Source organism: Oncorhynchus masou, chromosome 5, assembly GCF_036934945.1.
Source record: "Oncorhynchus masou masou isolate Uvic2021 chromosome 5, UVic_Omas_1.1, whole genome shotgun sequence".
Lineage (NCBI taxonomy): Eukaryota > Metazoa > Chordata > Actinopteri > Salmoniformes > Salmonidae > Oncorhynchus > Oncorhynchus masou.
The window spans coordinates 75,235,180-75,353,487 of NC_088216.1; the positions used below are offsets into that span (position 1 = coordinate 75,235,180).

Genomic DNA, 118,308 nt, shown 5'->3' on the forward strand with positions numbered 1-118,308 from the left:
ACAGGGTTAATGTGTCTGCTCACCATCTGTGTGTTACCTCTGAACCTCAGTGTGAACATCCTACTAATCAGGCACACAGAGACAATGCTGCAGTGGAGTTTGAAGATCTTAATGTAGTTGATCATGTAAATTCAATCATTAAGGAGGTCTGAAAGGCTTGCTCACTTTATCTTCATCCACTAAGCATAATATATCATATTGTTTCTTCTCTATGGGATAGTTGGTAGCTATTTTCAAACAATTTTCTCCCAGCAGGAGGGTCTCGATGCCAGTTGCCCCCCCACAGGGATGGCAACCTGCCATCATATCATCTGGCGAGACTATCCCCAAACAATTTTAACACATTTTCATATTGCACTTGGTCTCTGTTGTTCATTCAGTTAGCCTGTCCTCGATTGAACTGGCTGCACCCAAAGAAGCTAAACAGAGGGGTCTCTCAGTCAACGTAACATCGGCATAAAGTCAGTGTACTGGACAATAAACCTGGATGGTGATAGTGTTAGATAATGAGGTGTGGCTTGGGAATGGCAAAGGGGGGTGCAACTCAATATTATATACACTGACTGAATATACACAGAGTATTCCACACATGAGATCATAGTTTTGGATTGACTGACCTTCATGTCTTAAAGTAATGATGAACTGTGGTTTCTCTTTGCTTATTTGAGCTGTTCTTGCCATAATATGGACTTGGTCTTTTACCAAATAGGGCTATCTTCTGTATACCAACCCTACCTTGTCACAACACAACTGATTGGCACAAACACATTAAGAAATTCCACAAATGAACTTTTAACAAGGAACACCTGTTAATTGAAATGCATTCCAGGTGACTATCTCATGAAGCTGGTTGAGAGAATGCCAAGAGTGTGCAAAGCTGTCATCAAGGTAAAGGATGGCTACTTTGAAGAATCTACAATGTAGAAAATAGTACAAATAAAGAAAAACCCTTGAATGAGTAGGCGTGTCCAAACTTTTGACTGCTATTGTGTGTGTAATATAATACATAAATATATAACTATTATACTGTATATGTACTTGTGAGTGTGTGTGGCTCTGACATACTGTGAAGAACAGAGGAGCTACTGTTAACACAGGGCAGTGTGACTCAAGAATTCAGTGATTCTTTTCATTTCTACACTAGCCGAACAGAATATCAATACTGGGTCATAAACGACGTTTTGAAATTAATGTCAAATCAAAAAGCGTATATGGACAATGAAGTTCACAGACTAAAGTAAGGTTTTACAGGTGGGCAATGCAGCTTTCATTTGACAGTACGCCAACTTCCAAGTTAGTGTGGAAATGCACAACACTGCTATTAGGGATGTTATTGACATATACTTCTCTGGGTGGTTCATTCTCAATACACTGCCTTCTCAAATGTTCCCCTCTAAGGCAGAATCACTCCCACGGAAAACATCTCACACAACCATTGCTGCTGTAAAACGACTGAAAATGCCCTTCAGAGGCTACGTTTATTCCAATAATCATCTGAATAATTAGCTTCTGTTCACTGTGCCTTTGTTCAAACTATGAGAGCATGCTGATTACGCTCAACAAAATATTATCATTGTGAGCAGAGTTCCATTTGTCATCTTTCTCAAGGTCACTGTGTTTACTTGCATTCATGTACTCCCTGATCTAAACTCTGACCAACACGATCTGGTCTACTAATAATGTCTGTGGCATAATTAGATTTTGAGTGAAGGCGCTCTCTCCAGCTCCGAGTCACTACAGTTATGGTACCTGTGAGAGAACAGCCCAACTTTACCATTAGCTCCCCATTCCTTAGTAGAGGACAGTGACACACAACACTCCCACCTGAGCCACGTTACCTATATGGTGAGGGTTCCATAACAAGGATCTCCCCATGGGAAAAGATTTTTCAGTTTAAATGGACAACTTCCCCTGATGTGAAGTTATATTCATTACAGGAGTGTAACTGTAGATGAAAATGCAACATCCTGGTGGTCTGACTGACATGAACAAAGGCTCTCTGTTGTTGACTGCGCCGTTGCCAGGTCCACAGTTCCCCTGTAATGATGCAACTGCTATCAATCTGCCCCAAAATAGCATGAATAATTATGCATGAGGCCATCAAACTACAAGCAGCTCTGCCATCATAAAGTGGCCTCCAACAACAGCAATGATGTTAAATATCTGGCTAACCGTTGCTTCTTATTTCCGACATTCACTTTAAACAGTTTCATAATGATTGTAAATCAAATCTCCCTTTTTTTTAAGAAGGCATTCTGAGATCTCCAGGCGTTCTCCCCAGATACAGGGGACAGACAGCAGACAGGGAGACTGTGCGTGAGGGATAATTCCCGGTAAGGCTCTTCCGTGCGGTGAGGTTGTATGGTGTTCAGATTACAGTGTGATCCATCACGGGGTTACTCGCAGATTTCTATTCATCTAGTTGAGAAATGCCTCAGCACGTGAATGAGAGGAACAGTGAACAAAGGGAGTCTCTGGCTTGCCGTGTAGGTGAGGCTTTCACAGGGCTGGGAGATGGTTCATCTCAGCTGAAATATGCACCTTGACACAGAATGTATGCTAACAAGCTTGCACACAGGCAATTTCTCTCATACTGATATCTTGTAGCTGCTCTCTAATGGAGTTCTGTTAGGCATTCTGTGTAAGCATTTCACTTGCATATTGTCCAAGGACTCAAATGTATTAGAGCTTCATGTTAATGTACCAGTATGTGTGTCAGCGTGTTTCTAAAGGACAAAGTCAATGAGACATTGGTTTAACCTGTCTTTAATTGTACATGAAAACATTTGTTATGGACCTCTAGCAGCAGAAGCACACCAGAGTATGTTCGCACAACAATGGGTGCACAGCGGCCATCATCCAAAAGACACAATCCTCATTAAAAAGTGTTCATATAAATGGTCATTATTATGACCCCCACCAGTTACCCACCACCACCCCACAATAATCATCTCCTGCTTGGTGTCCATATCACAGGACAGCAGTCTTGCTTCAAATATGGTTCTGCATCATACTGCACATACTGTACTCTTCAGAACATACCAACAAAGTAGTGAACTGCCCCAGTTCTTCAAAGTGAACAAACACGAGGCGGGGGTACAGATGTGATATTTTATCACTTCACAGACGAGGCCAGAACATACATTTTCCACCAACATGCACACATACTGTACAGCACTTTGAGATATCAGCTGATGTACGAAGGGCTATATAAATACATTTGATTTACTAACATACAAACAAACACACACACTCACCCCCCTGGCTCTCTCCGTGCTGGACTTTGTATAATACAAAAGCTTGTCCCTTAGCAATCTACAGGACTGATCTTAAATCAGGGGATCACAAGAGCACTTGAGGCATATGGGGCAGGAGCCAACATGAACTGAGCCTCAAAACATATCAGTGTATTCTGTTTACGCTGCAACAGCCTTATGGAACTAAATGGATGTTAAAAGAATACCAATAGACCAGGGCAGTATAATAATGTACTGTAATATTGTTCTCCTTGGCCATTTGTATATCCTTAAAGTCATTAAACTATTTAGACAACCTATAAATATATTAAAAAACATTGTATCCATAGCATTTACTAGTTTCAACATATTTGAAGAAAAAAACAGAAAGAGACAGAATGGCTGATTAAAAACATTCTAGAGCTCATTAATTGCAGCGTCATGCTGCTCGAGTCGTAAGTGGTCTCTGCCCCATAGGCCAAGTGTAAATCAGCAGATGTCAAGATTCATTTATTGATATTGACCTCTGACACCTACAATGCGATGACGAGATGTCATGGAAGGGAGGAGGCAGGGAGATGGAATCAGGAATGTACGAGTGTTAACACTAAGTGAATAAATAACCACAGGTACAGGACAGCTGGAGTAGAGCGCTAGCGTGCTGGAGGTGAATAAACCAACAAAGCCTCGGTGGGGAAAGGAGGGAGCGGTGAGGACAGCAAACACTACTACAGTGACGATCACTAGACCACACGGACCATGATTCTGCCGTTCCAGCACGTCTTGGACTGACTGACATTGTCAACGATGGAAAAGTGCACGTGTGACCCGAGGGAAAATAATCAAGAGCTGCGACATCATTTTCATCAGTAAAAGGTACAGGTACATGGAGGGACATGGAACAGCACTCACTGCCACCACGATGGGCGTTCACTCACAACTGCTAACTATGCCAAAGAAAAAGGACCATAGGGGTGTCAGAGCCCTTGGGCTTGTGCAAGGTGGTCCTCAGACAGCAACAGCACACAGAGGTCCCCCCCCCACTAAACCATTGTGGGATGACATTATGCAGACAGTCTCTCCTTACACCAGTGAAGAAGCTAACCAGGGCTCAGTTGGAGCGATGCTGCTGGAGCAGCGTTCCAATAGTCTTTCCCAGGTGAGAATAGTGAGGAACCACACCGACAGGCAAAAAGAGCAGGACACACAAACTTCCTGTCACCCGCAAACCAGACAGAAAAACATTCCAGTCATACACCCTGTTCTTTTTCTCATATTCCTTCATTTTAAAACTAGTTGTCTTTAGGATCGTAGTTATATCATCATCATCCTATTGTCAGGTTAGGGTTGAGGTGAGTGATCTGATCTGTCTAGTGACACTGTGTGTAGCTCTTATAGACGCACAGTGTTGATTCTCAGCGGCTGAACATTCTTGCCGTTGGCATGGCTCTGCCCGGGGCTGAAGTAGGGGCAGAGCTTGGCCGGGAAAGTTTTCTCCCTGTAGGTGTACAGCCAGGACATGTCGTCAGCATTGTAGAACACCAGCAGGCCCTTGGGGTAGTCCAGGTACACGCCCACCTTCTCCAGCTTGCTCTTGACGTTGAGGCGGGTCCAGGGCTCGGTACAGGCGCTGTACTGGTTGCCGTCGTGCATGACAATGCAGTAGAAGCCGCGGCTGGGCTGGATCTGGATGCTGCCCTTGCGGCTGACCGTCTCGTTGGCCACGCCGATCATCCACTGGGTCTTCTCTGACACCATCACCTCCCAGTAGTGCACCCCGGAGCCGAAGCCCTCGGCCCCCAGCACAGACACCTCCACGTCGAAGCGTCGCGGGGAGTCCTGCAGTGGCTGGGGGTGCAGGTTACCATAGGCTACAATGGTGCAGTCATCTGATAGGATGAGCCTCTGGTGGGCTGTGACGGGGTCTAAGGTCAAAGCTGCTGGCACTACGGAGAGAGAGAAGGGACACATTATGTATGGAGATACAGGGTTAACGTGGAGCCTCACCAGAGACAAGCAAGCAGTGCTAGCCCAGATAAAGACAGTTACAGGATACAGATAAAGACATTTCTTGAAATACTGTTTGCCAAGAGAAACACGTATAAAATATGTTATGAGGACGCTCCCTCTCTGACAGACACTAGCTCCAGAACTGCTGTGTTATGAGGACACTCCCTCTCTGACAGACACTAGCTCCAGAACTGCTGTGTCATTTGGTGCACTCCATTTTCACTATCAACACTGTACTGTCTGAGTTCTATGCTGAGGCAGTGAAAATATCCTGGCATCCCATTTCAGCCAGTCCCTAAACTGGAGAGGGGTCCTGACGTCAAGTGCATACAAATTGATCTCCAAAACGTTATATTTAAAAAGTGATACACCAGATGGATGGGAGAGGACCAAGGACATTCTGTTTGGAGGGAGGAGCTGAGCTGTGTCAATGGCACAGTCTCTGTCTGCAGTGGTCACTATAGGTTGACTGACTGTAGCTTCAAGCTGGTGTTTCTGCTCTAGCAAAAATGAGCTGATGCAGCTGAAGGACCCTATCAGGAACAGAATAAGGGACTGTCAATGGTGTTGGGATGACTCGTGGGTAGCCTAATCTCTTGTAATACACCCTACATCTACTGTTATCATATTTCAGGTAATGAAGAATTCATGAAAAATGATTTACAGCCGCCATGTTTGGGACTGTTGGTTCACACACTGACAATGCTAAAAACTGAAAATCCCCTGGAATTCTCACAAAAACCACAAGATGTGACAGATTTTTCTCAACAATTCCTCTGGCTGCCACAAGTCTCGATCAACTACAAATTTCCTGTTTCATACATTTTTTTGGTCATTTAGATCCAATGATTATTATTATTTTTATATACATGAAGGGAAACCTTAAGATAAATCATCCACTTGTTTCGAGAGAAAAATATTGATTGTTTTTGAGTAAAGTAGTAATATGTTAGGTTAGTATGTTGGGGGCGAGATGGGCATCTCGCCCCTTTATGATTGATCATTTGTTTCTAGCTGTAATTTTGGCACTGGCTAGCCCAGTAAGCTAACTAGCAACCTCACTAACCGAAAGTCTGAGGTGAAATAACCGCTTACCAGCTCGTTCGCATAAGCCAATGACTGCTAGCATAGCTAACCCCCAGTTAGCAGGATTACGGTTAGGGGTCAAAGTTAAAATAAGGGCCAGGGTTAGACTTGCAGGCATAGACTGGTTTTATGGTTTCATGAAGCAGCACACAGAATTATCCATCCGTATCCCACAACATCAACCTCTGCCACATCCACCACCACCCACAGGTCTCCGGTGATCTTGCTCTGAACGTCAGCACTCATTTTAGGAAATAGAAAGTAGCATAGTGTGATTAAAAATAAGTGTTTATTGAACCAATACTCATGAGTTGTTTATTTGTTAAAAAGTACAAGTTCTACAACAACAAACAGCAGCAAAGGTCATTTGGGGTTGTCCCCCAGGCCAAGGATACAGGAGGCCAGGCCTAGGCAAAGAAAGGCTGAGTCGGCTATAGTCCTGGAGGACAAGTCAAAAAACTAAGAGAGAAGGAAGAAAGCAAAAGGGAGAAAAAAACTGACCCTGGAAAACCCGGTGACATGGGAGAAAGCTGTGGCGCCATTGAAAAAGGTTGTTCCAGGTTCCAAAATCATGTTACCCCGGTAGCTGGGCAAAATGCCCCTTCCCTAAAAAACACATTTAATAATTTTTTTAATATATATTTTTTTAAGTCAACTGTAGCCATTTATTTTCCTTTATAGTTTGTTACCATAAGCATGGCCATCATCCACCTACAGAAGGTGGAGGGAGGGGGCATCTTACCCCATGTTACCCTACATTCAAAGTACCCTGGCCTCCACGGTTTGATGTTGTACTCCATGTCATGCAATGGTACGGAAATAGAGCTGTGGTGGGAGGTGGGAAGCAGTCTTTATACAGTGCCTTGCGAAAGTATTCGGCCCCCTTGAACTTTGCAACCTTTTGCCACATTTCAGGCTTCAAACAAAGATATAAAACTGTATTTTTTTGTGAAGAATCAACAACAAGTGGGACACAATCATGAAGTGGAACAACATTTATTGGATATTTCAAACTTTTTTAACAAATCAAAAACTGAAAAATTGGGCGTGCAAAATTATTCTGCCCCCTTAAGTTAATACTTTGTAGCGCCACCTTTTGCTGCGATTACAGCTGTAAGTCGCTTGGGGTATGTCTCTATCAGTTTTGCACATCGAGAGACTGAACTTTTTCCCCATTCCTCCTTGCAAAACAGCTCGAGCTCAGTGAGGTTGGATGGAGAGCATTTGTGAACAGCAGTTTTCAGTTCTTTCCACAGATTCTCGTTTGGATTCAGATCTGGACTTTGACTTGGTCATTCTAACACCTGGATATGTTTATTTTTGAACCATTCCATTGTAGATTTTGCTTTATGTTTTGGATCATTGTCTTGTTGGAAGACAAATCTCCGTCCCGGTCTCAGGTCTTTTGCAGACTCCATCAGGTTTACTTCCAGAATGGTCCTGTATTTGGCTCCATCCATCTTCCCATCAATTTTAACCATCTTCCCTGTCCCTGCTGAAGAAAAGCAGGCCCAAACCATGATGCTGCCACCACCATGTTTGACAGTGGGTATGATGTGTTCAGGGTGATGAGCTGTGTTGCTTTTACGCCAAACATAACGTTTTGCATTGTTGCCAAAAAGTTCAATTTTGGTTTCATCTGACCCGAGCACCTTCTTCCACATGTTTGGTGTGTCTCCCAGGTGGCTTGTGGCAAACTTTAAACAACACTTTTTATGGATATCTTTAAGAAATGGCTTTCTTCTTGCCACTCTTCCATAAAGGCCAGATTTGTGCAATATACGACTGATTGTTGTCCTATGGACAGAGTCTCCCACCTCAGCTGTAGATCTCTGCAGTTCATCCAGAGTGATCATGGGCCTCTTGGTTGCATCTCTGATCAGTCTTCTCCTTGTATGAGCTGAAAGTTTAGAGGGACGGCCAGGTCTTGGTAGATTTGCAGTGGTCTGATACTCCTTCCATTTCAATATTATCGCTTGCACAGTGCTCCTTGGGATGTTTAAAGCTTGGGAAATCTTTTTGTATCCAAATCCGGCTTTAAACTTCTTCACAACAGTATCACGGACCTGCCTGGTGTGTTCCTTGTTCTTCATGATGCTCTCTGCGCTTTTAACGGACCTCTAAAATCAAATCACATTTTATTTGTCACATACACATGGTTAGCAGATGTTAATGCGAGTGTAGCGAAATGCTTGTGCTTCTAGTTCCGACAATGCAGTAATAACCAACAAGTAATCTAACTAACAATTCCTAAACTACTGTCTTATACACAATGTAAGGGGATAAAGAATATGTACATAAGGATATATGAATGAGTGATGGTACAGAGCAGCATAGGCAAGATACAGTAGATGGTATCGAGTACAGTATATACATATGAGATGAGTATGTAAACAAAGTGGCATAGTTAAAGTGGCTAATGATACATGTATTACATAAGGATGCAGTCGATGATAGAGTACAGTATATACGTATGCATATGAGATGAATAATGTAGGGTAAGTAACATTATATAAGGTAGCATTGTTTAAAGTGGCTAGTGATATATTTACATCATTTCCCATCAATTCCCATTATTAAAGTGGCTGGAGTTGAGTCAGTGTCAGTGTGTTGGCAGCAGCCACTCAATGTTAGTGGTGGCTGTTTAACAGTCTGATGGCCTTGAGATAGAAGCTGTTTTTCAGTCTCTCGGTCCCAGCTTTGATGCACCTGTACTGACCTCGCCTTCTGGATGATAGCGGGGTGAACAGGCAGTGGCTCGGGTGGTTGATGTCCTTGATGATCTTTATGGCCTTCCTGTAACATCGGGTGGTGTAGGTGTCCTGGAGGGCAGGTAGTTTGCCCCCGGTGATGCGTTGTGCAGACCTCACTACCCTCTGGAGAGCCTTACGGTTGAGGGCGGAGCAGTTGCCGTACCTGGCGGTGGTACAGCCCACCAGGATGCTCTCGATTGTGCATCTGTAGAAGTTTGTGAGTGCTTTTGGTGACATGCCGAATTTCTTCAGCCTCCTGAGGTTGAAGAGGCGCTGCTGCGCCATCTTCACGATGCTGTCTGTGTGAGTGGACCAATTCAGTTTGTCTGTGATGTGTATGCGAGGAACTGAAAACTTGCTACTCTCTCCACTACTGTTCCATCGATGTGGATAGGGGGGTGTTCCCTCTGCTGTTTCCTGAAGTCCACAATCATCTCCTTAGTTTTGTTGACGTTGAGTGTGAGGTTATTTTCCTGACACCACACTCCGAGGGCCCTCACCTCCTCCCTGTCGGCCGTCTCGTCGTTGTTGGTAATCAAGCCTACCACTGTTGTGTCGTCCGCAAACTTGATGATTGAGTTGGAGGCGTGCGTGGCCACGCAGTCGTGAGTGAACAGGGAGTACAGGAGAGGGCTCAGAACGCATCCTTGTGGGGCCCCAGTGTTGAGGATCAGCGGGGAGGAGATGTTGTTACCTACCCTCACCACCTGGGGGCGGCCCGTCAGGAAGTCCAGTACCCAGTTGCACAGGGCGGGGTCGAGACCCAGGGTCTCGAGCTTGATGACGAGCTTGGAGGGTACTATGGTGTTGAATGCCGAGCTGTAGTCGATGAACAGCATTCTCACATAGGTATTCCTGTTGTCCAGATGGGTTAGGGCAGTGTGCAGTGTGGTTGAGATTGCATCGTCTGTGGACCTATTTGGGCGGTAAGCAAATTGGAGTGGGTCTAGGGTGTCAGGTAGGGTGGAGGTGATATGGTCCTTGACTAGTCTCTCAAAGCACTTCATGATGACGGAAGTGAGTGCTACGGGGCGGTAGTCGTTTAACTCAGTTACCTTAGCTTTCTTGGGAACAGGAACAATGTTGGCCCTCTTGAAGCATGTGGGAACAGTAGACTGGTATAGGGATTGATTGAATATGTCCGTAAACACACCAGCCAGCTGGTCTGCGCATGCTCTGAGGGCGCGGCTGGGGATGCCGTCTGGGCCTGCAGCCTTGCGAGGGTTAACACGTTTAAATGTTTTACTCACCTCGGCTGCAGTGAAGGAGAGACCCCATGTTTCCGTTGCAGGCCGTGTCAGTGGCACTGTATTGTCCTCAAAGCGGGCAAAAAAGTTATTTAGTCTGCCTGGGAGCAAGACATCCTGGTCCGTGACTGGGCTGGATTTCTTCCTGTAGTCCGTGATCGACTGTAGACCCTGCCACATGCCTCTTGTGTCTGAGCCGTTGAATTGAGATTCTACTTTGTCTCTGTACTGACGCTTAGCTTGTTTGATAGCCTTGCGGAGGGAATAGCTGCACTGTTTGTATTCGGTCATGTTACCAGACACCTTGCCCTGATTAAAAGCAGTGGTTCGCGCTTTCAGTTTCATGCGAATTGCGCGAATCTCTGGTTAGGGAATGTTTTAATCGTTGGTATGGGAACGACATCTTCAACGCACGTTCTAATGAACTCGCACACCGAATCAGCGTATTCGTCAATGTTGTTATCTGACGCAATACGAAACATGTCCCAGTCCACGTGATGGAAGCAGTCTTGGAGTGTGGAGTCAGCTTGGTTGGACCAGCGTTGGACAGACCTCAGCGTGGGAGCCTCTAGTTTTAGTTTCTGTCTGTAGGTAGGGATCAGCAAAATGGAGTCGTGGTCAGCTTTTCCGAAAGGGGGGCGGGGCAGGGCCTTATATGCGTCGCGGAAGTTAGAGTAACAATGATCCAAGGTTTTTCCACCCGATTGCAGAACACAGGATCCGCGTCGCGAAAAACATATTCTTGGTCGTACTGATGGTGAGTTGACGCTGATCTTATATTCAGTAGTTCTTCGACTAAGCCTAAGATGACCTGGGGTACTAATGTAAGAAATAACACGTTAAAAAAAACAAAAAACTGCATAGTTTCCTAGGAACGCGAAGCCAGGCGGCCATCTCTGTCGGCGCCGGAACCTCTGAGACTATCACAGTGCAGGTGCATTTATACGGAGACTTGATTACACACAGGTGGATTGTATTTATCATCATTAGTCATTTAGGTCAACATTGGATCATTCAGAGATCCTCACTGAACTTCTGGAGAGAGTTTGCTGCACTGAAAGTAAAGGGTCTGAATAATTTTGCATGCCCAATTTTTCAGTTTTTGATTTGTTAAAAAAGTTTGAAATATCCAATAAATGTCGTTCCACCTCACGATTGTGTCCCACTTGTTGTTGATTCTTCACAAAAAAATACAGTTTTATATCTTTATGTTTGAAGCCTGAAATGTGGCAAAAGGTCGCAAAGTTCAAGGGGGCCGAATACTTTCGCAAGGCACTGTAACTATACCTTATAGAGTATGAGTCTACAAATCTGTGTTGGCCTGGCATGGCTGGAGGCTGCCAGCTACATGTAGTTTTGCGGGTTAACTGTGGGTTACGGAGGGAGATTGGTTGTAGCACTCCACCCCAGCCTGCTCCACCACCTTTAGTTTTTTTGTTCAGTCATTATGGAAAACTGAACTAGAGGAACAATGGCGGCTTGTTCTCCTCACTCACTCCCAAACATAGAGGTGGTTTAGAATAAAACAGAGGGGAATTTGCCAAATCGCAACCTTGTTCCTCGGTAGTTACATCTTACAGTATAAACAGGAGGCATGGCCAGCAGCCAGCAGGCAGGACAATGTCTTTACCACACAACGACACTCTCTCTTGCACACATACAAACAAATGCATTCATACCCCCTCTCTCACACAGTCAGACACATACATGCTATTTTTCTAATTGGGAAACACAGATTTAAAAAAGGCACCGGTTTGAGAGAAGAGATAGTTTAGGGGAGTAATAAGTCTATCATCTGATGGGATGGAAAGGCGTTGTGCCGTCACCGTGGCAGCCAGTGGTGATGGATTGGAACCAATTGTTTCATTTGGCAAGCAGTCAAGGGAGGCCAAGAAACCACCCTGCCTTCTCACCAGCTACAGGCCAAAATGGTGAATCTATTGAAGGAGTGAAATATTCCTTGGTGCATTATTTTCAATAACCTTCTCTAAGAGTGAGTGATGGCTGGGGGCTTAGGGAGAATATGAGGAGGGGGAGAAGAGGAGAGAGAATAGCTCATCATCAACTCTCCTAGCAGAGAAGGGCATCTCAACCCTCCAGCCACCATTTTCTCATCACGCAGTTCCTAAAGCTCAAACATTCCATCTATTTTAATGCAGGATTAGCTCCCACTGTGTAAGTCTGTTCCAAGGTTACTATTATTTCCTTGTTCCGTACAAGGCATTCATTTAAAGCCCAATTTAAAACTCTATCTATGCTACCCTTCCATGGTGGAAGACAACGATTTGTATCATTACTGATTGACGTGTTGAGGTGTTTGGGAGTATCTAACAATTCATAAGAGGTTCCTGTTGAAGCCCATGCTGTTACACAGTTTAATTGGGTGAGGGTTAACGGTAACCATAGGTGGTGCATACCTGGTGAAATATCCTGAAATAGAGACTTCCATATTGTGTACTGCAGGGGCCCCATGTACTTGGAGGTCGGGAAATCTTCATATGTTAAATTGGTCTCATGTATCTTTCCTTTTATCCTGTGGGGGGAGAAGGACAATCAATGTCATTGTCAATAATCTACTCTTCATTCACATCTCTTTGCGCCCTCTGTGAGATGTCTCTAGTAACTGCACCATTTTCTCTCTATGTTGTTGATTAAAGCATCCGTCAGGCTCTGGATGCCCCAAGGCTTAATGTTCTACAGCACTGTAGATTGACATGGGTGAGAGGGGGAGGGGGGGGGTGTCAGGGGTCAGCTGTAATGCTATTACTGTATCAACCCCCACATTAGTCATTTTCATCACTCCCACATGAAGCCTTGGGTTCAGACAGGAAGAGGTGGTTTTCCCACTAGGGATATGCATCTTTCCCTTTCAAGAAGATTCGATATGTATCTAGATGCCTGGGATCTATTCGGCCTAGTCTCAGGATGGTAAGTTGGTGGTTGACGATATCCCTCTAGTGGTGTGGGGGCTGTGCTTTGGCAAAGTGTGTGGGGTTATATGCTTCCTGTTTGGCCCTATCCGGGGGTGTCATCAGATGGGGCCACAGTGTCTCCTGACCCCTCCTGTCTCAGCCTCCAGTATCTATGCTGCAGTAGTTTATGTGTCGGGGGGCTAGGGTCAGTTTGTTATATCTGGAGTACTTCTCCTGTCCTATCCGGTGGCCTGTGTGAATTTAAATATGCTCTCTCTAATTCTCTCTCTCTTTCTCACTCTCTGAGGACCTGAGCCCTAGGACCATGCCTCAGGACTACCTGACATGACTCCTTGCTGTCCCCAGTCCACCTAGCCGTGCTGCTGCTCCAGTTTCAACTGTTCTGCCTGTGATTATTATTATTTGACCATGCTGGTCATTTATGAACATTTTGGCCATGTTCTGTTATAATCTCCACCTGGCACAGCCAGAAGAGGACTGGCCACCCCTCATAGCCTGGTCCCTCTCTAGGTTTCTTCCTAGGTTTTGGCCTTTCTAGGGAGTTTTTCCTAGCCACCGTGCTTCTACACCTGCATTGCTTGCTGTTTGGGGTTTTAAGATGGGTTTCTGTACAGCACTGAGATATCAGCTGATGTACGAAGGGCTATATAAATACATTTGATTTGGCTCCGATACAGGAACAATAGGCTTCAGTTTGATTAGATTACGAATCAATGCGGATTCAATGCACTAACATGTGTCGCATAAACACAATCATTTTCCATTCTAAATTAAAATCTGCTGCTGATGGAGCTCATGAGCTGGTCTTCCCTGAGCTGGATCTGTCGGAGCTGACGTGTGTGTATGTATGTACTGTGTACTATATACAGTTCAAGTCGGAAGTTTACATACATCTTAGCCAAATACATTTAAACTCAGTTTTTCACAATTCCTGACATTTAATCCCAGTGAAAATCCCTGTTTTAGGTAATTTTGGATCATCACTTTATTTTAAGAACGTGAAATGTCAGAATAATAGTAGAGAGAATGATTTATTTAAGCTTTTATTTCTTTCATCACACTCCCAGTGGGTCATAAATTTACATGCACTCAAATTAGTATTTGGTAGCATTGCCTTTAAATTGTTTAACATGGGTCAAACGCGTCGGGGAGCCTTCCGTAAGCTTCCACAATAAGTTGAGTGAATTGTGGCCCATTCCTCCTGGAGGGATGGCGTAACTGAGTCAGGTTTGTAGGCCTCCTTGCTCACACACGCTTTTCAGTTCTGCCCACAAATTGTATATGGGATTGAGGTCAGGGCTTTGTGATGGCCACTTCAATACCTTGACTTTGTTGTCCTTAAGCCATTTTGTCACAACTTTGAAGTTTGCTTGGGGTCATTGTCCATTTGGAAGACCCATTTGCGACCAAGCTTTAACTTCCTGATTGATGTATTGAACTGTTGCTTCAATATATCCACAATTTTTCTCCCTCATGATGCCATCTATTTTGTGAAGTGCACCAGTCCCTCCTGCAGCAAAGCACCCCCTTAACATGATGGTGCCACCCCCGTGCTTCAGTTGGGATGGTGTTCTTTGGCTTGCAAGCATCCCCCTTTTTCCTCCAAATATAACGATGGTCATCATGGCCTAACAGTTTATTTTTGTTTCATCAGACCAGAGGATATTTCTCAAAAAAAAGTACGATCTTTGTCCCCATGTGCAGTTGCAAACCGTCTTCTGGCGTTATGGCAGTTTTGGAGCAGTGGCTTCTTCCTTGCTGAGTGGCCTTTCGGGTTGTGTCAATATAGGACTCGTTTTACTGTGGATATAGATACTTTTGTACCCGTTTCCTCCAGCATCTTCACAATGTCCTTTGCTGTTGTTCTGGGATTGATTTGCACTTTTCATACCAAGGTAATTTAATCTCTAGGAGACAGAACGCGTCTCCTTCCTGAAAGGTATGATGGTGGTCCCATGGTGTTTATACTTGCGTACTATTGTTAGTACAGATGAACGTGGTACCTTCAGGCGTTTGGAAATTGCTCCCAATGTTGAACCAGACTTGTCGAGGTCTACAATTGTTTTTCTGAAGTCTTGACTGATTCCTTTTGATTTTCCTGTAATGTGAAGCAAATATGCACTGAGTATGAAGGTAGACCTTGAAATACATCCACAGGTACACCTCCAATTGACTCAAATTATGTCAATTAGCCTATCAGAAGCTTCTAAAGCCATGACATCATTTTCTGGAATTTTCCAAGCTGTTTAAAAGCACAGTCAACTTAGTGTATGTAAACTTCTGACCCACTGGAATTGTGAGTGAATTAGTGAAATAATCTGTCTGTAAACAAAAATGACTTGTGTTATGCACAAAGTAGATGTCCTAACCAACTTGTCAAAACTATAGTTTGTTCACAAGAAATTTGTGGAGTGGTTGAAAAATTAGTTTTAATGACTCCAAGTATGTAAACTTCCAACTTCAACTGTAGATTTTCTGACCGACGCATACTACATTTGGATTGGATTGGTTTGGGGTCCGTAGACCGATACACGTGTTTAAGATACAGTTGTATCTGTGAATTGTTACCTTCCTATTTTAACCACTTTGAAGCCCTTCTCAACCCTGCCTGGGAAAGCTAGGGCTGCACAGCTAAACATTGATCATCTTGAGGAACATTGAAAAAAAAAAGAACAGGGTGTTCAGTGAGGCAAGGCTAACCATTCACCTGCTGTGCGTTTAAGTGACTTAGCCTGAGGAGAAACCACAACCTTGTCAAGCCTGTTCTCACAAAGTTAAAAAGAAGTATTGAAAACTATGAGATGGCAAACCTGGATATCAGTTCATTCTTCACTCAGTCCTATCAATGCCCTCTGGACTGGTTGTTAGAATGCCTACTGATGCAACAACATCCTCAGTCAACCTTATCAATCCCTCTAAGATCTTAAATACTTCAACTCTATTCCCTTGAGCCCACTCTTTCACAGATTTCAAATAATGAGCCCTGTATATCTGGCCTGTTAAGCCATCTGTCAGAGACCTGGGATAAGCCTCATTGCCTAACTCTGCACTTTCACTCCAAGATATCAATATCCTGACGATGAGCAGAATGGATTACATTCAGGGGATGGTGTTATGTTAGGAGGGTAGTATAACATAACCTCAGACAGCATACTATCTTACAAAAGTTTAGGACTGTGGCTGTTTGGAAGAACAGCTGATCCATGGTCAGTCAGACAGTAAGCAGAGCACCTCTCGGAGGTGAGGGCAATGCCCTCCAGGAATTCATGGCGGCCTGGCTCGTTGAGGCGCTCCTGCAGGATGCCGATGCCCTCCTTGACGTCACGCAGCTGCTGGCTGAAACGCTGGATCTTGTGCTCGATGTCGGAGAGAGTGCGCGCTGTATCAGTTTCCAGCTCCTCCAACATGGCCTTCTGGCGCTCGTGCAGAAATCGCTGCAGATGCTCAAACACCTCGCCGATGGTCGCACGAAGGCCCTTGGCCGACGACTGGAACGAGAGAGAGCGAGCGAGAGGAGACGGGGACAAGAGAGATGAGAGAGCGGAGGGGACAAGAGAGATGAGAGAGAGGAGGGATGAGAGGTTATTTATTTACAATGAAAGTGCAGGTTATGCTACAACCATTAAGCATCATTATCAAATCAAAAAACGAATCTAACTATGTCACATGCGCCGAATACAAGTGAAGACCTTACCGTGAAATGCTTACTTAAAAGCCCTTAACTCTTCTTGAAGTGTTGGTTCAGAAAATATTTACCAAATAAACTAAAGTAAAAAATAATAAAACACAATAACAAGGCTATATACAGGGGGCACCGGTACCGAGTCAGTGTGCGGGGATACAGGTTACAGGTCATTTGTAGATGTAGGTAGGGGTGAAGTGACTATGGGGGGGGGCAATGTAATAGTCCGGTGGCCATTCGATTAATTGTTCAGCAGTCTTATGGCTTGGGGGGGTAGAAGCTTTTAAGGAGCCTTTTGGTCGTAGACTCGGCGCTCCGATACCACTTGCCATGCGGCAGCAGAAAGAAAAAAATACAGTCTATGACTTGTGTGGCTGGAGTCTCTGACAATTTTATGGGCTTCCCTCTGACACCTCCTATTATATAGGTCCTGGATGGCAGGAAGCTTGGCCCCAGTGATGTACTGGGCTGTTCGCACTACCCGCTGTCGCGCCTTACAGTCAGATACCGAGCAGTTGCCATACCACGTGGTGATGCAATCGGTCAGGATGATCTCGATGATGCAGCTGTAGAACCTTTTGAGGATCTGGTGACCCATGTCAAATCTTTTCAGTCTCCTGAGAGGGAAAAGGTTTTGTCGTGCCCTCTTCATGACTGTCTTGGTGTGTTTGGATCATGATAGACTAAGAAACTTGAAACTCTCGACCTGCTCAACTACAGATGTTAAATGGGGCCTGTTCGGCCTGCCTTTTCCTGTAGTCCACGATCAACTCCTTTGTCTTGCTCACATTGAGGGAGAGGTTGTTTTCCTGGCACCAGACTGCCAGTTCTCTGACCTCCCTTTAGGCTGTCAAATCGTTGTCGGTGATCAGGTCTAACACTTGTGTCGTCAGCAAACTTAATGGTGTTGGAGTCGTGTTTGGCCACGCAGTTGTGGGTGAACAGCGAGTACAAGAGGGGACGTGGCAGACGTGTTGTTGCCTACCCTTACCGCCTGGGGTGGCCTGTCAGGAAGTCCAGGATCAAGTTGCAGAGGGAGTTGTTTTGTCCCAGGGTCCTTAGCTTAGTGATGAGCTTCGTGGGCACTCTGGTGTTGAACACTGAGCTGTCGTCAATGAACAGCATTCTCACATAGGTGTTCCTTTGACCAGGTGGAAAAGGGCAGTGTGGAGTGCAATGGAGACCACGTCAGCTGTGGATCTGTTGGGGCGGTATGCGAATTGGAGTGGGTCGAGGGTATCCGGGAGGATGCTGTTGATGTGAGCCTTGACCAGCCTTTCAAAGCATTTTGTGGGTCCCAATGTGAGTGCTACGGGGCGGTAATCATTTAGGCAGGATACCTTCGCTTCCTTGGGCACAGGGACTATGGTGTTCTGCCTGAAACATGTAGGTATTACAGACTCAGTCAGGAAGAGGTTGAAAATGTCAGTGAAGACACTTACCAGTTGGTCCACATATGCTTTGAGTACACATCCTGGTAATCCATCTGGCCCCACAGCTTTGTGAATGTTGGCCTGTTTAAAAAGTCTTACTCGGCTACCGAGTTTGTTGTCACACAGTCAACCAGAACAGCTGGTGCTCTCATGAGCATAAAAAGGCATTTAGCTTGTCTGGTAGGCTCACGTCACTGGGCAGCTCGCGTCTGGGTTTCCCTTCATAGTCCGTAATAGTTTTCAAGCCCTGCCACATCCAACGAGTGTCAGAGTCTGTGTAGTAGGATTCAATCTTAATCCTGTATTGATGCTTTGCTTGTTTAATTATTCGTCTGAGGGTATTAGCGGGATTTCTTATAGGCGTCCGGATCAGTGTCCCGCTCCTTGAAAGCGGCAGCTCTAGCCTTTAGCTCAATGCAGATGTCACCTGTAATCCATGGCTAATGGTTGGGATATGTATGGACGGTCAACTGTGGGGACGACGTCGTCGATGCACTTATTGATGAAGCCGATGTCTGAGGTGGTATACTCCTCAATGCCATTGGATGAATCCCGGAACATGTTCCAATCTGTGCTAGCAAAAAAGTCCTGTAGTGAAGCATCCGTGGCATCTGACCACTTCCGTATTGAGCGAGTCACTGGTACTTCCTGCTTTAGTTTTTGCTTGTAAGCAGGAATCAGGGGGATATAATTATGGTCATATTTGCCAAATGGAGGGCAGGAGAGAGCTTTGTATGCATCTCTGTGTGTGGAGTAAAGGTGGTCTAGAAATTTCTTGGTAAAAATTTGGTAAAAGTGATATAAATTTGCCTGCATTAAAGTCCCTGGCCACTAGGAGCGCTGCCTCTGGGTGAGCATTTTCTTGTTTGCTTTTGGACTTAGAGTTGGTTGAGTGCGGTCTTAGTGCCAGCTTCGTTCTGTGGTGGTAAATAGATGGCTACGAATAATATAGATGAGAACTCTCCTGGTAAATAGTGTGGTCTACAACTTATCAAAAGGTACTCTACCTCAGGCGAGCAATACCTCGAGACTTCTTTAATATTAGACATCACGCACCAGCTGTTAGACAAAAAGACAGACCCCCACCCCTCGTCTTACCAGACGTAGCTTCTCTGTTCTGCCGTTGCATTGAAAATCCCTCCAGCTCTAAATGATCGGTGTCGTAGTTCAGCCACAACTTGGTGAAACTAAGAATTATAATATCTTATATGTCCCGTAGGTAGGATGATTCATAAATAATCAATTTTATTCTTCAATGATTGCATGTTAGCAAGTAGAATTGATGGCAGTGGGAGTTAACTGGCTCTCCTACAGATTCTCAAAAGGCAGCCTGATCTGCGTCCCCTTTTCCTCTGTTTTTTCTTCACCTAAATGACGGTGAAATGTACCTGTTCCCGGGAGAGCAGTATATCTTTCTCATCAGACTCGTCAAAGGAAAAACCTTCTTTCAGTCCGTGGTTACGATCATGTAAAACGTCAGCCATCATCTTAGGCTCCATCTTAACAGCTGGGGGGTTTGAGCCCTGAATGCTGAATGGCTGACAGCCGTGGTGTATTTGTATACCACGGGTATGACAAAACATTGATTTTTACTGCTCAAATTACATTGGTAACCAGTTTATAATATCAATAAGGCACCTCTGGGGTTGGTGGTATATGGCCAATATACCACGGCTAAGGGCTGTATCCAGGCACTCCGCGTTGTGTCGTGTATAAGAACAGCCCTTAGACGTAGTATGTTGGCCATATACCACACCCCCTCGGGACTTATTGCTTAAATAGAAAACTTATGTCTAATCAAGTGCCTCTGCACTCTTAAGCTACTGCCTTACACTTGACAAAAGTCAGTAACACAATGGCTTACTTAATAAGGCACAAGAAGGGGTGTGGTATATGGCTAACATACCACAGCTGTGGACTGTTCTTACGTACGACGCAACGCAGTGTCTGGATACAGCACTTAGCCGTTGTATATTGGTCATATACTAGAAACTCCTGGAGGTGCCTTATTGTTATTATAAACTGGTAACCATAGTAATTAGAACAGTAAAAAGTTGTGTCATCATACCTGTGGTATACAGTCTGATATACCACAGCCTTCAGCCAATCAGCATTCAGGGCTCGAACCACTCGGTTTATAAAAACCTCTTTAGCACCTAACATTATGTAAATTTATTGACTGAAAAAAAATCTGTCTAACAGTCATAGGCAGGGCTTCTAGGGACAATCCCCATCTGCTGTTATAGATCATCAAACATATCAATACAAAATGTTCTATCATAAGAAAGGCCTATATAGAGAGCATTAGGAGTAGAATAGGGCAAAGCTCAGCCTCACTAGTTGGTTGGGACAGTGGAAGAGGCCCTAGAGCACAGTTAGTCACATTGTGCTGTTTTAATAGTGGTACTGCTTGTGAGATCGAAAGCATGTTTAAAAGGCTGATGCTGTGGGGTCGGCTGGGGACAGACAAGCTGTGTGTTGAAGGCAACATTTACAAGGCCAGCGGATAGTCAGTGAAAAGGATGCTATTATTGGAAGAGCAGTGCTCTTGATGAGGGGAAAAGGAGCGGAAGCTGAGGAGAGGAGAAAGTGGTGTGAATTGGAGAAATCGTGGGGAAATCAAGGAGGGCGCTGGACTTGAAGAGGAAATGAATCATCTCCAATGCTAACAGCAACAGTAGCAGCAGAGACACAGAACAAAGAGAGGAGATCCAAGAGGCTCAGTCCAGTAACAACTGGGGAGGGAGCAGCTTCTCATGCAGGGCTTTTGTCTGTCTGTACAAAGGAAACATTCGCTCTGTTCTACTAGTCTCTACTCCTCTCCATCACAGGGGAACACCAGGGAGCAGGGGTAGCAGCATCAGAATCTGGGTTTTATTGCTACTGCCTGCCATAAATCAATTTCACTCCAGCAGCAAGCCTGTTCCTGTAGGAACCTAGAAGCAGGCAGATATTCTCTCTGTGCTGCTGGGAACTTTAAGCCTATTAAGATCATTTATCTCCAATACAGAGCAGGGCAGGAGTGGGATGTGAGTGTGACAGTGAGAGGAGGACAGGACTGATGAGGCCTGCAGCAATGCAGTAACCATGTGCCAGTCTTCTCCAGAAGGGTGTTATGGCTATGGCAAGGTGGATATTTAAAGCTCATATTAAGCCTACAGGAAGAGGAGGCTGGGTCTCAGAGAAGACGCTCGTTAAATCAGACAAACCCCCACAGCCAGAGAATCAGACAACGTCTGCTCTTCAGACAGGGAAGGGGATGCCCCTAAACACATGGGCCCAGGACTGGAACTAAACTAGAGCACCAGAACCAATATAAACCAATTCAGTGACAAACAGCAGTGTTGGGGGACATTTAAGTCAAACCAAAACAAGGGTATTGGCAGCCTCACCCTACTCAAAGTTTCAGTTTCAACACCTTCATGTTCCAGGGGAGAGAAGGGTAGAGACAATTATGCGTGTTTGAGGTGGGCAGTCTCCCATTTCAGAATTACATAACATAATTTGTGGGTGCTTTGATCAGGTCCTACAAATCAATTCCTATTTGGATTCTGTGTGTGGTCAAGCAGGAAGGGCAGGTGAACAACAGAGCATTTCATTGTCATCAACCTAAATGTATTGGAGAGGCAGAGAGATCGATTTAGTTCCCCTATGGGCCTCTTCCAGGCAACGCACATCTCTTCGGACAAATGGATGCAAACCTAATGAGATGGACTGATTTATAATGGAGGGGCTAGAAGAGCTCCAACAGGCAGTCAGCTGAAGGTGACGGCAGGATGGCAGTGGAAGCAGGCAGGTCTGCCTTGCTGGGCCAGAGACATTTTAAGTCCTGCAGACAGGAAGACGGGAGGGCGCTGGCTGGGTTGGCGTGCCAGGGAACAGCCAGCATGTAAACAGAGGAAAGAACGACACCCTTCCAAATGACAATTGCCGCTGACGGCCCACACTCATTCTGTCAGACAGCCCTGCCTTTGTGAATCTCAAAGTCATCAAAGGGGGAAGAGATGAGACAGAAAAGGTGATTGAGGAATACCTGTTGTATTGAGTGGCTGCTCTTGTTCCACTGATTAAAACAGGGTGTATAGATTAAAGAGATGCTCAATAAACCAATCAGTTCAGTACAGACTCAGGTGGAGGGTGAGATAGAGATACGATGAGAGACAGACAGGAACAACTCGACCATTAACTTGGTCTCTAATGGGTAAAAAGGCTCTCTAAGTTAGCTTGGTCTAAGTGAATGTTTGTACTTGGTGTGTTACCTTGGCCTCAGTGAGTAGTGCTTAGTGTGTTACCTAGGCCTCAGTGAGTAGTGCTTAGTGTGTTACCTTGGCCTCAGTGAGTAGTGCCTAGTGTGTTACCTTAGTCTCAGTGAGTTGTCTCTGCAGTAGCTGCAGGGCCTCTGTGTGTCCCTTCTCACTGTCCTGCAGAGTGGCCAGCTGCTCCTTCATCTCCCTCTGCAACAGAACATATCAGACAATATATTAGCAAGCACGAAAGAGAGCGAGCGCAAAAGAGCCAAAATGAACTGGGTCTGAGGAACAGAGGTTTCCAGAGAGGGTTCCATCAGAGAGAAAGTGGGTCTCTGTGCTGCTGTCCCCCGGGCCCAGTCTAGACAGAGGTCCCCCGGGCCCAGTCTAGACAGAGGTCCCCCGGGCCCAGTCTAGACAGAGGTCCCCCGGGCCCAGTCTAGACAGAGGTCCCCCGGGCCCAGTCTAGACAGAGGTCCCCCGGGCCCAGTCTAGACAGAGGTCCCCCGGGCCCAGTCTAGACAGAGGTCCCCCGAGCCCAGTCTAGACAGAGGTCCCCCGAGCCCAGTCTAGACAGAGGTCCCCCGAGCCCAGTCTAGACAGAGGTCCCCCAAGCCCAATCTGCTGCACACAGTGACTTGAATTCTAAAAGCAACATAATCCACTTAGACAGAGGCACAGGCTCATATGACTGGAATTGCTAAGTGTCAGAAGTGGAGCAGGGGGACTTCAGGTGCAGGGCTTGAGAATGTGTTGAATGTCATGCTGCCAGTGAAGATCACTGCTAAGCTCTCCTCCAGTTCCAATAGTCCAGAGGGATAACAGAATTCTACATGGGACTGTCAGTAAAGAGGGACAGAAGGGGTCATTTAGCTGCTGCTGTGGAAAGTACTGAGAGGAATATCAATGCAGCAATGGAACATTTCTTCCTGTTGACTGTCAAATATTCAAGCCAACAGTCTTCAAATTCAGTTCTCCGCTCTTTGGCACAGAAACAGGCCATGTACTTTGGTTTACGATGTGCTGACGGAAGAAGCCCATTTCATTGGTTATAATATTGGCTACAAAATAGATGTGGTAGACATGTGGGTAGTTTCTTTCTATACAGCTTTGAATGAGCCTTTTCAAAGACATGGACTAAGTAAAACAATCTCCCAGTACTGAGATGGAACGTGGCTTTACATTTTAATGATAGAAAGACTGCAGTACGGTCAGCAGGTTCTATTTCTCTCAGGGCCAGCTCCAGCCTGCAATAGGTCAGAGGGCACTCTCTTCTTACAGGCTATGGACCAATCCGAAGAGAGGAGCGCCGTTTACACGGGATTCTGCACTGCCAGGGACCTCACTCTTGTCTCACTGGATGTTGTATGCAATAGTAAGCAGATCATTGTATCGGCCTATAGCATCGAAAAAATTAAGAATAATCTTGCTTCAAGATACTAACCGAGAGGGGCAACACTGTCCCATGCCATTTGAAACTGCAGTCTGTCTGCTTTAAGGAGTCAAATCAAGCTGTATTTATACAGCACATTTCAGACAGAATGCAACACAATGTGCTTCACAGGAAAAACAAATGAAAATCAAAACTTCAATATTTACTACAAAACATACATAAGAGTATAAAAAAACTAAAGAATAACAATAAAAAAAGGAATAAAAGCCTCCTAAGGGGAAAAAAAAGCTAAAAAGGCAGCCCGAGACTCCTCCCCCTGACCATCTCAGCAGGCGGACCAAAGTCTGATATGATATTTCCCCCAGGATGCCGAGCGGCAGGGAACAGGGTCACGGTTGGTTGTCTAGATTATAAACCTAACTAATTTCTCACACACCCCCCTCCCCCTTTCTCTCACATTAACAGCTCCAGGCAACATCTTAGAAAATGAGATCATTGCCTCACATTTCCTAAACACGCACAGGGGCTTAATATTTTCCCCAAACGTTCCTGCCAGCTGCAGTCCTTACTAATACAGCAACTTGCTTAGTAGCTAAAGAGGGTTACTGGCTTCAAACAGGCTGCCTGCTCTGAGGAAGACAGGAACAAAACAGCCCCAGCCCCAATCGCAGCATGAATGAGCATCACACAGGACTTCTGGAGTTCAACAGGTGCTCAATATATATATTTATATTTTGTCAGGGTTTTGCATGCATACATATAGTTAAAGTCTGAAGTTTACATACATCTTAGCCAAATACATTTAAACTCAGTTTTTCACAATTCCTGACATTTAATCATAGTAAAAATTCCCTATCTTAAAGTCAGTTAGGATCACCACTTTATTTTAAGAATGTGAAATGTCAGAATAGTAGAGAGAAGGATTTATTTAAGCTTTTATTTCTCTCATCACACTCCCAGTGGGTCAGAAGTTTACATGCACTCAATTAGTATTTGGTAGCATTGCCTTTAAATTGTTTAACATGGGTCAAACACGTCAGGTAGCCTTCCGTAAGCTTCCCACAATAAGTTGGGTGAATTGTGGCCCATTCCTCCTGACAGAGCTGGTGTAACCGAGTCAGGTTTGTAGGCCTCCTTGCTCACACACACTTTTTCAGTTCTGCCCACAAATTTCCTCTGGGATTGAGGTCAGGGCTTTGTGATGGCCACTCCAATACCTTGACTTTGTTGTCCTTAAGCCATTTTGCCACAAACTTTGGAAGTATGCTTTGGGTCATTGTCCATTTGAAAGACCCATTTGCGACCAAGCTTCAACTTCCTGACTGATGTCGCTTCAATATATCCACATAATTTTTCTACTTCATGATGCCATCTATTTTGTGAAGAGCACCAGTCCCTCATGCAGCAGAGCACCCCCTCAACTTGATGCTGCCACCCCCGTGCTTCACGGTTGGGATGGTGTTCTTCGGCTTGCAAGCCTCCCCCTTTTTCCTCCAAACATAAGTGTCATTATGGCCAAACAGTTCTATTTTTGTTTCATCAGACCAGAGGACATTTCTCCAAAAAGTACGATCTTTGTCCCCATGTGCAGTTGTGAACCGTAGTCTGGCTTTTTTATGGCAGTTTTGGAGCAGTCCTCTACCTTGTTGACCGACCTGTCAGGTTGTCGATATAGAACTCGTTTTACTGTGGATATAGATGCTTTTGTACCTGTTTCCTCCAGCATCTTCACAAGGTCCTTTGCGGTTGTTCTGGGATTGAATGCACTTTTCACGCCAAAGTACGTTCATCTCTAGGAGACAGAACGCATCTCCTTCCTGAGCAGTATGACGCCTGCGTGGTCCCATGGTGTTTATACCTGCGTACTATTGTTTGTACAGATGAACGTGGTACCTTCAGGCATTTGGAAATTGCTCCCAAAGATGAACCAAACTTGTGGAGGTCTACAACTGTTTTTCTGAGGTATTTTCCCATGATGTCAAGCAAAGAAGCACTGAGTTTGAAGGTAGGCCTTGAAATACATCCGCAGGTGCACCTCCAATTAACTCAATTAGCCTATCAGAAGCTTCTAAAGCCATTACATCATTTTTTGGAATTTTTCAAGCTGTTTAAAAGGCAGTCGACTTAGTGCATCTATGCCTTTTCCAGTATGATGGAGCACCTTGCAATAAGGCAAAAGTGATAACTAAGTGACTCGGCGAACAAAACATCGATTTTTTGGGTCCATGGCCAGGAAACTCCCCAGACCTTAATCCCATTGAGAACTTGTGGTTAATCCTCAAGAGGCAGGTGGACAAACAAAAACCCACATGTTCTGAAGCATTGATTATGCATGAATGGGCTGCCATCAAAAAAAATCTAAAGACACTGAAGCAGCAGACTTTGTGAAAATTCATATTTCTGTCACTCTAAACTTTTGGCCACGACTGTACATACACACACATACAGAAAGTTGATTTCTTCAAACCAAGCTGCTTACCTATTGCAGATTCAGTCTTCCCAGCCTGGTGCAGGTCTACAATTTTGTTTCTGGTGTCCTTTGACAGCTCTTTGGTCTTGGCCATAGTAAAGTTTGGAGTGTGACTGTTTGAGGTTGTGGACAGGTGTCTTTTATACTGATAACAAGTTCAAAACAGGTGCCATTAATACAGGTAACGAGTGGAGGACAGAGGAGCCTCTTTGTTTGTAGGTGACCAAATACTTATTTTCCACCATAATTTGCAAATAAATATATTAAAAATCCTACAAATCCTACATAGTTGAAGTGTACCTATAATGAAAATTACAGGCCTCATCTTTTTAAGTGGGAGAACTTGCACAATTGGTGGCTGACTAAATACTGCCCCACTGTATGTATGTATGTATGTATGTAAATAGACGTGTGTGTGTGTGTGTGTGTGTGTGTGTGTGTGTGTGTATGTGTATGTGTATATATATATATATATATATACACACACACAAACATACACTTCTATTTCCATACATTAAAGAAAACTAAAAGGTTGGTTTGTTCTGATTCCATTCACTAAAGCAAAGCCAAAAAAACTTGCTCAAGCCTAGGTCATAATTCTGTCAGGCAGCAGACATGAAGGCTAAACACACTGCTCTGAACTGATAGCCGGTACAGCGGTCTACAGCAGCGGTCTACGGCATGGGCCGTGGTGTGTAAATCAGTGTGTACAAGAACACAAACCTGCCGCCTAGTCTACACCGAGTCTGCTCTCAGACCCAGTTACACAGGCAGACACATACAGTGCCTCAGAAATTATTCACACCCCTTGAGTTATTCCACATTTTGTTGTGTTACAGCCGGATTTCAAAATGTATTAAATATAATAAAAGTGAAAACATGTTTTTAGAAATGTTTGCAAATGAATTGAAAATGCAGAAAATAATCTAATTTAACATTTAAGTATTCACTTATCCAGAGCGACTTACAAATTGGTGAATTCACCTTCTGACACTCCAAGTCAATACTTTGTAGAAACACCTTTGGTAGCGATTACAGCTTTGAGTCTTCTTGGGTATGTCTATAACAGCTTTGGGGATTCTCTCCTTTCCTTCCCAAAATATTTTTGTTCTCAAGCTCTGTTACGTTAGACAGGGAATCTTCCAAAGTCTCTTTGCCTAACCAAAGCCCAAACTTGAATTCAGGCTGTAACACAAAATGTGGAATATGCCAAGGGGTATAAATACTTTCTGAAGGCACTGTGTATAGATGCCTATAACAGTTGAGTCACAGGTGTGATGACAAACTATGAGTCATGGGTTATCAGCTTAGATCTTCCAGAAAGGAAGATGCCTGCTTCCACCGTGAAAGAGGGTTTGTACACAGGAAGACAGAAAGTGTGTCAGACTGAAAACTATTGATTTCTGCACCTCGTCTCACACCTCTGGAAATGATGCCACAATCTAAGTGACAGAAAAATGTCAATTTTTGTACACTGCCATTGTAGGATCATAACCCTGATTTGATTGCATTTGAATAGAGTCTAGATTGATAGTTTAAACTATCGTTTTGATCAGTTTAGGCAGGAAGATGCAGTTAGTTTTAGCCCGTTGTTGGAGAAAGAGGCTGTATATCATTGACACGGCTGACTGGACTGTCTGGCAGCTCTCTGCTGAAGCAGCAGGCCACTCAAGGTTTGCCAACACCCCACATCTATTCTCCAGCCCTCTGCCAAGAAGACAGGTTCCCCACTGCCTTGCCCTACCATGTCACACTCTGTGATCATTAATATACAGCTCTATAACACCGATTCCTGGAGACCTCACTAATAGCCCTCTTTAAACTCCGCTGTCCTCACACTGCATCTCTGAACTGCTCCCCTGTTCAAACAATAAGCCTTTCAACACTTCTCTTTTCATCAAGATGTACATTAGCCGATTCAGAATTATGAGTCAGTTTCTGAAAAGGGAAATCTTGTGGGAATCCCTGGTAAGGTTCTAAACTACCCGCATGTGTTTCTTCTAGTTGGAGGAGGTAGGATAGATGTGCATGCTCTCCTCGGTCTCAGCTCACTCAAGTAAAGCAGGCTGGGAACATTCATCATTCACATGACTTGACCTCCATTCTAACAACTGGAGAAAGCAAGCATCACAGCTTCCTCTTTTCCTTTGAACTCTACATAGCCACAACTTTCAAAAGGGTGCTTTCACATATTCCCTTTTGATCCGGAAATGTTTGGTACCCTGACCCACGCTATAAAGCATGTGTGAAATGCAAAGAAACCCTGGCTGAAATGAATCCTGGAACTGCGCGAGTTCATGGTCCAAGATCCAGGACCAGAGTACCAGGTAATGGGACATGGTGAGTCACGCGGAACTTTTACCATTATAAACTCGCTAACGTCATTTAGAATGTACGTCTTGCTAATCGCAACCTGAAACCGTTTTTTCCAGGTCTTGTGAATGCAAAATGTATTTTGTAGAATCCTCACAAAATGCTCCAGGAAACCGAACCAGGGTACTGAATTTCATATGTGAAAACACCCAAAAGTTTCCAAGGAGTTAGACCAGCTTTTGTGTAATTGGCCAAGGTCGGGTAGGCAGGTGTGTGTGTGTTGTTCGGCAAGCCACTTGTGTTGGGGTTCCATTATCTGGTGGTAATCTCGTTAGTAACAAGAGCTGGGCAGCCAGGGCCAGGGAGCCTGTCACAGCAGCCACAGAATGACTCCTCAGACACAGTCAGCCTGGCTCTCTCCAATCTCCCATCTGTCTGCTAGCAAAAATCAGACCACTCACTGGGCCCTCCACCTTCTCTGTATCCTCTGTGAGGATGAGGTCAGAGGGGGAAGAGGAATGTCCAGTGGCTGCGTGTGTGATACAGTCACTATCGCCATCTCAGCATTGCCTAGTCACAGTCGTATACAATGACAGACAGGGCTGGCTGTATGTTCATCGAAGTCAGTAGGTTACATGGGGTGGATGTTACCTCCAGCTTCCGACTGTCTCCTTGGTCTGCAGTAGCCTGCTGGTGCTGTTCACACTGCAGGGACAGGGCCTCCCCCAGAGAGGATGCAGGCTCTGCTGATGGGAGTAGAAAATTAGTGGCTGGGATTTAAAGGCACAGCTTGAGAACATTTGGATGTTTCTGAAAAACGCTGTGGTCTGACGCAGCATTTCTGTTGTAGAGAGTTGTTTGTGATTATATTTTCCCTGACTGCTTACCCCAGTGGCAGTCTATTAGCAGCAGCCAGACAGACACACAACCGAGGCGCTGTTGGCATGAGGCTGTTATGATCAGTGTAGTTTATTAACACCACTATTGTTTTCTGGTATCAGATTTACTATTTTTTTTAGCTACTTACAAATCATGAATAAAAACACTTCATATTTTTATGATTTGGTTTGGCTAGCTTATTATTAAAATGCTTTCCCCCCACACTGACTGGACTGCATTCCAATCAGTGTGGGGGATTGGACTGCACGCAGCTAGCCTCCTTGACTGTTCCTAAGAATAATCATTCAGGAATAAAGAAAAAAAAAGCATTCCTTTCCTTAAGAGTCATGGAAAAATGGAGCTCATATCACAAGAACATATTAATGCGACTAACTGGATGTGAAACTGATAGCTTGGAATGGTCTCCTCAAGTCTTGTCAGTTACTATGTCAGGGGCTGGGCTTCCTTTGTCATTGGGGCCAGGACGATACCAGTATCACAATACTCATTAGTATCGTGGCAAGGATACAACACACATAGTGGATTTATCTTCTTTAGGAAAACAGCCCTAACAAACATTATGTCATCCAGTCATATTAATTCATTCACCAAACTATAGCACACAATATTGTAAGTACAGCAGGTTTTTAAATGACCAAAAGGTATGGTCTGCTTTGTGTTTTAATTTTAGTCATGGAAAAATGTTAAAACATCACAGCCCTATTTGTGCTTGTGTTGGGATCAGTCGTGCTCCTGGGAAGGCATGGCAATTTCAGCCTGCTAGCTAGCTGGTGGGGTGGACTGTGTCAATTCCAGCCTGCTAGCTAGCTGGTTGGGGTGGACTGCGTCAATTCCAGCCTGCTAGCTAGCTGGTGGGGTGGACTGCGTCAATTCCAGCCTGCTAGCTAGCTGGTGGGGTGGACTGCGTCAATTCCAGCCTGCTAGCTAGCTGGTGGGGTGGACTGCGTTAATTCCAGCCTGCTAGCTAGCTGGTGGGGTGGACTGCATCATTTGTCCCTGTGTTATCCAGGCCAATCTGCTGACTAGGTTGGGTCTGCTGTGTAGAAGCCATTACTTACCCTGATGTACTGTAACCTACATACTGTGTCTGTGTTCTGTACGTCAGCAGACAACACCCCACCGGCTATTTACAACTGACCACTGCTGTGTTCCCCCAGTCAAATTAGATTTATGAAGAGGACAAGCTGAGGTTCTTACAAGCCCTTAACCAACGATGCTTTAAGAAGTCAAGCAAAAATAAGTGTTAAGTAAAAAATAAAATAAAAAGAGATGTATGTAGAATGTGCAAGACCCTCAAATCTCCATGGAGAACATCCTGTCACCCCTGCATGCAGAGAGACCACAACGTTAAGACCGTTTTGTTTGCCTTCTCCATCTTGGCTGCCCTGGACACAGTTGTGCACTCTGTAGCGTTGTCTTCCTGTGGCTGGCTTTGCCATTTTATTGCTTGCAAGCATTTCTACTTTATTTGACCCATTAGACTTATGCACACACACACAAAAAAATAGACATTTGCAGTCACACTGTCAGAGTTGAGGTCAGGCCAGATATACGCTGAAGCTCCCAGTCCATTCTTTCACTCGGTCTCAACCTTTAAGTGTCTATTGAAGACTCATCTCTTCAGTAGGTTCTATGATTGAGTGTAGTCTGGCCCAGGAGTGTGAAGGTGAACGGAAAGGCACTGGAGCAACAAACCGCCCTTGCTGTCTCTGCCTGGCCGGTTCCCCTCTCTCCACTGGGATTCTCTGCCTCTTACCCTATTACAGGGCCTGAGTCACTGGCTTACTGGTGCTCTTCCATGTCGTCCCTAGGAGGGGTGCTTCACTTGAGTGGGTTGAGTCACTGGTGGTTGAAGATATCCCTCTAAGCAAATAATTATTTTCCACCATAATTTGCAAATAAATTCATTAAAACATCCTACAATGTGATTTTCTGGATTTTTTTCCCAATTTTTTTTTTTTTTTTTTTTTACACCTTTATTTAACTAGGCAAGTCAGGTAAGAACACATTCTTTTTTTCAATGACGGCCTAGGAACGGTGGGTTAACTGCCTTGTTCAGGGGTAGAACAACAGATGTTTACCTTGTCAGCTCAGGGATTCAATCTTGCAACATTAAGGTTAACTCGTCCAACGCTCTAACCACCTGCCTCACAAGGAGCCTGCCTGTTACGCGAATGCAGTAAGAAGCCAAGGTAAGTAGCTAGCTAGCATTAAACTTAATCATAATCACTAGTTATAACTACACATGGTTGATGATATTACGATTTTATCTAGCGTGTCCTGCGTTGCATTTAATCGATGCAGTGCGCATTTGTGAAAAAGGACTGTCATTGTACCTAACCATAAGCGCCAATGCCTTGCTTAAAATCAATACACAGAAGTATATATTTTTAAACATGCATATTTAGCTAAAAGAATTCCAGGTGAGCAGGCAATATTAACCAGGTGAAATTGTGTCACTTCTCTTGCGTTCATTGCAGGCAGACTCAGTGTATATGCAACAGTTTGGGCCGCCTGGCTCATTGAGAACTAATTTGCCAGAATTTTACGTAATTATGACATAATATTGAAGGTTGTGCAATGTAACAGGAATATTTAGACTGATGGATGCCACCCGTTAGATAAAATACAGAACGGTTCCGTATGTCACTGAAAGAATAAACTTCTTGTTTTCGAGATTCCGACTGAGCGATGGTAGGCACCAGCAGGCTCATAAGCATTCATTCAAACAGCACACACACACATATACACTGCTCAAAAAAATAAAGGGAACACTAAAATAACACATCCTAGATCTGAATGAAGGAAATATTCTTATTAAATACTTTTTTCTTTACATAGTTGAATGTGCTGACAACAAAAATCATGCAAAAATTATCAATGGAAATCAAATTTATCAACCCATGGAGATCTGGATTTGGAGTGACACTCAAAATTAAAGTGGAAAACCACACTACAGGCTGATCCAACTTTGATGTAATGTCCTTAAAACAAGTCAAAATGAGGCTCAGTAGTGTGTGTGGCCTCCACGTGCCTGTATGACCTCCCTACAACGTCTGGGCATGCTCCTGATGAGGAGGCGGATGGTCTCCTGAGGGATCTCCTCCCAGACCTGGACTAAAGCATCCGCCAACTCCTGGACAGTCTGTGGTGCAACGTGGAGTTGGTGGATGGAGCGAGACATGATGTCCCAGATGTGCTCAACTGGATTCAGGTCTGGGGAATGGGCGGGCCAGTCCATAGCATCAATGCCTTGCTCTTGCAGGAACTGCTGACACACTCCAGCCACATGAGGTCTAGCATTGTCTTGCATTAGGAGGAACCCAGGGCCAACAGCACCAGCATATGGTCTCACAAGGGGTCTGAGGATCTCATCTCGTTACCTAATGGCAGTCAGGCTACCTCTGGCGTGCACATGGAGGGCTGTGCGGCCCCCCAAAGAAATGCCACCCCACACCATGACTGACCCACCGCCAAACCGGTCATGCTGGAGGATGTTGCAGGCAGCAGAACGTTCTCCACGGCGTCTCCAGACTGTCACGTCTGTCACATGTGCTCAGTGTGAACCTGCTTTCATCTGTGAAGAGCACAGGGTGCCAGTGGCGAATTTGCCAATCTTGGTGTTCTCTGGCAAATGCCAAACGTCCTGCACGGTGTTGGGCTGTAAGCACAACCCCCACCTGTGGACGTCGGGCCCTCATACCACCCTCATGGACTCTGTTTCTGACCGTTTGAGCAGACACATGCAAATTTGTGGCTTGCTGGTGGCCATTTGGCAGGGCTCTGGCAGTGCTCTTCCTGCTCCTCCTTGCACATAGGCGGAGGTAGCGGTCCTGCTGCTGGGTTGTTGCCCTCCTACGGCCTCCTCCACGTCTCCTGATGTACTGGCCTGTCTCCTGGTAGCGCCTCCATGCTCTGGACACTACGCTGGCAGACACAGCAAACTTTCTTGCCACAGCTCGCATTGATGTGCCATCCTGGATGAGCTGCACTACCTGAGCCACTTGTGTGTGTTGTAGACTCCATCTCATGCTACCACTAGAGTGAAAGCACCGCCAGCATTCAAAAGTGACCAAAACATCAGCCAGGAAGCATAGGAACTGAGAAGTGGTCTGTGGTCACCACCTGCAGAACCACTCCTTTATTGAGAGTGTCTTGCTAATTGCCTATAATTTCCACCTGTTGTCTATTCCGTTTGCACAACAGCATGTGAAATTTATTGTCAATCATTGTTGCTTCCTAAGTGGACAGTTTGATATCACAGAAGTGTAATTGACTTGGAGTTACATTGTGTTGTTTAAGTGTTCCCTTTATTTTTTTGAGCAGTATACATACATACATACATACATACATACATACATACATACATATGTAAAAAATATATATTTTTATTAAATTGGCAGATTAAATCGGTATGTTCTTTTTTTTGGTCCTCCAATAATCGGTATCGGTGTTGAAAAATCATAGTCGGTCGACCTCTAATCTGGAGTATTTATCCTGTCTTATCCGGTGTCCTGTGTGAATTTAAGTGTGCTCTCTCTATCTCGCTCTCTCAGAGGACTTGAGCCCTAGGACCATGCCTCAGGACTACCTGGCCTGATGACTCCTTGCGGTCCCCAGTCCACCTGGCCGTGCTGCTGCTGCTCCAGTTTCAACTGTTCTGCCTGTGGCTATGGAACCCTGACCTGTTCACCGGACGTGCTACCTGTCCCAGACTTGTTTTCAACTCTCTAGAGACAGCAGGAGCGGTGGAGATACTCTGAATGATCGGCTATGAAAAGCCAACTGACATTTACCCCTGAGGTGCTGACCTGTTGCAACCACGGTGATTATTATTATTTGGGGCGGCAGGGTAGCCTAGTGGTTAGAGCGTTGGACTAGTAACCGGAAGGTTGCAAGTTCAAACCCCCAAGCTGACAAGGTACAAATCTGTCATTCTGCCCCTGAACAGGCAGTTAACCCACTGTTCCTAGGCAGTCATTGAAAATAAGAATTTGTTCTTAACTGACTTGCCTGGTTAAATAAAGTTAAAATAAAATTTAAAAAATTGACCCTGCTGGTCATCTATGAACATTTAAACATCTTGGCCATGTTCTGTTATAACCTCCACCCGACACAACCAGAAGAGTCTAGGTCCAAGGCCACCCCTCATAGCTTGGTTCTGGCCTTTCTAGGGAGTTTTTCCTGGCCACTGTGCTTCTACACCTGCATTTCTTGCCGTTTTAGGCTAGGTTTCTTTACAGCACTTTGACATCAGCTGATGTAAGAAGGGCTTTATAAATACATTTGATTGATTGATGTAAACTTCTGACCCACTGGGAATGTGATGAAAGAAATACAAGCTGAAATAAATCGCTACTATTATTCTGACATTTCACATTCTTAAATTAAATTGGTGATCCGAACTGACCTAAGACAGGGAATTTTTACTAGGATTAAATGTTAGGAATTTAAATGTATTTGGCTAAGGTGTATGTAAACTTCTGACTTCAAATGTAGGTAACAACACATCCGCCACACTGATCCTCAACACAGGGGTGCGTGCTCAGCCCCATCATGTACTCCCTGTTCACGCATGACTGCACGGCCAGGCACGACTACAACACCATCATTAAATTTGCTGATGACACAACAGTGGTAGGCCTGATCACCGACAAACAACGAGACAGCCTATAGAGAGGTCAGAAGACTGAAAGGAGGCTGAAAAGATTTGGCATGGGTCCTCAGATCCTCAAAAAGTTCTACAGCTGCACCACCGAGAAAATCCTGACTGGTTGCATCACTGCCTGGTATGACAACTGCTCGGCTTCTGACTGCAAGGCGCGACAGAGGGTAGTGCAAACAGCCCAGCACATCACTGGGGCCAAGCTTCCTGCCATCCAGGACCTCTATACCAGGCGGTGTCAGAGGAAGGCCCTAAGAATTGTCAAAGACTCCAGCCACCCTAGTCATAGATAAACTGTTCTCCCTGTTACCGCACGGCAAGCAGTACCGGAGCGCAAAGTCTAGGTCCAAGAGGCTTCTAAACAGCTTCTAACCCCCAAGCCATAAGACTCCTGAACATCTAGTCAAATGGCTACCCAGACTAATTGCATTGCCCCGCCCGCCCCCACACCACTGCCACTCTCTGTTGTCATATATGCATTGTCACTTTAAAAACCTACATGTACATACTACCTCAACTAACCGGTGCCACCGCACATGGAATCTGTACCGGCACCCCCCTGTATATATTGTTATTTTTTTACTGTTGCTCTTTAATTACTTGTTACTTTTCTTCTCTCTTATTCTCATCCATATATTTTTTAAACTGCATTGTTGGTTAGGGGCACGTAAGTAAGCATTTCACTGTAAGGTGTTGTATTCGGGCGCAAGTGATTAATAACATTTTATTGCAAAGTTAGGACTACTTTTAACAATTCCCCCTGGTTTTTGTTTGGCATCCGTTTAAAAAGTGAAAAATCGGAGTCTCAGCATCATTCTGTTACCGTGGAATTTCCATCTCTGATCCCATTGCACTTGACTGAGAAGGGGGAGACATCGGAGTTACTGGGTAAACAGAGATAGACCTAACCTACATTTATAATACAGAGGAAACACAGGAAGGGTAAACATAAAGGTAAAATAAAATAAAGGTAAAATAAAGGTAAAATAAAAATAAAGGTGGTGGGGTTGGGCTGTGAGGCGTGGAGGGGTTGTGCTGCGTGGAGGGGTTGGGCTATGAGGCGTGGAGGGGTTGGGCTATGAGGCGTTGGGCTATGAGGTGTGGAGGAGTTGGGCTGTGAAGCTCACTGATGGAGCAGTAATGAGGACTCCAATCAACAGTACACCTAATTAAATCATCTGGAGCTAAATCACAGACACAGGGAAGGAATCACATGAGAGTATGGCCCACACTAGCCCTGGCCTCTAAACAATGGCCTGTAATCTGGGATGCTAAATCCAAAGCGAATCAGGAGCGCACAGCTCAGAGCCTTAGGGCTTTCATGGGGTCTGAGGCTGTCGTCCACACAGCACAATAATTACATTACGGACATGCTGCTCTAAGGAGAACTAAAGGAGGGCGGTGTATGGGCTACTACAGTCTACATACCCCACTAGACTAGCATTTAATATCCACTTTTAATACTCCGATGAAGTTGTCGCAAGGATAAAATTATATCCATGCAAAAGATTTCCATGCTGATCTGTTCCACAGTATCAACAAGGTGAACGAGCAGAAATGGGCCTATATAAACCCAATTACGCTGGCCTATTTCTCAAGCCTCGCACCGAATGTGGATATAGCATTCATCTGCTGATTCTTCAGCGTGTTGTGTTTCAGGGATCACCAGCTGGAGAACCCTTTTCACTCAATTCTACAGAGAGTTGGACTGTAATAAAACAGATGTGGAGACCAAAGACTGGCCTCAGGATAAATGGAATGTTGGTCAATCCATCAATAAACAGTGGAGACTAATCCAAATCTGAACAGTGGAGCGAACAGTCCTTCAGTGTAATAAATTCTAATCTCTGACCAAGAGAATGCAAAACCAGCAACAGTCGATGTATTATCTCAACACCTGTTCAGTTCTTCAATGACACAGTGGTAAGAAAGAGAAACATGCAGTAAAATGAAGATTGAGAGGATATGGGTGAGCTTGTCATGTTCACATAGGAACCGAGAAGTCTAATTCACAACATCCGACTTGCCCATTGTAAACATACATAAATTCCTCTATTCAAACAATACAGGGCAGCAGATGTAAAGGATCCAAGATGGCGTTGCAGTCAGACGTCTTTGTCTTGTCCCATGTGTATATATATTTTTCTTTGCGTTCTTTTTAATAGTTTTCCTAAACCTCAACTTCAAAATACTCTCCTGCAACCTGCCTCACCCAATGTGGTGTGAATCCGGAACTCCGCTGATCCTCTACGACTGGAATACCGACATAATCTGCCCGAGGATTCCAACAGGCCCCTCAGGCACGACGCCCACTGAAGGGCCATTCTGCTAACCTGCTAGGCCTGCTACCTACCTAGAGCAACTTGGAACCCTACTAATTCCACGACTGGTCTATCGACGTCACCACACGAAGAGGCAAAAACAGACTTACCCCCATCGGTACGTCCCCCAAAGGCTAACTTGCTAGCCCCGGTCTACTAACTGCTAGCTTGCCTGCCCCGGTCTGCTAACTGCTAGCTTGTTTAGCCCGGGCCTACTAACTGTTAGCGTGTTTGCATCGGCCTGCTAACTGTCTGAATCGCTGTGTTCCCAGTCAGCCCAACCACTCACTGGACCCATATGTTCACTTGGCTACGCATGCCTCTCTCTAATATCAATATTCCTCATCCATTACTGTCCTGGTTAGTGATTACTGTCTTATTTCACTGTAGAGCCTCTAGCTCTGCTCAATATGCCTTAACCAACCATGTTGTCCCACATCCTACATATGCGATGACATCACCTGGTTTAAACATCTCTAGAGACTATATCTCTCTCATCATTACTCAATGCCTAGGTTTACCTCCAATGTACTCACATCCTACCTTACCTTCGTCTGTACACTATGCCTTGAATCTATGCTATCGTGCCCAGAAACCTGCTCCTTTTACTCTCTGTTCCAAACGTGCTAGGTGGCCAGTTCGTATAGCATTTAGTCGCACCCTTATCCTACTTCTCCTCTGTTCCTCTGGTGATGTGGAGGTTAATCCAGGTCCTGCAGTGCCTGGCTCCACTCCCCAGCATGAGCTCAGAAGATAGATGGGGTGCAATCAATTCACATATGGTATCGAGTGCACAGCTGGGGGCAGAGGGAGGTCTATAGCAAGTGGCAACAGTGAGAGACTTGTTTCTGGAAAGGTACATTTTTAGAAGTAGAAGCTCGAATTGTTTGGGTACAGACTTGGATAGTAATACAGAACTCTGCAGGAATAGATATAGCAAGCAGCTTCAGTGGTAGCCGCAGTAACAAGCAGCTTCAGTGGTGGCCGCAGTAACAAGCAGCTTCAGTGGTGGCCGCAGTAACAAGCAGCTTCAGTGGTGGCCGCAGTAACAAGCAGCTTCAGTGGTGGCCGCAGTAGCAAGCAGCTTCAGTGGTGGCCGCAGTAGCAAGCAGCTTCAGTGGTGGCCGCAGTAGCAAGCAGCTTCAGTGGTGGCCGCAGTAGCAAGCAGCTTCAGTGGTGGCCGCAGTAGCAAGCAGCTTCAGTGGTGGCCGCAGTAGCAAGCAGCTTCAGTGGTGGCCGCAGTAGCAAGCAGCTTCAGTGGTGGCCGCAGTAACAAGCAGCTTCAGTGGTGGCCGCAGTAACAAGCAGCTTCAGTGGTGGCCGCAGTAACAAGCAGCTTCAGTGGTGGCCGCAGTAACAAGCAGCTTCAGTGGTGGCCGCAGTAACAAGCAGCTTCAGTGGTGGCCGCAGTAACAAGTGAAGTAGCTACTGCATCTTCATGTCTGAGGACATTATGTCTGGACACGTCTAACAGAACATGCCTGTTCTGCCATTCCCCATGGCTCTGTTTCCGCACAAATGCAAACGCTGTCTCTCTTCCTCTCTGCAATGCCACCCTGACTGAGTGCTGAACTGTTCAAACATTAGCGAGTTATTTTACCATTTTTTTCACTCTGCCTTGTTCTGGGAACCACCTCTCTCAGAAGAATAAGGAATGAGGAGGAAGATTAAGGACGGGATAGAGAGAACAAGAAAGTAAACGAGAGTGAGGAAAGAAAAGGGGACCTGGAGCGGACTGGGACAGGCCTCAGGAGAGAGCCATGGGTGCCCTTGAAATTGCCTGACTCATTACTGCAGCAATGGCCATGCATGTGGAAGGGGAGCTCAGAGAGAGCTGTGTGAGTGTTAGAGAGTGAGTGAAAGTGAGAGAGCCCTGGTTAACCCCTGAAGGGACACTTCAAAGGCCCATACGCTCCTCTCTTTCCCCTGATTCAAATACCACACAGTGTTACAGTGGAGCAGGTAAGGGGAACATGTTAACACTTCATCCTTAACCTGTGTGTTCTGGACCAGATAAGGATGAAATGATAACTGGGGAGGTCTAATGGAGAATGTTGTACAGGAGCTCCCTTTAACTGAAATACCTTGTTGGAGAGGTTCAACACTAGTGCTCCCATAGACCTCATAGCAGTAGAGCAAATCAGGGGGCCATTGGAAACTTTGCTAAAGCAAACAGATGTGCTGCACCCCTACCACAGCCTCCAGCCTATCCCTCAAAACAGAGTATCTGAAGCTCAGTCCCCAAATCCCTGTATGCATGGATAACCAGGGCTAGCTACAGAACCCTTCTCCTCATATCTGGGTTTCCCATCACCGCTGTCTAATGACAAGCAGAGCAGAAAGAGGTACATGTCCCTGGGGCCACTGGAAAGCAGGCAAAGGCTCTCTAACTCCATATACTCCTGTCCCAGTCCCCATGCTGCTCTGCACACTGACAGACCACATTACAATTAAGGGACTGGCCTTAGTGACTTGAATGTGTCTATATGGAGCAAAGCTAAATATTCGGAGAAAAAAAGCACACATTCACAGCGTCCGTACAGGTCTGATAAGCTGTGTGGTGAAAGATGCCGTTGAAACAGCAATCTCCCAGCCTGTTTTTAGATAACAACATGGAAAACAAAACCAGAGGTCACCATTATTGCATCAAACAAAGCTGTCCATTCACCCACAACACTTCAGACGTATAGGCAAGCAAATCAAATTAATGTTTAAATAAGGCTAAACCAATAACCAACTAAACATTATTTCCATTTGTGTACAGGGGTTGTGCTGTCCATGCCAGCCTTTATGAACAGAGGCATACAGCCCTCCTTGGCAGAGTGCAGGAGCTTTTTCCGCTCTGAATCTCTGCTTCCTCAAGCAAATGGCAGAGCTGCCAACAAATCCTTCCCTATACCACCTTATTATCCTTCACATTGAAAAGCATGTGCGCAGACAGTGTGTGTACGTGCGGACAGCAGCGTGTGTGTCACTGAGCTGAAGTGGAGGACATGCTAGCTAGCGCATTATAGATTTGACTGCAGCATGGATCCACAGGGGTAAGGATGACAATCGGCAGGAGCTAAAGCCCCCTGACATCAACAACCTGCATGCCTGTGGTCAGAGCAGAGAAGTGACATGCCAAGCTAAGGAGATTACACCTTCTCACTCTCAGCCCAAAGAGTAGCTCCTGCCCTGCCTGGCAGCCACACGACAACTAAAGCCCTCGCTGGGTTCATCTGTGGGCAGAGCCAGGCCAACAGACTGTCAACCACATCCCTCATCTTGCTCAACATATGTGGCAACAGTCAGGGCTTTTCATCATCTTTAAGGCACTCAATACAAAACCAAAATGTTTATACGTAAACAGCAAGGAAACCAGAGACATTTTGCTCTATCCCCCCAGTCTTCCATTAGGTCAATGGGCAATATAGCTACAGTATGCTGTAACCTAAAAGCAAGCTTCCTTGGACAAACTACTGCATTGAGATGTGAATTGAAAAGCAATGTTTTAACCCAGGGCAGTAGACCTGGTGGAGGAGTCTGTCAGTCTAGAGACATTTTCTCCTCCTCCTCGGTCTGACTGAGAACCTCCTCAGGGAGCTGCAGTGTCATTACAGCCAGAGAGAGAACAAAAGGGAGAACGATGTGTGTGTCCACCAAATTCCATCCCACCCAGCAACAAATACCCCTCAGTCTCACCTGACAAAACAAAAGATGAATCCCATTCAACAGAGACATCCCACCTGGCACCACAAGTGCCTTCTGAACACTGTCTTCTGAGTTGAACATTACTTTTAGACACCTTTGTTCATCACACCATGACACTTAACTTCTTCGTGGTAGGGGGCAGTATTGGGAATTTTGGATGAAAAGTGTGCCCAAATTAAGCTGCTTGCTACTCAGCCATAAAGGCTAGAATATGCATATAATTAGTAGATTTGGATAGAAAACACACTGAAGTTTCTAACCCTGTTTGAATGATGTCTTTGAGTATAACATAACTCATATGGCAGCAAAAACCTGAGAAAAAAATCCAACCAGGAAGTGGGAAATCTGAGGTTTGATGTTTTCAACTCAGTCCCTATCGAATATTGGTCATGTTGCACTTCCTACGGCTTCCACTAGATGTCAACAGTATTTAGAAACTGGTTTGAGGTTTCTACTATAAAGGAGGGGCTCATAAGAGCTCTTTGAGTGAGTGGTCTGGCAGAGTGCCACAGCCTCAGTCGCATGCGCTCACGTGAAAGGAATTGTACGGTTGGAATATTATTGAAGATTTATGTGAAAAACATCCTAAACATTGATTCTAAACATTGTTTGACATGTTGCTACAAACTGTAACGGAACTTTATTTGACTTTTCGTCTGCTCCTAGTGAAAGTGCGTCATGAATGTGGATTACTGGACTGAACGCACAAACAAAGGAAGCTATTTTGACATGAATTATGGACATTATCGAACAAAGCGAACATTTGAGGAACTGGGATTCCTGGGAGTGCATTCTGATGAAGATCAAAGGTAAGTGAATATTTATAATGTTATTCTGACATGTGGGGCGGCAGGGTAGCCCTAGTGGTTAGAGTGTTGGACTAGTAACTGGAAGGTTGCAAGTTCAAACCCCTGAGCTGACAAGGTACAAATCTGTCGTTCTGCCCCTGAACAGGCAGTTAACCCACTGTTCCGAGGCCGTCATTGAAAATAAGAATTGGTTCTGAACTGACTTGCTTAGTTAAAGGTAAAATAAAAAAAATCTGTTGACTCCAACATGGCGGATATCTGTTTGGCTTGATTTGGGATCTGAGCACCGTACTCAGATTATTGCTTTTTCTAAAAGTTTTTTTGAAATCTGACAGCGGTTGCATTAAGGAGAAGTGAATCTATAACTCTGTGCATAATACTTGTATTTTCATCAACATTTTATGAGTATTTCTGTAAATTGATGTGGCTCTCTGCAAAATCACTGGATGTTTTGGAACTACTGAACGTAACGCGCCAATGTAAACTCAGATTTTTGGATATAAATGTGAACTTTACCAAACAAAACATACATGTAGTGTAACATGAAGTCCTATGACTGTCGTCTGATGAAGATCAAAGGTCAGTGATTCATTTGATCTATATTTCTGCTTTTTGTGACTCCTCTCTTTGGTTGGAAAATGGCTGAATGCTTTCTGTGACTCGTTGCTGATCTAACATAATGATATGTTCTGCTTTTACCGAAAAGCCTTTTTGAAATTGAACACTGTGGTTGGATTAACGAGAATTTTATATTTAAAATGGTGTAAAATACCTCTATGTTTAAGGAATTTTAATTATGATATTTCTGTTGTTTTGAATTTGGCGCCCTGCAGTTTCACTGGCTGTTGACAGGTGGGACGCTCCCACGTACCATAGAGAGGTTAACTCAGCATTACCAGGGCACGCTGTTCAAAGGGAACTTCTACCCAAAGGCAAAATCTTTGCACAGTACGTTTCTTTAAACCGCCCATCTGGTCATTGAATGCTAAAAGCATTTAACATTTATTTTGATGGAACTGAAAGACCCAAAATGTTGGCCAATAACATCCTCAAAGAGCAACATTTCTGTTCCCGTCATTTCACTGAGCTAAACAAGAAATTACTTGAAAAATGACGACTCTCAGAAAATACAATGACTCGTATTTGAAGTCACACTTATAAGAGACATGTTTGTTTCTGTATCTTCTCTCGGGGTCCTGTAGATCGGGGCAGCTTTTTACCCTCCTGCTGTAAAGTTAATACGAAATGTCACAGATCCCATTGGAAAAGGCTCCAAGGAGAGAGAGAGAAACTGTCCAAGAAGAACAGCATGTTGTACTAATGAATTATCTATTGAGATTACACTGCCCTGACCTTTTGAATGCTCCAAGGCAGCCTAGATGCACCAAGATGGACAGTTTCAAGGCTCCTACAGCTCAGCAGCAAGTAGACCCAATTGAACTAGAGAGAAGGACATGTGAAATAGCCTACCTAGCCTTTGATTGTCAGGTACTTTAAAAGAGAGGTTCTCTCTCCTCCTGAGTCAAGGAAAAAAATAAGTTTAGTATGCAATGAGGGGATAACATAAGGAACATTCAGAGCCTGCAGCCATCCCACAGACAGCCTAGCCTAATGCCTGTTGGACAGAAGAGGGATTGAAGAAATCATTTCAAACGGCACAAGTCTGGTCCTTTTTCAGAGCTCCCTCCCTGGTGTTGGCCAACCTACAGTGTTAATCATGTGCTCCAGTATCACAGCTCGGCTCTGGTCCAACAGTGGCTTGGGACAGAGAGTGCGTCTATAGTTGCCTTGAGTGTTGACGGATTCAAGGGTATAATACACAAAACAAATGGGATTGGACTGTTATACATACTGTAACAATGGAGTGCAAAGAGAAGAGAACAGGATTAGCTACAATGCCTGAGTTATGGGATTGTGTCTCTGTGGGACTAATCAAAGTACGGAAGAAAAGGCTAACGATATTCATTGACTGAGTTTGTGGTAATATTGGGAATATCAAAGGGAAATATATTGAATTGGATTGTTGCTCTACATACTCTAGCATTAGTCTATACAGAGATGCTATTCATTATTTTAGACTACATGTGTAATGCCATGATGTAACTAAATCAGCTGAATCGTTATTCTTTGTGAGCCCAAATGAAGGACAATTGTAGTGATGGAAATGTCATGGAAAGTGAGCCCATAAGGGTGGGGGAAACAGCTTGATGGGATTTCATAATGCCCGAAACAACATTGATAGAAAATAAACCACCACATATAAAAATCTGATATGTGCTTATTCAACCTGTTTACTCTGCCAGAGGGGCAAAGATGGTGTGTTCATTTGCAAATCAACGGTTGGTCCTCCAGCCCTTGGCAGAAGACGTTTGTTTAACCTATATTATAGTAAACCAATTGTCTTGACTGACAATAGCGTTCCTCTGGTGTTGTTAATCTTTTGAGGTAAACATCAAGGACAATACATCAACAAGTTCCCCTCTCAGAAAAGGGCACAGAGATCAATAGTCAGGTTGTTAACTGACCATCCTACTGATCCTTGACTTCGGCGATGTCATTTACAAAATAGCCTCCAACACGCTACTCAGCAAATTGGATGCAGTCCATCCGTTTTGTCACCAAAGCCCCATATACGACCCACCGATGCGACATGTATGCTCTCGTTGGCTGGCCCTCGCTTCATATCCGTTGCCAAACCCACTGGCTCCAGGTCATCTATAAGTCGTTGCTAGGTAAAGCCCCGTCTTATCTCAGCTCACTGGTCACCATAGCAGCACCCACCCGCAGCACGCGCTCTAGCAGGTATATTTCACTGGTCACCCCCAAAGCCAATTCCTCCTTCGGCCGCCTTTCCTTCCAGTTCTCTGATGCAAATGACGGGAACGAACCTCAACACAATATTGTTATTTATTTTGCTCCTTTGCACCCCAGTACCGCTACTTGCACACTCATCTAATGCACATCTATCACCCCAGTGTTTCATTTGCCATACTGTAATAATTTCGCCACTATGGCCTATTTATTGCCTCACCCCCCTTATCCTACCTCATTTGCACACACTGTATATAGACTTTCTCTATTGTATTATTGACTGTATGTTTGTTTATTCCATGTGTAACTCTGTGTTGTTTGTGTCGCACTGCTTTGCTTTATCTTGGCCAGGTAGCAGTTGTAAATGAGAACTTGTTCTCAACTAGCCTACCTGGTTAAATAAAGGAGAAATTAAAAAAATAAAAGCTCAGTTACAAAAGGCTTTCATTCCCCCCTAATTCAACTCCTGAGCCCTGGCTATGACTAACACTTAGAATTCTGGACACCCCAGGGTACTAGACGAGGAGAAAGGACTTCCAGTGGAACTGACCTGTATCTCCTCGTAGGCCTCGTCAATAGTGGTGACCTGGTGTTGCTCGTGTAAGGCTGGCTCATCACAGAAGAAGCATACCAGGCTCTTGTCGCTGAGGCAGAACAGCTTGACCTTCTCATGGTCCTTGCACGGATAGGAGCTCCTCTGCGCGTTGAGGATGGCGTCCAGCGGGAAGGCTGAGTAGCGCTCCACGATGTTGGACAACTTGAGGCTTGGGGAGAGAAGAGGGTCTGCAAAGGTCCTCCTACACTCAGGACAGTCTCGGGCACCGTGGGGCTCCTGCCTGCTCCAGTGCTCAGTTATACATTTACGGCAGAAATAGTGCTCACAGCCAAAACTGACAGGGTCCTGATAGATACTCAGGCAAATGGAACACAAAAGCTCGTCCTTCAGACAGCAAGCCATTTGCAAGCATAGAGGTTGAGATGCATCTGACTGCACACTGCTTGGGAGCAGAATGCACCTGGTTATATTTTTCAATACAGTGTTCTGGACTGAGAGATCACATCAGGGTTTGGTTCTTGACTGTCAGTTCAATGACACCCACTTCAGAATCTTGGCCACTATTCTTTGATCTTTCTGCAATGACAAAACACAGACATAGCCACTGTGGAGCAATCTAATACACAGACAGCAGCAATTCATACGTGTGTAACGTTATGCAAAAATATATACATCAAAGTAAATCTGATAAAGGGTTTAAGTAGTAAACCAGACATCTTTGGCATTCATCTCTTGGTGAGCAACAGCCAGCAAGGATAAGCTGTGGTCGCTGGAAGTTATGATTTTACCACTTGTTAGCTAGGAAATTTGAACCACTGTCAATTCTATGGCTTTTGAATCGCATACGTGGTAAAGCAAAAAGATTGAGCTATGTTTTTTTAACAGCATGGTTACATTCTCATTGTCTTCTACGACGATGGAGTCGCTCAACACAGCAACTGCAGTATTTGGACCTGTCCTCCTTTGGACACTGGCCGAATTAATGTCATAAGCTAGCACGTTAGCTAGCTACGCTTAGTAGGGGAGCTAACTTATATGTCCAATAATGACCCCCGGCTAAGAATCGACATGTCTATAAAAAATAAATAAAAATAAGTGAGATAACAAGCTCCCTTCATTTGCCATACAACTTATTTAACTCACGTTTGTTACCTGGCTATTTCTGAATTTCGTTTCGCTTGTCAGCTAATATTTTCAATTGCAAAACTGACAACGTTAGCTGTCTAATTCGATAGCTAGCTAACGTTAGTTGCCTTGCTGGCCAGCTGGACTTAAACATAGCTATCTGCCTTCTCCATAAGAAAGAGAAGGAGATCAACTTACCATAGCAAATCTCAAAATGTTACTTTAAATCATTTTGCTTTAAACGCAACCCTGTCTGATATTTTCCAAAATAATAAAAGAAAACCGCACCAGATCAAATTAACAATTTCAGACAGCCTCACTCACAAGCATTCACGGCACCCAAACTGACATCCACTGCTGCTCAGTCGATCTCACTCTCCTTCAGAAAGGAATGAAACACAGCAATAGAAACAAACCAACGCCTCCACCTGCGCGAACTATGGGTGTCACACTGACACATCAAAACTCTTCGTTCAATCTGTGGTTGCGGATTCACATACACATGTTATTTGCTTGAGTTAAAATTTAAAACGCATAAATGATTACGTACATACAAGTACACAGACGGAGGAAAAATATTGGCTACTACTGGAGATAAATGTTGTACCCCATATAAACGAATGGAATCGCGCAAACTTCCACGCGCTCAGCTGAAAGACAAAGATTAGTTCCGCTAGCACAGCAGCACTAACGTCAAAGACAGTAGACAGAGTTTCTAAACACAGAGGCACAACGTTGCAAGACTTCCGGGAAGGCTTACGAAACAGACCAAGCAGACTAGGCTGGGTTTGAGAAGGCAATGAGAGAAGTGAACGATTCTTCCTTAGCTGTTAATTTTCTAGAAATCTAAAGGCACAACCTAGATTCGAGTCAATGTCTGCCGAACGGTTTGTGCTGATTGTACTTTGATTGTGACCGCCGGTTAAATGGTGTCCCTTGAGAATGCAAGAACAAGATGTATGTCATGAGACGTGCAGCATATTCATTCGGAGACATATACTTGAAATATGGGGAAAACAGAGGCAGATGAGGTCTAAGAGAGAGAGGGAGGAAGACTGAAAAGATTTGGAGTGTGTCCTCAGATCTTCAAAAAGTTATACAGCTGCACCGTTGAGAGCATTGACTGGTTGTATCACTGCCTGGTACGGCAACTGCCTCCAACCGCAAGGAGCAACAGAAGGTAGTGCATATGGCCGAGTACATCACAGGGGTCAAGCTTTCTGCCATCCAGGACCTCTATACCAGACGGTGTCAGAGGACGGTCCTAAAAATGGTCAAAGACTCCAGCCACCCTAGTCATAGACTGTTCTCTGTGCTACCGCACGGCAAGCGGTACCGAAGCACCAAGTCGAAGTCCAAAAGGCTCCTTAACAGCTTCTAACCCCAAGCCATAAGACTCCCGAACAGCTAATCAAATGGCTACCCAGACTCTTTGCATTGGCCCCATATTACCTCAACTAACTTGTGCCCCTGCAGTTTGGCGAGAGACGACCATTAGACTTCTAATTATTTGTATTTTCAAATTAGAATACAATAACAACAAAAAACATAAACGACATTTATATTTTATATTTTGTTATTGGCAAATTCTAAAGATTTAATTAAATATTGGATTTCATGTTAAAAAAAAAACATATTGCATTTGGGGACAGATTTCAAATATTTGTTTTTGTGTATATATAATTTACCAGAGAGAATGAAGAAATTAACGACTAATTCAGTAGTTTTGTTTTCGTTTAGAAAATATCATATTGCATCTTTAATTGTAAATAATTGGGTCTTTATTAATTCAATTCTAAATGTAATCACTTAACTCACTCCAAAATAACTTCTCAGAGTCACACTTAAAAAAAGTGTATAATAGCTTCCCCTTATTTATTCCAGAAAAGGCATATGTCCTCTTAAGTCCATGAATTTAGACAACAAGATATTGCAAGGGGTGTATTTTGTGCATGGTTTTTAAAGTTAATTTATTTTACTTTATTTGATATAAAACATTTGTGTAATATCTTTCAGTAATATATGCATTCCAGAAGAATTTCCCTCTAAGGGAGATCTTGTTCATGGAGTGAAAGAGATCTTAAGAATGTATTGTTACATTTCTTATCCAGCAGAGGGCAACCTTCTAACATAAATTGTGAATCTATCTTCACATGTTCTCCAAAACACAAATTAGATTTTAAGTCTGAAGGTATTGCTTTCCCAATAGAATTACATTTTTATAATGTATTGGGAAGTTATATGTTTAGAATAACTTTCTATAAGAGAGTATAGTTCCTTCTTTATCAAATAAATCAAGCACAAATATATTTATTTTAAATAATTTAGGGAAGAATAAATACTTGTTTTTAACAACATCTTTGTTCCACATAAGTGTTTTGTGTGGGGAGAAGTTGTGAACATAATATAGATTCCAAGCTAAAGGGGCTTGTTCATGAAATTTGCAGTTTGATGGCAAATTTTGCTGCAGAATAGTTGCACTTCAACATAAATTGAAGATTAAATTAAATAAAAAATATGACCGTTAGACTACAGACAGAAGGGTTAAGCCAGACACGTCGCAGAGGCTATAAAGCTAAAGCATCCGTTTGGAACAACCAAATATGGTAGTGAGAGAAAGTCCAGTCGCATGTCGTGGGAGAGGATGAAACAGGGCCGACATTCTGCTAATGTTCTTATCGTTGAAACATCTGATCTCAATAAATGTTTCTGTTTCCAAAACTAGAATAAGTTATGAACACAGCGCACTAAGTTCTATAGACTTGTTTTTTAGAAGGAGTGCAAGGTCGAATTGAGTTTGTGCACACGTGCACTGCCCTCCTGCTGAACTTTTCCTCCTGTGGACTGAATCCCTGTTTAATGTTTAATTGTGCATTAATCTAAATGACCACATAGTTATTGTCAGTTCTCACAGTTCTCAGCTTACCACTCCCACAGCTGTGCTTCAACCAGCTCCTGAGTCTCAACTGGTTGCCACAGTTGTGCCATCTCCAGTGACTGAGGTTCTGCCGAACCCCTGTTCTGGACCCAATATTTATCCTTACCACCCTGCCTATTCACCTTGAGGGAGAATCCTACTCCTACTCCAGCTGACACCTCTGGATGTCAGTTGATCCATAATGCGGGAGCCCTGCCAGTCCCTGCCTGGTGAAACCTGCCGGTCTCAGCCCTGGTATTCTTGCTAGCCCCTCCAAACTGTTTCCTGCTCGTTCCAGACTTGGGAGACCCTTATGATGTCCCCATGGGGAACCCTCCTGACGTCCCCATGGGGAACCCTCCTGACGTCCCCATGGGGAACCGTCCCCATGGGGAACCCGTCCCCATGGGGAACCCTTCCCCATGGGGAACCCTCCAGTGGGGGACTTCCCCATGGGGAACCCTCCTGATGTCCCCATGGGGAACCCATTTCCTGATAAGCCAGGTCCCCCCATGGGGAATCCATGGAGCCTTAACAGTTCTAACAGTCAGTTTCTTAACAGGTCCCCATGGGGAATCAATTTCCATCAAGTGCAGACACATGACTTCCCCATGGGGAACCCTCCTGATGTCCCCATGGGGAACCCTCCTGACGTCCCAGTGGGGGACCCTGCTGACTGACGTGTTCAGTGTCCTGTCGTAAGAGACACCTCAACTTCTGCCCTACTAGGTCCTCAGTCCATAGCCGCAGTAGGTCCAGAGTATCTTAGCCCTGAGTTCCCTGATTCCCTTGTGGCTTCACCATTTCCTGATAAGCCAGGTCCCCAGTTTCCTATCCCAGTAGGCCCAGAGCTTTCATCAATCCATGGAGCCTTAACAGTTCTAACAGTCAGTTTCTTAACAGGTGCCTGTTGATCAATAATTGGAAGAATCAATTTCATAAATTCATCAAGTGCAGACACATCAGACCAACAAATATTTCTAACATCATCCACATAAGAGTCACAGCAAAATATTTTAGGCCCAGCTGTTGGAACTTTGTCTTTCCTGGATATAGCCACTATATTGTGATCACTGCATCCAATGGCTATGGATACAGCTTTAGAACAAAGTTCTACAGTATTAGTAAAAATGTGATCAATACATACCGTGTCCATTAATCACGGTACTCCATTCTGCTTGTTTATGTTTTATCTGTCGGCCCCAGCCGCACTCAGGCTCTGTGTGTAGTTAATCCGACCCTCCCTGCTTAGTCAACGCCATTTTACCTGCTGTTGTTGTGCTAGCTGATTAGCTGTTGTTGTCTCACCTACTGTTTTAGCTACTGTTTTAGCTAGCTCTCCCAATTCAACACCTGTGATTACTGTATGTCTCTCTGTAAGTCTCTCTCAAATGTCAATATGCCGTGTATACTGTTGTTCAGGTTAGTTATTGTTTTAGTTTACAATGGAGCCCCTAGTTCCACTCTTCATACCCCTGATACCTCCTTTGTCCCACCTCCCCACATGCGGTGACCTCACCCATTACAACCAGCATGTCCAGAGATACAACCTCTCTCATCATCACCCAGTGCCTGGGCTTACCTCCGCTGTACCCGTACCCCACCATACCCCTGTCTGCGCATTATGCCCTGAATATATTCTACCATGCCCAGAAAGCTGCTCCTTTTATTCTCTGTCCCCAACGCTCTCAGCAAAGGCGACCAGTTTTGATAGCCTTTAGCCGCACCCTCATACTACTACTCCACTCTGTTCCGCAAGGGTGATGTGGAGGTAAACCCAGGCCCTGCATGTCCCCAGGCACCCTCATTTGTTGACTTCTGTGATCGAAAAAGCCTTGGTTTCATGCATGTCAACATCAGAACGACACCATTCTCCTCCCCAAGTTTGTTTTACTCACTGCTTTAGCACACTCTGCTAACCCTGATGTCCTTGCATCATTGTGTCTGAATCCTGGCTCAGGAAGGCCACCAAAAATTTGGAGATTTCCATACCCAACTATAACATTTTCCGTCAAGATAGAACTGCCAAGCCGCTCTGTTGGGGAGGAGTTGCAGTGTACTGCAGAGATAGCATCTGCAAACCAAACTATTTAATGTCATACTTTCCAGGTCCATACCCAAACAGTTCGAACAACTAAAACAGGAAAGGAAAAGGGTGACCTGATATTATTGTTTTATGCACAACAAAATCGTGACTTAAAAAGCACAACAATACCTGAATCTGTTTCTCAGCATGTGTCCATTGATGCCTCCTCTGAAGTCCTGTTATCAGACGGGGTTAGAAGAAACAAAAACCTAGTTATTTCTTTCTGAATGAAGTGCAGACCCAAAACCACCTATAAGAATCCAACTACAGAAGTATGTCCTCACATATACATTCAGCCAAGACCATCTGGAGCTGTTCTTCAATGCAGTGAGATCTGGTATGTTTTGAACTACCTTGTCTTGTCTCAGGATGACACCACCATCTGTCTTTACAGGAGGCTGGAAATACAACCCAAACACAGGGCAGTTCCAGGCTGCATTCTGCCGCCCTCTCGCAAGGTGTGGGGTGAAGGCAAGGATAACAGGCAATGTGGTTGGCCATGACTCCACTGACTTCTTCCGTGTGGCCTCCGATAGAGCAATGACACCAGCCATTGGGGACAAGAAAGTAGAGTCTCCCTAAACCAATGAGCCTGGCCTGGTCACTGTCGCCACCAACACCACAGATGAAGGCGCTAATAGGTGCCTTGTTAAAGGGCACATCAGCAGATGTATCCCCTGTTCAGCTCGGGGATTCAAACCAATGAACTTTTGATTACTTGCCCTAACCGCTAAGCTACTTGCCGTCCCCATCATCTTTATGTTAAAGCAACACATTACTGAAACACAAATTGCCATTGACAACCACCATTACACACGAATCATCACACTCATCCCCGACATCTACTCCAAACTCAGGAAGCATCACATCCTCAAATGACATACAGTAACAACAAAATCCACAAAACTAACAGGTTCAACCTAAACAAGAGCATCATCTTTCAGGCCAGTAACTTAAAAAAAAGATATATATATTTTTTTTAAGTAAAATGTTTAACCTTTATTTAACTAGGCAAGTCAGTTAAGAGCAAATTCTTATTTTCAATGACAGCCTAGGAACAGTGGGTTAACTGCCTTGTTCAGGGGCAGAACGACACATTTTTACCTTGTCAGCTCTAGGATTCGATTGAGGCCAAGTCATAGCCAGTCACTAGTTGTCTCCTTGTGGAGCCTTATCCCCCGGGCCATAATGAATGCATTTGTATTTAATGTCGTTTATGTATTAGCTGATCATTTTGTTAACATCTTTGGTGCCTATAATGTTACATAATCTGCATTTGGCTTAATTCAAATGTGTACCTACAGGTTAGCTAGCAGCTAATGTTTTGTTTTAATTTCCTTACCTACAACTTTCTCAAGGACAAACTCAATGCACCACATAATGTTAGCCTACTTCAAAACTGTCCTCCATATCGTGCAAGTTAGCTAGCTAGGTAACGTTAGCTAGACCATTGAATTTTTATTCTGGTTTAACATTACTTTTATACCCAGGCATTATTGAAGGTAATGTAATCACAAACGTTAGCTAGACAGCTCTAGCTAGCTAACAGTAACTGTATAAGGCACAACACATAGACAGTTAGCTAGCTAGCAAGCTTGCGAGGTAGCAAGCAACCTAACCCTAATGTTATCTACAGTGTCTTCGGAAGTATTCATGCCCCTTGACTTATTCCACTTTTTTTTTGCCTTAATTCAAAATGGATTGAATATATTTTTCTCTCTCACTCATTTACACACAATACCCCATAATGACAAAGTGAAAACATGTTTTTAGAAATGTTTTATTTATTGAAAATAAAATACAGAAATATCTAATTTAACATAAGTATTCACACCCCTGAGTCAATACTTTATAGAAGCACTTTTGGCAGAGATTACAGATGTGAGTCTTTCTGTTTAAGTCTCTAAGAGCTTTGCACACCTGGATTGTACAATATTTGCACATTATTCTTTAAAAAATTATTCAACTTCTGTCAAGGTGGTTGTTGATCATTGCTAGGCTGCCATTTTCAAGTCTTGCTATAGATTTTCAAGCTGATTTGAGTCAAAACTGTAACTAGGCCACTCAGGAACATTCAATGTTGCCTTGGTAAGCAACTCCAGTGTATATTTGGCCTTGTTTTTTTTTGGTTATTGTCCTGCTGAAAGAAGAACTTGTCTCCCAGTGTCTGAACCAGGCACTCCCTAGTTCTTGCTGATGACGAGCATACCCATAACATGATGCAGCCACCACCATGCTTGAAAATATGAAGATGTCACGTTCTGACCTTAGTTCTGTTATTATATCTTTGTTTTAGTATGGTCGGAGCGTGAGTTGGTTGGGCAGTCTGTTTGTTATTCTATGTTGGTTTTTGAGTTCGGCCTAGTATGGTTCTCAATCAGAGGCAGCTGTCAATTGTTGACCCTGATTGAGAATCATACTTAGGTAGCCTGGATTTCACTTTTGGGTGGTGGGTGTTTGTTTTCTGTGTGAGTGTTTGGTCCACACGGTACTGTTTCGGTTTTGTATATTCACATCATTGTTTATTGTTTTGTTTGAGTGTTCTATTGTCTCTATTAAAAACATTATGGACACTTACCACGCTGCATTTTGGTCCTCCGATCCTTCATACTACTCCTCTTCATCAGAAGAGGAGGACGAAAACGCTTACAGAAGAGTGGTACTTAGTGATGTGTTGTGTTGGATTTTCCCCAAACAACGCTTTGTATTCAGGACAAAGAATTAATTTATTGGCCACATATTTTGCAGTTTTACTTTACTGCCTTATGCAAACAGGAGGCATGTTTTGAAATATTTTTATTCTGTACAGGCTTCTGTCTTTTCACTCTGTCAATTAGGTTAGTATTGCAGAGTAACTACAATGTTGTTGACCCATCCTCAGTCTCCTATCACTGTTATCAGGGAACAGCCATTGTTACCTGCTATTGGTCAGTTCCGGTGTTATGAGACTGAGGGTCTCTCGACACAGATTACTTGTTTACATAGCAGGTTGGGATAACTATTGAGGCAGGTTAGGATAATTAACGTGGCAGGTTAGGTGAATTAGTGTGGCAGGTTTGGTGAATTAGTGTGGCAGGTTATGAGACTGAGATTAAGGTTAGGAAAAGGGTTAGGCTTAGCTACAATGCTACAGTTGTCAACAACTGTTGTCCCCGATGCAAAATAAATGGCCACGGACCACTGGCGAGCATTAATAGGTTTTTACTTGATATCAAGAAAGGTTAGCATAGCATTTTCGCTAATCCTAACTCTTTTCCTATCCTTAACCTCAGTCTCCCAACCTGCTACATTAATTCTCCTAACCTGCTATGAAAAAGTCACTTCGGTATCAAAGTGGCGTGAAAAGAGTTTTTCCCTAGCGGAGTAGAAAGATGCCTAAGGGGAGTCCCTACTTCTGTTTTTCAGGGGAAATGGAAGTTTGGTTTACACCGATACAGTATTTTCAACCTGAAACATCCGCTTTTTTCAAACACTGCTAAGAGTGTTGGTTTGGGGAACATTGTCAGCAGAGAAGGGTGCAATTGCGGCACAAAGGAACCCGTCTTTATACTTCTATTGGTACATTTTTAAGCTATGACTCCGGTACACAGCCGGAAGGCCGGGCTGCATAGAATGAACTATAATGTAGGATGCCAATTGCCGATAAACCCCACAGAAGAAGAAGGGCAGGTGTTCGGCAGGTATTAGCAAAGGACATTGGGTGCTAGCTAGCAAGGACTCTGGTACACAGCAGGCGGGATCGGTAACTACCTAGCTAGCTAGTAGACTGTCCTTCGCCCCCTCTTGACGAGCACTGCTTTCCCGCAGTTTTGTTAATCGCGGCGAAGGCAGGTATTCAACAGGCGGGAGTGAAGGACACTGTGTGCTAGCTAGCTAGCTAGCTACACTGAACATAAATAAAAACGCAACATGCAACAATTTCAAAGAGTTACAGTTCATATAAGGAATCAGTCAATTTAAATAAATTAATTCGGACCTAAACTATGGATTTCACATGACTGGGAATACAGATATGCATCTGTTGGTCACAGATATCTTTTTTTTAAAGGTAGGGGCGTGGATCAGGATACCAGTCAGTATCTGGTGTGACCACCATTTGCATCACACAGCGCAACACATCTCGTTCGTTGACCAGGCTGTTGATTGTGGCCTGTGGAATGTTGTCCCACTACTCTTCTATGGCTGTGCGAAGTTGCTGGATATTGGAGGGAACTGGAACACGCTGTCGTACACGTCGATCCAGAGCATCCCAAATATACTCAATGGGTGACATGTCTGGTGAGTATGCAGGCCATGGAAGAACTGGGACATCTTCCAGGAATTGTGTACAGATTCTTGAGACATGGTGTCGTGCATTATCATGCTGAAACATGAGGTGATGGCGGCAGATGAATGGCGGCAGATGCCATCTGACAGGTACAGTTGAAACCGGGATTGATCCGTAAAGAGCACACTTATCCAATGTGCCAGTGGCAATCGAAGGTCAAGACCCTGGTGAGGACGACGAGCGCACAGATGACATTCCCTGAGACGGTTTCTAAAAGTTTGTGCAGAAATTCTTTGGTTGTGCAAACCCACAGCTTCATCAGCCTTCCAAGTGGCTGGTCTCAGATGATCCCTCAGGTGAAGAAGCCGGATGTGGAGGTCCTGGGCTGGCATGGCTACACGTAGTCTGCAGTTGTGAGACCGGTTGGATGTACTGACAAATTCCCTAAAATGGCGTTGGAGGCGGCTCTGGTGGACATTCATGCAGTCAGCATGCGAATTGCACGCTCCCTCAAAACTTGAGACATCTTTGGCACCGTGACAAAACTGCACACTTTAGAGTGGCCTTTTATTGTCCCTAGCACAAGGTGCACCTGTGTAATGATCATGCTGTTTAATCATCTTCTTGATATGCCACACCTGTCAAGTGGATGGATTGTCTTGACAAATTATAAAATGCTGGCGAACAGAGATGCAAACAAATTTCTGCACAAAATTTGAGAGAAATAAGCTTTTTGTGCTCATGAAACATGGGATCAGCACTTTACATGTTGCGTTTATATTTTTGTTCATCATACTTCTTCAGTTCCATCCTTTACACTCAGCGCAACTCCAAAGACAACCACGTTGATAGGCATAACGGCAGATCTCCTCTTCGTCTGAAGAGGAGTAAGGATCGGACTAAGATGCAGTGTGGTAAGTGTTCATGACGATATGAACAAAATTAACACAAAATGAACACTCGAACAAAAACAATAAACGATAACGTGAAATCTACAAAAACCGAAACAGTACCGTGTGGCGACAAACACACACACGGAAACAAACACCCACAAACCAACAGTGAAACCCAGGCTACCTAAGTATGATTCTCAATCAGAGACAACTAACGACACCTGCCTCTGATTGAGAACCATACTAGGCCGAAACAGAAACCAAACAGAAAAACAATCATAGATTGCGCACCCCAACTCATGTCCTGACCATACTAAATAAAGACAAAACAAAGGAAATCAAGGTCAGAACGTGGGCATCTGTCCGCGGTGGCGGCTCTGAAGCGAGACGTGGACCCCACTTCACCATAGTTCTGGTGCGCCTCTTAGCCCACCTTCGTGGCCTCTTTAGAGCGGCGACCCTCGCCGCCGATCTTGGACTGGGGACCCACGCCACGGGTCCCGAATGGACGGGAGACTCAGGCAGTGCCGGACAGGCGGGAGACTCCGGCAGCGCCAGACAGGCGGGAGACTCCGGCAGCGCCAGACAGGCGGGAGACTCCGGCAGCTCCGGACAGGTGGGAAACTCCGGCAGCTCCGGAGTGAAGGGCGGCTCCGGCAGCTGCCAGCTGGCTGACGGCTCCGGCAGCTCCCGGCTGGTTAACGGTTCTGGCAGCTCCCGGCTGGTTGACGGCACTGGCAGCTCCCGGCTGGCTGACGGCTCGGGCAGCTCCCGGATGACTGACGACTCTGGCAGCTCCTGGATGACTGACGACTCAGGACAGACGGGAGACTCTGGCGGCTCAGGACAGGCGGATACTCTGGCGGCTCAGGACAGGCGGGAGACTCTGGCGGCTCAGGACAGGCGGGAGACTCTGGCGGCTCAGGACAGGAGGGAGACTCTGGCGGCTCAGGACAGACGGGAGACTCTGGCGGCTCAGGACAGACGGGAGACTCTGGCGGCGCTGGACAGGCAGGAAACCCTGTAGGCAGAAGACGGAGAGACAGCCTGGTGTGGGGGGCTGCCACCGGAGGGCTGGTGCGTGGAGGTGGCACTGGGTAGACTGGACCGTGCAGGCGCACTGGAGCTCTTGAGCACCGAGCCTGCCCAACCTTACCTGGTTGAATGCTCCCGGTAGCCAGGCCAGTGCGGCGAGGTGGACTAGCCCGCAATGGGCGGTGCTGGCGAACCGGGGACACCATGCGTAAGGCTGGTGCCATATACGCCTGGCCCGAGGAGACGCACTGGAGACCAGATGCGTAAAACCGTCTTCATGGCACCTGGCTCGATGCCCACTCTAGCCCGGCCAATACGAGGAGCTGGAATGTACCGCACCGGGCTATGCACTCGCACCGGGGACACCGTGCGCTCCACCGCATAACACGGTGCCTGCCCGGTCCCTCTCGCTCTCTGTTAAGCGTGGGAAGTTGGCGCAGGTCTCCTACCTGAACTCGCCACACTCCCCGTGTGCCACCCCCCAAGACATTTTTGGGGCTGCTTCCTCATACCGGCGCCTCTCTGCTTTTGCTGCCTCCAGCTCTGCTTTGGGACGGCGATATTTCCCTGGCTGAGTCCAGGGTCCTTTGCCGTCCAGAATCTCCTCCCATGTCCAGGAGTCCTGTGTACTTTGCCGCTGCTGCTGCTGCCTGTTACCACTCTGCTTGGTCCTTGGTTGGTGGGTGTTTCTGTAACGGCAGATCTCCTCTTCGGACCACGATGCAGCGGGTACGTGTTCATGACGATATTTTATTAAAGACAAAATGAACACTCAATCAAAAACAATAAACGATAACGTGAAGTCTACAAAAACCGAAACAGTACCGTGTGGCGACAAACACACACACGGAAACAAACACCCACAAACCAACAGTGAAACCCAGACTACCGAAGTATGATTCTCAATCAGAGACAACTAACGACATCTGCCTCTGATTGAGAACCATACTAGGCCGAAACAGAAACCAAACATAGAAAAACAAACATAGACTGCCCACCCCAACATAGACTGCCCACCCCAACTCATGCCCTGACCATACTAAATAAAGACAAAACAAAGGAAATAAAGGTCAGAACGTGACAATAGGCGCTTTGCTACGCAGATCCACACGCAACACATTCTAATCCGATATCCTTTTTTGGTTGCACTGCACTCTCCCTCTGCTCCTCGGAAACACAATAAATAAATAAATAAATAAGCCCACTTCTTGTTATCTTCACTGGCGCAACCTTATCCAACATATCTATGATATTCATTGGGACATCAAATGGGTCTCCCTGATATTGCCATCGGTCTAAAACCCTCACTGCAACAACAAAAAAAGTAATAGCAAGGCTTGGCGTTTGCCAGATTCCATGACCACTTTACTTCTCTTATGTTCCTTCTTGTTCATCATTGCAGTCCAATCCTCACTCTTATCTCCACTCGATGCGCCAACAATTTCAAACAAAACATCCACCAGCGGTTTTTCTGCTTACTTCCTCCACATCTCCATCCAGTTGTTGTGTCGGGAATAACAGTTGTTGACAACTGGACCATTCTAGCTTTTTTCCTAACATTAACCTCATTCTTCTAACCTGCGATGTTAATTCTCCTAACCTACTGCGTTAGTTTTTCTAACCTGGTACGTGAAGTCACTTCTGTCTGTATGATGTAAAATATATCACTAGCCACTTTAAACAATGCTACCTAATATAATGTTTACATACCCTACATTATTCATCTCATATGTATACGTATATACTGTATTCTATATATCATCTACTGCATCTTTATGTAATACATGTATCACTAGCCACTTTAACTATGCCACTTTGTTTACATACTCATCTCATATGTATATACTGTACTCGATACCATCTACTGTATCTTGCCTATGCTGCTCTGTACCATCACTCATTCATATATCTTTATGTACATATTCTTTATCCCCTTACACTTGTGTGTATAAGACAGTAGTTTTGGAATTGTTAGTTAGATTACTTGTTGGTTATTACTGCATTGTCGGAACTAGAAGCACAAGCATTTCGCTACACTCGCATTAACATCTGCTAACCATGTGTATGTGACAAATAAAATTTGATTTGATTTGATTTAGCTGGATTAGTCTTAGCAAAAATGTTACAGTTGCCATCAGTCCCGGCAAACCATCAGTATCACCACACAGGAACCAAAGGAATGTTCGAGGGGGGAGGGGGGCGTTCCAGCAGATGCAGGAATGCCCACATGAAATATCCTGTAATATCCTATGTTTCACAGAATCGTGGCTGAATAACGACATGGATATTCAGCTAGCGGGATATATACGCTGCACCGGCAAGATAGAACAACACACTCCGGTAAGACGAGGGGGGGCGGTCTATGCATATTTGTAAACAACAGTTGGTGCACGAAATCTAAGGAAGTATCTAGATTTTGCTCCCCTGAGGTAGAGTATATTGTGATAAATTGCAGGCCACACTACTTGCCTAGAGAGTTTTCAGCTATACTTTTAGTGGCTGTTTTTTTACCATCACAGACAGATGCTGGCACTAACACCACACTCAGTCAGCTGTATAGGGAAATAAGCAAACAGGAAACCACTCACCCAGAGGCGGTGCTCCTAGTGGACGGAGACTTTAATGCTGGGAAACCTAAATCAGTTCTACCAAATTTCCATCAACATCTTAAATGTGCAACCAGAGGGAAAGAAATTCTAGAACACCTGTGCTCCACACACAGAGACGCGTACAAAGCTCTCCCTCGCCCTCCATTTGGTAAATCCGACCACAACTCTATCCTCCTGATTCCTGCTTACAAGCAAAAATTAAAGCAGGAAGCACCAGTGACTCAGTCTATAAAAAAATGTCAGATGAAGCAGATGCTAAACTACAGGACTGTTTTGCAGCACAGACTGGAACATGTTCCGAGATTCTTCCGATGGCATTGAGGAGTAAACCACATCAGTCACTGGCTTTATCAATAAGTGCATCGAGGACATCATCCCCACAGTGACTGTACGTACATACCCCAACCAGAAGCCAGGGATTACAGGCAACATTTGCACTGAGCTAAAGGGTAGAGCTGCCACTTTCAAGGTGCGGGACTCAGAAGCTTACAAGAAATCCTGCTATGCCCTGCGACGAACCATCAAACCGTCAAAGCGTCAGTACAGGGCTAAGATTGAATCATACTACACCGGCTCCAATGCTCGTCTTATGTGGCAAGACTCGCAAACTATTACAGAATACAGAGGGAAGCACAGCTGCGAGCTGCCCAGTGACACGAGCCTACCAGGTGAGCTAAATCAATTCTATGCTCGCTTCGAGGGAAGCAACACTGAGGCATGCATGAGAGCATCAGCTGTTCCAGGTGACTGTGTGATCCTGCTCTCCGTAGCCGACGTGAGTAAGACCTTTAAACAGGTCAACATACACAAGGCCGTGGGGCCAGACGAATTACCAGGACGTGTACTCAGAGCATACGCAGACCAACTGGCAAGTGTCTTCACTGACATTTTCAACCTGTCCCAGTCTGTAATACTTACATGTTTTAAGCAGACCACCATAGTTCCTGTGTCCAAGAAAGTGAAGGTAACCTGCCTAATCGGAATGCTGTTCATTAACTACAGCTCAATGTTTAACACCATAGTGCCCATAAAGCTCATCACTAAGCTAAGGAACCTGGGACTAAACACCTTCCTCTGCAAATGGATCCTGGACTTCCTGATGGGCCGCCCCCAGGTGGAAGGGTTGGCAACACACTGATCCTCAACACGGGGACCCCTCAGGGGTGCGTGCTCAGTCCCCTCCTGCACTCCCTGTTCATGACTAAAACACCAAATCAAATCAAATCAAATTTTATTTGTCACATACACATGGTTAGCAGATGTTAATGCGAGTATAGCGAAATGCTTGTGCTTCTAGTTCCAACAATGCAGTAATAACCAACAAGTAATCTAACTAACAATTCCTAATCTACTGTCTTATACACAGTGTAAGGGGATAAAGAATATGTACATAAGGATATATGAATGAGTGATGGTACAGAGCAGCATAGGCAGATACAGTAGATAGTATCGAGTACAGTATATACATGTGAGATGAGTATGTAAACAAAGTGGCATAGTTAAAGTGGCTAGTGATACATGTATTACATAAGGATGCAGTCGATGATATAGAGTACAGTATATACGTTTGCATATGAGATGAATAATGTAGGGTAAGTAACATTATATAAGGTAGCATTGTTTAAAGTGGCTAGTGATATATTTACATCATTTCCCATCAATTCCCATTATTAAAGTGGCTGGAGTTGAGTCAGTGTCAGTGTGTAGGCAGCAGCCACTCAATGTTAGTGGTGGCTGTTTAACAGTCTGATGGCCTTGAGATAGAAGCTGTTTTTCAGTCTCTCGGTCCCAGCTTTGATGCACCTGTACTGACCTCGCCTTCTGGATGATAGCGGGGTGAACAGGCAGTGGCTCGGGTGGTAGATGTCCTTGATGATCTTTATGGCCTTCCTGTAACATCGGGTGGTGTAGGTGTCCTGGAGGGCAGGTAGTTTGCCCCCGATGATGCGTTGTGCAGACCTCACTACCCTCTGGAGAGCCTTACGGTTGAGGGCGGAGCAGTTGACGTACCAGGCGGTGATACAGCCCGCCAGGATGCTCTCGATTGTGCATCTGTAGAAGTTTGTGAGTGCTTTTGGTGACAAGCCGAATTTTTTCAGCCTCCTGAGGTTGAAGAGGCGCTGCTGCGCCTTCTTCACGATGCTGTCTGTGTGAGTGGACCAATTCAGTTTGTCTGTGATGTGTATGCCGAGGAACTTAAAACTTGCTACTCTCTCCACTACTGTTCCATCGATGTGGATAGGGGGTGTTCCCTCTGCTGTTTCCTGAAGTCCACAATCATCTCCTTAGTTTTGTTGATGTTGAGTGTGAGGTTATTTTCCTGACACCAGACTCCGAGGGCCCTCACCTCCTCCCTGTAGGCCGTCTCGTCGTTGTTGGTAATCAAGCCTACCACTGTTGTGTCGTCCGCAAACTTGATGATTGAGTTGGAGGCGTGCGTGGCCACGCAGTCGTGGGAGAACAGGGAGTACAGGAGAGGGCTCAGAACGCACCCTTGTGGGGCCCCAGTGTTGAGGATCAGCGGGGAGGAGATGTTGTTCTACCCTCACCACCTGGGGCGGCCCGTCAGGAAGTCCAGTACCCAGTTGCACAGGGCGGGTTCGAGACCCAGGGTCTCGAGCTTGATGACGAGCTTGGAGGGTACTATGGTGTTGAATGCCGAGCTGTAGTCGATGAACAGCATTCTCACATAGGTATTCCTCTTGTCCAGATGGGTTAGGGCAGTGTGCAGTGTGGTTGAGATTGCATCGTCTGTGGACCTATTTGAGCGGTAAGCAAATTGGAGTGGGTCTAGGGTGTCAGGTAGGGTGGAGGTGATATGGTCCTTGACTAGTCTCTCAAAGCACTTCATGATGACGGAAGTGAGTGCTACGGGCGGTAGTCGTTTAGCTCAGTTACCTTAGCTTTCTTGGGAACAGGAACGATGGTGGCCCTCTTGAAGCATGTGGGAACAGCAGACTGGTATAGGGATTGATTGAATATGTCCGTAAGCACACCAGCCAGCTGGTCTGCGCATGCTCTGAGGGCGCGGCTGGGGATGCCGTCTGGTCCTGCAGCCTGGCGAGGGTTAACACGTTTAAATGTTTTACTCACCTCGGCTGCAGTGAAGGAGAGACCGCATTTTTCCGTTGCAGGCAGTGTCAGTGGCACTATATTGTCCTCAAAGCGGGCAAAAAAGTTATTTAGTCTGCCTGGGAGCAAGACATCCTGGTCCGTGACTGGGCTGGATTTCTTCCTGTAGTCCGTGATTGACTGTAGACCCTGCCACATGCCTCTTGTGTCTGAGCCGTTGAATTGGGATTCTACTTTGTCTCTGTACTGACGCTTAGCTTGTTTGATAGCCTTACGGAGGGAATAGCTGCATTGTTTGTATTCAGTCATGTTACCAGACACCTTGCCCTGATTGAAAGCAGTGGTTGCGCTTTCAGTTTCACACGAATGCTGCCATCAATCCAAGGTTTCTGGTTAGGGAATGTTTTAATCGTTGCTATGGGAACGTCATCTTCAACGCACGTTCTAATGAACTCGCACACCGAATCAGCGTATTCATCAATGTTGTTATTTGACAATGAAACATGTCCCAGTCCACGTGATGGAAGCAGTCTTGGAGTGTGGAGTCAGCTTGGTCAGACCAGCGTTGGACAGACCTCAGCATGGGAGCTTCTTTTTTTAGCTTTTGTCTGTAGGCAGGTATCAGCAAAATGGAGTCGTGGTCAGCTTTTCCGAAAGGGGGGCGGGGCAGGGCCTTATATGCGTCGAGGAAGTTAGAGTAACAGTGATCCAAGGTTTTTCCGCCCCTGGTTGCGCAATCGATATGCTGATAAAATTTAGGGAGTCTTGTTTTCAGATTAGCCTTGTTATTAAGTATGCTGACGACACAACTGTGGTAGGCCTAATTACCGACAACGATAAGACCGCCAATAGGGAGCAGATCAGAGATTTGGCATGGGTCCCCAGACCTTCAAAAAGTTCTACAGCTGCACAATCGAGAGCATCCTGACTGGTTGCATCACCGCCTGGAGTGGTAACTGCTCGGCATCCGATCATAAGGCACTACAGAGGGTAGTGTACATCATTGGGGCCAAGCTTCCTGCCATCCAGGACCTACAGTGCATTCGGAAAGTATTATGAATACTTATGTATACAGTGCCTTCGGAAAATATTCAGCCCCTTGACTTTTTCCAGATTTTGTTAGTCTGATGCGAAAACTGATTAAATCTGTACACAATACCCCATAATGACAAAGCAAAAACAGGTTTATAGAATTGTTTTCTAATGTATTAAAAATACAATAACTGAAATATCACACTAACATAAGTATTCAGACCCTTTACTCAGTACTTTGTTGAAGCACCTTTGTCAGTGATTAAAACCTTGTGTCTTCTTGGGTATGACGCTACAGGTTTAGCGCACCTGTATTTGGGGAGTTATTCCCATTATTCTCTGCAGATCTTCTCAAACTCTGTCAGGTTGGATGGGGAGCGTCACCATACAGCTATTTTCAGGTCTCTCCAGAGATGTTCAAGTCCAGTCTCTGTTCAAGTCCAGTCAAGGACATTGAGAGACTTAGCGAAGAAGTGACTTTGGGACATCTTGGTTTTGTGCTTAGGGTCATTGTCCTGTTGGTAGGTGAACCTTCGCCCCAGTCTGAGGTCCAGAGCACTCTGGAGCAGGTTTTCATCAAGGATCTCTCTGTACTCTGCCTCGATCCTGACTAGTCTAAAAAACTTCCCCACTGCATGATGTTGCCACCACCATGCTTCACCGTAGGCATTCAGGTAAAAGAGTTCAATCTTGGGTTCATCAGACCAGAGAATCTTGTTTCTCATGGTCTGAGAGTCTTTAAGTGCCTTTTGGCTAACTCTAATTGGGCTGTCATGTGCCTTTTACTGAGGATTGGCTTCCATCTGGCCAATGAAGTCCTGATTGGTGGACTGCTGCAGAGATGGTTGTCCTTCTGGAAGGTTCTCCCATCTCCACAGAGGAACTGTAAAGCTCTGACAGAGTGACCATCGGGTTCTTGGTCACCTCCCTGACCAAAGCCCTTCTCCCCCGATTGCTCAGTTTGGCACGAGTGGCCAGATCTAGGAAGAGTCTTGGTGGTTCCAAACTTCTTCCATTTAAGAATGATGGAGGCCACTGTGTTCTTGGGGACCTTCAATGCTGCAGAATTTTTTGGTATCCTTCCCCAGATCTGTGCCCTGACACAATCCTGTGTCAGAGCTCTGTGGATAATTCCTTTGACCCCATGGCTTGGTTTTTGCTCTGACATGCACTGTAGGACCTTATATCGACAGGTTTGTGCCTTTCCAAATCTTGTCCAATCAATTTGAATTTACCACAGATGGACTCCAATCAAGTTGTAGAAACATCTCAAGGATAATCAATGGAATCAATTTCATGTAAAAAGTTCTGAATTCTATTTTTAATTAATTTGCAAAAACGTTTAAAAAAAGTTATTGCTTTGTCATTATGACGTATTGTGTGTAGATTGCTGAGGATTTTTTATTTATTTAATCCATTTTAAAATAAGGTTTTAACGTAACAAAATGTGGAGAAAATACTTTCAGACCCCTAGGCATGTCAGAGGAAGGCTCAAAAAATTGTCAAAGACTCTAGTCACCCAAGTCATAGATTGTTCTCTCTGCTACCGCATGGCAAGCAGTACCGGAACACCAAGTCTAAGTCCAAAAGGCTCCTTAACAGCTTCTATCCCCAAGCCATAAAACTGTTGAACAATTAATCAAATGGTCACCTGGACTATTTTCATTGACCCCTCCCTTTGTTTTAACCTGCTGCTACTTGCTGTGTATTATCAATGCAGTCACTTTACCCCTACCTACATGTACAAATTACCTTGACTAACCTGTAACCCCGCACATTGACTCAGTACCAGTACCCCCTTCTATATAGCCTCATTATTGTTATTTTATTGTGGGATTTAAAAAAAACTTTAGTTTATTTAGAAAATATTTTCATAACCAACAATGCAGTTTTAAGAAAATTGAGTTAAGGGCTTATAAGGAAGCATTTCAACTGTTGTATTAGGCAAATGTGACAAATAAAATTAGATGACTACTCAGGTGCACCTAAAAGGCCACTCTTAAATGTGCAATTTTGTCACAAAACACAATGCCACAGATGTCTCAAGTTGAGGGAATGAGCAATTGGCATGCTGACTGCAAGAATGTCCAACAGAACTGTTGCCAGAGAATGTAATGTTAATTTCTCTACCATAAGCCACCTCCAGTATCGTTTTAGAGAAGTTGTCAGTATGTCCAACTGACCTCACAACCACACACCACATGTAACCACGCCAACCCAGGACCTCCACATCTGGCATCTTTACCTGCGGGATCGTCTGAGACCAGCCACCCGGACAGCTGATGAAACTGAGGAGTATTTCTGTCTCTAATAAAGCCCTTTTATATAACGACACAGGGCGAGACCCAGATGCAGACACAGGAGGCAGATGGTTTGAGTCTCTGATATTTATTAAAATACAAGGGGCAGGCAATAGGCAGGCCGAGGACAGGCAGAAGTTCATTAACCAGGTCCAAAAGGTACAGGGAGACAGGCAGGCTCGAGGTCAGGGCAGGCTGAATGGTCAGGCAGGCGGGCTCAGTGTCAGGGTAGGCAGAACAGGTCGGAACCGTGAGGGCTAGAAAACAGAGACTAGGAAAAACAGGAGCATGGAAAAAACTTGCTGGTAGGCTTGACAAGACTAACTGGCAACAGACAAACAGAGAACACAGGTATAAATACACTGGGGATAATGGGGAAGATGGGCGACACCTGGAGGGGGTTGAGACAAGCACAAAGACAGGTGAAACAGATCAGGGTGTGACATTTTGTGGGGAAAACCCATTCTGATTGGCTGGGCCTGGCTCCCAAGTGGATGGGCCTTTGCCCTCCCATGCCCACCCATGGCTGCGCCCCTGCCCAGTCAATAAAAATCCATAGATTAAAGCCCAATTAATGTATTCCAATTGACTGATTTCCTTCTATGAACTGTAACTCAGTAAAATCTTTGAATTTGTTGCATGTTGTGTTTATATTTTTTTCAGTGTATATTTACAACATTCACAGTAATTACATACATTACTCACATATCAATCATTCTTTGAACAGTCATTGACAATCTATTCAGGTGCCCAAGGCTTTCCAGCACAGCACATTATGACAAGTCCATGCCTAAGACACATGAACAGTCATTCTGTGCAGTCTCTCTCCACCAATTCAGTCAGCAACAGTAGTAGCAATCATATAAAAACAGAGACAACAACCAGTGTGAAAAAACATAATTAAAACATAATCTATTGTCTGGTGCTGTCCTATCTGCTGCCAGTCCTCAAACATCATTTCCACTCTCCTGTATTGCCGTAAGTGCCTCTTTTCCGCCCTCTTGCTGTGGCATGTTGACATACACCTCCTCCTCCCTTGATAGAGGGAGCTCAGGGTCAGCCTGGGACGAGTCTATGTGGGTGCTGGTAGGTGTGGAGCATGACCCATTTCCTAAGGTCACAGGGTAGTTAACAGTGATGTTGACATTAACTAGGGGACTAGATGGCAAGGGACTGGTAGGCTGGGGGCTGGTGGGTTGAGGGCTGGGCTGGGTGCTGGGCTGTGGAGGAGTGGACTGAAGGGGGCCTATTGACAGGCCCTCCAGGCTGTTGGAGCACGCTGACACCCAGGTCCTTCTAGTATCTTGCTGGTTCTCTGCCTGACTGGGATTGCTGCAGTTTCCCTTTCCCATCAAACATTGCTGCTGTTCCCGATAGCTAGTAATGAATGAACTGTTCTGAACCACTGGTCCGTCACTATCAAACTGAGAGAAAGAGCGAGAGAGAGATATGCGATATGTTTAAGATTGAGTTGAAGCTTTTGAAATGTTCTTGTCTCCAACATATGCTTTACTTAGGTCAAATAGAAAAAACTCACTTTAATGGCCTCCCAATTTCCATTTCTATCTTCTATAGAAGATACAAGCCTGGACCCTATGAAGGCTGTAAGAGAACATAGTAAACCTACACTAAAATGTTGGTATATGCATATCTATCCTTACAGTTGGTCAATTATATTATTATTACCCTAATCAAGTGCTTAGTCTCTAATGCTTTACCTTTCTTGTAAATGACTGTGCCTATGATCAGCAGTAGATAACACCTCCGATAACACCTCCGATAACACCTGAAACTAATAGACACAGGAGCAGAGGTACAACCCAGCGGTATCCACACATAGGAGAGATGAAGGCAAAGAAATGTAAAAATCCTGAGTGTGGTCCAACAACTTCATATCTCTGACACACGGACTGCTGTACAGTTGTACAATCTTAATTTGATCACTTTTTTGCTGAAAATTCTCCTGCACAGCACGAAATGCAAACGTGTAATGTATTCAAGGTTTAAAAAGACTTCTAAAGTTTGTCATTTCCACTTTAAAATGCCAGACTTGATTTTCCATAACAAAAAATGTATCAACCCCTACAAAATATTTCCATTAATTGTAATCCACATAATAATTCACATTTCCTCTTGCTGCAGGATTATTTTCTTGCTGTAGCAAACTTTCTCAATTTAAGATCATACATCTGTATTTAGCTGCCTATATTTACCTATACGAAGGTCAAAGCCTGGTGATTTGCCATCTTTATGCAGGCTCTGTAGACTTGGCGTGGTATGTCCTGTACCAGAGGTCGGAATTGTGGTTGGTGGGCGGGTCGGTGGTCTAACCTTAGGTCCACACACAGCATTTGAGGTGGTGTTACCATAAATCAGTACACCCCTCCTCTGCGACACACAGCTGAGGATACAGTGTCATTGTTAACATAATAAAGTTAGTGTGTGTGTGTGTGTGTGTGTGTGTGTGTGTGTGTGTGTGTGTGTGTGTGTGTGTGACTTACTCTGTGTGGTGCTGGCAGGTTTGGGTGTAGGAGTGCTGGTCAGAGAAGGTTCCATTAGGGCATGGTGCACAGTTCACATCTGAATCTGCTGTCCCTGAAACATTCCCCAACACAAACACATTTTCAGTGAACAGTTATATTCAAACTTTCAACTTTCAGTATAATTTTCAATGAGGACGGAAACATGTTGAATTTGTGATAAATACGGTCAGGCCGAACTCTAGCTATAGTACCTTCTATGGCAACACCATGGCCAGGCTGGCAGTGTGTATAACTGCCACACTCCTTACAGTTTGGGTGTTGTTCCATTATGCAGAACTTCCCAGTCTGGCACATACACTGGGTTTTGGTGGTGCTTGAGCAATCCTGGGCATACTGCAGGCCTTTTTCTTCTCACATAAACAAATAAGATGCTCATTACAGATTAGGTGTATCAACTCACACACACACGCACACACACACGCACGCACGCACGCACGCACGCACACACACGTAATCCTAAGGAAAAAATACAAATCTAAATCACTGTTACAGTGCCTTCAGAAAGTATACAGACATTTTTACAAATTAATAAAAAATAAACGTGAAATGTTTTGAGTAAATAAGTGTTCAACCCCTTTGTGCTTAACAAGTCATATAATAAGTTGTATGGACTCACTCTGTGTGCAATAATAGTGGTTAACATGATTTTTGAATGACTACCCCATATCTGTACCCCACACATACAAATAATTGTAAGGTCCCCCAGTCAGGTAGTCAATTTTAAGAACAGATTCAAACTCAAAGACCAGGGAGGTTTTCCAATGCCCAGCAAAGAAGGGCACCTATTGGTAGATGGGTAAAAACAAATCAGACACTGAATATCCCTTTTAGCACAGTGAAGTTATTATTACACTTTGGATGGTTACTCCACAATACAGGGGCTGAAGTACGACGTTCGCCTGAATTAATCACACTGTGCGCTTGGGAACGGTTCAGTAGGAAACCAGAAATCTAGTCGTGCTGAGGAGAGCTTTTGTGAAAGCTGTCCCTTCCGCAAGGAAGATAGGCGAGAATGACCAGTTGGGCGAGTGGCTCCACTTATGGAGGCAAGGGGCTCACTTCATTCGCCACTCAACCTGTCTGTCTCTAACAGATGATGTGACTGGTTACTTCGAATGTTAGCTAATAACTAAGCCACTCGAGTGACTTAAATCAGCTTGAAAATCAATGGCATGACTAGAAAATGGCTGTCCAGCAATGATTAATAACAACCAACTTGAAAGAGTTGAAGAGTTAAAAATAATAATAATGGACAAATATTGTACAAACCAGGTGTGCAGAACTCTTAGCAACTTCCCACTGGTACACACTGATTGAATCAATGTTGTTTCCATGTAATTTCTATGGAACTAATTTGACCTAACATGGAAAAGACATCGAATTGACGTCTGTGCCCAGTGGGTGACCCAAAAAAGACTCACAGCTGTAATCACTCCCAAATGTGATTCTAACATGTATTGACATGTTGAATACTTATCTGATCAAGATATCACCAATTTGTAAGTCGCTCTGGATAAGAGCGTCTGCTAAATGACTTAAATGTAAATGTAATGTAAATGTATATTAGTGAATCAAATGCTTTATTTGTTAAATAATGAAAACATCTGTCTACAGACAGAAACAACATAACATTCTGAAGTCATATGGGGCAGAGTGTTACAGGCATGGGAAACCACGTTGGGTGTGGATACGGTGGGAACGTGTGTCTGAGCAAGTGTGATGTCATTCATGTTTATTGAAATAAAATCTTTCTGAAGGCACTGTATATAACATGACCAATCATTTACTGCAATATAATCCACCCACCTTCTGAACACTGTATATAACATGACCAATCATTTACTGCAATATAATCCACCCACCTTCTGAACACTGTATATAACATGACCAATCATTTACTGCAATATAATCCACCCACCTTCTGAACACTGTATATAACATGACCAATCATTTACTGCAATATAATCCACCCACCTTCTGAACACTGTATATAACATGACCAATCATTTACTGCAATATAATCCACCCACCTTCTGAACACTGTATATAACATGACCAATCATTTACTGCAATATAATCCACCCACCTTCTGAACACTGTATATATAACATGACCAGTCATTTACTGCAATATAATCCACCCACCTTCTGAACACTTGGGACATCTGAAGCATTTTGTGAAGTAATTGAAGGTCCCACTGTATTGGCCACTGGGACATGGTTCGCACACTGTGTCTGAGGTAGTGCTGCATTCATTCTTAAGGCGTGTCCCTGTCATGACATTTAAGCAGTAAGGCACGAGGGGTGTGTGGTATATGGCCAATATACCACCGCTAAGGGCTATTCTTAGGCATGACGCAACGTGCAACCCCCGAGGTGCCTTATTGCTATTATAAACTGGTTACCAACGTAATTAGAGCAAAAAAATACATGTTTTGTCATACACATGACATACTGTCTGATATTCCACGGATGTCAGCCAATCAGCAGTCAGGGCTCGAACCACACAGTTTATAACAAGGCATAACTTACAGTAATCATCTCAGTACATGTACACCGTACATCTTTCTATCCCTGAAATCCTTACTTTCATATTATGTACGGAAACAGTTTAATTAATGTTGACGGTCATCCCTTACCAGGAGCACACCTGCTGCAGCACAGGTTTATCAGTGTGTTATAGTATTCAGCTGTTTTGTTGCGACAGGCTTCAGCAGAGTCTGGTGTGTATGGCAGAGTGTACACCTGCAGAGAAAAAGAGACCATGAAAGTGCACCTGATCAGAAGGAGGAATGATGAGTAACATGTCCACCAATATTTTCCTTTTCCTTCTATTTAAACTTCTAGTACAACCCAAGGGTTGGATATTGTGTCCGAAGAAGACCTATTATATTCTGTTGGAGACGAGGGAATATACACTGAAACATTAGTGGCCTAGTCATTATTTGCCAGTAGACACAGGGCATGTAAAACACACAATGTACTGACAGTAAAACAAATTTTAAAAACCTGTGTGTCTCCAGTATCTTGTGTATGACATGAAGTGGTAGGAGGAGAAAGGAGAGAGAGAGACTTTTGATAAGCTGCCAGGACTGGCTTCGTGGTCTGACTGAACAATACAGCTATACCACTGCCAAGGCCTCACACGATCATCCTCCCTCGCAGCCTTTAGGACAGAATGCCTTTAACAGCCATTTCCTTTTCACGTATGGCAGCATACAAACACATAACAAATCAGGGAAAGTGAATCTGGGGTTTTATTGACTGGAGGAAACCCTCTATCTTTTAGTCTGGCACGCCCCTAGGGCTCGTGTCATTGAGGAAGGTGGTGACTACAGAGGCGTCACTCACAGGGTGGGGAGCAGTTACCATGTGCCTTGATACATGTAGTTATAAAGATGTGGTTTTAACAAGAGAGAAACAATCAAAAGGTACAATTAGTCATGAATAAGGAATAATCAACAACACAGTAATGGCAATTCGTTGGATATATGCACAGTGGCGTGTATTCATGGATGCCAAGTGAAGCCAAGCTTCCCCCTCAAAAATGGACCAATTTATCTTTTGTCTCTCTGTTTCAGAATTTTCCTTAAATTCGCAGGGCTGAATGTATCTCTCAAAGGAGAAAGCATCGAACCGAGTGAAACTGCGCCCCTCTGTCTCTATATGTGTAAGCCATCTATCTGATGATGTCTGGTCCAAATGAGTATGACATTGTTGCCGCCCGTAGCATTGATTGCAAGGGAAGCCAGCGAGCATTTGGACTCCCTTGATAGAAAAAATAAAAAAAAATTGCCAATCAGCGTTGAGCTAAACTGAGTTGAGCTCAATTGTGAATGGTCCTGGCACACTCAAAAGAAGTGTCAAGGGAAGCCAGCTTGGATTTTGGCGTCACTCTAATCAAATCGCATTGAGCGAACTATTGCATCTCGTTGTGTTGTTGTCCTCCGGTGGCTAGCTAGCTAAAATTGGAACTTTCCAAAATTAGTCATGGATGGAGATAGGGATTTGGACTTGTGGTTGTAATTCTCTGTACTGGCCAATGATTATAACAGCGATTCTGATCCAACCATTAATTAATCAATTGTTGTCCCCCTGGCCTGACAGGATGGAGGTTCAATATGTAGCTAGATGTAGAAGGCTAATGTTAACAAGCTAACGTTTCCCATGAATGGAAGTTAGGCTAGTGAGCAAGCATTTTAGCCAGGTAGCCTAGGACAACAGCAAATTAAAAGTGTACTGTATAACAGAGGGATAGACCGTTTTCATCAACATGAAAGAGAGGAGGATCACATTGGTGTTTCTCTACAAGTAGGCTGAGTCAACATGTTTTTCTACTTGCATGAACATGAACGCACACACACACACACACACCCGTGCACACGGAAACCAGAACCATGGACAGCCTTGTCATATTAAGCTTACGTTGATTGGTGCTGGAAAAGTGGAGGCAGCGCTTTGTTCACCGGACAGAGGTTGAAATCCAGTTGTATGATAAAACAAAGGTGTGGTTGAATTTATTCTGCCACTGTGTCTTCTTATTGTCTCAGCCTTAAGGCCTATATATCACGTTCGCAAAGCTAATTCATTAACAGGTTAAAGTGCAAACAACGCAATTATCACAACTAATTGGTTGCAAAATGGCTTTTTTTCTTCAAACTTGAAACTTAGCTCAATGACTGGAAATCTGTAGGAACAGTTAGCATCCTAGCAGTTCTTGTTCATCCGACTCTGGGAAAGTAGATAACAGTCTTCATTGCCAAAATTTTGAACTGTCCCTTTAATATAGAGGAAATTGGAGCCTGAGCCCTCTGCACTGGCTGTGCAGACATTTTCTTCACTGACTAGTGAGCAACAGCAGGAACTCCTGAACGTGTCTGGAGTTGGGTTGTCAACGCATTGGGGTATTTGGCATCTGTGCAGTCGTCAAATTGGCTAAATTTGCGACAGGAAAAAGTATTACATTTAGTGGGGTAACAGGGACAGAATCTAAAGCTATGCAATTACGACCCATGCTGTTTACAATAGGTCCAGTAATAATACCGGGCTCGTTCTTTATGGTAGCTGCGGTAGAACCAATTTTGAGTGTGGATAATTTTTTGCTAATGGATTCTAAAAGGTAACAAATTCAAATTGGCACGACCAAACACTTCTCGCAAGCTCAGAAAACCTTAGGGCTTTTAATTGTGAGACACTTTATTCCTTCTTATTCTAAAATAGCTTTACAGAATTTACGAAAGGGAAGAGGTGTCCTCGCGAGCAATTAGAGTGGAGTTCATATTGTGAACAATTGTTTGTAGAGTTAAAGAAACAATTGTAATTGTAGAGTTTAAAAAAGCAATTGTGTCAAGCGCCAGCATATCTTTGCCTTCTTGGGTACAGTGGGAATCGTCATGTTAAACTTCGGTTTTTGCCAATTATGATTATGCAGAGCTAAACGCATTATTGATATTTGTCGTATTTTTTGTTTCTTTTTCTTTTCAAGTCTTTTGCTGTCACTCTCTTAGGAATCCGAAGCAGGAGGAGAAAGACAAAAGCTCCAGCTGAAATGGCATTATCAGTTGTACAACAGTGGAGGTAATGGCACATAGAGTATGCATAGTGTGATTATACATTTGAGGCCAGGGCTTTATGCCATGGAAGCGGATTACATAGTCAGAGGCCATAAGTCTCTGAGGTGTAAACATACAAATCAACTGAGAATATTAATCATGTATTCATTTCAAAGTTTATATAATGTTGAACAGTATGGAGTTACTATTCAAAAAGGAGGGAATGTTGGATAATAGCTTGAAATATACTTATTCATGTTACCATACTAGAACTTATTGATTACCTTGTATAAGGAATATATATATTGGGGTCAATGAAGGGTGGATAGGAACTTGGTTTATGGAAAGTTACTGAGTGAGACAAGGGGAAGTGCAGGAAGTTCATATTCTTTTCCATGTTTCTAATGAGGGAGGTGAAGGGTAATAGTTAGTCTCTGATAAGGCAGGCCAGCTGAGGAACTAGGGAGGAGCGAGGAATTCGGCTTGAGGTCAAGTCAACAGATGACGTGAAAAGAAACCCTTGGGAAGGGGGCCAGAGGGGCCACCACAACGACCCTCTTACTACAGTCCTATCTCACACACTTCCACACCCACAAAAGTTCTAGCATCAGGCAGGGCCATAACCACACCAGTGAGAGGAACCAATTAAGTTCCTGCCTAGCAACAGAGATGTATTGGCTGTCTAGATGTGTAAGGAGTAGGAGGTTATAAATATATGTGATTGTGTAATCATGCTGTCTCTGCAGCTGTATGACCCAGTGGGTGAATAAACTTGGTTTGAGCTTTTTCTACTGATCCGTTTGAATTTTTACACATTTTAAAGAAGACACTGGGATTGTAATATTTTTCCTAGAGTAGACATTGGCACTAATTACAGGCAACTTTGTGAGATTATAAATAATGTTTACAGTCAAAATGTTTAGGGTTATGTATGTTATAGCAGAGATAACATGAGGTAACGTGTAAAGTTACCACTCAAATCTGAAAACTGTTTTTCCCAAATTCCACCAAAATGTCTCCTGCCCCACTGGGGGACACCATACACTAGACCACGTGTATAAAAACATCCCGGAGGCTTACAAAACCACTCCCCTCCCCCACACAGGACAGTCTGCTCACCTTTCACTCTTCCTACTCTCCAAGTATTTATCCCTCATTAAACACGTGAAACCATCAGTGAGGACAGAGGGGTCAGACTCATTACTACAGCACCAGTTTCAACACACAGACTGGAGATTGGTTGCCACTCAAGCCACCCTGGACTCCCATACGGACATTGAAATATATGCTTCTTCCATTCTGGATTACATCAACATCTGCATCAACAGTGTCACCACCCATAAACTAATAAATACCTTCCCCAACTAGAAGCCTTGGATGAACAGAGAGGTCCGACTACTGCTAAAGGCACGCAACGCTGCTTTCAGATCTGGCGATGCGGAAGCCTACAGATCATCCAGGGACAACCTGAAAAAGGGCATCAAGATGGCTAAACATTACCACAAACTGCCGATTGAGGAGCACTTTAACAGCAACTCAGACCCTCGAAGCATGTGGCAGGACATCCAAGCCATCACAGACTACCGGCCAAAAAACCTACCCCACAGCCAGCGACGTCTCCATCGCCAACGAGTTAAACAGGTTCTATGCTCGCTTCGACAGGGACAACAAATATCCAGCCATCAAAGCTGTGCTCCCCCATGTCGACCTCCCCCTCAGACTATCGATCGCAGATGTGTTTTCTGCACTGAGCAGGGTGAATGCATGCAAGGCTGCTGGTCCTGATGGCGTCCCCGGTCGTGTGCTCAGAGCATGTGCTGGGCAGCTGGCCGAGGTCTTCACTGGCATTTTCAACCTGTTACTGGCCCAGTTACGTTGTCCCCACATGCTTTAAGACCGCAACCATTGTGCCAGTGCAACAAACTGTGCAACAAACTGTTTTCCCTCCTACCATCAGGCAGGCGGTACAGGTCTCTACATTCATGGGAACAGTTTCTTTCCAGCTACTATAACCCTGCTGAAATCTGTGACATGGCACTAGCCATATCCACCGCCCACTGTGTAGTACTGCCTCTCAGGGACCTTGTTGTGTTACTCTCTTTGCACTCTTCACGGTACTACTGGACTGATTAAGGACATAATTCAGTTGTACATGTACATGTCTACCTCGGTAATCTCATTGCTGCTATCCCTTGATTTCAGTTGCATGCCTCCTTGCACTTTCAATTTGCCTTCATTGCACATTTAGACATCCCACTTAATAACATACATTGTACTTAATTGTTTCACATGTACATTTTTTGTACTCTTTTATTTGCTCTTCTGGTCAGATGCTAACTGCATTTTGTTGTACTGTACTTGTACTTGTTCAATGACAATAAAGTTTAATTAATCTAATCTAAAGTGGGCCTTCATCACTTATTCATGTGAGAAGGTGGACGTGAATCCGGATCTCCTGCTTGTCAAAACACTTCCTTAGTCCACAGCCAGTCTTCAAGACTAAACAGTTGTACCGAACCACCCTTGTTACACTGATTATATGGGGCCTGGTTCAGATTTGAGATAAGTAGACAACATCTTTACAACAAAATAGTTTTTATACGTCCATGCTTCAACTTATCTCAAGTCTGAATAGGACCTAGGGAGAAAGTTTTTTGTGAAGTCCCACATTTATTTTTTCATACCTTCATATCAGAAGACAAATGTTTATATTAAACGCAAAATGTGAACTTCAATCATTGTGCTGCTGTACTGTTCCCCCAGGCTGAGGCATGAAGGTGGAGAGAGGGAATTTGTGGCAGGTGTGCCCTCTAGCAAATTCGATGGTAAAGTATAAAACTAGGCAAGGTTGCAGGTGCCTCCCCGGGATTTGGGTAATTCACAAACTCAGACAATTAAGAGCACACCAAACGCTCAGATTAAACTCTCCAAAAACAATCCAAGAAAGTGTGTGTGTCAATGAAAATGTGAGTACACAATGTTATCACATTGAAGAAGGAAACTCAATAAGAACATTTGTTTTGTGTAGCATTTTGGCCGCTAATGCTATTTGTCCCAAGTAAAACTGCCATTTTGATTAATTGATCAGTTTTCTTGATGATACATGTAGTTGTTAATTGACACGTCATTGTTTGAAACTTTCGTGCACTTGTTTTTATGCAAAGGAAGGCCTGCTTTTAGTTACTACTGCTGGCTGGTTTGCCTACTACTTTTATCTACTGTTTGATGTATACCCAGCATGCTCTATGGTACACTAAATAGCCACTGCCAGTTTAGCTTCGGCCTAGGTCTTAAAAACACTAAGCGGGATTCTTCTTCTCCCTACAGTTTTCAGCTGTCAGCTTCGTCCACGACTGGCTCATGTGAACTACAATCCCGACACTGTTTTACCATTTTGAAACCTCAATCATTGCTTGCAATATGGCTTTCAAAAAACATATAGCCCTTATCTTTCATCAGCGAGAAAGAATCCTTCAAATAAAAATGCTTACTATAGCAATTTTACATAGATCCATACAGCTATGGGTGCCTCCATCCACCAAAACTACACTTCTGCTACACATCCCGAGAACACACAGGTGTTCGGTGTGCGCTAGATAGCTAATTAGCACAGGTGGTCACCTCTGACTTCCGTCTGTTTTCCGTAAACAAGCACTACAGCATGCAGATATGGCAGTGGAAAACTAACTCTACAAATGGTCTGTATCAATTTAACCTGAAATATTTTTATTATTTCTTGCATCCAAAACCGTACAGCAAGCGACCAACCATCTGGCTCTCACCAAAACTAACCGTACAGAAGACTTCTTCGTCCAATGACTCTTATGTGTAATGTAATGGAATTGAGAGTTATGATTAGGGCTGGGTGATATATCGAATTAATTCAAATGTATGTTTTTGCACATTATTTCAAATGCCTGTATCGCAAGAATCAAGGTTTGTTGTTTTTCATTTTTATGTGCGTCTATGTCCTATTAGACCCTGGTTCGACCCCGGCTCTATCACAACTGGCCGTGATCGGGAGTCCCATAGGGTGGCGCACAATTGGCCCAGTGTCGTCCGGGCTAGGCGAGGGTTTGGCCAGGGTAGGGCGTCATTGTAAAATAGGAATTTGTTCTTGACTGACTTGCCTAGTTAAATAAAAATGTTAGCTTGTTCTCGTGTTATATTTTTGGTCTTGTCGCTTTCAATCCTCCTGTCCTGTCTGCACCCCCCATTTACACCAGAGATCTGTAAATAATGACTAGATCCCCAAACAATAGGAGTTGTTGTCCCGAACACGGGAAGGCATGCGACAAGTTAAGGTCCCAAATAAGCCCTAGAAATGCAATGGGCTTATTAATGCCAGAGTGAAACCTTTCGCTTCGCCTCTTTCTCTATGGTTTACACCAAGCCCCTCCCCTGCTTCTCACAAAGTTGAGAGATCACATCTTCCCCTCTGACAAGCGTTTTCAACTCACTATTTGCATTTGAGGTTTGGTCCAAGTCCAACACAAATCGGTCATACAGTGCCTTGCGAAAGTATTCGGCCCCCTTGAACTTTGCAACCTTTTGCCACATTTCAGGCTTCAAACATAAAGATATAAAACTGTATTTTTTTGTGAAGAATCAACAACAAGAGGGACACAATCATGAAGTGGAACGATATTTATTGGATATTTCAAACTTTTTTAACAAATCAAAAACTGAAAAATTGGGCGTGCAAAATTATTCAGCCCCTTTACTTTCAGTGCAGCAAACTCTCTCCAGAAGTTCAGTGAGGATCTCTGAATGATCCAATGTTGACCTAAATGACTAATGATGATAAATACAATCCACCTGTGTGTAATCAAGTCTCCGTATAAATGCACCTGCACTGTGATAGTCTCAGAGGTCCGTTAAAAGCGCAGAGAGCATCATGAAAAACAAGGAACACACCAGGCAGGTCCGAGATGCTGTTGTGAAGAAGTTTAAAGTCGGATTTGGATACAAAAAGATTTCCCAAGCTTTAAACATCCCAAGGAGCACTGTGCAAGCGATAATATTGAAATAGAAGGAGTATCAGACCACTGCAAATCTACCAAGACCTGGCCGTCCCTCTAAACTTTCAGCTCATACAAGGAGAAGACTGATCAGAGATGCAGGCAAGAGGCCCATGATCACTCTGGATGAACTGCAGAGATCTACAGCTGAGGTGGGAGACTCTGTCCATAGGACAACAATCAGTCGTATATTGCACAAATCTGGCCTTTATGGAAGAGTGGCAAGAAGAAAGCCATTTCTTAAAGATATCCATAAAAAGTGGCGTTTAAAGTTTGCCACAAGCCAAACATGTGGAAGAAGGTGCTCTGGTCAGATGAAACCAAAATTGAACTTTTTGGCAACAATGCAAAACGTTATGTTTGGCATAAAAGCAACACAGCTCATCACCATCCCCACTGTCAAACATGGTGGTGGCAGCATCATGGTTTGGGCCTGCTTTTCTTCAGCAGGGACAGGGAAGATGGTTAAAATTGATGGGAAGATGGATGGAGCCAAATACAGGCCCATTCTGGAAGAAAACCTGATGGAGTCTGCAAAAGACCTGAGACTGGGACAGAGATTTGTCTTCCAACAAGACAATGATCCAAAACATAAAGCAAAATCTACAATGGAATGGTTCAAAAATAAACATATCCAGGTGTTAGAATGGCCAAGTCAAAGTCCAGACCTGAATGCAATCGAGAATCTGTGGAAAGAACTGAAAACTGCTGTTCACAAATGCTCTCCATCCAACCTCACTGAGCTCGAGCTGTTTTGCAAGGAGGAATGGGAAAAAATGTCAGTCTCTCGATGTGATAGAGACATGCCCCAAGCGACTTACAGCTGTAATCACAGCAAAAGGTGGCGCTACAAAGTATTAACTTAAGGGGGCTGAATAATTTTGCACGCCCAATTTTTCAGTTTTTGATTTGTTAAAAAAGTTTGAAATATCCAATGAATGTCGTTCCACTTCATGATTGTGTCCCACTTGTTGTTGATTCTTCACAAAAAAATACAGTTTTATATCTTTATGTTTGAAGCCTGAAATGTGGCAAAAGGTCGCAAAGTTCAAGGGGGCCGAATACTTTCGCAAGGCACTGTATGTACATCAAAACACATTGAGACATTATTTTAGCTGAAGATTGTTATATTAACTGTCTAGTCTGTATTTTTTTATCTATAAATGTGCAATAAACATGACACAATTGTATAAGGAATTGGCAACTCATTGTCTCATTGTCAGAAATAAGGTAGGTCACTTGATTTCAACATCTGAACAAAGTGGACAGGGTAATATGCTTTTCAAACACTTGGAGACAGACACGGGTGTGTTCATAACAATTCAAATGTTAAGCCTTGTTAGCTAGCAAATAGATCCTAGTTGGCTTATCACTAGCACCTGGGCTTGAGATTGTTCATTTTCTATAGCCTAATGCCTGCTACAAGAAGTTAGTCATTATTAGTGAATGTGCATTTTACATGGTTCTAAACTCAGCAAAAAAATAAACGTCCTCTCACTGTCAACTGTGTTTATTGTCAGCAACCTTAACGTGTGTAAATATTTGTATGAACATAACAAGATTCAACAACTGAGCCACACATTGAACAAGTTCCAGACGTGTGACTAACAGAAATGTAATAATGTGTCCCTGAACACAGTGGGTTCAAAATCAAAAGTAACAGTCAGTATCTGGTGTGGCCACCAGCTGCATTAAGTACTGCAGTGCATTCTAGGGGAAATGGCTCTAGCCCTTACCCTCCGATCCAACAGGTCCCAGACGTGCTCAATAGGATTGAGAGCTGGGCTCTTTGCTGGCCATGGCAGAACGCTGACATTCACGTCTTGCAGGAAATCACGCGCAGAACGAGCAGTATGGCTGGTGGCATTGTCATGCTGGAGGGTCATGTCAGGATGAGCCTGCAGGAAGGGTACCATATGAGGGAGGAAGATGTCTTCCCTGTAATGCACAGCGTTGAGATTGCCTGCAATGACAACAAGCTCAGTCCGATGATGCTGTGACACACCGCCCCAGAACATAACGGACCCTCCACCCCCAAATCGATCCCGCTCCAGAGTACAGGCCTCTGTGTAACACTCATTCCTTCGACGATAAACACAAATCTGACCATCCCCCCTGGTGAGACAAAACCACGACTTGTCAGTGAAGAGCACTTTTTGCCAGTCCTTTCTGGTCCAGCGACGGTGGGTTTGTGCCCATAGGCGACATTGGTGCCGGTGATGTCTGGTGAGGACCTGCCTTACAACAGGCCTACATGCCCTCAGTCCAGCCTATTGCGAACAGTCTGAGCACTGATGGAGGGATTGTGCATTCCTGGTGTAACTCAGGGAGTTGTTGTTGCCATCCTGTACCTGTCCCGCAGGTGTGATGTTCAGATGTACCGATCCTGTGCAGGTGTTCTTACACGTGGTCTGCCACTGCGAGGACAATCAGCTGTCCGTCCTGTCTCCCTGTAGCGCTGTCTTAGGCGTCTCACAGTACGGACATGGCAATTTATTGCCCTGGCCACATCTGCAGTCCTTATGCCTCCTTGCAGCAGGCCTAAGGCACGATCATTGCAGATGAGCAGGGATCCTGGCCAACTTTCTTTTGGTGTTTTTCCAGAGTCAGTAGAAAGGCCTCTTTAGTGTCCTACGTTTTCATAACTGTGACCTTAATTTCCTACTGTCTGTAAGCTGTTAGTGTCTTAACGACCGTTCCACAGGTGCATGTTCATTAATTGTTTATAGTTCATTGAACAAGCATGGGAAACAGTTTTTAAACTATTACAATGAAGATCTGTGAAGTTATTTGGATTTTTACGAATTATCTCTGAAACACAGGGTCCTGAAAAAGGGACTTTTCTTTTTTTTCTGAGTTTAGATAAACTTGTAAAGTGCATTTTCAAAAGCCAGATCAGGATGATTGCAAAAAGCAGGTTAAACTATTTAGAAAAAATCATTAAATTATTAGTGGGTCTTATGGTTGTGGAAGGCTTCTATTTAGCCCATCACAAGCCCTGAATTCTTTCGATTATTGCTGAATTTTTGAAATGTAGTGTATTTTTCCTTTAAATTATACAATGCTTATTTCGAGAAAATATTAAAATTGAAAAGTATAAATTGAATCGCCCATATGTTTTCTTTTTTTAGATTGTTAGGCCATATTGCCCAGCCCTTGTCATGAGCAAGGCTTTGGCCTACCACACATGTTATTGCATCCCACTTTTGCCATTCGTATTGTGCTCTTGCTATGCTATTGCTATGTTTGTATAGCTTAATCATGAATATGTTTTTTGCAAATTGCTATTGATATGTTTAATAATCCTATTCATAGTGCAATGTTTTACAATTATAGCATTTGATAACCTAATTATGCATTCATGTACTAACATTATTGCTTGTTATTATTTGCTTTTTCTGTGTCCCTGCAGAAAACCATACCTTCCATGCCATGTACCATCTGAGTATAAAGACTCAGGCCCTGGGCTGACGTTTTGTACAAGTTGTGTATGAGTGCTACTGCTAACATTAGCAGGCATTGCATGTATTTTTTCCATGAATATGAAATATTATGCCACATCTGTTGATTTTTAAGAATAACATGATAAATACACTGTGTACCAGTCAAAAGTTTGGACACACCTACTCATTCCAGGGTTTTTCTTATTTTTTACTATTTTCTACAATTGTAAAATAATATTGAAGACATAAAAACTATGAAATAACACATATGGAATCATGTAGTAACCAAAAAAGTGTTAAACAAGTTCTTCAAAGTAGCTACGCTTTGCCTTGACAGATTTGCACACTCTTGGCATTCTCTCAACCAGCTTCATGAGGTAGTCACCTGGAATGCATTTCAATTAACTCATGTGCCGTGTTAAGTTCATTTGTGGAATTTCTTTCCTTAATGCGTTTAAGCCAATCAGTTGTATTGTGACATCGTAAGGGTGGTATACAGAAGACAGCCCTATTTGGTAAAAGACCATATGCAAGAACAGCTCAAATAAGCAAAGAGAAATTACAGTCCAAAATTACTTTAAGTCAGTCCATGCGGAAAACTAAGAACATTTAAAGTTTCTTCAAGTGCAGTCGCAAAAACCGTCATGCGCTATGATGAAACTGGCTCTCATGAGGACTGCATCAGATTGCAGCACAGAGTTCAAGTAACAGACACATCTCAACATCAACTGTTCATAGGAGACTGCGTAAATCAGGCCTTTATGGTTGAATTGGTTGAATTGAAAAAGGCCACGACTAAAGGACATCAATAAGAAAAAGAGGCTTGCTGGGCCAAGAAACACAAGCAATGGACATTAGACCGGGGGAAATCTGTCCTTTGGTCTGACGAGTCCAAATTTGCAATTTTTGGTTCAAACCTCCGTGTCTTCGAGACACAAAGTAGGTGAACAGATGCTCTCCACATGTGTGGTTCCCACCGTGAAGCATACGAATAGGTGTGGGGGTGATTATCCGGTGACACTGGGGTGTTAACTAGAGGTCGACCGATTATGATTTTACGATACCGATTATTGAAGGACCCAAAAAGCCAATACCGATTAATCGTCGGATTAAAAACAAAATGTATTTGTAATAATGACAATTACAACAATACTGAATTAACACTTATTTGAACTTAATATAATACATCAATAAAATCAATTTAGCCTCAAGTAGATAAGGAAACATGTTCAATTTGGTTTAAATAATGCAAAAACAGTGTTGGAGAAGAACGTAAAAGAGCAATATGTGCTATGTGAGAGAGCTACGTTTCAGTTCCTTGCTCAGAACATGAGAACATATGAAAGCTGTTGGTTCCTTTTAACATGAGTCTTCAATATTCCCAGGTAAGAAGTTTTAGGTTGTAGTTATTATAGGACTATTTCTCTCTATACCATTTGTATTTCATATACCTTTGACTATTGGATGTTCTTATAGCCACTTTAATATTGCCAGTGTAACAGTATGGCTTCCGTCCCTCTCCTCGCTCCTCCCTGGGCACGAACCAGCAACACAACGACAACAGCCACCACATTGAAGCAGCGTTACCCATGCAGAGCAAGGAAAACAACCACCCCAAGGCTCAGAGCAAGTGAAGGTTGAAACGCTATTAGCGCGTGCTACCTAGCCAGCCATTTCACTTCGGTCACACCAGCCTCATCTCAGGAGTTGATAGGTTTGAAGTCATAAACAGCGTAATGCTTGATGGATGCACAACGAAGAGCTGCTGGCAAAACGCACAAAACTGCTGTTTGAATGAATGTTTACGCTCCTGCTTCTGCCTACCACCGCTCAGTCAGATACTTAGATACTTGTGTGCTTGTATGCTCAGTCAGATTATATGCAACACAGGACACGCTAGATAATATCTAGTAATATCATCAACCATGTGTAGTTAACTAGTGATTATGATTGATTGTTTTTTACAAGATACGTTTAACGTTTAACGTTTAGCAACTTACCTTGGCGTACTGCATTTGCGTAACAGGCAGTCTCCTTGTGGAGTGCAACGAGAGAGAGGCAGGTCGTTATTGCGTTGGAGTAGTTAACTGTAAGGTTGCAAGATTGGATTCCCAAACTGACAAGGTGAAAATCTGTCTTTCTGCCCCTGAACGAGGCAGTTAACCCAACGTTCCTAGGCCGTCATTGAAACTAAGAATGTGTTCTTAACTGACTTGCCTAGTTAAATAAAGATTAAATAAAGGTGTAAAAAAACATTATTATATATATATTTTTTTAATCTGGGAAATCGGCGCCCAAAAATACCGATTTCCGTTTGTTATGAAAACTTGAAATCGGCCCTAATTAATCGGCCAATCCGATTAATCGGTCGACCTCTAGTGTTAACCCTGGTGTCCTGGCTACAATTCCCAATCTGGCCCTCAAACCATCATGGTCACCTAATAATCCCCAGTTTACAATTGGCTCATTCATCTCCCTCCTTTTCCCTGTTCCCTAGGTTGTTGCTGTAAATGAGAATGTGTTCTCAGTCAACTACCTGGATAAATAAAATAAATAAATACCCCTGTGCACAAAGCGAGGTCCATACAGAAATGGTGTTTCGAGATCGGTGTGTGAGAACTTGACTGCCCTGACCTCAACCTCCATCGAACACATTTGGGATTAATTGGAATGCTGACTGCAAGCCAGGCCTAATCACCCAATATCAGTGCCTGACCTCACCAATGCTCTTGTTTCTGAATGGAAGCAATGTACCAACATCTATTAGAAAGCCTTCCCAGAAAAGCAGAGGCTGTTATAGCAGCAAAGGGGGGACCCACTCCATTTTAATGCCCATGATTTTGGCATGAGATGTCCTACGAGCAGGTGTCAACATACTTTTGGTCATGTACTGTACCTTATCAATATAAAAATGTGAAAGACTGTTCAAGTTTTGTTACTTAATAATAAAAGTTTGAGTTGGACGCAGCAATCCAACCTGTCCTGTCCCCACAATGTACCAGTGGCCATGAAAGCAGCTACGACAAATACGAAGCAGATGGCCACATCATATCCATCACCGAGCCTACAGACCGGATAAGTAATATGGTTATCGTCAAGAAACCAGACAAGCTACGAATATGCATTTATCCTAAACACTTCAACCGGGCTCTGCGTTGTTCACATTACATGATGCCCACGTTGGAGGATGTTCTTTACAAGCTCCCAAAGGCCAGAGTCTTCACGCTCGTGGACGCCAGAGATGCCTTACTGCAGTGCAAGCTTGACGAGCCCAGCAGCTACATGACTACCTTTTGGACACCCTGGGGCAGGAAGAGGTGGTTGAAGCTTCCGTTTGGTGTCCCCGTGGCTCCAGAGGTGTTTCAGCGGAAACAGCATGAGCTGTTGATGGGACTCAGTGGTGTGGAACCCATAGCAGATGACATCCTCATAGTGGGCAGTGGAGACAGTGATGAGGAGGCAGAATGTCACCATGATGCCAAGCTGCTGGCCCTGATGGGCAGATGCATACAGCTTCAGCCAAGGCTAAACATAAAAAAATCTTCAGTTTAAAGTGCCAGAGGTCCGCTTTCATGGGAGCATTTTGTCCTCCACTGGATTGAAGGCGGATCCTGAAAAAAGTGAAGGCTGTCTTGAAAGGCTGCGCTTCGTCAGATTCGTCACTTACCTGGCCAAGTTCCTACCGTGGCTCTCTGAAGTGTGTGAGCCACTAAGGAGGCTCATGGACAAGGACACCATCTGGCATTGGGTCCCAAAACACGACGCAGCAGTGAGGGAAATAAAACAACTGGTCACCCAGACACCAGTACCACGATACTATGATGTGTCAAAACCTGTCACGGTTCAGAGTGACTCGAGCCAGTATGGACTTGGCTGTTGCCTCATGCAGGAGGTCCAGCCTGTGGCATTCGCCTCTAGGGCACTCCCTCCAACAGAGCGGAACTATGCCCAGATAGAGAAGGAGTGCCTCAGCATTGTGTTTGCATGCTAATGCTTCCACCACTACCTGTACGGGCGCGACAATATTACCGCAGAGACAGATCACAAGCCCCTTATTGCTATATTCAGCAAGCCTCTCCTGAATACCCCGAAACAACTGCAGAGCATGCTACTGGCCTTACAAAACTATAACCTCAAGGTGGTGTATAAGCCAGGGCCAGAGATGTATGTGAGTGACACGCTCAGCAGGGCTACTGCATCCACTTGCTCTGTTTGTAAGCTGCACACTGCGTGCATGAATAACACGCAGTGTGCAGCTTACAAACAGAGCAAGTGGATGTTGAACACATCAACCAGGCTGACTACCTAAATGTTACGGACCAGCACCTTATACAAATCAGACAGCACACAGCCAGGGACGGGCAACTCCAGGCATTGAGGTCTGTGATTCTGATGGGCTGGCCCGACTGCAAGGAAGATACTGCTTTAGCCGTCGGAGAATATTGGCCAGTCAAAGAGGAGCTCAGTGTTCAAAACGGAGTAATATTCAAGTGTCAGAGAGTCGTTATTCCCTGGTCTCTGCACCCTGAGATGTTGGCACGCGTGCACTCAAGTCACATAGGAGGTGAGGCCTGTTACAGACAAGCACGTGACACACTGTACTGGCCAGGAATGCAGAGTGAAATCAAAGACTATGTCAGTAAATGCACAATCTGCAATGAATATGCCATTGAGCAACAGAGAGAGACGATGATGTCCCACGAGCTACCAATGCGCCCCTGGCAGATAGTAAGTCTAGATCTCTTCCAGCACAGTGGCAAAGACTTTCTGCTGGTAGTCGATCATTATTCAGACTTCTTATTCTTATTATCATTATTCAGATTGACCTCCTCCACGACCTCTCAGCAGAGACAACGATCAAACGCTGCAAGGCTCAGTTTGCCCGCTATGGCCAACCAGATAGGGTGATTTCAGATAATGGACTCCAATCATCAGGATTTGAGTTCCGAAAATTAGCTGCAGAATGGGAATTCGAGCACATCACCATGACACCCAAAAGCTAATGGGAAGGCAGAGTCGGCAGTCAAAATCGCAAAGAACCTCTGCAAAAAAAGCTCTGCGAGAGGGCAAAGATGCCTGAAAAGTAATCCTGCAGTGGCACAATACCCCGACAGAAAGCATGGATAGCAGCTCTGCTCAGCGCCTCATGGCACGGCTCTTAAAAGCAGCTCTGCCAGTTGCCAGCACTCTCCTGGAGCCATGTGTGGTGACAGACATGCTGGTGAAGTTACGTCACAGAAGACAGGTCTCCAAGTTCATCTACGACAAATCAGCAAAATACTTACCTGAGCTCAGGGTGGGTGAAACGGTGCGAATGAAGCCACTACCAGGGGACCGGACAGGCCTCTGGAGACTCAGATCCTGTGTACAGAAAGTGGTACCACGCTCCTACTTAGTTGAAGTGAATGGATCACTGTACCATCGTAAAAGGGTTGACCTTCAGATTGCTGAGCCAGCACCTACTCAGAACCCTGATGGTCATAGGGGTCGCATGACAAAAGAAGGAACCCCAGCAAGTCACACAGGGCCTGAGGCACTGGGCGAAGAGCCAAGGGATCACAGGTCGGCCCCTCCCTCGCCCATCTATACTCCCCTTAGACAGTCAGGTGACACGCCTGTGCGGGAACACGCAGTCCTCGCAGACAAGCCCCCTGTCTTTTCACGCTGTGGGCGTCAGTCCCAGCCACCAAAAATACTTCATCTGTAGGTTTCCCATTAGGGATTGTTGACAGACAAAGATAAAAGTAAAGAGAGTATCAAAATGTGCTAAGTTGTTACCTGAGGAAGAAAAAAACTAACTAAACTGTTCATGTTGGAAATTATTACTAGGTTTGTTTTATTAGTGAATTGACAGCTCCTGTCCTATTTTATAAAATGTTATGGGTGTAAGATGGCACAGTGATGCCATCTGTTGGTAAATGTTAATTACTGCAACTCCAGTGTTTTTAACGGTGTGCTTGAGATACCCGGATGTATTGCAATGTCATGAACAAGACTGGTTACTCGCATCAATGCCTCTGTCTCGTCATTTAACATTCAAACAACGGTTACATGATATCATTGTCGTGAAGTGCAAATGAGCAATAGAAAACCGATTGCGCAAATGACATCATTCAGAATTTTTTTTACGTGGGCTCCCCGTGACGCCCCCGGCAAGATGCCCCCTTGGGCGGCTGCCCATAACGCCTATACCTAAATCCGCCACTGATCCACAGCTAGGTAATTTAAAAAAATAACTATCGACCATCTGGGGCTAAATTGTAGGCCTGCTCCTGGTTTGGTATTCTGATTTATTTAATTTCTTTCTGAACAGACAGCATTAATTATATAACTACGGCATATGTATTTCAATGTATCTTGCGTGCTGCAGCACCTCCAGAACCCATTCGTTCTGCTATGATTCTATATGGAAATAAATGATGAAGTGCAACGATGGAGAGATGAGAATAGCAGGCTCATGTCTATCAGAGTAGAGAGAGGGAGAGATCGTAGAAAGTGAATCTCATTCTTGTTCTCTGCGAGATACAAGCGCGCTTCTCTCTCTCACTACAGCAATGGCCACGCGATGGTCTATATAGGCTACAATGTTGCGCAAATCACAAACCCAGGCCAGCACAACAAGAATCAATTATCAGGCATGTTTTCACATTACGTTTTTTAGAGTGCAGCCAGGAGAATTACTGAGGAGTCAAATTGAATTAGCCTAACTTTGATTGCTTTTATTATAATTTTTACATTGCAAACTGTGAAAAGTATTTTTAATGCCATGAGAGATACCGGATCCTGGTAAATGGGTTCAGGAACGAAACCAAAACTGAGAGGTACCGGATCCTGTTCAGTAACAGACTGTTAATTACATGACCTACAAGTATATGTTTCCGACATTTTCTGACCACTGAACAACTATTGATTTGGGGCTCCGGAGGGGCACAGCGGTCTAAGGCACTGGATCTCAGTGCTAGAGGCGTCACTACAGACCCTGGTTTGATTCCAGGCTGTATCACAACAAAGTCCCATAGGGCAGCGCACAATAGGCCCAGCGTGGTCTGGGTTAGGCAGGGTAGGCCGTCAATAAGAATTTGTTCTTAACTGACTTGCCTAGTTAAATATAATATAAAATGAAAAAAATAAAAATAATTAACAAAGTCGCAAAGAAAACAGGAGCTGCCTCCACCATTTCAACATCATCAAATCACCTCTTCTTATTCTAATATAGTGACAACTGAAAGATACCAAAAACTATTTACTCCAATCCAGGTAAGCTAAATATGATGTGGCTGTCCATGGTTTTGATTTGTGTGTGTATGTTGTGCAAGTAGAAAAACATGTAGACTCACCCTACTTGTAGAGAAACGCCAATGCCATCCTCCTCTCTTTCATGTTGATCAAACATCTGGGGTGGCAGGGTAACTTAGTGGTTAGAGCTTGTGTTGTGGACTTGAAACCATAAGGTTGTAAGTTCAAAACCCTGAGCTGACAAGGTAGAAATCTCTCGTTCTGCCCCTGAACAGGCAGTTAACCTCCTGTTCCTAGGCTATCAATAAAAAACTGACTTTAACTGACTTGCCTAGTTAAATAAAGGTTTAAAAAATATATATCACTCTGTTATACAGTACACTTTTAATTTGCTGTTGTCCTAGGCTACCTGGCTAAAATGCTTGCTCGCTAGCCTAACTTCCATTCAAGGGCAACATTAGCTTGTTTAACATTAGCCTTCTACATCTAGCTACATATTGAACTTCCATCCTCTCAGGCCAGGGGCACAACAATTGATGAATTAATGGTTGGATCAGAATCGCAGTTATAATCATTGGCCAGTACAGAGAATTAAGTTAAACCACAAGTCCAAATCCCTAACTCCATCCATTGCTAATTTAGGAAAGGGACAATTGTTGCTAGCTAGCTGGTGGCAGGGTAGCCTAGTGGTTAGAGCGTTGGACTAGTAACCAAAAGGTTGCAAGTTCAAAGCTGACAAGGTACAAAACTGTCGTTCTGCCCCTGAACAGACAGTTAACCCACTACTAGGCCGTCATTGAAAATAAGAGATATGATAGGAGTGATGCAAAATCCAAGCTGCTTTCCATGGGCACCTTTTTTTTTGTGCCAGGACCATTCACAGTTGAGCTCGCTCAGTTTAGCTTAACGCTGATTGGCTAATTTTGTATAATTGTATCAAGGGAGGCGAAATGCTCGCTGGCTTCCCTTGCCTACAATGCTATGGCGGCAATAATGTAATACCTGTTTCGTTTGGACCAGACAGCATCAGATAGATCGCCTACACGGGGGCGCTGTTTCGTTCGCTCGGATGCTTCCTCCTGTGAGACACATTCAGCCTCTTGCGAAATGAAAGAACATTATGAAACACAGAGACACGAAAGATACATTATTTAATATTTTGTTTGGTCAAATTATTTGAATACACGCCTCTGTTAAGCACCGAACCTACCTGCATTTGTCCTGTAGAAACTGTCGTTTGCATTTTCCGTTTGGAGTAAACGTTTTTTTGTAGCGTTTTGCATTACCCCGCCCCCTCCTCATCACACCATTGTCTCGCTTATTTTGGTCGCTCAACTCAACTTTCCTTAAAGTCCGCAGGACACTTACCGTGTTCTCAACAGGCTGAACCATGATCGCGAGAAGTATCCTTACTGTAAGGATGCCACTGACAGTGCTTAGTATCATGATTGATACAATTATTATCGCCCCTTTAAGATCTTGAGAAAATAGTCCATATAATACTGAAACCGCAGATTGTCTAGCCCACAGAAGAATGCTCCAATTACCGCCCCGACGGCAAGATAAATGAGTTTCCTTGAAATGCTGAGTGTTTGAGGAAACAGAGGGCGTCTTTCTACTTTCAGCAGTTATCCATTTAGTAACGGAATGACGATTTCTAAACACTTAATAATTCATAAACAAAATCTCAAATATATTGGTAGGTCTACCATCAAATCCAAAATCAAATCGATGTATTAGTGAGATGCTTCGTAAACCACAGGTGTAGATTAACAATGAAATGCTTACTTATCGGTCTTTTTCCAACAATGCAGAGTTAAAGATACAATTAAAATATAAGTAGTGACACGAGAAATACATACATGTTACTTCTGGGAACTTTCATTATCCTCGATCCTCACGAGGGAGAGAAATTAGAAAATATTTTAACGGCACAGTATGTGGGTTTTGGATTACGGAATTACAAGGCATAATACAATATTTCTTAAATTTACAGAAGGAAAACAATTGTGTGTTTTGATCATTTCATATACTAGACTTTTTCTAGTATATGTTTTCTAAGACCCATTTTCCATTGGTTTGTCTAGAAATCAATGCCTTTACTTATGCCTTGAAAAATGTATCTATGCCTTAATTTCCCCAAAATATAGACCCTTAGCTTTCATTTGACACCTAATTTGATATTCTCCTATTTCTGTCAAGGAACAGACTGGAGATCATACATGTAGGTTACTGTATAGCAATGTCTTGAATATAAATTCATAGAACAATGCTTGTGACCAGATGTAGGCTACTGATAACATAGCAATTATATGCGGCTTCATGTCTGCAGATGTGGATCATTTTATTTGAAAGAGAATTGTATGATTATTGCTCTTCCCTGTAAGAGGACATTAAAGCAGTAGCCTTGTAAAATTGTCATTGTGTTATGCTGTCTTTAAAATTAAAATATGCCCTATGCTGAACATGGCTATGTTTGAGTATACATTTCCCAGACAGTCCATGTATTACTTCACAATGAAAAATGGTATGCTCTTTACACCCCAACTACCATGGTTATTGAAGTTACTTCACACCTAGTATGAAGTGCTTGTCTTTGCATTTTTTGTGGTTGATACAGTTTAATTTGAGCAGAACGCTGAGCAGAATGTCTGAGCAAGAATGTCTGGCGCCATTGTGAACATGTACCCGAGCATGGGAAACTCCAACTCACAGCGTCATCACCGCATATCAAACAGAACACGCATTCCTCTCTTAGGTACTGTCCCAGCACTGCTGCTGTGAAGTAAGACCATAACATGCAGTTCAAACAAGATGTCACTCTTTAATAATAGAAGGCCCATAGACCCCAGTGGATTTTGAAATTCAGTCTGTCTTTACAGTAGCAAATAATATTCAGTCTCTATCCTCCCAGAGATGGTATGATATTAACTGAACCTGCCCCCCCCCCCACCACCATTTTTTAAATAGTTTTCAATTGCTGGTGGCTGGGACGGGGAAGCTCAGCTCTTTGCAGGTATCCTTCGGCGTACTCATTCTCTCTAGCCCCAGAGTGGAGCCCCAAGGGAGTGGGTAGGAGGTCTCCTGCTGGGGCTTGCTGGTGAGGGGACAGCCCTCACCTCCACTCTCCCCTTGATCCCCCTCCCTGTCTGATTTGTTGGATCCCAGGATAACCGTCCCTGGAGAGTAGATGTATATGGACCCTGAATCAAACACCAACAAGCACAAACATTATTAGATGAAACTATTGAAACAGGTGACACAAATGTATATATATTATGCACAGTAAATGCTGATGTAAAACCTGGTGGACTTAGCAGTGTAATAAATTAACAATATGACAGAGAGGAAGTGAAAAGCTGGCATCACTCAGCAGCATATGCTTCTGTTTTTGTATGCATTGCATGATTCTGGCTTCCTGTATCCTCTGACACTGATTTAAAGTATGCACTGCACTGGTGCTACTGTTTCTTGGCAGGGAAACATTAACAGGAAGTTCAAACTAGAAGAAGTATGTCTCAACTCGCGGCCAAAGAAAACAACTGGAACGGGTCATGTGAACTCGGACGCATGTTAAAAAAAACTCACTTCCTTGTGCAGAACACGGAGTCACATTTTTCCAGACCTGAGTTTTCCCGGCCCTTTAGGCCAGGGGTAATCAACTCTTACCCTACGAGGTCCGAGCTTGTTGGTTTTCTATTCTACCTGATAATTCATTGCATCCACCTGGTGTCTCAGGTCTAAATCAATCCCTGATTAAAGGGGAACTACGAAAAAAAAGGTCCAGCGTTTTGAGGTCCAGAGTTGAGTTTGAGGGCTCTAGGCCCTAGTTATTGGACAATGTAGCAGAAAATATGACTCTCCAAATGGGTCTGCACATCACGCAAACATAACATTTACAGTGTAATAATATGACATTCATGCATTTAATAAATCAGTAACAGTGCAGAGTGATCCACTACACCTACCTACTATGTTGCTAATGTTTTCTCCTCCAGAGGGATCTACTGAGACATTCTGCATGCCCCCTGGAGGTTGTGACCCTGCACCCTCCCGTCTAGGATCTCCCCCAGTCTCCCTCCCCAGAAGATGCTGGACCTCCAGGTGTGGGATTCTCTCCTGTGGCAGCTTGGCCTGCTTATAGGAAGCCGTCTGTAGGGCAGCAGGACAAGGCTGGCACTCCCACGCTTTATAGCTCCCTCTCAGACTTTCCTTACAAATCTGGTTGTCCCAAGGTAGAGAAGTCAACATTTATACTTCTAGCAACAATGGACAGTAGTTTGATTCAAACTTTATGCAACTAGAGAATAAGTACTGTACTCACATATTTCCCAAATATTGGACCTAAAGGAATCAAAATTATCTTTATAAGTGGTCAAGTCTTAGACTGAGTATAATAGTAATCAAAATACATTGTTTTTCACATATGTATACACACAATGTTTCACTGTCTCCCCCTGCAGGGGAGTATAGGTGGTGTTAGTGTTCGCTTTGTCAATAATTGTTGCTAGTGTATTTATTTACTTACTGTGTCTTATAGAAAAATTCCATGCATCACTGCATATGTGTTTGCTATCTAACCACTTTACTCTCTCACCTTTCCACTTGTGCATGGACTCCAGTGACCTCCCCCTACACCCCACAAAGTAACCAATCAGCAGCAGAGTGACCCCTAGGAGCCCAACTATCAGCAGCAGCAAAGGGAGACTGGGAGGGCTCTGTCCAGAGGCTGGGACTGGGAGATTAGGTGAGTCTGGGGTGAACAGAGAGACAGAAGCAGGCTGTAGTGGTGAACATGTCAGTGTTATGTTACTTTCACTGAATATAACAGACCATTTAAAGGACTACTCCAACTACAAATGAATTTCTGAAAGAATTATGAATTGTCACATCCAGTAGATATTGAGAGAGGGGATACTCTAGTCTTTTGAGAACTATACCATTGTCTTTTGTGGTAAGAGGGGGTGCAGAGGCAGACTCTGCAGGTGAGGTGTCACTGTCCACCTTGCATGGCTTTTTCCTGGTGTTGAGCTTGGTTGGGAGGGAGATGGAGGGGTCTCTCCTGGCTTGGGACAGAGGGGACCTGATGAGAACGTCTGGAATAAGTAGACAACATGTGTGATTAAATGGCAGGGTAACGTCACGGGACAACAAGACCTCTAGTACTTGACTGGTGAAGCTTGTTAAAACGCTCCAGGGGACAGAGCAGGAAATGCTTGGATTTCCTTCAAGTATGAGAAAGCTTTTCTAAGAGCCATACCCTCAGGAGACCAAACCAGTCGAGATGCGGATCTCGCGATGAGGAGTTCTCTGTTGGTGCCAACATCACTGGATATAGCAGAACGAAGGGACATCTTTGAACTTTGAGCAGGTGGAGGTGCAGTAGTTGTAGGAGAGGTGGGGGAAGTCTGGGCACACACACGATCCTGAGAGGCAGTGCCCTCTGTTAACATGGTCATTCCCTTATGGCCACAACTGGTAGGAGAGAAGCCAGGAGATAACGTGTTTATCTAAATGAGAAAGTACAGTGTTCGACACTACTAGTACTAATAATCGTTTAATTTACTGTAAAAGTAGGCCTTGGGTACAATTGTTAGTTTCAAATTACTCAAATCCAGTAGAAGGAGCTACAGCATCATATTTGAGATATTTATAGGTAGACAACATGTGAATCAGTACAGTGCATGTGGTGCTCGGTGCCAGTGTTCTGTAGCTGTGGACTCACACTGTGTGGGGTTTGCAGGACGTGGCTAGGTTTGCTGTGTTGGAGAAGGTGCCAGACACGCACGGTTTACACCTCCTGCAGGTATACTGGGCAGTGCTGGCACAGAAAAAGCCCCTGTCACAGTGGCACTCACGGTTTGAGTCCCGGCGGCATTCCTTCACCTGTGTCAAGTGCCGATCAACTTTGCCCACCAACAAAGACAAGACACACAAACACACAAATTATCAATGAGACATTTGCTCTGAATATGTTTTTCCACTCTATTCAACTGAAGTAAAATAACGGCAGCATTTTACATGAAACTATTGTTACCTTGAGTTAAACTACAAATTAGGGGTATGATGTATATTGTGTAGAGGAATGAACTAACACAAGGTAATGCCTATATCTAAAAGTTACCTGAGCAGGCTTCAGTACATAAGTCACACTTAGGACGGCCATTAAGCTTGTACCAGTAGTAGCCATCGGGACAAGGGACACACTTACACTTGTTAATGATGAAGCCTACAAACACAAATGACAGAGAGGTGTTCACATAATGTATCAACATCCTGATTACACACTCATTCCTTCCCTAAATCTTTCTCTCTCTCAATGCATTGTCACTTTAGTAAGTACAATGGGTTCACTGAAGTTAAGATCCAGGAATGGAAGAATGATTCCCCAAAGACTGTTCTGAATGTGAAGTTGCCTGCAAACCACAACCAATCTTTCCTTTTAAAGATGCAATATGCAGACATCGCTCTGCCAGTTCCTGGTTGCTAAAATTATAATAGTTCGCCTAATTTAGATTGGTAGATTGGGTGGGCTATTTACAGAGGGACTATGTACAGCTGCAGCGATCATTTAGCTGCTCAGATAGCTGATGTTTAAAGTTAGTGAGGGAAATGTACAGTGCCTTGCGAAAGTATTCGGCCTCCTTGAACTTTGCGACCTTTTGCCACATTTCAGGCTTCAAACATAAAGATATAAATTGGGACACAATCATGAAGTGGAACGACATTTATTGGATATTTCAAACTTTTTTAACAAATCAAAAACTGAAAAATTGGGCGTGCAAAATTATTCAGCCCCCTTAAGTTAATACTTTGTAGTGCCACCTTTTGCTGTGATTACAGCTGTAAGTCGCTTGGGGTATGTCTCTATCAGTTTTGCACATCGAGAGACTGACATTTTTTCCCATTCCTTCTTGCAAAACAGCTCGAGCTCAGTGAGGTTGGATGGAGAGCATTCGTGAACAGCAGTTTTCAGTTCTTTCCACAGATTCTCGATTGGATTCAGGTCTGGACTCTGACTTGGCCATTCTAACACCTGGATATGTTTATTTTTGAACCATTCCATTGTAGATTTTGCTTTATGTTTTGGATCATTGTCTTGTTGGAAGACAAATCTCCATCTCAGGTCTTTTGCAGACTCCATCAGGTTTTCTTCCAGAATGGTCCTGTATTTGACTCCATCCATCTTCCCATCAATTTTAACCATCTTCCCTGTCCCTGCTGAAGAAAAGCAGGCCCAAACCATGATGCTGCCACCACCATGTTTGACAGTGGAGATGGTGTGTTCAGGGTGATGAGCTGTGTTGCTTTTATGCCAAACATAACGTTTTGCATTGTTGCCAAAAAGTTCAATTTTGGTTTCATCTGACCAGAGCACCTTCTTCCACATGTTTGGTGTGTCTCCCAGGTGGCTTGTGGCAAACTTTAAACGCCACTTTTTATGGATATCTTTAAGAAATGGCTTTCTTCTTGCCACTCTTCCATAAAGGCCAGATTTGTGCAATATACGACTGATTGTTGTCCTATGGACAGAGTCTCCCACCCCAGCTGTAGATCTCTGCAGTTCATCCAGAGTGATCATGGGCCTCTTGGCTGCATCTCTGATCAGTCTTCTCCTTGTATGAGCTGAAAGTTTAGAGGGACGGCCAGGTCTTGGTAGATTTGCAGTGGTCTGATACTCCTTTCATTTCAATATTATCGCTTGCACAGTGCTCCTTGGGATGTTTAAAGCTTGGGAAATCTTTTTGTATCCAAATCCGGCTTTAAACTTCTTCACAACAGTATCTCGGACCTGCCTGGTGTGTTCCTTGTTCTTCATGATGCTCTCTGCCCTTTTAACGGACCTCTGAGACTATCACAGTGCAGGTGCATTTATACAGAGACTTGATTACACACAGGTGGATTGTATTTATCATCATTAGTCATTTAGGTCAACATTGGATCATTCACAGATCCTCACTGAACTTCTGGAGAGAGTTTGCTGCACTGAAAGTAAAGGGGCTGAATAATTTTGCACGCCCAATTTTTCAGTTTTTGATTTGTTAAAAAAATTAAAATATCCAATAAATGTCATTCCACTTCATGATTGTGTCCCACTTGTTGATGATTCTTCACAAAAAAATACAGTTTATATCTTTATGTTTGAAGCCTGAAATGTGGCAATAGGTCGCAAAGTTCAAGGGGGCCGAATACTTTCGCAAGGCACTGTAAGTCTCCAGCTTCAGCGATTTTTGCAATTCATTCCAGTCACTGGCAGCAGAGAACTGGAAGGAAAGGTGGCCAAAGGAGGTGTTGGCGGCTTTGTGGATGACCAGTGAGATGTACCTGCTGGAGCGTGTGGTACGGTTGGGTGTTGTTATCGTGACCAGTGAGCTGAGATAAGGTGGAGCTTTACCTAGCATAGACTTATAGATGACCTGGAGTCAGTGGGTCTGGCAACAAATATGTAGTGAGGGCCAGCTAACTTGAGCGTACAGGTCGCAGTGGTGGGTGGTATAAGGGGCTTTGGTAACAAAACAGATGTCACTGTGATAGACTGCATCCAGTTTGCTGAGTAGAGTATTGGAAGCTATTTTGTAGATGACATCGCCGAAGTTGAGGATCGGTAGGATAGTCAGTTTTACTCGGGTAAGTTTGAGTGAAGGAGGATTTGTTGCGAAATAGAAAGACGATTCTAGATTTGATTTTGGATTGGAGATGTTTGATATGAGTCTGGAAGGAGAGTTTACAGTCTCGCCAGACACCTAGGTATTTGTAGTTGTCCACGTATTCTAGGTCAGAACCGTCCAGAGTAGTGATGCTAATCGGGTGGGTGGGTGCGGGCTGCGAATGGTTAAAAAGCATGCATTTGGTTTTATTTGCGTTTAAGAGCAGTTGGAGGCCACGGAATGAGTGTTGTATGGCATTGCAGCTTGTTTAGAGGTTAGTTAACACAGTGTCCAAAGAAGGGCCAGAAGTATACAGAATGGTGTTGTCTGCATAGAAGTGGATAAGAGAATCACCCGCAGCAAGAGCGACATCGTTGATATATACAGAGAAAAGAGTCGGCCCGAGAATTGAACCCTGTGGTACCCCCATAGAGACTGCCAGAGGTCCGGACAACAGGCCCTCAGATTTGACACACAGAACTTTGTCTGTGAAGTAGTTGGTGAACCAGGCGAGGCAGTTATTTGAGAAACCAAAGGCTATTGAGTCTGCCGATAAGAATACGATGATTGACAGAGTCGAAAGCATTGGCCAGGTTGATGAAGACGGCTGCACAGTACTGTCTTTTATTGATGGCAGTTATGATATCATTTAGTACCTTGAGCGTGGCTGAGGTGCACCCATGACCAGCTCATCTTAGACTTGCTGTCAATGAGAATGACAGATCTATAACTCACACTCTATGTGAATTTGTTGTGGCCGCCCAAAAAGTTACATATTGCAACTGTGTCATAAGGAAGTGTTTTGTGGTTTGTGCAACAACATAGGATGAAAAGGAAGTTGAAGAGTAAGTACTTAAATTCGTCTCTGTTAGACAATACACAAACAGGGCCAGCGACAGAAAAGTAGGTTACCTTTGCAAGTTTATCCAAAATTATTCCAACATCCAAACCAATGTCAGTCATCTAGTGTATATAGTATATAAAACATTGATCTGAACAGTGCACTCGCAAACTTCCCTTCAATTTCACACCGGAAAAAGCATCCTATTGAGCAAAACAGCGCCCCTCTGTCTTACTATATGTAGCCCATGTATCTGATTCTGTCTGGCCAAAAAGAGTATGACATGCCACGAAAACCACAGAAAACTACAGCTAAAATAAAGGAAACACTTGAGTAAATGATACAAAGTTTATTGAAAGCAGGTGCTTCCAAACATGTGTGGTTCCTGAGTTAATTCAGCAATTAACATCCCATCGTGTTTAGGGTCATGTATAAAAATGCCCAGTTGAACATTATTTTGGCTACCATGGCTAGAAGAAGAGATCTCAGTGACTTTGAAAGCAGGGTAGGGGGTTTACTTGCATAGGGGGTTTACTTGCATCAAAACTGGGACCAAGACATTTACATTTACATTTAAGTCATTTAGCAGACACTCTTATCGAGACAGAAGCGGTTTTTTTTTTTTCAATTTCAAGGCCATCAGACTGTTAAATAGGCTTCACTAGTCAGCCTCCACACAGTACGCTGCTCTGAACTTAGTCACTTGCCAGCAACCACCCGGTTACTCCACCCTGCACCTTAGAGGCTGCTGCCCTATGTACATAGACATGGAATCACTGGTCACTTTAATAATGTTTACATGCTGTATTACTAATTTCATATGTGTGTATATACTGTATTCTAGTCAATGCCATCCTATTCAAATATTGCTGTATGTACTATTCTACTCTACGTATTCTACAGATACACTAAATATTCTTTCCACATACTGTCCATAATATACATTCCATCACATCATATATATATATATATATATATATATATATATATATATATATATATATATATACTCCGGACTCCGACATTGCTTGTCCTGATATTTATATATTTCTTAATTCCATTATTTTACTTTTAGATCTGTGTGTATTGTTGTGAATTGTTAGATATTACTCCACTGCAGGAGCTAAACACGCAGGCATTTTGCTACAGCCTCAATAACATCTGCTAAATATGTGTATGTGACCAATAAAATTTGATTTGATTATGGGGTGAGACAGCGTTTTACACCCCCATCAACAAAACACCAAATTATGGAATTTCTCGTGGAAGAATGGTGTCGCATCCTTCCAATAAAGTTCCAGACCCTTTTAAAATCTATGCCAAAGTAGATTGAAGCTGTCTTGGGGCTGGTGGTGGCCCAACACCATTAAAACGCTTTGTATTGGTGTTTCCTTTATTTTGGCAGTTACATGTACAGTGGGGCAAAAAAGTATTTAGTCAGCCACCAATTGTGCAAGTTCTCCCACTTAAAAAGATGAGAGAGGCCTGTAGTTTTCATCATAGGTACACTTCAACTATGACAGACAAAATGAGAAAACAAATTCCAGAAAATCACATTGTAGGATTTTAATGAATTTATTTGCAAATTATGGTGGAAAATAAGTATTTGGTCAATAACAAAAGTTTATCTCAATACTTTGTTATATACCCTTTGTTGGCAATGACAGAGGTCAAACGTTTTCTGTAAGTCTCCACAAGGTTTTCACATGTATGTGCTCAGCTACTTCCTGTGCCATGACGTTTCATCATAGGCTCCAAAGTGGCAGTTTCTGACAGTGTTGAATCAATTTTCAATTATGAATGGTTAAATGGTTAAACAAGATTTTGCTGAATGAAAGCATGAAGTGAATTCACCATGTATCAGTAATCACGTTTCCATCCAACCTGTTTATGCGAGAAACGTACATGTCGAATAATGGAAACAGCAACTTTTGTCAGTAGACTTTCCAAATATCGACAAAACAAAATGCGCAAGAGAAGATGGGATATTTTTGTTTTGGTAAAATTAATTATGCGAGAAATGGTGATGGAAATATTGATATAATAACCATCATACGGAAGTAAACTTGGGAGTCACACAATGATTTGTTATTCTGTGGACTTGTGGTTGTACTTAATTCTCTGTTTAGCCAAATTATTATAATGGTGATTCTGATCCAACCATAAATTCATACATTGTGCCCCTGGCCTGAGAGGATGGAAGTTCAACATGTAGTTACAGTGGATGTAGTATGCTAATGTTAACTACCTGGCCTGGCTTATCGTTCCTTTGAAAATAAGTTAGGAGAGCAAGTATTTTAGCCAGGTAACCTAGGACAACAAAAACTAAAAAGCATGTACTGTATTGTATGACAGAGTCATAGACCGTTTAGTCAACATGAAAGAGGAGGATGACGTTGGCGTTTCTCTATAAATAGTGAGTCAACATGTTTTTTTCTACTTGCACGCACACACATATTTGCACACAGAAATCAGTACCATGGACAGCCACATCATATGTATCTTAAATTGTTGATTGGACTAAATCGTTTTTGGTATGTTTTAGTTTTCATTGTATTAGACTAAGCATTGGTAATTAGATGACGTTGAAATGTCGAAATTGAAATGGTTCTGGAATAGTGGAGGCAGCTCCTGTTTTCTTTGCGACTTAACTCGGTGGTTCTAAGTCAATAGTTCCTTAGTATTCCGAAAATGCTTGAAACATTACATTGATTGCTGCAGGTCATGTAACTGTTTGTACATGCAATTTGTTTTGTGGACTTTCCGGTTTTGGAAGGAAACAAATGTGTGGTTGAATTTATTTTGCCACTGTGTATTTTTATTGTCTCGGTTTTAGGCCTATATATCACGTGTCAAGGCATATGAAGTTGAACTAACAGGTTATTAAGCAAACATCGCACAACACATTTTATCCACGCACCGCTACTGTTTATTAGGCTACAGATGTAATACGCTATTATGAACTTCAGAAGGTGTTGAAAGTGCACGCGGTGATTAATGCTCCTTTCCAATAAATATCGAGGGCCTTATTCTGGAGACATGATTATCGATGCTTGGTTGACTAATACAAATAATATCGCTCTTTCATCCATAATAATCTCATCATGTAGGCTACATGTGTCAAACTCATTCCACAGAGGGATGCGTGTCTGTGGGTTTTCGCTCCACACTTGTACTTGATTGATTGAATTAAAGTCACAAATTAGTAAGGAACTCCCCTCACCTGGTTGTCTAGGTTTTAATTGAAAGGAAAAAACAAAAACCCGCAGACACTCGGCCCTGGGTGGAATGACCCGGATGTAGGCTATCCTACCCGCAATGTTTCTGCCAACTGTTGGCTCGAGAGCTTGTGCCAAGACCAGGGTGGGCACATTTGCAATATAAGGCTAAACGTTTTTTTTTAACAAAACCATCAGTCATTTATTTTTACAAAACAAATAGTAGAGTTGAAAATTCGATGGAAACCCATTTAACTTGTATTCTTTATTTGGTACATGAGAATTTAACCGAAAAAGTTATGTTTATGTGCAGCACATCATCACGCACAGCCTTTTCTCCGCAACTGGTCAATTTGATGGAAACACCTCAGGTGGGAAAATGCGAATATTGTTTTTATGTTGATTTCAGAATATTAGCATGAAGATATGTTGCCTATTAGATGGACACGTAACTACTGTGAGACAAGTATAATCTTTCACCACACTTTTACACTCTAGATCAGGGGGAAGCCGATTACGTTACCTGAGTCACAGGTATGAGGACAGCTAGACAACAACACAGAACAAGCCTGAGAGAGAGAGAGAGAGAGAGAGCGAGAGAGAGAGAGAGAGAGAGAGAGAGAGAAAGAGAGAGAATGAATATTTTTCATTAGAATAATCATTATTTTATTTCGCAACAACAGGATATTTCAGTTCCCAGAGTGAACGTCAGCTATGACGAACATTGCACGCACGATGGAAATGCCAAGGCCACCTCACACTTATCTACAGGACACCTAAAGTTCCTCTCAAAACCACAAACCAGTATCCAGTTCAGAAAACAGTGACCAATGTGACAGAATGTACCAACAAATACCTGGCAAAACCACCCACACAAACAAACCAACAAATTATTGGTAATTATTTTTAATACAAAACAAAAAACTGAATAGTATTACGATACTAGTTATTATTATTATTATTTGTAGTAATAGTAGAGTATTATCTCCCTATTGGGAAAGATTGTTGACTAAGTGGACAAATTCCAAAGGGTCATCTTGAGCTCCACATTCAAGTTCAAGTTGACACATATTTAGCTTATTATGGCTGTAGGCTACTGGCAATCAAAACAATGTTAGGCCAAATCAATAATAGTGCTGTCATAAGTAAAGTTTTTGTTAAGCAACAACAACAAAAAACTACACAATTTAAACTCTTATATTAACAGTTCTTTCAGATTGACAAGCTTTATAAAACAGTCAATAAACTACCCCCCTAGTGTTAACTAACATGTTATGAGAGCATTCTTGATTTCAGTGGATGACCTGCTCTACATATAACTATGTACAATACCAGAATGACTTTTTACTGGCAGTATAGGACCAATTACCATCAGGCCTCGCTGGGGTTTTGGTTAAAAAGTTTCTGTTCCTGTAAGAGCAGTGGCTACCCAGTCATTTCTTTCTTGTTCACTTACCTGCAGGCTATTTTCCATTATTAAAACATGTATCAACCAAGAGAGAATAGTGTTGCATTTAAGAATAATGGTTACACTGCCATTTATAACAATGTCAAATGTAACAGACTACTGTAATTGTAACTATAAAATAGTTATTATAAACACAAATAAAAACACCAATAACAACAATCATAATAACATATGATAATAAACCACCATCATCATCTCCACAATAATCATAAACATGTAGACATAATAATTTACTAGGTCTCATCATCCTCCTCATTAAAAATGCAATGACATTATGTCTACCTAAACTAAACCCAATCGCATCAGTAGCTGGCTAGGCTACTCACCAGATTAAAAAAGCAAAGTATTCTCAAATGATATGATGTAATACGGCGTTGATAATCCATTTCAAACTACTGAGATGCTAGTTGTAAAAAATGTCGTTTTTCAAAAGAAACAAGCCGAAACGTGTTGATTTACTATGCCTGATTAAATCTCTCTCTGATCAAGGTGCTCAAATAGATGCAGTGTAGGTTTTGTTCATGTTCGAGTTTGGCGGGGTTATGTCGTCAGTGGGTTGTCCAATAAAGAAGCAGATTAACATAGCGCGGGTGTTGGCCATTTCCATCTGTGGTAATCGCTCGTGGACCGACTCAGGCAACATATCAGATAATGAAGAATTTACGCGACATTTAAATTCTGGTTTTCCCAGATCACACCTGTGGTGAAGAATTTACAGCACTCGAGGCTTAGCCTGATTGCCATCTGTTCATTTATTACATTACACTCTTTGCCGCTCCTGTCATTTGTCAAATATCAGCTTTTTATATGCTTTTTAAGTATTCAAACAGGGTCTTCCTCTCTGTTGATTTATTAATGTTATATTGCAGGGATTTTTTTTAAATTACTTTTCTTGCTCATGGATCCCCGCCCAGGCAAACCGGCGACCCAGGGACCCCCATCATATGTTAGCAAAAAACAAAATCACGTCTTGTCCTGTCTTCAGGTGAATGATAATGTCAAGTAGAAGTAAAAACCATTTAAAAATGTTGACCTTCCCACAGTCAGTGGCATAAAGAAACTGAGTATCTGTACTTTATTTTACTATTTATATTTTTGACAACTTTCAAGCCTACTTTTACTCCACTACATTCCTCAAGAAAAAATACTTTCTACTCCCATACATTTTCCTTGACACCCAAAAGTACTCTTTACATTTTCAATGCTTAGCAGGACAGGAAAATGGTCCAATTCATACACTTATCAAACGAACACACGGTCATCTCTACTGCCTCTGATCTGGTGGACTCACTTAACACAAATGTTTGTTTGTAAATTATGTCTGAGTGTTGGAGTGTGCCCATACCTATCCATCAATTTTAAAAACAAGACAATTGTGCCATCTGGTTTGCATAATATAAGGAATTTGAAATTATGTACAGCATTTACTTTCTAGTTTTTATTATTTCAATTCATAGGATTCATACAATACATTATTAATTTATAATGTATTAAATCCCCCCCACCCCTCACCGGCAATGTGCTAGCATGCAAAATAAATCATGGGATAAAAACAAATACATTAACATTACATAGTAAATCTGCTGAACAATATATCATATAGCCTCAAAAATAGTGACAAATTATTGATACACATTCATGGATGTAAAGGCCCGTTCGTTACCAGTTCAGAAATGTCCACTGCTGCTTTTTTCCATGTGTCCAGGGTGGACACCTTGGTCCTGTCACATCTGCTCCTGCCCCCCCCCCCTCTCTGCTCAGTCAGTTTATGCTTCTAGCCATTATTATTATTCAAGATCCTGTAACCCTGCTTGATGCTGTTTATCCAGAGAGCTACAACGGTAATCTTGGAACCTGCAGGGCCTTTTTGGTACAATGTTCACTAGTATTTGAGCAACAGCCCTACTCTTATGCTCGTGAACGAGCCAAGATTTAGTTTTTGATTGGTTGCCTCTGTGGAGCAGCGCTTTCCTGGGCCACTGCTGTGTGGGAGGGACAGTCACCCATTTGCTTCTCCTGTAGTAGATTCACAGAGGAGATGAGAAATGTTTTCGACCACACGGTTTGTGGAAAGGACGCTGCTAAACGACTCCTGTCGCTCCATCAAGGCTCCCAGAGTGTTGCTGAAATGGCATATGAGTTCAGCACCCTCGCCGCAGAGAGCGACTGGGATGAGAAGGCTCTTCAAGGAGCATTCCGGAACTCACTCACTGAGACCCTAAAGGACGAGTTGGTGTCCAGGGAGGAGCCTGATCTTGATGAACTCATTTCTCTCACTATCCGCATTGACAACTGTCTCCGGGAGCGGTGGAGGGAGAGGGTAGTTAAGGTTGCAAGCTCCTTAACATCTGCTTCAGTGCCTTGTTATTTTCCTCTGACTGTATCCCAACCCCAGGCATGTTCTGAACCTGAATTCATGCAGGTAGGCCAGACCCGTCTATCTCCGGAGGAGAGGCAGCGGCGTGTTGATACTAGCAGCTGTCTATACTGTGGCCAGGTTGGTCACCTGGTTTCCACTTGTTCCCTGCGTCCAGCAAGAAGAAGCTCAGGGGATATGGGGAAAATACGATTGAGTCAAATCGCCTGCCCATGTTCCCCCAGACCCCTGTTTGAGGCCAACCTTGTGTGGCAGAGTCAGACTTTTCCTCTAGCTGCTCTTATAGATTCAGGTGCCGACGAGAGCTTTTTGGACCGAGGTGTTGTCAACCAGTTGGGCCTGGACACTGTTCCACTTAATTCACCTCTCGATGCCTACGCTCTCAATGGTAAGCTTCTCTCCCGTGTCCGTGAGAAAACCGTTCCAGTCATCCTGGTCTCTCTGGTAATCACCAAGAAAAAATCAGTTTCCACATAATCGACAGTCCCTGTTCTCCTCTGGTTCTGGGCCATCCGTGGTTAAAACTACACAACCCACAGATTGACTGGACCACCGGGAGGGTTACAACTTGGAGTGCATTTTGTCATTCCAATTGTCTACACTCTGTCCTCCCACCTGCCTTGTCTGTACCCCAGTCCATTCCAGAACCCCCGGACCTGTCTTCTGTTCCTCCAGAGTATCACAGTTTAGCTCCTGTGTTCAGTAAGCACCACACCTCGTCTCTGCCGCCTCATCGCTCATACGACTGTGCTATTGACCTCCAGCCTGGAGCTCCCCTCCTCAGTAGCAGGTTGTATAACCTTTCTTGCCCCAGATCTAAGAATACCAAGCCTGACAACTTCTCCCGTCAGCTCACCGCAGACAACACAGGTACCGAGCCAGAAACCATTATGCCATCCTCCTGCATCGTTGCTGCTGTCTCCTGGGAGAATGAGTCCTGTGTTCGTCAGGCTCAGCTGAACCAGTCTGATCCAGGAAATGGTTGTTGTAAGGCTTTGTTTGTGCCAGATTCAGTTGCTCTGAAATTCTTCAGCTGGCCCATGCTACTCATCTCACCTGTCACCCTGGCATGAACCGGACTGTCGCCTTACTGCAGCAGCGATTGTGGTGGCCCACCGTGGTGAGAGACGCTCGGGAATTCATCTCGGCCTGCTCGGTCTGTGCCCGGAACAAAACCTCCATCAAACCTACGTCCGGTCGGCTTCGCCCTCTTCCCATACCCTGTCGCCCCTGGTCACACATAGCTCTAGACTTCATCACTGGCCTTCCTCCATCTAACAGTAACTCAGTCCAGGACCACAAGCGCCGTTGTCATTGCACCTGGAGGAGGGACTGGTCTGTTCCTCATGCCTCTGCCAGGACCCAATCCCAAACTAACCGTTCCCATGCTCCAGTCTACACTCCAGATCAAAAGGATTTCCATACCTCACTCCCTGACAAGTCGGGTTGTGCACCAGGTGGCGCCCTGGGGGGGGGGTAATTGTCACATCTACTCCTGCCACACCCCCTAGTGGCCATCCTGTTTCTGCTTGACTGTAGTGTTGCATATTTAATCTATGTTTGTAGTGTTGCATATTTAATCTGTGGTCTCTTTCTCCCCCAAATGAACTTCTTTATGACGGAGTAAAGTTGAGACCAATGGTCTATAGGATGAGGCAGTGGTTACCTGGAACTCATAAAATTGATATGAGGAAGGATAATTGAGATTTTGATCATTGAGATTCTAGCATGCAAAGAAGTGGCCATATCAGACCATCTTTTTCTGTATTTTTTGATCTTTTGAAAGGTTTCTAAGTAGTTCTTCCTGCCAGTAGTGCGAATAGATGGGGATATGGTAATGCCTAAGTACGTGATTTGTTTCTTCACTGGGATCATGGGTGGTAGTTGCACGCTTCCCATAGCTGAGTTAAGAGCTAGTAGAGCTGATGTAGACCAGTTGATCGGAAAATAGACATTATTGGCTGGAGGGATTTCTGAGCGTTTGCGACGTAGAGCAGTATGTCATCTGCATACAGAGAAATTGCTTGTTCGGTTTGTTTGATTTTGATAAGTGAGAAGCCTATTGTTGACGTATGCTTTGTGCCAGCAAATATCTCTAAACCTGTTTTTGCTTTGTCTTTATGGGGTATTGTGTGTAGATTGATGAGAGAAACAAAATGATTTAATCGATTTTAGAATAATGCTGTAACATAACAAAATGTGGAAAAGGTCCTGTAACAGAACGTACTTAAACAACAAGGAGAAACTGATTCAGACAGGACAGTTATCCAGGGTCTCTTCTTCAGTAAGCAATAGTGATATTATGTAGGTCTAATCCAAAAATGTGCTAGAGTTACTCATACACTTATAAATGCCCATGGTGTGCTGGGAGTATTCCTTCTTTATTGACAGTGATGAGGGTGAGAGATGCTCTTCAGATCATCTGTAAGGAGGGTATATCAACAGTCATTCATCAAATAATAATACTTCGCTATTTCAGTCATAGCCCTCATATTATTTTGGTTAAAAATACTTGAACCGCAAATCATAATCACAGCTCAAGAAAAATATATTAGATTAAGTAAATGCACTTAGCCTGCTTGTTGACCTGTCGAAGTGTGCAGATCACTCTGTCATGGAGCTCTATGCATCCACAATCCCTAAGGGAGGAGGGAAAACAGTGTATCAATTTCAAACAGATAAACTAAACTGGTTGGGTTAGCTTTTTTTCTGTGTAGAATTCATTTATTCTATCCAGTCACAGCCCAGTAAAGGCTGCTGTCTCTCTGAGGCTGACATCTGCTCCAGTCCAGGGGATTGGAATGTGTCGTTATCCACCTCCCTCTATGGACACAAGCAGAGGGACACATTTTTAATGAGACTATAAAAGGTGAAATGTGCTGCTCAATAAAAACGCAGCAGTGAGTTCAGTGAGATCAAGCAGTTGTATTGCTCCCCTTTGATGATACAGTGCCATCTAGTGGGAGAAGATATACATATCTTTCTTTAAATGGTCTATGATAGTAGTAACAGAGTAATTGCAACAGTAACAACTTTGATTTAGGACAATCAAATTAAACCTTAATTGGAAATTAGCCTAGTCATTGCTTTTTAATTGCATAGTAATGGAGTTGAACAGAACTGTCCACACACCACTTCTGTAATAACAAAATCACTCTCCTGATTATAGAGAATGGGCCTTGTAAAGGCCCTCCTAATATCCAGTGATCTGACAAGACTTGCAAGACAGCCGTTGGCTCGGTCTTGAAAAAGTCCTGTGTAAACAGTAGTGTGTTCTGCAGCTTGGCCTGGTTTGAGCTTGTGTCCTGTGGTGAGGAGGTCTGACAGAGGGTGACTTTCACAGATTCCTCTGCCTCACCTGAGGAAAACGGGTTCAGCATTATTTTCTATGGAAATCTTATGATGTGACTGATATGCCAATATTAGTCTAGAGCACAGTTACATACACACAATAATGTGATTATTGTGGATAAGATTAATATAATAGTTTGTTTAAAACATTTACATGCTTTGCAAGAAGAACGATTTCCCTAATAATCTTGTTTAAATGGACACATCTGAAGTCAGGCTTCTGATGGGACTTTTGATGAATGCAGAAAATCGGCAATGACCATGTTATTTTTGCTAATGCTTTTTTATTCTAAGTTCGGACATATAACGTTTGTATGTGAAAACTATAAGATGGATACTTAAAGTTTTTCCAAACTCACTTCACTGCTTTCTGATTATACACTGTACTGTAATATTGTAGCGGGTTTACTAATGCGTTAGCTCTAGTAGCAATATCGACTATGACTTTTGCTAATATAGTGACAATGATGTAGGCTGTGTGTAGCGGTTATGATATGAGGGTTTTGCTTGGAAAGGTTTTTTCGACTGGTCACAGACAGCTGATGTGTTGTGCACTGAAGTCCAAAAGTGAAGGGAAAAGGTGAGAAGAGGAAAGTGTGTAGATGCAAGAAGGAATTAACGAGCAAAGTGATCATGCTGTATGTGGCTGCTATGAAAGTGAACTGTGTTTCAAATCAAACTTTATTTCTCATATGTGCAGAATACAACAAGTGTAGAACTTACCGTGAAATGCTTACTTACAAGCCCTTAACCAACAGTGCAGTTCAAGAAGAGGTAAGAAAATATTTAACACATAAACTAAAGTGAAAAATAATAAAAAGTAACACAATAAAATAACAATAACGAATCTATATACAGGGGGTACCGGTACCGAGTCAATGTGCGGGGATACAGGTTAGTCGAGGTAATTTGTACATTTAGGTAGGGGTGAAGTGACTATGCATAGAAAATAAACAGCTAGTAGCAGCAGTTTACAAAACAAATGGAGGGGGTTGGGTGTCAATGTAAATAGTCTGGTGGCCATTTGATCAGGAGTGTATTCAATCCGACGATTATGTTGAAAAATATTTCTTAAACTGAAGAAAACGGAACGGGGAGAAGCATACCTGTATTTGTCCAATAGAAACTCTAGTTTGCGACGCTTGGACTAATGATTACACCCTAGATCATCTAGATGCAGGGTGAAATTGCAAGGTGGAACTGAATGTGTCACTGTCTGTCACCTTGATTACTAAAAATTGTGTCTCAACCTGTGCATCTACGTTGTAAACTTTCATTCATAGGCTAGGATGTAGCAACCTCATGATGGGTATAGGGGAAGACTCAAGTATTTATTTTACCTTTATTTAACCAGGCAAGTCAGTTAAAAACACATTCTTATTTTCAATGACGGCCTAGGAACAGTGGGTTAACTGCCTGTTCAGCGGCAGAACGACAGATTTGTACCTTGTCAGGGGGTTTGAACTTGCAACCTTCTGTTGCTAGTCCAATGCTCTAACCACTAGGCTATGCTGCCACCCCGAAGTATAATGTAATAACCTAAACCTATCGATGTTACATTGAGCTGGGTGAATGGAATATGAATGAGTCATCCAATATGCTGTAATAGAAATAAGGCCATGCTCATTTAAAAAAGTCCTCCCTCATCTTAAACGTCACCGACCGCCACTGCAAACAGAATAATCTGTTTACATGACTAATGCCATACTCTGCCTTCTGACATAATCAGTTCAATATTGAATTATTAGTTTGCATGTAAAAATACTCTGGCATCAGTTATTTTGCATTCAACTGACATAGCTAGCTAGCTTGCTATCTACATCCAGTTCTCTGTGGGGCTGTGGTCTGTGTCTCAGTGTTGTCTCTCTCCTTGAACTGTACAGTAGGTTTGCTGAGAGCAGACCTGGCAGTACCGAGGTCATCATTGTCTTTGCAGGGGGTCTGTTTTCTTTATTTTGACCTCGGTTTTTTGTTGTCTTCCCATCCGAGTCACTCTCCAAGCTGCCTTGCCTTAGTCAATACTCTTTTGGTTTGGTGCCTCAACTGCATCAACAAGTCTTCGTTGTGCTCTCGCAAGGCGCTCATTTATTCAGACGAAAAGAGCAAGCAACTTGATCTTTACGTTAACTGGCTAGCTAACCAAAAGTTAGAGCCAGTGTTGGTAAATGCTGAATACGATATCATTGTTCAAGATATTTGGCAAATTTGCTGGCTAGCTAGGTCATACAAGTTTTAAATCGATGTAGCTATAATCATTTATATGCTAACCTAATGCAAGTTTGATCAGTTTCGCTTATGTTTTCAGCTTGACTTTATCTCCAGAACAACGCATCACGGTACAACACATTTGATTAGCTACTGTTGTTAGTTACACATAATGCAGGTCATCACTAGTTACCATAGCCACAAAGTCATAAACCTGCCTATTTCTTCAATTGATCTTCTTTTAAAATCAGATTTTAACATAACCTTAACCAAAGACATTACCGTATGAAGATAGGCTAAAACTGCTTCTCCAATAGAAATCCCCGATCACATGGCGATCTTGGCTAGCTAAGCTCATGCGCAGAACCTCGTCATTGTGTCGAATGGTCTTCTCGCATCGAAATCAAAGGCATTTCTTCGATATAAAGTTGGTTTTGACCAAAATGAAAACGTGTCAGTTTGTCGCCTTGAGACAATTGAGCCATGGATTGTGTATGTTTGCCATTCAGAGGGATAATGGGCAAGACCAAATATTTAAGTGCCTTTGAACAAGGTATGGTAGTAGGTGCCAGGCACAGCAGTTTGAGTGTGTCAAGAACTGCAACTCCGATGGGTTTTCCACGCTCAGCAGTTTCTGTGTGTATCAAGAATGGTCCACCACCCAAAGGGCATTCAGCCAACTTGACACAACCTTGGGAAGCATTGGTGTCAACATGGGCCAGCATCCATGTGGAACACATTCGACACCTTGTAGAGTCCATTCCCTGAACAAAGGAGTCTGTTCTGAAGGCAAAAGGTGTGCAACAATATTAGGAAGGTGTTTGTACACTCAGTGTACATTTAGGTTTCAAAACTCTGTGATTTGTCAGGAAGTCAGTATTCTATTGTTAATTCAAATGATAAGGAGTGACATAACACACGCCCCAGACCAGCATATAATCGCTTTTACCGATTGTCTGTATGATGTGCAATGACTGTCTAATATAATGGGCATATTCCTAATTAGTTTATGAATACTGGTACTTGTGAAATTTAGATCAGGTCAATGCAAAGTTTTTCATTGTGCCATCATAAAGGACAATCTGTGCTTGTAAAAGCTTAGATATTTCTGAGTATTCATCCACTGCTTACTAGCAGGAGGAGATTAGTTTATCTAGAATTAAACCTGTCCATCCGTGGTGACATAATCATGGCACTGCAGGTGGCGCGGGGTGGAGGGGGGGGTCACAGTCATAATGATATGCATACTCCTGTGTTGAACGGTGCTGAGCTGTGTGGGCGAGCTGCTACTCTGTATTCCAGTCAGGGCTCGTTTGCATTGAGATGTGTCCCAGCCAGTCCAGTGTGATTGGCTGACCACATTACTGTGAGTTGCACCCCATTATCATTAAATGGTGCCAGTCATGAAGTCATATACTCCTCTGTGTCCCTGTAATTACTCTCCCACTGTTGTGCTCCAGGCAATTAGGCAACTGCCTGCTACCAGAATGTCTCATCGTCCATTAACCACTGATAACGGACATCACAACAACAAAACAAAAAAAGAGGGACTTACACAACATTTACAAACATATCATTATTAGAATTTTTAATAAATGGGAACCTTCAGTACTGTAAAAGCCCTGGTTCATTTGATATTGGTAATCGTGTATAAATGTGAAGCAATGCTGACAATTCTTAATGTGCGTTTGTAAGTCGCTCTGGATAAGAGCGTCTGCTAAATGACTTAAATGTAAAATGTAAATGTTTGGGACCAGAGCTCTGGGAGCTTGTTTGGGGACTAAAAGGGTAAAGAATGAACTAGAGAAATAGCCCCACAGTGGACGTGTCGTAATACCCATAAAATGTAGAGGTCAAACCTGGAAATGGATCCAATCATTTTTTCACTATTCATTTTTCCCATTAGGGATTTTTGAACCACTTCTAACAAGGTCTGTGTTTCATGTAGACTTTCACTGGTGTGATGTTTTGGTAACCATGTAAATCTCTCTCGAACCAAGTGACTTTAATGTATTCGGCTCTATTTCCTCTCAGATTTGAAAATGTTAATTAGCATCAAAGTAGACATTGTTCAAGACTATAAATCCCTGCAAGCTCCGGCACCTTTGCTGTCAGCTAGCTAGCTTCTAGCTACCTTGATCCAAAAGAAAAGATACATTGAAAATGTTAATTTACTTTTCCATATTTAACTAATATTTTTTGGCTTTTTTATGGTTTGGTCTTGTGTCTTCTACAGAATACTATCCTAGTAGCAGTCAGATATTTACATTGTGCCATGAATAGTAGGCAATTGTTTTGCAAAAAAAGCTAGCTACCAAGATGAAATTAGCAACATGCCCTTATTTTACCAGATCCTCTTCTCTTTCAGCCGGTGGAGTCTATATTTAATCCCTTATAATGTCTGCCAACTATATGAACGAGGTTAAATCTATTTCAATTCATGGTGTCAGAATGCACTGCTATATTAACGCAATTCAGAACTAACTTGTTGACATGTTCTGTTGCAGATTCAAAGCCAGATTGATTGCAGAATCATGAATGAATAAACATATTTATTTGACAAGAATGCACCTAGACACCCATCAATCACGTCAAGCACCCAAACCCCAACAATTACATTATTTTAAATACATTTAAATAGTAAACAATGCTTAAAATATGCATTTTATACATAACATATAAACATGTGACTTGAAGTAAAGATTCAATCATTTTATTCACTAATGCCTCAATCCTGGGACATTGAGGGGCACCATATTAATCATTATTAATAACCAAGAGCGCTTTTCCATGTTAGGAATTAGACCAGCACAAATAACACAACATGTAAAACAGCATATTGTAATTTTTGGTGGGTCAGTTACAAATGGAGAAACAACTGGATGCTTAAAGTAGGTTTAATATAAAATACTATTCCAGCAGAATGATAAACACACTTAAGACTCAAAACAAGGAAGCCATGCCTTAATGCAGCTATGTCAATAAACTTCTTGTCCATTTAACAGGTCCATGTTGCTGCTGTCAATTGGGAGCAGCACATTTACCACTGCATTCAGTTTGAACCCCAGAATAAGAGGAGTACAGCATTACACAGGCGACAAAATGTAGCAAAAGCAGTACACCACAACACTTTTAATGCCACTTACAGACGGGCTGCGGTAAACAATGAAGATTATGTTTAAATGACAACATTTGAACTGACAACAACCGGGAACGTTGTTCTCTACACACGGTAGACGGATTTTCTCATGGTTCAATTGCCATTTACCATGGCCCGTTTGTAAGTATCTTTAAACGTGTTACTGAGTCTAGATGTTATCAAGTAGCATAGGGGAAATGGGTGAAGGTAGGGTGGGTTTCTAGAGATAAGATGGAGAGTTCCAAAGCGCAACTTAATATTAGGAAGGTTTCTTAATGTTTGTACACTCAGTGTATGTCTGCCGCAAAGAGACAAGAGAGAGCATTAGAAAATTAGTTTTGATCAGTCATGGAAATAAAAGTGCTGAAAACATGTTGACTCACTATTTAAAAAGAAGATGGAAAACAAGCTATAGGATGAAAAATACAGACTACCCATCCCCCCCAGCCCTCACCCATAGACACAAACAAACATTATCAAGAATGCCTAGCTTCACCATCAAAGTTAGCTGGATAGTTAACTATCAAGCTAGACTGTTGGCTTATAAAAGCCAAAGAAATCTAAACGTGTTTTTATGAATTTCTCATGGCTAGACAAATAGACGGCTTATGAAGGCTAATGTTGCTAACTAGCTAACCATGAGCTAGAGATTTTTAGCTTTGCCTTGATTTAGCAGGCTCTTCCAGATCATCATGGCCCTGGTGAGTGACGTGAAGCTTCAGACAGACATTTGTTGTTCTGTATGATAGACACATTAGCAGATAATTAGCATGAGCAAATACAGGCAAATATATTGATAAAATACACTTTGCCTGAGAGAGATTTAAAGGGTTATCAAAACGTCACACCAAGGTTAGTCTACACGAAACACAGCCCTTATTAGAAGTGTTTCTAAAATCCCCTATAGGAAAAATGACCATGTTTGACCACTAGGTTTTATGGGTATTAAGACTCATACTGTGGTAAACTATATCATGTCTCTAATATGATCCATTTCATACCCTGTAGAGGGCGATGTCGTGTGACTTTAAAATAACTATTTTAGATAAGATGAACTGTAAAAGTCAATAACAAATGGAAATGTCTTACACAAGAAGTAAACCAGGACACTGTGTTCATGCTGAGGCTGAGCTAAATGCTCCAACCATGTTAAAACTCATTTCAAATCCCATCTGGAGTAGCTGAATGTATTGATCTCATCATAGTTTTACGGGGTGTAGAAATACTGTGGGTCCTTCACTGCTAGATGGGAACCTTGTTTTTACCATATGATATTGCTCTTTCTAATTTCCTCTGAGCTAAAATTCCCTGCGGGCTCTCCTGCTGTGGAGCTGTAGGCCTCACACTGGGTCTACGGAGACCAGTCCAAGTAGGCTACAGTACATGGAAAGAAAAATAAACCAAAGCCAATGTAAATATACATCAAATGTTTGTATAAGTCACGTAAGGTGTTCTCTGACTAGATTGGTTCCCATTTAATACAGAACATACCATCATTTGTACAGTTGGTTTTATTCATAATTTCATGACATGAAATCTTTCCACCTTCTTTCTTTTAAGGTGCCCAGGGAAAGGTAAATGCCACAAAAAGAGATGGAATCCCCCTCTCTCTGCTACCTCTCAATTTAAGATATGATTTAAACTCAACTGTATGATTCTAAAATATTGACTCTGATTTAAACGTTTGTCTGTGTGCTAGGCCTACAGCCTGACAGTGACACCTCTTGTATTCTTCATTTGAAATCATGTTTGATAAGCAGTAGGCAGGACTGGGCAACATACTACATGGAGGAGATTGTGATGGACAGTGAAGGGTCAGGGTGGGTGATAGGATCAGGCTGAGCGGGGATGCCTGTCACAGCAGGTGGCAGTGAGATATTGAAGGGGGAGGTCACCGTGCTGATAAAGAGACACAGAGGGTCGATTGTTCCCACCATCCTGCCGATAGCAGGTGGATGCCATTAAGATAAAGGGGATTAGGCCTGGCACAGGGAGAGGGCTGAACTGGCTGTCCTGGCTGCCATGCTCTGATGGACAGGACAGCAGGAGAGATCACACTGGGTGAGAGACAGAGTCCAAGAGGAGGTATGCAGAGACACAGTCTCCAAAATAGGTTTGCAGATACTCTACCTTTCAGCAGCAACACAGGAACCACAAATGCATTATGTGATCAAAGACACTCAAGGCTGTATGCAATCCACACTGTAAAGTGTCAGGGCAAAACAGAATCCTTCCTAGGTTGTAGAAACACGTGTTCTTTGAGTTCCCTTTTTCCTCCACACAATAAACATGCTTCTAATCAACTGAGGGGATCTAAATGTGCAGCCATTCCTGGATGGGAGGAATATTGTTTTGTCTTCCTCCATAAAAATC

The 118,308-nt window shown here is 43.5% G+C and overlaps 2 protein-coding genes, 1 long non-coding RNA gene and 1 pseudogene across 7 annotated transcripts; all 4 read right to left on the bottom strand.

Annotated features, from left to right (window-relative positions):
* Positions 1–2,750: 2,750 nt before the first annotated feature.
* LOC135540247 (E3 ubiquitin-protein ligase TRIM62-like) lies at positions 2,751–47,375 on the bottom strand. Of its 5 annotated transcripts, none has more exons than XM_064966788.1 (6): positions 47,291–47,375; positions 45,553–46,134; positions 22,739–22,834; positions 16,428–16,753; positions 12,750–12,865; positions 2,751–5,182 (listed from the first exon to the last, which is right to left on the bottom strand). In XM_064966788.1, exons 2-6 carry the CDS (start codon positions 45,958–45,960, stop codon positions 4,629–4,631), a joined length of 1,500 nt encoding a protein of 499 aa, XP_064822860.1. In that variant the 5' UTR covers positions 45,961–46,134; positions 47,291–47,375; the 3' UTR covers positions 2,751–4,628. The 5 variants fall into 5 exon arrangements, with proteins under 5 accessions (XP_064822860.1, XP_064822859.1, XP_064822858.1 ...); XM_064966787.1 differs by having other exon boundaries at positions 47,234–47,369; XM_064966786.1 differs by having other exon boundaries at positions 47,008–47,369.
* Positions 47,376–66,966: 19,591 nt separating this feature from the next.
* LOC135540249 (tumor necrosis factor receptor superfamily member 1B-like) lies at positions 66,967–92,259 on the bottom strand (annotated as a pseudogene).
* LOC135540250 (uncharacterized) lies at positions 90,398–92,050 on the bottom strand. The gene is made up of 3 exons (XR_010455726.1): positions 91,899–92,050; positions 91,691–91,787; positions 90,398–90,845 (listed from the first exon to the last, which is right to left on the bottom strand). It is a non-coding gene; the product is annotated as an uncharacterized LOC135540250 (long non-coding RNA).
* A 909-nt stretch (positions 92,260–93,168) lies between the features above and the next one.
* Positions 93,169–105,356, bottom strand: LOC135540248 (tumor necrosis factor receptor superfamily member 8-like). The gene is made up of 10 exons (XM_064966791.1): positions 105,190–105,356; positions 103,919–103,964; positions 96,813–96,917; positions 96,414–96,594; positions 95,949–96,163; positions 95,629–95,784; positions 95,286–95,441; positions 95,013–95,032; positions 94,657–94,909; positions 93,169–93,891 (listed from the first exon to the last, which is right to left on the bottom strand). The coding sequence occupies exons 1-10, from the start codon at positions 105,247–105,249 to the stop codon at positions 93,662–93,664; spliced, it is 1,422 nt and encodes a 473-aa protein (XP_064822863.1). The 5' UTR covers positions 105,250–105,356; the 3' UTR covers positions 93,169–93,661.
* Between the last annotated feature and the right edge of the window lie 12,952 nt (positions 105,357–118,308).

Excerpts from the sequence above, each read along its gene's own strand:
- LOC135540247 (XM_064966788.1), bottom strand. The coding sequence starts at position 45,960 with ATGGCTTGCTGTCTGAAGGACGAGCTTTTGTGTTCCATTTGCCTGAGT. Across the intron at positions 12,866-16,427 it reads AGCCACAGTCCTAAACTTTT|GATAAAAGGAAAGATACATG; the intron begins GTAAGATAGTAT and ends CTCCCCCCACAG. Across the intron at positions 5,183-12,749 it reads ATTTCAGGATATTTCACCAG|TGCCAGCAGCTTTGACCTTA; the intron begins GTATGCACCACC and ends CTCTCTCCGTAG.
- LOC135540248 (XM_064966791.1), bottom strand. The coding sequence starts at position 105,249 with ATGGATTATCAACGCCGTATTACATCATATCATTTGAGAATACTTTGC. Across the intron at positions 96,918-103,918 it reads TCCTCATACCTGTGACTCAG|GCTTCATCATTAACAAGTGT; the intron begins GTAACGTAATCG and ends TTGTGTTTGTAG. Across the intron at positions 96,595-96,812 it reads ATGTACTGAAGCCTGCTCAG|TTGATCGGCACTTGACACAG; the intron begins GTAACTTTTAGA and ends TGGTGGGCAAAG.